We start from the raw sequence: 144,179 nt of genomic DNA on the forward strand, positions 1-144,179 counted from the left end.
TTAAATGCTCCTTGATAAACTTTGTTGGATAATGAAACAACGTCATTTTAAGTAATTATCTATGAATGTTACATATTAATATTGATTTTTATGTCATGTTAATGAATATTGTTATGTGTTAGTGAAGTCTTGGTTAGTATTGCATATTAATGAATTGTATATCATATTAATGAATGTTATGTGATTGTATTGATTGAATGTTATAGTTCATAAATGGATGAATGAATAAATGAAGTATGTAATTAGATGATAATGGAGAATTTAGATTGATGTTGGGGGGTTAGGCCAGATGAGCTTCCACCTTCACATGGTTGGCCTTGTTAAGTAGAGAATATTAAAGTATTCTCAAAACCAATTGAAGCTCAAACTAATATACCTTCATTAATTAATCAATTTCATTCAATAGCTTTACCACTTGCCTCATTTTGGGTCTTACAGCTAGATCTAGGGCTAACACTGAAACAACAGTTTTACGTGTAAGATGTTGTTATTGGCAATAATCAAATGACAATAACGGTGAGTAGATCAGTATGAATTTTACTTTTTTCAATTGTTCTGATTAAGGTTTCATTTTATTTATAGTTGGTGTAAATACAAGATCCACATAAAAAAGTAAAAATATAGTATTGTTCAACCACTACACTAAATTTTGATGAGCATATTAGTATGAATTTTACTTTGTTTGATTGTTTCATTTTATTTATAGTTGGTGATTCTTCTTGAGTACAAGTTGCACTAATGTGCTTCTTAGACATGTAAGAAACATAATAATATGAATTTTGATTGGAAAATTCCTTAATATTGATGATTTTACATTAAATTATAATGATGTTTGCTTTCGTAATGCTACTAAATATTTTTATGTTCATTTGATGTCTATTGACTGGATTTTCAACATAATCAATGTTGCTTTTTTCTGTACAAGTCATGCAACTTTGCCCTTGATATATAGTTCTAACACTTAATTTGAAGGATGAATACATATATTGGAATGAAATTGTTTCTAGATTTAGACTTTCTATTTATTTCATTTGCCAATAGTCATTGATTTACTAACTTGTCTTATTTTATTTTAACTTTTTGAAACTCTTATGATCATCTTAATCTTCTGAATAAGGGAACCCAATTTCATTGTTAATTGCATGATTTGCAAAACTTTGTGTATTTTAATATTTTATTATGTTTTTCCATTTTTTGTTTTGACAATATTGAAAAATATAATACAACATTGAAGCATGTGAGATATTTCATTTGTCAGATAAGTCTCCAATAGACTTTGGAATCAGTGCAAAAAAGCTTGCTCTTTTATTTACAGATAAAGACTTTGAAAGTCTACAAGAGATAGGTGGGGTAAGAAAGTAAAATGATCCATGAATGGAAATATAGCTCTTTATATTTTTCAAAGAAATTTCTTTTAGGGTAGCTATGATTGTAATAGACATAACTGGTAATAGGTAAAGGAGGTAGCAAAGCTCTTAGACACTGATGTTGAGAAGGTTATTAAAGAAAACCCTGAAGAGTTACTACATTGTAGAAATGTGTATGGGGAGAATACATATCCCAAAAGGTTGCACACAATTTCTTCGTAATATTTACTTTCCTTTTCTATAAATAAAATTCACTCTTATTGTGAATTAATTTTTACATAATTAACATTATGGTTATTGAAATCCTATTTTCATTTGCTCTTAATAACATTTACTCTTACTATGAATTGTTTTTTTCCATAATTGATATTATGGTTATTGATAGACTAATTTTTTTGGTGTTTAAGTTTTTCTATAGGAAACTTGTCAAGACAGGACATTAATAATGTTAATGATCTGTGCAGCTTTGTCACTTGGATTACAAATAAGAATTGAAGTAAGCCATAGAATCTTTTTCACCTTTTGCATTTCTTCTAATAATATGGATAAATATCCTTCTCTTTCAAAACATTGAAGTTAGCAACAAATTTTTACTTTGCAACATAGAGGGCATCAAGAAAAGGTGGTATGATGGTGGAACTATAGCTTTTGTTGTTATTCTCGTAATTTTTGTCACATGTAAGATTTCATTTTGCATATTGTAGCTTTTTCTTTTGCTGGATATATTTGGAATGTTCTCTATTCATTTGTGTGCTTGCTACTTTTCATGTGTAGAAAATCTTTCTCAAAAAATCAAGATCTTGCGAATTGATTAGAAGTCGAATTTGAGTCTTGAATTTTATATAGGGTGCAAACAATTTTTTGTTACCTAAAGCTATAATTTTTCTTTAATAGAGTTTTCTTTTCTAATATTATCTCCAATTACTTTATGTTATGTGGAAAACCATTTTCAAGAACTAGTATTCATATGAGAATTTCTTTTTTTTATCATTGTGTTTTATTTTGCAAACTATTATGTGTCTTGTCTTTTTGGTTTGCAGCAATTAGTAACTACTATCAGTCTCTACAGTTGCAAAATCTAAATGAAGAAAAAGGGAACATTCAACTGTAGGTATATATCTTGTTGCTATTTTCCTCAATCTTGTATTTCACCAATAGACAAGTTTTTTTTCTCTCTTTTTCTTTTACTATCAATTGCTTTGATTTGACAATATTTTGCATTACATGTTCAAGTTATCCAAGGGAGGAGAAGATTTAAAGTTACCATTTTTTATCTTCTTGTTGGTGATGTTCTGCCTTTAAATATTGGTGATCAGGTATATATGTAAACTGCCTAACATTATTATCCTATGCATTCTTTTATTATAAATAGAACAATCTTTTGAATTCTATAATTGAATAAATATTTTTCAGTTATTAAAAAAAGAAATTAGTAACTCTATTTGTCTAAAAAAGCAATGTCAAATCTAGTTTTTTATAGTGTAATATGAAATTATACCATCTTGTAAAACTGAATTTATATATTAAAACAAAAATAATTTGGCCCTCATTATGCATTCTATAAACACATTAAATATAAGAAAAATATTGAAGAAGAGGATGCAAACTACTCACAGAATCTACATTTAATTATCTAACATAATTAGAAAAGAGCTATTTTGACCGAAATCTGATTGTTTTTGGAGCTATCCAACCATGGATATTAAAGCCCATTTTCTATGTTTTCATGTCCATGTGTATTCCTTGCCCAAATAAACTATGAAATATTAAATTCGTTCAATAGAATGCAAAAAGAAATCATTTGAGAGGAATTTGGTAGAAATACAAAAATCTTTAATAATATTTTACACAAATTTCTTTCCAAGGTTTCCACCCTAAACTGGAATGCTTCGATGTCATTATGGGGAAGCAGCTATGATCGATAATCATAGAAGATAATAATATGGAGTAAAGAAGTTGCAAAACTTTTAAAGAAGGCAAAGCTTGTAGAAGAAATAACTAAAACCAAATCTTTTCATCTAACTTCACCATCTTCTCGATCATCTCAAATAAAGGCTTGCTTAAATTATTCTTGTTAATGTATAGATTAGTTAGAGAGTTATTCTTAACTCTTATAATTATACTTATGTCATCTAATATATGTGATATTTGATAAACGTGTATATATATAACAATAGTTAAGTTTATATAGAATAATCATTTGATTATTGAATAGACAAGTCCCATGAAGGGACATGTCTATTCATGACCTATGTTCAATATAAGAAGAGGATGTTGCATATGGAAAACATATACCTCAATACAGGCAATGCTATTACATATTGCAGCAATCCGAAAACCTTAACATAGTATTAGAGCAGGCTACAAATGCAATCATACTGAATGAAACATCCCCCCACATAATTGAATGCTATTGCCAAATCATTACAAGTTCATTCCAATCAAAAAGATTTTTCAGTGCCTTGTTTTCACTGGAGACATTGTTGTGAGTGTTGACTTTCACCATAATGGGAACGTAGATCTCCTGCATTGACAATGACCAACTTGAAGTGTAACCCACGCGGTCCACTTATTGATTATTAGTAGGTTTCTGAGATTATATAAGGCACTTAATTTATTGAGTGCCTTGGCTAATTATTGGGGACGAGACTTGCTAATAACGATAATATTTGTGGAAGAACTATTCAAGTCTGTTGTGGCTAGTGTTTGAAATCAATATTGTTAATATTCAGATTCGGAGTGGCAATATTCTTATGGTTTGGATTGGAAGCCTTCCTTCTCCTTAACGCTGGTGAATACTATCCGTACATAGTTGCATAACCTTCTCACTCCTGAACATTAGTTCTTGGGTGTAAATCTGAACACGTTAGCTGTAATAGAACACACTGAATTGAATTAATTACAGAGAGGAGTATCCATGGAGAAGCTGCCTATAAACATGCCAATTGATATATCATCATCAATATTTTCAAATGTTTTGCCAACCACGTGAAAATGATCTGTGCACTAATCTAATTAACAAAAAACCGACAGGATAACATCAATCATTGGATGGGCCATTTCAAATACCGAAGTACAAAGTTAAGTATCATTTTGATAAAAAGGGGTGAGAGAAATCAAAGCTCGCACAAAGCAGTGCACAAGGATAGTTGGTGAAGACGTCACACGTCAACACCTATATATAGCACACTCTACCCAAGATTAAGGAACATAGCGTTAAAATATAAGGATATTATTGTAAGTTGAGTTCTGAGATGGTCGGCGTCTTGTGTATCTATTAAAAGTTGTGAGTATGAAGTGACACACATTAGAACACCGAGTTAGGCGGGACATCCCTGTTTATACTTGGCATAAGAGAAAAGAAATATATTTTAACCAGACAATTACAGCTACGTTGGACTAGGGCAGAATCACCCAATATAGACAATACCACCAACGAGGGGAATACACAAGGAAACCTGAATACCAATATAACCGTGGTCGGTGGAAGGAAAGATGACCCATATTCAAAGATAACTATTGCTACTACCAGGGTGGAAGGACTTTAACTACCTCATAGTGCATGATTATTCCTTATGGACCCTGCAAGAGAAGATAGGCCAAATAAATGTTTGAATTCAATCTCTTTAAAAAAGGGCATCGCTCTATTAAAAACGATTTAGCATGAATCCTTTGAACATCAAACAAGGCTGGCACTTATACCATTGATAAAATAATCATAAGCATCTACCCTTGGATCCATATAGCGGAAGTCATTGCTGAATGGATTGATCACAAATCATCAAATAAATCTGACAAGATATCACATACTAATCAAACATTCTTAGCAAGATAAATTAAGATTTGATCTGGAGGGGTTTGACAAATATCACCCCACGAAAAGCGATAACATAAATGACTTCACCTTGATCCTTGGAAAATTTGACAAATTTGATGGTCGAGTTGAGCTAAATGTGAAGGACCCACCACTAAATCAAAAGTGATTAAGTGTAGCAAGCCTAATATGAGGTGATTCATCATGGAATTTTAAATGGAAAAAGAGGGAGATTAAGATTTAGAGGGAGAAGACTGAGGATGCTATTTGGTTAACCTTCAGTGAACTTGATCTTATTGATTCAGAGGAAGTCTAACACTTCATCGGAGAGAACCTTGTGCTAAGAGGTCAGAAAATTTGATATCAAACTAAGAGGGAGAAACCTTATTCTCTGATATGTTTATGGTGAATGTTGTGACAACACCACATGACAGTATTCATGGAGACTTCATGTGAACTTTTGATGTCATTCATGTATGAGCCTGTCCCTTGTGTACATCATGAAGAAATGACGACTTCTAAATTATTATCACTTGTATAGGAGAAGTTTTTGTAAAGTGACGTCCTTACAATAACTTGTAGCATGATTCATTTTTGTGAAAGTGTTTCATGTAAGGGCCTTATCTTGTAAATCAAACAACTAGGCAGTTGATATCATTAATTTGATTATGTACAAGTTGTTTGTATAGATATATTTTCGGTACTTGGTGTATATCATGCCCTAATATTTTGATAGGCCATTACCACACTGAGCATTTGGTGATCATCATTAAGTTGATGTTTCCGATAGGCCATTGCTTTTGAGAGATTGGTGAATATCATGAAATTGATATTCTTGTAGGCCAAACCCTCACGTGTTACAATGTTTTATATTTGGCATTGAATAAAAGAAGTCTTCTGATCAAAGACCTCTTATATGTGTTTACCCCACTAATCTAAGAGGGAGTGTTAATGTATAGATTAGTTAGAGATTTATTCTTAACTCTTATAATTATACTTATGTCATCTGATATATATATATATATATACATACATACATACATACATACATACATACATACATAACAATAGTTAAGTTTATAGAGAATAATCATTTGATTATTGAATAGACATGTCCCATGAAGGGACATGTCCATTCATGACCTATGTTCAATATAAGAAGCGGATGTTGCATATGGAAAACATATACCTCAATACAGGCAATGCTATTACATATTGCAGCAATCCAGAAACCTTAACAATTTTTTATATAGAAATTTGCATTTCTAATCTCAAACAATATATATCACTAATTCTCAACACATCTACACAAGAAAACAACATGCAGATTGTAATTAAAAGTCATCTTAGCAAGCATGCATATAAAAATAATAGTGATAATGTAAATGATTATCATGCAAGATTAAGGAAAGGTTTGGCATCAAATATTCTTCCCACTCAAAACTATCTTTGATTTCTATATATATTTACAATGGCATGAACTCAACATAATATCCAACTTGGATCCTGAAGAGTCTTATCAACCTAATATCCAACTTGCTCCTGAGAAATTTTTAGGTAAGAGGTGGGAACAACATAGGGAGATGCGAAAAATACACCTATTAGTGTCCTGCAAGAAACAATTTCTGCTTTCCTACTTAGGCAAGTTAGATATCAAATAACATCATAGTCTTCCTTTGATGTAATACTAGAAATAGATAGATTACATATTAAATATGTGAATCTATTGAGGAACTTGAACTGAAAGTGTCAATAGGAAAGAATAAAAGGAGCAAGAGGATAAACAAAGAGTTTTAACTTGTCAATGCCCTACAGTTATTGAACCACTCCTTTGCTGCATAAATTGATTAGATCCTACCAAACTGGATCAATAATTACCAAATCTAACAAAGAGTTAGAACTTCCAGTTTAAACTTCTGATCTATCAAACATATCCCGGATATCAAACCTATCATAGCATAAAGAAGACAGTAGAAAGCCACAACATCCCTCAAACACAAACCAATAATATCTTGATGTTTATCTATTACCACAAAAAGCCTGAAAACGAGTTTAAATGAGTTGTAAAATTAAAAACATACTACCTTCTCCCTTAAGACAACATGGGAGGACAAGGTAGCCAAGGAAAAGATAAGAAACTAAAAATAGAGACTAGCCAAACAAGTCCTATACAAAGATATAATTTAACTTATGCTACTCTGAGTCATTATCGAACTCCTCTCTAAGTTCCTACACTACTTCCTCCATTCCTTCATCTTCCAGCACATCATCCTCTATAATGTAATCTTCTACCCAATTGAAATTTGTTGGATCAAACATTCCATGATAATGTGCCAAGAAACTCAAATTTCTCACAAAGATGGACCTTGTTTCCCAAAAAGCTTCCTTATCTTTTGTGAAAATGATCAGATGTGTTCGAACTTCTTCCCCCTTGACATATAGCATTCCATAGTTGGTAGCTAATGGAATTGTTAGGTCACCAATGATGTTCCATGATGCTTCTTCCAAACCAAGTTGAATGTTAGGATGAAAAATTTTAGAGCAGAGCTCTACTATTGTATCATTGTCACCATAAATGTGGTGGGCTATGGCTGCAAACATTGCCACTATATTACAATTGGATCTCCACCTGTTTGGGCATTTGATATATTGATATCATCGCTGCCTTGATAACCACCTTGTTGTTTTTATTCAACATCAGCCTTATTCTCTCTGTCTTAATAGGTTTGTTAAAGGCCATCAGCCTAGAGTTGCTACAAAGTTTAAATGGCATGTCCATTAGAATAAAATTACAGAGAGAATAGTGATATAAAGTTGTTGAACTAAATACCACAAAATCATGAGTAAATTGTCAACCCATAAAGCTACAAAAAGGAAAAAAAAGGTTCTACATTGACAAGAAGTCTAAGGTATAGGACTAAGAAACAATGGTAGTGATAAGATAGGAGAAAATAACAAATGAGTCCTAGATAATCATTTTAGTTAGAGACAAAATCTAAACATTCTCTTATAGCCTACAAATCCTTAATATAAAGGTAATGGATGAGGGAAACTTTCCCATAGGGCCATAATTAGGCCAAAATGAGTGCTAATCATGACAAATGGATACGACTTTTGATAATCAGGAGATAGACCAGGAATATCTCTATAAGATATTTCCATATATGGAGATACCCTATTCGAAGGAACAAGAGACAAATAATTTCCACTAATTTTTTTTAAACAAATCATCTTGGTCAAAATTTTGACCAGTGCATTGGTCGTGGGTTTGGCATGTTGGTCGATCAAGGACCAGCATTGGTTGAACTTTCAACCACACTTTGGTGGAAATTTTGACCAATTCATTAGTTGTGGGTTAGGTATGTTGGTCGATCAAGGGTCAGCATTGGTCAAACATTCAATGAATGTTTGGTGGACATTTTGACCAAGATTGGCCAAAATTTTGACCAATGGTCCTCACAATAACAAGTCATTTTTGACCAAATTCTTGGTCAAACTTTTGACACATACAATTTTTGGTCAAAATTTCAACGATAAAAATAGTGACACAACAATTGGTTGAAATTTTGACCAATTTTTGTTGAAAAAATGAGTCAAAATGTACTAGTGCATGGAGAATGAAAGATGGAGTGTAATGTGATATGTCCAGGTTCTTGGGAAAGAACTTGTAATTTCCTTATAATGAAGAACAACCAAAATGCAAACATGCAAAACATAAAGACAAACTCGAAATGAAGATCATACCTTACACAAATGACTCAAACATGTCAAGCAAGCAACCCCAAAATGCAAATTTGAATTTGGAGTTTGGGAAAAAAAGCCAAAAACATGAAAATAAACCATTTCATTATTTTTAAAGGGATAATGCACTTTTCATGGCATCTAAATCAACCAGTATGAAGCATCAAGCCAAAACATGCATAAAATCAACAAGATAAGCATGAATTTAATTAGCAAGAAGAAAAATGTCCACTTATTTGATGATTGTGTACCAAAATAGCAAGTTTTATAAACTTGAAGACCTATTCTCCCCCAAATCTAGATTTTTAAACAACTTTTTGACTTCTTTTGTACTTGCATGTAATGGACATTCAATGGTTAAATTTGACATGAGAATGCCAAAAACATAATCTCCAAAGATAATAGCATGCACTAAAACTAAAAAATGACCCCTCTTGATCAAAGGTATGGGTTGGAAATGTCATTTTGTGAGATTTTTGAACAAAAACGTGACATTTTTATGCAAAAATCTGGGCCACTTTTGCAAAAGTGTGGCCAAAAACTACATTTTTGAATTGTGAATGCAAATATGACTTTCCCAAATGCATATACAATGATCAAAACTCCAAACAACCCCTTATTTGGCCAAAGCATGAATTTTGAAGGCCCAAATGTAAGAACCCTGATTAGAACTGAGCCAATATTAAACCACAAATTTCAAGTTCATATCATAAGCATTATGTCAAACATTTGTATGAGTATAGCATTTTGAAATATTCACTTACCTTTGAAATTCATTTTACCAAACACTTTGCATCCCATCTTTAGGCAACAAGAAAATCTCTATTCTAAACTTGAAATTGAACATTTTTCTGCTACAGAACAGCAAAAGAAACAATAGCAACAACTGCTAGATGTCTACAAAATCCCTCCTCACTCAACAAACTTTTTTTTCTAAATTCTTATGGTTTATATGTTTAGATTTTCTTTCATAACACATCACAGTATATAGTGCACAATTGTAGTGTCTAGAGGAATTTTAACAAACAATTGGCAAGTAACCCAAATTTTAAATGTTGATACTACTGTAACAATACTTTGTTGATTACTAGTAGAGATCCAAAGAATATTCAGGCCCAAATGGAAAGGTAGAAGCTGATCAAATGCTAATTAGGAAGGAGAGTGGGGCTAGTGAACGTTGACAATATGAATTAAAGAAACTCACAAGATAAATCTGATATATATTAAACCCCTCCTTGCATTACATCTAATAATGTGCATATAACCAACAATATGCCACTACTCACAACCAATTATCAAGCCTACAACAAGTATAAAAATGTAGTAATACCAAAATAAATCAACACAATAAATGAACCTGAGTTGTATGCGTGAGGGACCTGCTACCTGCAAATTTCCTTCATGATTTCTTGTCCCGTCCACACTTCTATCAATGGCAGGCTTGTCCTTCCTATAGAGATGTGTGACTTCTGAATACTATTGCCAAAGGCTTGATTGCACTTATAACCATATACCATCCAATCTTTAGCTTGGGTACACTGTCTGTAGATGATAATAAATGAACACTTCTATAGATGTTATCTCATAACTCCCATTCTCAACCCTATGAACTCATGTTGGAGGAGGATGCATGTTTGTTGTTGTTGATTGTTATGCTCCCATATGGACTAGCATAGCGGTTGTATAAGCATGCAAAGACCCATACTAATATAGTATTGGTTGGGGCTTGTTAACATCTTAGGAATGTCCAACTGAAGCCATCTAATTCTTGGTATTTCAATGTAGAATGAGAGTAGAAGGTGGTTACCTTTCTCTATATAAATAACGCTCCCAAATGCTAGAAATGGTAGAAGTATTTACTTTGTAAACCAGAACTGACTATAGTCTAATTTCACTAAACTATTTTTTATCGTAACTTTCATTGAGATGTTGGGGCTACGTCCAACTTCTCAAACATCTCGAGGGGTTTTCTTCTCCAGAGGAACCAGTCACATTTAAACAACCTTTTGTTTGCATAATAATTTATTTTCATTCTAACACTCCCAATGCAAATTCTTTTTTTTATAACATTAAAATTAGGAGAGGTACAAACAACTTAGCAATGTGAGATAAAAGACTATTTCATCTTTAGTCACTTAAGTTACCTTTATTATAAAGTGACTTTAAATCATAACGTAACTTTATATTTACACTTTATAATATTAGAGTGGCTTTATTATAATAAGTTATTTTATAAATTTGTAATAAAATTAAAATATTTAAATAAATCATTTAAGTCACTTGAACTTTAATATCTCTTGAAATACTTGTTTGAGTGTCATGCCATCTGAAATGGGAATCTCTCCTCATAATTCCCCATGTGACCAAATACACTTTCTAAAAATAGAAAGGATCCATCTCTATTACTCCTAACTTAATAAACATAGTAAGTATAGCAAATGAAGTCTAAATGATATCAAATGAAGGCCAAATCTATAAATCCTTGAATGTTGGAGATGAATCAATCCTCAGAAGACCCTCTAACCATCCTCATTAGCCTACGAGGATCCAATATTAGGTTAATCCCTGAAATTCTAATGTTGGCAACAAAAGGGGACATTACAATCCTCCCTTCCCAAGATTGCTTTCCCTCAAGCAATTCAACAATCATAGTGAACTCCAACCTCTATTTGGATCCCAAATGAAGGAATATGTGACACCCTTGTTATCGTTGAACCAATTGCATACCACTAACATCATTAGGACCAACAATATGACTTGCAGTATAGCACTCAAAACTTGTACTAATGATGTAGGAGTTAAAATATCAGTAGAAGAATCCCCCACAAGAAATATCTTCATCTTGGTTCTCACCCATATAATATAAACTGGATTGGAATTCAGATCAACAATTCATTGAAGAGAGGTAGCTACAGGAGAACCATATGCACTCATGCCAACTATATCAACCATAGGTGTAGCCACGTCAAAATTAGTGGACAAAAGAATGTTAGTAACTTTCGCAACACAAAACTGAATATTTACAGATGGTGAAATTGAGCCCAACTCCACTGAGGTAAGTGATCAACATGAACCTCAACCAATGGATGTTGCATCGATGTCAAATATAGGATTATTCATGATGTGAACATCAACACTTTTTTGATCAATAGTATAGCATGACTTTAATACTACATTGCTAACCCCATCAACAATAACAAGTGTACTACCATCAAAGCACACATATGAAATCACTTGCATGCTGCTAAACTCCTCATTGGATGGCTCAACTGACATAGAAGTGGCTGCTCCTACTCCCATTATCATTGCATCGCCATCAGATACATGATCTGAAGAACTAATGCCAACAATTGCATCATTTGACTTTACTTGACATAAATTTTCATCACATTCCACCTTAATTGTGCCCAACTCATGCAGTGTCTCATAAGAAATGTCTTGCAAATTTGAAGCTGCAACTGTATCATCACCTTCTGCTCCTAGAAAAAGTGATATCATTCTCTGCTCAAATCTTGACTTTGAAATCAGTTGGGTCATCCGTTTGTGATTTTGATTCATCACATTCAATAGCACATCCAACTATTTCACAATACCTTGTATCTTAGAATCTATCTCCATTAGTGGAGAAGTAGCCCTCTACGGGTGTAATGAATATCAAACCTTCTATCACCATCCATAACACTAAAAACCAAGTCCTCCACCTGTGGGTCAAAATAAAAGTGATGAGCACTCCTCACATTATAATGCTGATAAAAACTCCAAATCTCTGTCAAGGGCTCATTGTCATCAAAATGGAAATCAAAAGATGGTTCCAATCTCTGACTCTGAACTATTGGTCAGATAAGATCTTGGGCAACCCTCTCAACAAGCCCAACCACAAAATTCCTATTGGGAAGCATTGTAGCCAAGGTCTCTACAATCTTACTCAACAATCATCAAATAGCATAAGAGCCCTAAATGAGAGCACCCTCAGATATACTGAATGAAACCTCCCACATATCTAAGCCCTCACGCAAGCATCAATCTGCTCCCCTACAATCCACAATTGATCTCTTTGAAAATGTGATAATGCCAACTATCTAATGCTACCAGTTATAAGAAAAGAAGCAATAGATTCACTTCTAGTAGAAGGAAGGAAATCACCATGAGAGTTCATCTCCACTAATTCTCTCACCTCCTCTGTACATACTACACTCATATCTTAAATGAATGTGTTCACCACATCATTATGTCCCTCATCTTCAATCACAGAAGCAAACTCACCACCAACCACAATATGTAACTGAACAGGGTCTAGAGCTAGTGTTGATTGTACCCATTCTAACTCTACAATAACCTCACCCCATTGTGACTGTGGCTCTTGAAGAGCCAACTAAGTATACTGAAGAGAGTCCACTGTCACCTCAAGCTCCCAAGTGAGTTCAACCACCTTCTCCTCTTTCCCTAACAATGCCTCATAGCAAGTGTGAGCCCACTCCAGTAGGTAATCTTTTTCATCAGCTAATTGAGAGTGACTATGCTTCAAGATCCTGGTAGCCTCTCGAAGCACATGAACCTCTACTAGGGAAGGACTACTATCACCATCTCATTTGAAACTAGGGCACCCCAACCAAATGTAAATAGCATATGTAGGTTAGCATCATAATAATCAAGAGATGAATAAATGTCACTATCACTCACCTTCAGCTGATAAGTCGCATGATGCATGTAACCCTAACTCATATGAAAACTTTGTGTCTCACTAACTGCATTGTGATAGGAAATTGAATCAGAACTATCCACCACAAGATCATTCATACATGTGCTATCATCCTTGCACAACTCTGCATCCGAGATACAACTATTATGTACCTCAAACAACTCCTTTGAAGAAATAGAAGCCCTCGCAATCTCAATCTCCCCACATGTCTTAGCTTCTACCTTAACAGTAAGATCATGTAAACATTGATCTTGGGACTCATCTAAAATCTCACAAGAGTCATCAGCCAATATTTGGCAAGGGGTATCATAGTCGATGCAAATTATAGCATCATCCAACAAATCACCAAAGGTGTCCACATTGTTTGCATCCCCATCACCTAATAAAGCCTCAACTATTGTCACTTGACTTTGCACACATGACTCTATGTAAGGCTCTTAATCAATAACACTAGAGCATGAACCCACATCTACTAACTCTGTTGTAACACCCAACTCATCAGCATCACAACTGGGTGACTCCATACATGCATTGATCCCACCTGACGAAGCAACTGCCTCCTGAACTAGAGCAACACTATGACAACTCACATACAAATCTCCAATAATAATTCCCTCTCAAGAGAGCCTGAAATATTAGTAAAAACAACTACATTAACTGTCTCTGTACTAACTGCAACAACTCTAGGGGCCTCAACAAGCTGAAGCTTAGTGCCTCTATCCACCAAGGGTATCGATACATCCCTTGATCTTTGTAAAATAGGTCCACCATAAACACTATAGATAGGACTAGTAGGTGTCATACTAAATACAAGTACATCTACATCGTCGACACCTTTCAAGGAAAATTGAAGCTTCCTTCCCTGCAACCTTGATATCAGCCTTCTAAAGGAAAAAACTATATACTTTGTTATCCTCTCAACTATGTCTATATCCGACAAGCTCTTCCTCAACCTCTGCTGATGAAGCTTAAGTTTTTCAATACTATCCTGTAAATATATTTTTTTTCGTGCTAAATTCCTCATTACTCCACTAGCTTCTAGAACTACCAATCCTCCTATGTCTCTCCATGAGGGAAAAACTAGAGTGTTGGTCACTCCAAATAGAACAAAAAAATTTGAAAATAAAATAACTTTCCTACCCCACAGGATGGCAAGAAACTAGGCTCTGAACAACGTACTTCACTTTATTTCTCACAAAGAAATACTCTTCCACCTCCAAAAGAATACAACTTCAAACCATTTAGATAAAACCTTTTGTAAGAATGTTTCCAATGAAATCTCTGATTAGAATCTTTAATAAACAATTTCCAAAAAACCACACAAGCTGGCAGAATACACAACTTTGATACCACTATAACAACCCTAACTAGAACTAAGCCAATATTAAACCACAAGTTTCAAGTTCATAGCATAGACATTCTATCAAACATTTGTATGAGTGTAGCATTCTGAAATATTCACTTATCTTTGAAATTCATTTTACGAAACACTTTGCATCTCATCTTCAGGCAATAAGAAAATCTTTGTTCTAAACTTGAAATTTAATTTTTTTTTGTTACAAAATAGTAGAAGAAACAAGAGTAACAATTGCTACAAGTCTAAAAAATAACTCCTCACTCAATAAAATTTTGTTATTGAATTCTTATGGTTTATATGTTTAGATTTTCTTTCATAACACATCATGGTATATAATGCACAATTGTAGTATCTAGAGGAATTTTAACAAACAATTGGCATGTAACCCAAATTTTAATTGTTGATACTATTGTAACAATACTTTATTGATTACTAACAAAGATCTAAAGAATATTCAGGCCCAGATAGCAAGATAGAAGTTGATCAAATGCTAATTAGGGAGGAGAGTGAGACTGGTGAACGTTGACAATATGAATTAAAGAAATCACAGGAAACTCACAAGATAAATTTGATATATATTAAACCCCTCCTTGTTATTACATCTAATGATATTTATATAACCAAAAACATGCCACCACTCACAACCAATTATGGAGCCTACAACAAGTATAAAACTGCAATAATACCAAAATAAATCAACATGATAAATGAACCTGAGTTGTATGCATGAGGGACCTATTCCTTGCGGATTTCCTTCCTAATTTTCTTGTCCCCTCCACACTTCTATTAATGGCAGACCTGTCCTTCCTGTAGAGTTGTGTGACTTCTAAGTACTATTGTCAGAGGCTTGAATGCACTTGTAACCATATACCATCCAATCTTCAGCTCGGGTACATTGTCTGCAAATGAAAATAAATGAACACTTCTATAGATGTTATCTCATGACTCTCGTTCTCAACCCTACGAACTCATGTTGCAGGAGGACGCTTGTTTGTTGTTGATGATTGTTATGCTCCCATATAGACTAGCATAGCAGTTGTATAAGCATGTGAAGATCCATACTGATACAGTGTTGGTTGGGGTTCATTAACATCTTAGGAGTGTCCAACTGAAGCCGGCTAACTCTTGGTATTTTAACATAGAATGAGAGTTGTAGGTGGTTACCTTTCTTTGTATAAATAACACTCCCAAATGCTAGAAATGCTAGAAGTCTTTACTTTGTAAATTGGAACTGACTGGAGTCTGATTTTGCTAACCTGTTTTTGATCGTAACTTTCACTGAGATGTTGGGGCTACATCCAACTTCTCACACATCTTGAGGGGTTTCATCCTCAAGAGGAACCAGTCACATTCAAGCAACCTTTTGTTTGCATTATAATTTTTTTTTGTTTCTAACAATCCCAATGCAAATGCTTTCCTTTATAACTTTGAAATGAGGAAAGGTACAAACAACTTAGCAATGTTGGATAAAAGACTATTTTGTCTTTTAGTCACTTAAGTTACTTTTGTCATAAAGTGACATTAATTCATAAAATAACTTTATATTTGCACTTTATAATATTAGAGTGACTTTATTATTATAAGTTACTTTATAACTTTATAATAACATTAAAATATTTAAATAAATCACTGAAGTCACTTGAACTTTAATATCTCTTCAAATGCTTGTCTGATTGCCATGCCATCTAAAATAGGAATCTCTTCTCATAATTCCCCATGTGACCAAATACACTTTCTAAAAATATAAAGAGTCCATCTCTATTACTTCTGACTTACTATACATAGTAAGTATGGCAAATGAAGTCCAAATGATATTGAACGAAGGCCAAATCTATAAATCCCTAAATGTTCGAGATGAATCAATCTTCAGAAGACCCTCTAACCATCCTCATTAGCCTATGAAGATCCAATATTAGGCTAATCCCTGAAATTATAATGTTGGCAACGAATGGGGACATTACAAATATGGGCATTTTCCTTCAAAACGTGGCTCCAAATGGGGCTGAAATAAAATGTTTTTGGATGAATGAGGTTGCCAAATGCATGGGAATGCATGAAATTGCAACAATGCCTTTTGAGGGAAAGATTTCAAGTCATTTTTCATGGAAGAATCTATGAGAGATCACCAAAAACGAGTTCTTAAAGGCCAAAGTCATGAAATATTTCATAAATGGATTTTGAAAGAGCAAATGCATGAAGTTGAATGCAAAATGGACTTTTTTTGTGTGATTGCATGTTTTAAATATACACAATAGATCCAAACGCACCTTTTAGAGACCATTACATGTTTTTAAAACATGTAATGGGCTCTCCCAATGCAAAAACACATTTTTTTGGTGCATATGCATGTTTTTAAAACATTTTTTTGCCCAAAAACGGGTTTATGAAATGTGCTTACATGTCTTTAGTGCAATTAAATGTTAGTTACCTGCATATGCAACTCAAGGAAAAAACTCACCTTTTTGATGCATATGCATATAACATATGTATCTCAACTTTTTTATGTCATTGCACATTTAAGTTGAGTTTACATGCAATTGCATCAAAAAGATCCACTTTTAAATGATTTTATATGCAATAGCATAAAAAAGGTCCACTTTTAAATGATTTTACATTTTTAAGTGATTTTTTCAAGCATGTGTCAATTTAATTTTGTAATGTCCCCTTTTTCTGAGACATTATAATTTTGTGTTGCTAGCTCTCTTCGCCTAAATTTTGGGGGCAAAAAGGTTCGTTATGGGGTTTAGTTCGAGATTTGGCCTAATATTTCCAGTTCCAGACCCATTAGAGTAGTTTTGGTAGGTTGTCCAGATGCTCCCTATGTTTAGTAAGTAATCAAAGCTTACTATTTTCAATACCTAAGTGTTGGGTTGGAAGTCTCGCTGAGAGCTTTCCAATGAGCTATTGCACATGCTTATAAGAGTTCATTTGGTTAGTTATTTTAATGCCCGATGGCTATATGGTTTACTAACTAAGTGATTATTAAAGTTCATTTAACTTGTCACTTTATTTCAAAAGGTACTATGTTCACTTAAGTGAGTAAAGGACAAAAAGTGCTTTATCCCACATTGCTTAAAAGAGCGTGCATCACATTGGAAAAAGTGATAAAGGTACAACAAGCTCCACATCAGAGGATATATGAAGATATAATATTTAAACAAATATTAATCTTGGAGCTAGAAATAGTTGTTGGTTATTTCTTCAAGGACACAAACTCTTGAAGAAGCTTTGGAGGTTGGACGCAAACCTAGCCCTCTTACCAGTTTTATTTACATTTTCCAATCTGACTATTTTTACTATTTGTAAGATTGGATCATTTGGATATTTGCATGTTATTATATTGTTGTTGTAAAATACAATAACGCATTTGATGGTTATCTGAGTTAACTCTTGGTTTATATATGCACTTTCTGAACATTCGAGGAATAAACTAGCTTTTTTGAGTTTTATTGTATGCAAATCTGCTGATTAGAAATCGATTTAAATTCTGGAATTTATATTGGATATTGGTATACTTTTCGGATTTAAATCTGCAAGTATATATCTTGGGTTTTTGGTAAAATATTTGGAAAAGGATATTACAGTGGTATCAGAGCTAAAGGTCTTGCCAACCTGTGAGGTTCAATAACAGTGGTCATGTGAATGAACTAGGAGCACATCATGGCATCATTTTTCACATAGTTGGGTCAGTTCGAAGTATACGTAGTCAAAATACTAGGTTTTGTATGTGTTGAATCCACTCTCTAAATTTTCAGTTGGAATTAAGGTTATTTTGGCTACAAGTTTAGTAATTGGAGAAGGACGTGTTGACAGTTTGGAAGAGACTCAACTAAGACTCTAGTTTTCTTTTACTTCCACCAGCCTGCAGTTATTCACAGCAGTGTGAGATGGACATCAGCAAAAATAATGTTTGGGGAGGAGATCAGATTTAAACAAATCAGGTACTCTCATCTGAAGCAATACAATAATATTATCGTTTATGCCATGTAATGTGTTTTGGAGTGAGTTACGAGTTTGGAAAGTGAAATTCGAAAGTTATTAAGGAGCCCATATTTGAAGGAGTCTGCTAAATCATAATGTCTACATTTGGAGGGGAACCACATTAACATGGTTTGACAAGTCGGTAGCAAGTTAAAACCCCACGTCTTGGCAGCAATATAACAATGAAGGTGGTCACCACGGGGTTCTGACTCCATACGTCCACCAGGGAATAGTAATCTATGGTTGGCTACTAGAAAAAAATGTAGGAAATAAAGGGCACTCCCAAGTGTATGTGGGACTACTCCAACAGAAACCTCATGCCATTGCAGAGCTGGGTCATGAGGTGACTTTCCCTCTAAGAGGATTGCATACACTCTACCAATAGTCAAGGTAGTTGCAGAGAATAACGTGCTCGAGTTGCGGGTAAAGCACCAATCGAGGTGACGAATATACAAACTATCATTAACGCATTCAAGATAATATATATATATATGCAGATTTAGAGCTCTATGGTTAAAGTTTTCCAGGAATACTACAGGTTATGTGACAATCGGCAGTAGACAAACATGTCTATGACATGAATAAGGTCCTTACTGATAGGAGAGGGTGGAAATATCTTCAATACCAAACTACAAGAGATTGGCCTGTTATTTTACGTTCCAACATACATTTGCAATCTGGCTTATTGGACAGGAAAATTTGCAATGTTAATGAGGAAAAATTGGTAGGAGGAGTTTGTAGTTTACAATAGGCCCAATATCTTCAATTGGCTCTGAATTTTCAACAACAATTAAACTTTGGTTGCCTTGAACAATATAGTGGTCTTTGATTAGTGGTTTGGCTATTTGAAATTATTAAATACTCTACAAGCCTCACTTAAATACTCAACTACCATAAGGATATGGGAAGCAGAAGATTTTAGTAAGGCAAGGATCTAATATTTTTTATGTTGGGGAGTGCTTCAAAGATAATCAGATTGCATACATTTTACTACAAATCATGGACTGAGTGACAAAGGAAGTCATGGAGATGGTCATCTTACAAATACAAATACACCCCTTGTAGCATGGGGAGTTGGTATACTAAAATCTAAGCCTACGACTTCTAAGAACAGTACAGATATAGGCTTCAAATTTGTTAAGGAAGTATCCAGCGGAAAGGATAAATTGAAGGGTTACACCAAGCATAAACCTTGCCAAAGTTGTTCATAACATTCACGGTTTATCAGAGATCATTTCGTAATCGATTTCATATAAATTCCTCTTTGTTAATAATCAGTACAGTGACAAATTAGATGCAAACTACTTAAGGAATTGGTCTCATAGCAACTATATGACGAAATGTCTGAAACCATGGTCCAATCAGCAGTAAGTTTAATATTTTTTGAATGCATACCTACTAAAGGGACTGAGAGTGCTTGATAATTGTTTGACAAAATTCCCATCGGCATAGTACTCCATTATTGTTTCATTCTAGCAGAGAATATTATTGTTTGCATGATAATTGTTTGTCAAAATACCCTAGTTCTAGAATCAGAACTCAGTGGTTAGATTTAGTAAAGCTGCATGGTAGAGGAAGTGGGACGAGACTTTCAATTTGATATTAAAACCGAAGTAAGGAGACTGTATGATAATTATAACAAATTTCCATCAAAGCTTCAAAAAGAATTTTCTTTCATGGATTATGTGGACCTCCAACTAGAGCTGCAAAACAAGAGTGATATAGTGAGAAACAAATGCCATGATTTGGCTCAAGATCTCCTTATAGAGGATAGTTACAGAAAACTGCATAGGCCAGAAATCAATCAACTTGATAGTAATATTCATAATGGCACAAGTATACTAGCAGGTACTTGAGAGACAGAAGTATCTTATGGAACTGTTTACACTAGTCATTCTGACAAGCATGTTAATGGCCCATGTAGAAGAGTGGACCAAACCACCAACATTGGTGACTCCCCATCTTATTTAGACATGGAAAACACCAACCTCTTATTTGGTGACATAGAAATTAACTTGGATAAATTTTATAATGATACCAGGCTGAAAATTATGTCAGATTTTGAGGAGGAACAAATGGACTGCAATGTTGGTAGGATAGATGATATAGTGCACGTTGAGTTAGAGGACATATCTAAAAATGTTGTTCCACTAGGTGTTGAAAAATCTGAAAATTCTATGGAGAACAACCCACTTGTGTTTGAAGGAGATGGTCAAAAACCATTATCACTCCTTGACTTATTGATATGCTTTTGGTCAAAGAGGACAAGATCGTCCAAGTGTTGACGAGGATGGATGATTCTTCTAATTTGATTAAGGATTTCATGTGGAAGATTGTGATAGAAGAGAGGCATGGGAATGTATGCAGTGTCACAAGTCCTCTTGTACACACTATTTTTGAAACCTTGAAAATGATAAAATATGAGTAATTGCAAATAATAAAATATGAGTACTTGCAACTATTAATGGACAGAGATCTGGCAATAAAATTTGGAATGGACAAGGAGAGTGAGATAGATGAGCTATGTCTTCAATTGAGCTTAACACATTATTCCATCCACAATGCTGAAAATCAAACGAGTGGGGCATCCACTTATGAAGAAGATAACAATGGTTCAAGGGCACAAGAAATCACGCAAATCATTAAAGAAATGTATAAAGTAGGTAGATGAGAAGGCAAACAATGTAATTCAATCACGTGTTTTCTGTTTGAGACTATCCATGATGAGAAAAATTCTATGGACCAGCAAGTTGATGAGTCTAAAATTTTTGAATTCTATGATAGCAGTTGTACATTTTCACATGATCACATGGTTAGTGATATCACAAGTGAGGATAATTTAGAAATTTCAAGTAATGGTGAACCTTCCTTTTATAATGACTTTGACATGAGTGAAGATACTGATGGTAGAGTAAGAAGTTCAGATTTACCCTTGGCTTGCTCTAAGGGGTTGTTCGTCTTAACCAGAGAATTGTGATTTGTCTGTGTATGTTAATAGTATATTCACTGATTCTATTTGGCCTTTAGGGGTCAATGAGTTATTTGCATATGAATGGAGAGAACATACACTACCCTATGTTCCACATGTGGTGTCTTCATTTTTTATCCAGCAGTATATTAAAGATGGTGAGCATTCATGATGTTGGTGATTTACCAACCACTCCTTCCTTTATCCAAGATCAGGTTGATTGGGCGATCGAGAATCCAAGTGTTAATAGTATCTTACATCTAGTGGATTATGCTATGTTGTTACATAGTCACAGGATTATGATATGTGTGTTTCAGCCTTTTGACATGTCAGAGTTCCAGGGATTAGGATTACTCCCTTTTCACCAGAGTGATATAGAGGTGGAGTTGGATTGACTAGATCTGTCATTTTCATCGGTACAGTTATTGTAGGAGTGGTACAGTGGTACAGATACCATAGGAGCTAGTCATTAGTATCTCAGTCAACGCGTGAGTTCTCACTTGGGATCTAGGGGGAGCATCCCTATACATTGCCTTTTGTAGGGGAGCTAGGAGGAGTTTGGTCATTATCATCTTGGGGTGGATATTGGTATATTGTCGAGCTCCCATCATCACTTGAAAGTAGAGACTTGTAGGGTCACTCATGGAGTGAGACATTCATTCTAACTAAGGGTAGTGGCACACAGGGCAGCAGCACATGTCAATTGGTGTCGCTTTATGGTGAGACTTGGGATCCTAGCATTCAGTTATTCGACACATTGATTCCTATTGTACTGTTTCACCATTTTGAGTTTGGGAAGATGCATGTTGGGATAGATCGGCGGAGGAGTAGAACCTTATTTTCAAGGCAAGTATGGGATCTTGGAATTTGGTTTCTGCATGTATGAGTGGATTGCTTAAGAGCAAGCAATCTTTGAAAAGGGAGGCTTTGTAATGTCCCCTTTTTCTGGGACATTATAATTCTATGTTGCCAGCTCTCTTCGCCTAAATTTCGAGGGTGAAAAGGTTCTTTACGGGGTTCAGTTTGAGATTTGGCCTACACATTTCCAATTCCAGACCCATCATAGCAGTTTTGGCAAGTTGTCCAAATGCTTACTATTTTTAGTAAGTAATCAGAGCTCAGTATTTTCAGTACCTCAGTGTTGGGTTGGAAGCATCTCGCCAAGAGCTTTCCAACAAGCTATTGCACATGCTTATCAGAGTTCATTTGGTCAGTTATTTTAATGCCCGATGGCTATATGGTTTATTGACTAAGTAATTATTAAAGTTTAACTTGTCACTTTATTTAAAAAGGTACTATGTTCACTTAAGTGACTAAAAGACAAAAAGGTGCTTTATCCCACATTGCTTAAAAGAGTGTGCATCACATTGGAAAAAGTGATAAAGGTACAACAAGCTCCACATGAGAGGATATATGAAGATATAATATTTAAACAAATATTAATCTGGGAGCTGGAACAATTTTTGGTTATTTCTTCGAGGACGCAAACCCTTGAAAAAGTTTTGGAGGTTGGACGTAAACTTAGCCTTCTTACAGGTTTTATCTACATTTGCCAATCTGACTGTTTTTACTGTTTGTAAGATTGGATCATTTGGATATTTGCATGTTATTGTATTGTTGTTGTAAAATACAGTAACGCATTTGATGGTTATCTGAGTTAACTCCTAGTTTATATATGCACTTTCCAAACATTGGAGGAATAAACTAGCTTTTGTGAGTTTTATTGTATGTAAATTTGTTGATTAGAAATCGATTTAAATTCTGAAATTTATATTCGATATTGGTTTACTGTTTGGATTTAAATCTACAAGTATATATCTCAGGTTTTTGGTAAAATATCTGGAAAAGGATATACAAATTTCGATAAAATATTACTTAAGCGGGACATAAATTATATTTGCATTATCATATTAACAATATAACGTGTAAATATAATCTAATTAGTAATGCTTACTAGAGCATTTGATTTACATATCAAAAATTAAATTAAACTATATAATTAATATAGTCACTTAAGTGAAAAATCAAAAAATAAACTCAACTTAAAAATATAACATAAAGTGCACTATAGTCACTTCAAGTAAAAATTTAAATGATAAAATAACTTAAAAACATAACATAAAGTGAATTTAAGTTATATTTTTCAAAAAGTGAATGTCAAATTAAAAATATAACATGATATTTTTTATTCATGTAGTTGCATAAAAAATGTCTACTTTTTGGGCACTAAATTGGTCATATCTTTTGACTAACAACTCTGATTAAGGTCCAACTTAGATCAAATTGAAAGGGAAACTAAAAGCAATGATTTGAGCAAAACGAAAGGACTAAAAACCAAGAAACATACACTAAAAAATGAAAGAAATGACGATAAAAGCTTCAAAAATCAAGCATAGGCTCGACAAACAAGAAAAAAAGAAAAAGACTTTGCGAAAGTCTTTCATAAAAGAATTTGGTACGTGAATTGAAGTTTTAGATTAAAGTAAAAACAAGTTTTGAGGGGACCCAAAACCCCTTTACATCATAGACCCAAAAGATATTCAAAGAAAGCCCAAACATCCCAAAGCGATCCAAACAAAGGTTATACAGGGACCAAAAACCCGAAGTAAGACCTAAACAACCAAAAGCATGCTGCAACAAAAAAACATTATATGTCTAACAACAACAACAAAAATACTAGAAAAGAAACCAACAGGAACTCTTAACCAGCCAACCAGCAAGTGGTGTAAGAATTCCTCTTCACTCCCTTTTTGTGGGAGCGTGAATTCATATCAAATTGAGGAAGGGTCTTTTTAGATCCTTTCCTAGTCACAGGTGTCCACCCCTTCTCAACCATCATAGCCTTAGACTACCAAATTTGAGAATCCAAAATAGAGGGAAACTCGTCCAACCTTTGACAAGGATCATCTGTCATCACTTCTTCCATTAGACTAGAACAATTACCAATAGTCTGATTACCATTTCCAATAGCAACAACAGAACTAGAAGAAGAAACATTACCAAAGCCAATGGATAGACAATGACCAGATCCAACAATCATAGCACAAGGTATCTTACCTTGTCCATAATTAGCGGTCTCAACACCAAAACCACTAGATTTACCTCGACCAGAGTCTGCACCAAGAACACCATATTTAATACCTTGACCAGAAACAATAGTCCCAACCTGCTTCTGAAAGGATCCAAGACTACTGACAAACAAAGGACCAACCCCATAAGAAACTTGAGCATCCATCTTGGAATCAAAGGCATTCACCATCTCAGAAGGACCAAAAGGAATAACTTCCAATATAGAGGATGGATCCCCCAACTCTACAGATCCATAAACCTCATCCATAGGAGCAGATCTTTTAACTACTGAATAATGTTGCTCTAATGCACCCTTCCACCAAGAGGAGGGATGTTTATTTCTAGAATTTTCAATCTCACACTTCGCAGCCATATGTCCAGTATTGAAACATTTTTTACACCTAAAAGGGAGGCCCTCATAATCAAGTGATTGAGTCCAAGAACCCTTTGAATAACTTAAAATAATCTCAGTTGGGAGACCCTTTGAAACATCAATATCCACTAGAATCCTAGCATAAGTAGAATAGAAATGCTCAAAAGATTGGGAGTCAACCATACATAAATCCCCTAAAGCCTTGCCAATTTCCAAAAAAGCAGAATTCACCCAAAAATGAAGAGGTAGATTAGGAAGCCTCACCCAAGTTGGGATTTTCAAAGACACAATATGAGGGTTAAAATCTGGATGTCATGGTTTAACCATTAAAGGAAAGTGATTCTCCTAAGAAAAGACCTGATCACAGAGAATGGCTTTCCTATCCTTAGAATTGATGAAAGTAACAATGAAAAAACCTTTGATCAAAGGGAAGATCTCAATAGTAGTCGTAATATATGGATCCCAATGCTCTGAAATTCATGCATAGAGCTCTAAGATAGTGGGCCAAAAACCCTTAAAGTGACAAATAATAGAATCCTTAGAGAGATCCCTAGTAGGTTCCTCAATTTCTAAAAGTGACTCATCCCCCATATTAAGTGATATTGGCTTACAGGTGGGGATAGGAAGAGAGACAATTCCACAACTAGCACCCTTACCAGATTCAGAAGCCATCACGCTAGCACTAGATCTAGCAACCACCACACCATTGCCAAAAGCCCTAGCACCATTTTTTAATGCTTCCACAACTAGCGCCCTTGTCAAATTCAGAAGCCATCACACCACCAAAACCAATTACCACCGCACATTGCTAAAAACCCTAGCACCATTTTTACTACTTCTGCAACCAACGCCCTTGCTAGATTCAGAAGTCATCACACCACTAGAACCAATTACCACCGCACTATTGCCAGAAGCCCTAGCACCATTTTTACTGCTTCCGCAACCAGCACCCTTGCTAGATTCAGAAACCATCACACCCCCAGAAATATTTACCATTGCACCATTGCCAAAAACCCTTGGACCATTTTTACTGCTTCTGCAACCAACATCCTCACCCTTGCTAGATTCATAAGTCGTCACACCACCAGAACCAGTTACCACCACACCATTGCCAAAAAACCTAGCACCATTTTTACTACTTTTGCAACCAAAAACCCTTGGACCATTTTTACTGCTTCCGCAACCAACATCCTCACCCTTGCTAGATTCATAAGTCATCACACCACCAGAACCAATTACCATCGTACCATTGCCAAAAGCCCTAGCACCATTTTTACTGCTTCCACAACCAATGCCCTTGCTAGATTCAGAAGCTATCACACCGCCAGAAACAGTTACCACCGCACCATTGCCAGAAACCCTAGCACCATTTTTACTGCTTCCACAACCAACGCCCTTGCCCTCGCCTTTGCTAGATTCAGAAGTCGTCACACCACCAGAACCAGTTACCACCGCACCATTGCTAGAAACCCTAGCAATACATGAATTGGAGTTGATTGATCAACATTAAGCAATTGAATAACAAATTCAACTTAGAGAAAAATGAAACTAGTTTGAAAAAGTTTTGTACTATTACTTGCATTTGTGGTGAAAAAATGCAGGACAATAGGTACCTCTGTAAATGTAGCACAATGTCCTTCATTATGCAGTGTCAAACTTGAAGGTGCAACATTTACCTATTGTACATGTATGTAAATCTATTAGACATCACAAATTAATCACATTCATGTGCCAAATAATGTACTATAGATATACAAATTAAAATGCATTGGAATATGAATATACCTATGGGGAAAATGAGCTCATCTAAAAGCTAGGTGACGCCAAATGAACATCATCATGACCACTCTGACTCTGCATATGATCATATAATAAGCCAAATAAGTAAATCATTCATTCATTTATTAATTAAACATATTCAATTGAATCAAATTAACAAGCATATGAATACTAGTGGTATCATGCCAATGCTTAGAGTCCAATGTGAAAGTCAATGGTCTAACACAAAACTAATGCACATGGATACAAGTTTTGAGTTAATCTTTGATATCATTACATTATAAATAGATGTATTAATTTAAATGAATACATTGATACATGTCTGTGGAGTTGTCGATGTAGTGTAAAATGAGGCTGGGGGATCAGTGCTAGTGGCAACAACACTCCAGCCCTAATTTTCGAACGACATCAAGACAGTAATTTATTAGTCATTCGCATACATATGAGATGTCATTCAAATAGTTTAAAATATAATTATTTATATTTACCTATGTATCAATGCCAAATGTGGCATTGAGGAAGTCATCTATCATCATCACAGTATCTTCATTCAATCTTCGACAAGTGTCGAATGTGCATAGAGATCCACATGATGTGCACATGTGACCACTAGAATGACGGGGCTCATCCACAACCAAAGGAGAGGCACAATGAACGACGCTCTAAGTCAAAGCTCTAATAGTGCCTAGAGTCAGCCTCTACATGTTCCTTCACAACAGAAGGAATAGTAACATGCTCCACCTGTGCTTGCCAATAGGTGCCCTAACAACATTAGGGTCACGAAGTGCCCCTAACCTATCAAATGATGATCCCTCACCTCTACCCTGAGAAGGAAGAATATCATAATAATTGGGGATCTCCCCAAGAACAAACTTACAATACAATTTGTTTAAGAAATACTTTGGAACATCATGATTGTTAAGAGAGTCATCAAACAACATCCACCATCTGTCCCAAAAATTATTTTTAATACCTTCATAAATGCACCAATGGATGGGAAATCTTTTAGTTGTAGTTCTCAATGTGTTTGGTTTTCCAAGCTTTTTTAAAAAAGCACGTCTTTGGTAATCTGCTTATTTTTCACATCTTCACACAACAATTTATCTGCATAATATTTTTTTGTTCTTCTCTTTTATTATGCCATAGATTCAGTTGACGACTAATAGGTGTTACCAAACCCACAATGGTCTCAAGGGATTGTGCCAATAATGCCCTACCAGGATTATTAAGAAGCAAACCCTTTAGCCCCCTAATAATTGTTTCTAACTCTATTTTCCCTTGTTCAATTTCATTCAACAAGTTTTCTTGGGTTCCTAAAGGAAGTCTTTTGTTTGGTGGAGGTCGTGGAAGTGTTTGTTCTTCATTTTGAGAGTTTTTTTGTTGATCCTATGGAGAGTTTGGAGGATTAAGTGGTTGATTATTCACAAATGAATTATGTGATGGATTCTCTACATTACCTGACAATTAAACAAACTCTTTTTTATAAATTAAATAAAAACAAGAGTTAAAATTCATACTTCTTTGAGCAGTTTGGGATTTCCAACGTTGTGGAACCATATCTCATGCAAATTGGGATTCATAATGGGCAGCAATAGGGCGTACACACTCCTTGGAAGAGAGAAAAATGCCAAAGTCATGGACAGAAAACAGAAAGAAATAAGAAATGGCTCTTAGGGTTTTTTTAATATAAAACTTTTCAAAAGCACGATTGCACTACCAATTTCACGAACCATAGGCTCATGCCACCCAAACCATAGCATGATCACACTATACCTTAGATTAGAAGAAAAAAAAATGTGACATCTTTTTGGTCCACAACTTCGTCATTTCTCATGCAAACTAGGGTTCAAAATGTGGCATATTCATACAATATTTTGTCATTTCATAGATTGGAGCTTTCACAAATTGACAAGACATTGATTAAGGTTCCAGATGCAATTTAAGTGCAATTCTTATGTTGACATAAGTGAAAAAGGAAACAAAGAATTGATGGACATTGCAGCCAACATTTTGTTTTTCAAAAAAATGAAATTTTGGGGGTGCAAAAGTTATCCAGGAAATATTAACAAAAAGTCAGGTATAACGAGTATTTTTGGAGATTTTTGCTCCTCTAGAGAACTTTGAATGCCTTCTCAGCTGCATTCCTCACACCCTGCACAGAATGCAGTTTGGGAAGGGCTTCTCTGTTGTCATATTTGTTGAGTGGGTTTAGGGTAACAATGTTGTGTGCAGGTGTAGTGTTTAAATTAAATGGACCTCAAACACAATTAATATATGACTTAGAAGTGATATATAACTATTATAAAGTATAAAAATGTGTAGGGGTTGTTAAATCATTTGTTTTCCCCATGTGATAAACAAGTTTCGTTTAAGTTTAAATGTTGGAAAAGGGATTTGTAAGCATAAGTTGAATTTGTATTGGAATAAATAATGTATGGATATTGGGGTGGTCCACGTGTGGTTTTAAGTTGCCACTTCAATGTACCACTAAAGGACCTTCATGAATGGTACCAACTTGTCCCACAGTCATCATTACCATCCAAAAACTGAACAATAGCTTAAAGCTTCACAATTCCCTTGTCTAAACGTGGTGAATTTTTTGTTTAAATGATTAAATCCAATGCACCATTTACAAGCTTAACATGCAAGCAGTTTCGTGTGTGCAGGTACCAAGTCCTCTCCCCTAGACTCTTCATTAAGAACTTGTATGTAAAAAGTAGTATCTTAAGGGGTTGTAAAGTAGTCGTCCAGATTCCAGACTGTCTTATTAAATTCTCACACAATTGCAGCCAATATGCATTGCTCTACTATCCTTATGTGACTGATAGCAACCATTTTATAAATTGATAGATAGTGAAGTTGAGTGATCCCCAATTTGCAATTGCATACATAGTACATATAAATCTCATATCCAATTATAAATTGCAACTAATTTATACGGTCATTTTATATTCTCATTTAAACATGGAAATGGTAAATTCAATCTGAGAGTCCATCTCATCCAATCTGTAAAATATAGCTTGTCAAATCAAGAATTGACAAGAAAGCAAGAGAATTTTAAAATAATAACTTTTAACTGACAGATAGGAAACTAAAAACCTTCAGCATATATCAAATTCAAATAACCTAAAATATAGCTTGTCAGAAAGAATCGACAAGAAAGCAAAAGAATTTTTAAATAATTACTATTAACTGGCATATGCTAAACTGAAAACTTTCAGCATATGTCAAATTGAGATAATGGTAGTACTTGCCGCTCAATACATCAGACAGCTCATTAGCTATCCAGGAAAATGTACTCTCTTAATTTATACATTTCTTATTGCTAAATGACATCATCTCATCTCACCAAATGATGTCATAGCAGCATTCATATTTGAGAAGCACTGGGAAAAAGAATAAAACATACAAGAAATCACATATACAGTATTTTATCTCGCAAGTTCAATGATATCATCTCATCTCACCAAATTATGCGATAGCAACATTCATATTTGAGAAGCACTGGGAAAAAGAATAGCACAAAGAAGAAATCACATATACAGTAATTTCCCTCGCTGCAATACCAGTAGGAACATCAGTTGCCTAAGCACATACATCCGGAACTTATTCTCAGGACTATTCTGTGTGCCATTTCAGTTCTGTAGCATGGAAAAATCCTTGTGCAAACTGCATCATAATCCACAAGTAAGAAACATACTCAAGAATGAAAGTTGCACTTTCAGAGAGATGGATATAAAACAAATCAGCAAACATCAGTTACGGCTGTTAATACCATGCATTGACCCCAACTTGTAGGAATCGCCTTTGAAGTTGAATTAATTTGTAAAATCAAAAAAGGAAAATGAAAATTGAGCATTGGATAAATAAAATTATCTGAAATCCCTTACCTATAGACTGGTTTTCATTATAAAAGTTCAGCAAAACATTCATCCGCCAATATTTTAGAGTCCTCTGGAAAATCAAAACCAGCATTTTTCATTCTTTTCAGAGTCCATTTTATGTCATCTTCCTTCTTGAATTTCATGTATGCTTTGCACAAAATCAAAAATGTCTTCTTAACAGGAGAGAAACCTGAGGACTTCATTTCCTCCAGGACATTTTCCATGTCACTAAAACAATTATTAAATCCATACATGATCATCCTGCCATGATACACAGAATGGCATAGCTTCCAGCCTGCTGTTTTTGTTTGCTTCACAAAAACTTCCAGTTTATCTATTGCCTCGTGTTTTAAATAAGTAGTTGTCACTGAACGAGTTACACTCGTAGTTGTAATCATTGTGTGACGACTCAGTGCTCCAATTATGGAATTTTCCATTTTTTCAACAGCATCTGCTTGAGCATAGAGTACAATCAATATCACATCTAACCAAGGCCTATACTTGTTCTCAGGAATAAATTTCAGCAACTTCTCAATTTTTGTCATTTTTTCTGCATCGGTACTCTTAAAATATGCATGGACCATAGCCCGAATTATGGCCACATCCTTCTCATATATCTTCCCCTTTAAATGGTTGAATGCTTCTTCCATTTTCTTCAATTGTCCTGAGAATGCATAGCCTCTAACCAGCAGCGAATAAGTGCAAAAGTTTGGCTCTACAGAGCATCTTTCCATCTTTTTGAATACTTTCTCCATTTCATCCCACATCCAGGCAGTCAAGTAACCAGCAATGAGAGTGTTATAGGTATAGATATCAGGAAGGAGACTTGACTCCTCAATTTCTTGACTGACCATTTCCATATGCTCTACAAGCAAAGAACGCCCAAATGTAGATAACAGTATATTATAGGTCACAATGGTGGGACTACAGTCTGGATCTCTCTTCAAATCATCAAACAATGCCAGAGTTTTTGTAGTAACACCATTGCAAACATGTGCAGTCATTAGAGCATTGTAAACTGAAGTTTCCTTCTTAATTCCTTTAGATTCTATCTCAGAAAATAACTCAACAGCCAAGTCAATGTCCTTTGCTCTCCCTGCAAGAATAATTGATTTTGAATACTCATTGATATCTACTGTCATGTCCGATCGTGTCCTTTTCCATTGGAAAACCTGAAATGGAGATACAATTAGGTCAAACATGGCTGCTGAAACGGAACTATCACACAAACAAAAGTACACATGTGACTTATGTATATGTTGTAGAAAGAAATGGATATGGTTATTTAGAGGATCCACAAACAAAGTAGTAGGAAACAGGAAAGTAAATCTAACAAGAATAAAAAATGAAATATCTCTGCCAAGTGCAAGGTCTCCAGCCATGTTTCCTTGATAAAGGGTCAGGAAATAAAGGATTAAAAAACAGAAGCCTCTTTAAAAACTTCTTGTGCTATTAATCTTAAGCTTACTTCAATTGGGCAGCTAAAGATAATCTAGGTCCAACTGGAGTTGGGGTTGTCACCAGACAGTAGTGGAAGAGTAATTTTGAGCATAGCAAGAGGGCTTAGATAAAATATAACAGCGCAAGCAAGGACATTGTTTAACATTATCAACAGCAGCTGAAGAGAAATTAGAAAAGGATTTAGAGATAAGGAAGACTCAGTAACCATTACCCAGGCAACCTCTGATGGTGTAACAGAATCAATAAAGTCAGTAAATCATGCAGGTATATTTGAGAATACACGGTGTTGAAGTCTATGAACATTTGATCTTTAAGTAGTTATAAAGGTGATAAAATTGTGGACTAGGCTGTAATGTCAAATTTTTAGATATCTTGGAATTTTGAGACAATTAATTTGAATTCATAATACTTATTATGAATATAAACCTCATACCACTTTTTAACTTATGTAATTGATAGCATAAGGATGATGAAATGTTTTTTTTTTAACCCAGGGGTGTCCCCACAACCCAGCCCAGCACCCAGTAGCCTGAGGTGAGCTGGGGCAATGTATGGCTTAGTCAACTCACCTTATGGATAGATTTGCACTTAGTGCAATGATCACTATATTCTCTGGTATATCAGATATGCCTGATGTAATCCTTAAATGTATGCCATTGAATTTAAGACAACATTGCTTATAATGGTAGGATTGCCGTCTCAGATATGCTACTTCAATCCATACAATGTCTGATATTGTAATATCACTTATAATGATATAGCTGCTATCTCGATATGGAATTATAAACTTGCAACAAATCTGATGCTGTTCTCTGACGTGTCCAGGTCTTCCTTGCAATCAAGGGTGCTGTCCCAGATCTGTATGTGATGTGTTTGCAGCCAATAATAGCCAAAGAGGCAGATGGTCAAAGAACAGATCCAGATATGAGTAAGGGATAATAGGTTTCCGATTCCATGATTTATTGAACTCATTTATTTACCATCTTATATCTTGGTGGTTGAATAATTACATTCTTTGGACATTGAGAGGCAGCTCTCTTCAACTTTAATAAAAATCATCTTATTACTCAACCCACACACCCTTCCATTTTTTATTATTAATTTATTATTTGTTTATCTTTATTCAAGTCTAAGCGATGCCTTTGCTGACTATTCGTTATTAATTGACTTACTCCATTATTGATGTATCTTAGGCATGCTTGATCGCTAAAGAATACAAGGCACCACATTGAGTTGTTGCCTAGTCCTTCTGGGTCAATCTGGAGATGCAGAGATACTAAATCTGATGTAATACGGTGTTATCACACGTACATTTCTTATTGCAGTCATCCTTTTATTTTAGATGGTGATAACCAGGCTAATGAATATTTCTGGCAATGATACATGATATCTGTTAAGAGGTGCTAATCAAACTGCATATAGATGTGAACTTTCACATGCTGCTTCAGAATTGGATTCTTTTCAGATATTGATGATGGTCTCAATCTCAATTGCCATTCTTCACCATTGCATCTTTCATGGTCATGTGGCTTTGACCTCTTTACATTGTTTATACTTCAATATTGTTATTATTTATATTTATATTTTATTATTATTTATTATTATAAATGTAAATATTACTTATTAAATATTTAATATATTTATATATAATATATATTTAATGTAAAAAATAAATAATTTAATAAGAATTATTTATTTACTCTTATATTTTAATATTATTATTATCTATTACATTTTAATTTTATTATTTGTTTATTATTAGATCTTATTTTCAAAGTGGATAATATAATTAGGGTTTCAAATGGGCGGATATGACACAAGCAAAACTAGAAGCAACTATGTGTGAATACAAGAGTCAACATCGAAATCTTTATGTTGAACGTTAATGATCCCATTCTTCTTAATACTGATAATAATACTAGATAGAGTTTTTAAAGACCTTTTGCCTAATGAGAAAGCATGCAACTCACTCAAGACAGCCCTTGAAACCTCATTCATCACTATTACCTTAATTCTTGCAGCATTACTGTTAGAAGGATTCATTCAAAAGAGCGAAGATTTTCTTTTTTAGCTGCATTACATAGCTTCTCAAACAAAGGTGGTTCTATGAGGGGACTGAGAATTTAGTTGGGCTATTGTAGCTGTACTGAAACCAAAGATGACACCTCATAAAGTAGAAAGGTGAAGATGCAGCAGAGTGCCAGCTCAACCAGTGTCCTAGAAGGCTTTCTAGTGTCACAACAGAGCAGAAAATCAAGGTGACAATGATTAAGACATCATTGAAGAGGATAAAATTTCTCCTCTACATAAACTTGGAGGAAGGCTTTGGAAAACTGATTCAAGAGACTAAGATGACGAAAAATGTGGAAGATGATCATGCTGTGGATGACTGTGCTTGCAAAGGGGCCCAAGCTGCCCTGCTCAAATGGAAGGAGGAATTGAGAAATGGCATTAAGAGTGCGGAGCAAAAGATTAATTAAACTCACATGCATTGGATAACAATGAACATTGAAATCACAATGGTGGACTTGGGACAGAGTAAAACAAGATCAAATGTGCATTTAGTGACTCAAATCATAAGCCTCAAGCAGAATCAATTTCTTTCTCCATGAGGAGTAACTAATCTTGAGACTGAGATTGCTTTTAAACATTGAAGATTTTGAGTGATTTGGACCAGTGGCCATTTAAGTTGTTTAGAAAAATGAACAAATAGGATATCAAAACCACAAATTCATAAGGATAAGGCAATATGGAAAGAGAATCTATTACACTCTCTCTCTAATAATTAGGAAGGGTGACCCCAACATAGGTGTGCATAAGGGATTGCCCCTGGTAGTTGACGGACATGTCACGAGTCCCACTTAATCAAATAAAAGGAGATTCTGAAGCAACACTATTAACAGTAACAAAAACATGTAAACATAGTTATTTTTAAAGCAGGTAGCCAGCTATAAGGATTATCTGAAGGTCTGGAATTCATAGTTTGTTTCACTCGTTCTATTCTGGTAACATTACTCGTTTGAAGAACTGTTGTGAATAGAAACCCCTTCTTTAGGCTATCTCCAAGTACAGAAACTGTTGGGTCTAGTCCCAGAGGTTATCTATTGCACTGACCTGAAGGCCGATCCAGGAATTGTATAACCAAATAGCCTGCTAAGTATTAACAAATGGTTCCATGAATTCATTCTAACAATAAGAGGGTGGGGTGGTGATCTTAAACACCTTATTTGGTCAACTATTTGCTGTTTTTCCATCCATGGTTTGGATCCAGCATAATTCATCAAGTCAGTCACAATTGTTTTTATCTATAGTTGGGGCAATGTAGCTCAATCATATAATATTATGATCTACCAAAACAAAAGATGTACAGATTAAGAATCGTAAAAGGATCCTTGACAACTCCCACAAGGGGAATATTGGGTGTAGACAAAAAAACTCATTCTTATAACCATTGACCATTAATTATCATTTACTATTATCAGTATTATCAGTATTCCATTTACCATCCATCAAATATCATAAATCATTTATCATCATTATCCATTATAATATTTTAATCAAATTATTATTTACTATTTAATTAATATTAGCTAATTTTCCATTCAAATTAATTAATAATACATATTAGTATCTCATTATTAATTATTACCATTAAATAGTCAATTGTGAAGTTGCCCAAGCTTGCTGGTCCAAGTTCAGTTGCATGCGTGGATGGCAAGGCTCACTCCCCTGTAGATGTTTGTAGCTGCAGGGCACATTTTTCATGCCTGCAATAGCTTATGCATTTGTAGAATCTCTCGTGTCCCTGAAGAGTTTCAAAATTTCAGTTTTGTTTTATGCTTCCAAGTTGATGGCAAGTTTTGGTTCAATTCTTTGCGGAAGCTGCTGAGTAGAGCTGCAAAGTCTACTCGGCAAGTATGAGATCATGTGATATGTGGCTGGTGCATGGGTGCCACAACATTTACATATTATTGCATCTTCCTCTCATTCAAGACGACACTCAAAAGGCTTATTATCGTGTATCATTTGGAATTTGAAGGTCTAATCTTTCGTAATTGTTGATCATTGATGAGCCACCATTATATAATTGAAGGGACTTTGCATGAACATTGAAACAACGAAGACATGTGGAGTTATGGCCTAGTAATAACAGGTGACATGTATTCTACAGAAATAATGAATCAATAAAGTGTTCTTATTTATATCATGTGTTGTTTCGTTTGCATGCACAAGAAGAATTCATGCCAAATTCGTTAAATAAAGATAAAAGCAGAAAATAACATATAAACGAGAGTGAGGCTATTCAAAGGGCACTACTGTTACAATAGCAGGCTAAACGAAGGTGACAGTTAAAAAACACTCACAGAGGGACCAAAAGAGGTGGTGAAGGGAAACCAAACTAGGGTTGCGAAAGGCAAGGAGTTTGGGCAAGAACATCCTGAGGAGTTCGGTGGAGAGGAACACCATTCAGTGTATGGAGGGGAGGATTTGATTAAAGAGACTAGAAGAAGGCTCGAAAACTTAACTCTCACCCCATGCATGGAGACAAGGGAAACCCAAAGGAACAAGGGAGAGGAGGCTGACAATAGAGGTGCCAGGGATACCAATGCAGCCACGAGTGTTGGAGGGGCAGAAGGGCGTGGGAATCAAAGAAATCTATCAAGTTCAAATGTTTCTAGTTCAGAGATACCTAACTCAGAACATCAACACCGGTAGTAACCAAAACCATTAAAATGTCCAAAAAGAGGATCCCATACAACACTATAAAACATGTGAAACCATTTGGATTGCCAATGGGGTAACAGATAAGGATGAATGAAGCAGTTTCCAACAACATTATGCGGAGTGTTTGTAGATTGGTACTTCAATGTTGATCAAACAAAATTTCTACATGGACAAATCTCAAAAAGGAATTCCAAACTGAGTTCCGACTTCTTCGAGACAATAACGAAATTGTAGCCGAAATCTACAACATGAAGCAGGCAACAGATGAAACTGTCTAAGTTTACAGCCAATGGCTAAAGGAGTTGGTAGGAAGTATAGAGAGCCAGCCAATAGATGGCCTAAAAAAGCGTTGGTTTATTGAAGGATTGAAAACCTCCCTCATGAGGAAGATGAAGATTGTGCCCCCACCATTGTATTCTGCCACAAACAACAAAGCAATGGACCTAGAAAGTGAGTAAAACGGTGAAGAAAAATAAACATATCATCTAATGATGATGATTTGCGAGTGAGAGCAGTGACGAAGAATCTAATAAGAAAATACAAGCCCTACAGAAGGATATGCTATGGATAATGAGAGAGTTCAAAACAATGAAGGAGAGCACTAATTGAAACAAGGATGGCAATTTGTGGTGTACTAAATGCAAGGAGGGCCATGCCAAGGGCGCATGCCCGAAGAAAACGTTCGACAACATTTGGCAGATAATGGGACATTCCACCAAGAAACCCATATAATATGAAGATGCGGGGCCAACAATTCTTGTTGACACAAGAACCATCCAACCCAACAACATTGATGAACACACAATTGATTAACACTACAACATCATCTCGCTAGCAACTATCAGAACAACCAATGGGGCAAAAGGAACAACAATAATAATACCAATAATATTAATAACAATGGTTGGAGTCACATTCAGTATGATGCAAAAGGATGATTGATGATGAAATGTTGCAAATGTAACCAATGGGGACAATTTGCCAAAGACTCTCTGAGGGAGGAAACACCACAATGCCTCTATTGATGGTGTGGTCCAGGGGACCATTAGGCCAATTGTCCAAAGTCTGGTGTAAATTTGTTAAACATTAAAAAGAATTGTCCAGACGAAGGGGTGTTGGAAGTCACTCGTGGGCAAGTGAAGAAGACCACCTATCTGCATCCCCCTATGGAGAAGTAGGGGGTATGTGAAGCAAAGGTGTATATTGAGAAGGAAATGATGTCCAAGAGGAGGGAGACACTTGACACGGCAAGTACTTCACTGAGAAGTCAAACAGAGAAAAATAGACTAAGGTAAATGATGCAAACAAAAATTCAAGTGAAAATTAAAGGCCTTGAAACCATGCTACAATTACGGACCTCTCTATTAACATGGTACTAGCTTCGAAAGTGCCAAACCGTGTGGACCGTCCAAAAGACTCTATCAGGCCTTCAGGGGACCTAATGTTGTTAGCAATCAACATGGATAGACACTCAATGGTGGTCGAGATGGGCATCCTCGACACCATCAATAGACACCATCGTGGACGAAGGGTCAAGTGCCAATGTACTACCTAAGGAGACATGGAAGAAGTTGGGGCGACCTACATTGTGGCTGCCAACTTTTCATCTTGTGGGCGTGGACTAACATGGAATCAAGCCTATCAAGACGTTGATGGCACAGAGAGTGATGATTGACACTCAATTGTTTGCTTTACTTTTTGTGGTAATCACGCTTAAGAGGAAGAGGTATGACGTCATTCTTGAAAGGGGTAGACTTAATGAAGAAATAAAACGCATGTCGGATGCAAACATCTTTTCAGTGCAAATATGTGAATGGGTGCCCCCCATTGTTATTCCCTTAAAGAAAGAGGCAAACCATATCCAAATATGTGTTGACTTCAGATGCCTAAATGCGGTCACCGTAAAAGACCCATTCTCGATACCTTTCACAGACAACATGTTAGAGGAGGTAGCAAGGTACGGAATCTACTCCTTTATGGATGGATTTCCTAGGTACAACTAGATATCCATCGTTGAGGGCAAACTGAAGATGATCTTTGTGGTGGAGGATGTGGTGTACACATATAATTGTATGCCATTCACACTCTGTAATTCCCCAACAACATTTTAGAGGACGATTTTATACATCTTTGATAAAATGTCCATCGGGAATCTTAAAGCCTTCTTGGATGACTGGTCCATTTTCAGTGCAGGGGGCACACATCTAATAGCCCTTCAGGAATACATAGAGAGGTGCAAATGTGCAACACTTGCACTCAGCCCCAAGAAGTGCATGTTCATCATGCCTCAAGTGAAGCTACTCAAGCACATTGTGTGTAAAGCTAGACTAAAGACAGACCCTGACAAAGTGAGAGTGATTAAAGAAATGGAGCCACCCACAGATGTTACGAGAGTTGAGTCATTCATTGGACACATTGGATATTATAGAAGGTTCATAATTTTTTTTTGCTCGAGTGTCCTATATGATGGATAAGTTGACTCAAAAGGGGGAGCCCTACACTTGGGGAGCAGAGCAGGGTGAAGCATTTGAGGAGTTGAAGACAAGTTTAGTAGGTGTGTCCATTATGGTGTACCCGAATTAAGTTAAGTTTCTTGTACGCATCGATGCCTCCAATTTTGCAATAGGAGCTACACTAGCACAAGTGGGTGACGATGGGTTGGATCACTCGATGTACTTCGCTAGTAGGTTATTGTCAAAGGTAGAGAAAAATTCCAGTACAACATAGCGAGAAGCCTTGGGGATGGTGTATGTTGTAGAGAAGTTCCACACTACTTGTGGGCTACCCTGTTTACATTTTACGTGGATCACCAGGCATTGATGTGTTAAGCTTGTAGTTACAGTCAAATTGATATGATCGTGAGTTTCTTTATTGATAATAATATAAATATTCCTTTATATTTATATATATATATATATAATGTATGTATGTATTATACACATGGTTAGTTATATTATTTTTATACTAACTAACGATGTTTAAACCTTGGAGACATGTCTCCTCTCATACTTATGTGAGATCCAAATCTGCATTTGGAACATATCTATAACAATGGCAATATAATTACATTTGCAGACACGATCCATGTTACTTAACATGGTATCAGAGCCTAGTTGCAAATATAAAAATAAAAAGATAAAAAATAAATAATGACAAATCACTGCAATGGAAGCACGAAGAACATCATGGATTCAAATTGTTCAAACAGTTTAGATCATCAGGCATCATCGAAACAAAAGATGAGTGGAAAAGGTAGAAGAGAGAATTATCAACAAAGAAAAGGAAAGACTAGTCGACAATAGGATTATACACATGCTTATAGTGCTTCAATTGATATGGCAATAATACGAAAGAAGAGGCACAAAAAATTATTAAACTCTTAGAGTAAGTAAATATGATTGCACCAAGAATGACTCGATTTTGGCTAAAGAACGATGTCAGTAAAGATTTTTAAATCAGAAAATAGGATATGAAAAATGAGATAGATAATATATAAACAATGAAAATTCCTCACCTTGGTCGTGGAAGTCAACACAATCAAGCCGATCAAAATTCAAAGTCACTCCAAGTGGATTGCATGGAGGCACACACCAAGCATATCATCAATTGGGCATTATCAATAGTAGAAGCGAATAGGACTGTTTGATAGCACTTGAATGAATGTATTAGAGGGTTCAACGATATTTCTGCATGGATAAGGTAAGAACAAGAAGAAAAAGACTTGAACACACAATCATTAGGTGGAATTAGCCATCCAACAGCCCAAACGCTAAATAAACGGAAGTATAAGCGTGGGCAGAGTATTAAATGGAGCAATGCCTAGTCAAAGAAAGATCACCCTTGGGCCAAACTAAGGTTGGGCAAGTACGGGGGACCCACCGCTAACCAGGTAGGAAATCAATGACGTTGATCTAATATAATAAGAGACCACCAGGATACATCTGAAAAGTATAAAGACTGACTTAACAACCTTTGTTGATACATTCCCTGTCAATGCAAAATGGGGGCCTTGAAAGAGCATCAAAGCATAATGTAAGCATGATTTTTGGCAAACATTATAGCTGGAAATTATCTGGTAGGGAGTGAACTGGGTAAGCATAGACAAGGTATGTGAACTGCTTGATTGAATTCCTCAAAGAGACGTCATCACTTGGAAGAACCTTGGCGCTGTTATAATAGCCATGTCGATATCACAGTGAATGCTTGCATTGTACTGTAAGTGAAAATGAATATCATTGTCATTGTGGAAGCTTGATTCTGTAGTGAAACACAGACTGCAGCGGTGCGATCTACAACAGGTGTGATGTCATATGACATTGCTCAGTTTGGGATTACAGTCGATTTGAGATGTCAAGTTTTTAGCCTTCAATCCGAATTTTACAATCATCTTCGCTGAAAATTCAGTTGCTAGAATACTATATCATTGGTGTCAACAATAAGATGGTGGTAATATCTGAATCAAGCGGTAACTCTTTGGCTAACAACAGAGTTCATCTTCAATGAGGTGTGGTCCACTAATAATCATCAGAAAGCAACATTCACGTTCAAAATAGATCCTTTGTGAGGATGGGTGTTGTTGGCCAGCTTGGAGATACGAAGTAGTAAATATATTTATCAACTACTCAGAGTTAGAGCGCTGGCATTTCATAAATGCATCAGATTATGTACAATTGGAGGCCGTTGATTCTATGCACCAACGTATAAGGTGCTTCGTGATCCTTGAGATAACAAGAACACATTCTCTTCTTGACCGAATGTTTATTGAGGAGTATTTATTTCATATTTGTAGTGAAAATAATATTATCATGACATTATAAAGTAAGGTGAGAAACACAAGTAAAATGCTATTGTTGTTCTGGAGGATACATGTTGATCTCCAACATTCAACATAAATAATATGCTGGAAATATAGATTATAGTATGCATATAGAAGATGTAATATATGCATATATTAAATTAATTAGATATTTACTATATTGGAATAGTAGGGATCATTCTAAAAGTAATAGAGTATCACATTAGTTTCTAATTATCTACATTTTGTTGGAAAGACCTTATATTGAATATATTCTAGGTCTCTCTCTTATTTTTTAATACGTACTATAAGAGCCATATGCCTTGATCATTTCCTCCGAGAATGCTGTTATAGGAAGAGGGAGATTGAGATCAAGAGGGAGTCGAACATTTGACATTTCATCAACTGGAACCTTGAAAGAGAGGGAGTAGATAGAGGATATGGTTTCGTCAACCTTCAGTGATCTCAATCATATTGATTTAAAGGGAGTAAACCATGTTGTGATGGAATCTCGATCGATAAATTGTAACAGTCAAGAGGACTTATTTCATGCAACTATGTGATTTTAATGAGCCTACCCCTTGTGTACATCATAAGAAAGTGGTGACTTCAATTGAACCATCTACGATAAATGATAATGAAACTTGACATATGAGATATAGAGTCATTCAAGTAGCACAATCATACTCAATCAAGATATTGGCATATTGTGGATGAGTTTGTGTCCGCTTATACTATTAAGCTACAATGGATGAAAAGAGCAAGTTGGAACGTCGAAAGGAGTTGTCATATTTGATACAAAATTGTTCAACAATATAAGAATGAGTGAAAATTTTACATTGTGGGGCGAATAATAGTCAATGTTCCATTCCTACTTGAACCTTATTTAGTGGGGAGATGTTCCATTCTCAAACAATCTAAAAAGACAATTTATAAATCTTCATGTGCAGATAAGTATTCTTATTTTTGACATTTATCTCTCTTATGTGTAATTTCTATACATACCATAAAGGTTATTTGCCTTGATCTTTTCCTTTATGTTTGAGGATGTTCTTATAGGAAAAGAAAGTTGGTACTTTACATATGCTACCTAATATTGTGCAGACTCAATCTAATGATAGTAGCTCCAAAGACCTTGATGATCAAGATGGATAAAAAGAGGCTCTTGAAGGAAAAATCTTTGATGAGTGAGATTATGAGATTATTCTACATTAAGAGGGAGTATGACACTTCTTCTAAAGAAACGCAAGAGCTTAGAAGATTGATACTCAGAGGGAGTCTAGAAATATATGTGTGTGACTACATGATTTCGATGGGCCTACTCCTATGTATATTATCAGGAAGTATCGACTTATCACTAGAAAATCTAAAGATTGATATCAAATTCAAAGTGATTCAGAGTGAGTTTGACAGGCATCCTTGGGTGAAGAGAGTTTTTGAAGAAGTAACTAGAGGCCCTAACTTCCTAGGATCGATGTTCAGAGGGAGAAATTTGAGATGTAATCATTTGTAGATGATATATTTTCTATAAGAAGTTCTAAGAGAAATTCTTTGTAATGCGCTCTTCTCTATGAGAGAGAAGTATAAGGTGAAAACCCTTTGTTCCACGCTCTAGTAGCAGGTATGGTGGGTCCACCCTCTGACTTGGTTCATAGTGGATATCATGTGAGTTACTACATGATGTTGTAATTATGTCATGAAAGATGGCGATCTTTCATTGATGTATATATTTAGAAGGGAGTTATTGAAAGGTGACGATCTTATCAATAACGAGGCCTGTTAACATTACAGACTACATAAAGTTGTTGTCCCGATGTGTCGGAAGTTATGATAACGAACAAAAGGTAACTATTGTAAGGTGACAATCTTATCAATAGTAGACCTATCTCCTAATACCAAAATGTGTTGGAGCAAGTGTTATCTTGGTTCTTCGGGGTCGATTTTGCCGAACACCTTGATAACCAACTTAAATCTATTGTAGAACACACTTAAGGTGGTATTTAAACTTATATTAAAGTTGTAGTACTTGCTTAATTTCCCTCCTTGCTAAAAGAAAAAGTGTTGAGAATTTTAGTCTCATTATGAATCGTAGCAAATTCCATATATAACATATGTGTGTGTTGATGGATTTATGTTGATATCCTTAAATATGTCATTCTAGGAATATCATACTGAGATGATATCTCATCGTATACTTGAGAACATAATATGTTCTATATCAATCCTTCCTAACTAAGAGGGAGTGTTAAGTTTGTAGTTACAATCAGATTGATATGATCATAAGTATCTTTATTGATGATAATATAAATATTCCTTTATATATGTGTGTGTGTGTGTGTATTATACATATGGCTAGTTATATTATTTTTATACTAACTAATGATGTTTAAACCTTGTAGACATGTCTCTTCAAGAGATGTGTCTCCTTCTCTTATACTTATGGAGATCCAAATTTGCATTTGGAACATATCTATAACAATGGCAATATAATTACATTTGCAGACACGATCCATGTTACTTAACATGATGTATCTGGTGAACAAGCCAATTATTCAAGGAAGAGAAAGCAGATGGTTGCTCCTTTTGCAATAATTCACATTCACAATTATAGAATGGCCAGGGAAACGTGATGCAGTGCAAGGCAGGAGAATCCCCAAAGAAGATGTCCTAGCCACCAGCAAATAACCACATAGCAAAAACAGAAACAACAATGCAAGATTTGAAGCCAAGTCACAATAATTTATTCATAGATGTAACTGATTACATGCAATGTGTCGGGTTGTAAGGCCTTCCCGGTTACGGCCAAATACAAAGCAAGTTATAGTTTTGCAAGATCTCTCAAGATCCAATCCAAACCCTAGCTAGTCTAGATCCTCACTCTGGTAGAAACCTCCAAGATCTCAACTTGTGCTTGCAAGCCACCAAGCAATCTCCTTGTTTCCCAAGCCTCAGCTACTAGCTCTACTCCAACTTCATCCAAGATCCAAGTGTAAATTGCCTCACATTCGACAATCTGTCCACACACTCACAACTTCATCACAATCCTGCTATAAACTGCCTCACATTCGGCGCTCTGTCCACAAACTCAAGAAAACTCCCCCTTCAACTGCTCGCACACTCATTCCTCCTCCTCTGAATGAATCACTCCATGAATGAATCGCTAAAACACTCCACAAGACCCCCTATTTATACCCAACTAAGCCACAAGTCGGCCTAGCAATTACAAATTAAAATAAACCCCTTACATTAAATATATGTTAAGCCACAAATCGACTACAACACAAATTAAATACCCTATGCACAAATTAAATGCCAAGGTCAGCTCATAGACAACTCGGCACCATCAGCAAGCCGAGTGCTAGAGAAACCAAGCCGAGCATCAACAAAACCACAAGCAACACCGAGCTCAGCAGACCATACCAAGCTTCAAGACTGTGTTGGCCTCCATAGACCGTGCTGAGCTCCAATACCATTCCAAGCTCCAAGACCGTGTTGAGCTCCGAGACCATGCCGAACTCCATAGAACATGCCGAGCTCTCAAAGCATGCCAAGCACTAGTCCTTCTTTGACCGAGTACCCTCCAAAGCAACTACTGAGCCTCCTCCCAAGAACTCCAAAGTAGTCACTAAGAAAACCCAAGATGCTCCTGCATCAGACTCCCCAAGTAAATAGAAAAGTGTGTCCCACACTTTGATGCCCAAAGAAAGATCTGCAACCAACTTCATCTTCACTAAAGGTTTCCATCTCAATAGAAACAAGAAAACCAACATGCAAATCATCCACATCTGCATCACTCTATCAAACACCACAATTCCAACCATCCAATCAACATGCTCACTCCCAAGAACAAACTGAACATAGTGCTTTAGCAGCAAACCCTCATCCACATCAGCAACTAGTGAATCCACACCAGCAACAATAAACTCCACGTCAACAGCAATATGTAGATCTCCATCAACACATGTCAAACTCACAACACCAGCAATATCATTGCTCACCACAAGATGCTTTACAAAATACAAGTCACCACCAACAGTAATTGGATCATCCATGACCAAGTGCTTTGCAACATACAAGTCACCACCAACAGCAACTGGATCATCCATGATCAAGTGCTCTGCAATTTCCATGTCAAACCCAACTGACTAATCATGAAAACCAATGTCCATCCAAGCATCAACAAGGTTAGGAATATCCTCAGCAACAACCTATAGTTGCTCTGTAGGTTCTGTATCAAGCTCTGCAGACTGATCAACAAAGCCAACCTCTTCCATCTCGACCTTGCTATGCCATCTTCTCTCACAAACAAGTCTTTTAACCGGCCAAACAACTCTCTTCCGGATCAGTAGACTCCAGCTCCACAAACATCTACGAAATGCCTTCCTCATCCTATCCTTATCTCAATCAGCCAAACTAGTTTCAAACTGAGCAACCAGCTTCTTAGCTTGATCAACCAAACTAGCTTCAACTCGAGCAAACATCTTAGAAAAATTCCTCTCCACCACATGACGGAGATTTGTAATCATCTCAGGGTCCAATCCTCTCGGAGCCATCTCCCAAGATCTTTATAAACCCTCTACAACAAATCCTTCCCACGCTTCTTGTGACAAGCTCGAATTGTTTGCAAGTCAAATTGCAACCTGCCACCTCGCATGAACAATTAGGAATCACATCACAAGTCTAGGACCACGGATCTACAATCCACAAACTCTCTACGATCATGTCTCAACAAGATCAGTCTTCCATCTTCACATCCATCGATCCATCTACAAGCCCTCTACAATTGCAAGTTAGAACACGACATGCCACCTCACAACCAAGAGATGTAGGACTCCAGAAAGAAAATCCACCACCAGATCAAGATTGTCTCAAATCTACTTCTCCAACCCAAGGCCTGATGCAAACTGCCACAACTTCAGTGATCTATCTACACGCTCAGGAACAACCTTCGCTCTGATACCATCTAATGCAGTGCGAGGTAGGAGAATCCCCAAAGGAGATGTCCTAGCCCAGCAAATAACCACATAGCGGAAACAGAAACAACAATGCAAGATTTGAAGCCAAGTCACAACAATTTATTCATAGATGTAACTGATTACATGCAATGTGTCGGATTGTAAGGACTTCCCAGTTACGGCCAAATACAAAGCAAGTTATAGTTTTGCAAGATTCCTCAAGATCCAATCCAAACCCTAGCTAGCCTAGATCATCACTCTAGTAGAAACCTCCAAGATCTCAACTTGTGCTCGCCAGCCACCAAGCAATCTCCTTGTTTCCCAAGCCTCAGCTACTAGCTCTGCTCCAACTTCATCCAAGATCCAAGTGTAAATTGCCTCACATTCGGCAATTTGTCCACACACACAACTTCATCAGAATCCTATTGTAAACTGCCTCACATTCGGCGCTCTGTCCACAGACTCAGGAAAACTCGCCCTTCAGCTACTCCCACACTCATTCCTCCTCTAAATGAATGAATCACTAAAAGACTCCACAAGACCCCCTATTTATACCCAACTAAGCCACAAGTTGGCTACAACACAAATTAAATACCCTATACACAAATTAAATGCCAAGGTCGGCTCATAGACAACTCAGCACCAACAGCAAGCCAAGCATCAACAAAACCACAAGCAATGTTGAGCTTAGCAGACCATGCTGAGCTCCATGACCGTGTCGACCTCCATAGACCATGCCAAGCTCCAAGACTGTACCGAGCTCCATAGACCGTGCCGAGCTCCGAGACCATGCCGAACTCCATAGAACATGCCGAGCTCTCAAAGAATGTCGACCACCAGTCCTCCTTTGAATGAGTACCCTCCAAAGCAACTACTAAGCCTCCTCCCAAGAACTCCAAAGTAGTCACTAAGCAAACCCAAGATGCTCCTGCATCAAAACGCCATGTAATTACAAATCAGCTTTCCCATATCAAATTAGAACCACCAGAAGGGGTGAATGACAACTTTTGTAATGCTTGCCTCATCTAGATTGTAATCATGTCGGCTTGGTATACAAGCATTGGGGAATACATCTCTACAACCCGATTCCCAAAGAATATGCCATTGGCTGAAAGGCGAAAGCTTGTTCTAAGGAGTAGAACTGTCCAGCTAATCAACGGATTGCTCTACAAAATGAGACCAGATCAAGTACTCTGACGATGTGTAATGGAGGAGGTTTTGAGAGTCTTGAGGGAGGCTCATGAGGGCCCAACTCTAAGGGCATATGGGACCGGACACAACTGCATGGAAGGCCTATGGTGGCCCACATTAAACAACAATGCCATAGAGTTGAAAGATCGTTGAAAAGAGACTTCATGCCTCTAAACCCCTCTCATGCACAGGCATTGTTTGAGCGATGAGGACTAGATTTTGTTAGGCCACTGAAGATAAGTAGAGCACAAAGGTGCAAATATGCTGTTTTGGCGTTTGAATACCTGACCAAGTGGGTAAAAGCATGTGCCCTACCTGACAACTCAACCTTGAGCACTGCAAGGTCTATTTATGAGCAAATAATCACGAGGTATGGCATCCCAATCTAGATGACAAGTGATCGAGGGGGACATTATGTTATCAAGTTGCTCACTACAGAGTTTAAATTTTTTCACTCACTCTCTACTCCCTACTATTCCAGAGAAATGGCCAGGTAAAAGCTACTAATAAAATATTGGTGTTTGTAATTTAAAAGTCATGTAGAGTTTAAGGGGAGGACTAGGAAGAGAGATGACCATCAATGTTGTGGGCCTATCAGATAATGTATGGGCAAGAGGCTAGCGAAATAGAGAAAATACTACAAGATATGGAGAATTTGAGGGAAAGGTTACACACCCAAAACAAGTTGGAGAAGTGTCGAATGATGACACGGTAGGCGATGGATGTAGACCAACAATGGAGGAAAGCGTGGCATGATAAACATCTAAAGCGAATGAGCTTTACACCCACAGAACTAGTGTTAAAGTACAAAGGGTAAAATGAGATCAAGTTAGGAAAATATAAACGGACGAAAGTGAAGCCTATTTTGAGTTAGAGGTAGGGTTAAGAAGGAAGAAGTAGAAGATGTTTCTATCAAAGAGAAAAGACCTAGACATCCACAGAATTGCCGGCGTAATGAGTGAGGTGCACAAATTGTAATCGTTTAGAGCGGCATACAAGAGCAGGCTATAAGATAGTGGGCAGTGCGAAAAAGATCCATACAGTTGGAGAGGCAAATAAGAAAATACAAACGTCATTGCAAGTGCCCTCCCCATAAGCACAAAGAATCACACAAAACCATAGGGTGAAGGAGAACCAATCAGTTTCGAAGCTCTAAGAAGGGACAACTTGGCACCCATACCTAACTATTTTTGCTTGCAAAAAATGACAATTGAGATAGTTATGAATTCAATGGGGAAACAACATTGAAAAGTACAATTGCAATCCCAATCAAGCAGTTCCAACATGGATAAGAATACATGAGTGTTGCCATCAAGCGTAAAAGTTGTCGACAAGGTGGATGTGAGTTCTAGCAATGACAAGAAGAAAATCAGACCAAAGGTACAAATATAACTCCTAAAGATACAATGACACCTCAAATAGTGATATTTGAGGGATTGAACGGCTTGGAGTGCTGAAAATGGTGGCAAGATAGTTCTAATGACAATATGATAGAGCAAAGCCTAAGGAGAACAAAAGTCTAGAGGGCCATTCATATGTACATCTTTTGCATCCCCAACTAGGAGGGTTGCTTCCGAGTAATAATAGAGATGTTTGACAAGTTTCCAAGGACAAGCACTTTTCTTTATTTGGGTTGTAACTTGAAAGTTTCATTCACTTCCCCATAGTTTACCAAAGTCTTTGGCATACCTGGCCAACATGGGAAAAAGATTGGTGTGAAGGCAAGGAAGATGACAAGGGAGTTGAAGGAATAAAAGAATAAAATGGTATCCAAAATTCTCACAACTGCAAAGATAGACTCAATGGAAAAGCCATCAAAAGGGTGAGTGATAAAGTCCTTTGTTGCAAAAAGGGCTTGGCGACACATTATGGATGTGATAAAGAATAGATTGACAAGGTTGAGTCATGCCTCAAACATAGCCCTCTATCAAATTGTATTGATGAATGGACTCGTAAACAACATTGTGTATAATTGGGCGACATTGTTGGCAAAGAGAATGTTGGAGTTCATGACGTTGCAACACAAAACATTCTACATGCCACATTACACCATATGGTTGTTCTTGGATGCCACACAGACGTGAATTCCACTTGACCAGTTCAATGTACAGCCTAAGATACCTTGGCACATGGCAAGCCGTCTATCATGTATTTGAGGCACTTGGACATTGGGATGGCACAAGCAAGTCAGAAGCGACAAAGGCAGGTTGTTTCAAAGTCTATGTTGGGGGACGTAGATAGTGAGAGAGAGGATAGTGGGGTAGTTATGTGGAAAAGGACAACATTATCAAGCCTATAGTTGCCACAGTAGTGTCTATGCCAATGCCCACACCCGCGGCCACATAGGTAAGTTTTCTCCACCTCTCTTGTCGGAGACAACATACTTCACCCCATCAACATTAGTAGGCTTAGTGATAATGACACCTATCCGAGCCTTCAATCTAAAAAACCCTCAACAGGATATATCCTTAACAAACATCAATTTGTTTTTGCTAAGCAACAATTTGATATTTTGTCAAACATTTTGCAAGCAAATTATTATCACTCAATAAATAATGCTTTAAATTCACAGCCAGCTGCTCACACTCTTAATTGATTACGTCTTTATCAATTTGGACAAATGAACACCACTAAACAATTCAAAAGTAATTCTATAATTGATGGCAATGCTAATGATAACCAATTTAAAAATTGACTTCTAGATATTTACAAGAATGCATTAATGTACCTATAAATTGACTTCTAACGGATGAAATATGGATTGCAGCTCTCAAAAAATAATCTAATTTATGGATTGCAGCGCTCAAGAAATATATGCTCCTCTCTTATAATCACAGGTGCTCTAAAAACTAATTGCTGCCCTCTAATAATTGATTGCAGCCTTCCACAAGGTCTGAAATCACTGCCAAATACAGGGATGACAGCCACAGTACATTCCTCTTTAACCATGCCAAACAATAGACAATAATGGCGTTCCAAATCACAAATTCTCCAGCCACAATGAAATTCCTAGGTACAGTACATAATAGTTGGGAAATACTATGATTTAATTAAAGACTATTCTGTGAATTAATTCACAATACCTCAATTGTGAATTACCAAGCACTTCTTAATTCCAAACCCTTATACTTCAACAAGGGCAAAGAAATCAGCAAACTTAGAAACTCTTCACAGACAACAAAAGAAAATAATCAATCAGATGCTTTACTCATCAAATGAGTTGTAATGTCCCCACTTTAGCAGTTGTCCAGTTGTGTGACCGTTAGCCTTTTATTTTATTTTATTTTATTTTATTTATCCAACATTGCTTGTGTAACGTGGTCGACCCTATGAAGTAGGAATAAAAGGAGAGCTTGTGGCTATTGTTAGGAAGGTGGAATATGAGAAGAATATGGAAGTTACAAATCTGTTCTTGGCATTAGAGGACGTCTATCCTCTCTTGTGACATTCTAGACGTCATTCTCTTAGGGTTTGGCCTTTGGAATTCATTGCTATCAATTTCATTAACAAGCAGCTTGGGCGCATTTCTAGCTACAAGCAAATTGGGTGTAATTAGTGAGTTGAAGAGTTTGTTATGTATTTGATTTTATGTTGCTAGAGTAATTAGCGAGTTTGCTATGTATTTAATTTTATTAGTTTGAAAACTAATATTATTTCAGTAGTAGTTCAATCTTCAATTTGCATAAATTCCTTCTTGTTCATGTTATGTGGTTTCAAAATCTATGCAAAAGAGCTAAAATCTTTATCAACAGTTGGTTTAGTTTTTGAGCATTTCCAAGGTACCCATTACAGTGGTATCAGAGCTATAAGTCCTGCCATCCTATGGAGTCTTATAGAGAATTTGGAACAGCCGGATAGAGAGAAAAGTGTTTCACAAAATGTCAAAACACTAAAATCAAAAATTAAAAAAGCTAAGCATTTATGTTTGAGTATGCGACAGGGGCTTTATAATTTCTACAATACCAGAGTAAGACAAAGTAGGAGTTTAGACTTGTAGAGCAAACAGTTTAGTTCATCCGTGCAGAGGGACATACAATCCAGTCATACAGACACAGAGGAGATATTCTTTGAACAAGACAGCAGTATGGGTGAGTGAGATGGCAGGAATATCGGTCCAGATCAGGAGGAGGTAATGTTCAGACAATTACTAGGTACATTAGAAGAGAGGCAGCGTATGCAACAAGAGCAGAATAGGCAAATGGATATGATGTTGCAACTTATGGCTAGACAGATGGGTGTCAATATTAATCCAAGTGATGCCAACAATGGAAACGATAACAATAGGGGTAATAATGGACATGGCATCAATGGGAATGAGGCTGATAACTTTAGACATGTTGCACGACCAGCTCGAACAACAAGCTCGAGACCTCTTCTACCCACCTTCCCACATAGAGATACGGTTCAACCAATTAATGAACCGCAGATTACTGAGTTACAGAATCACTTCAGGAGTAACTGGGAGGCTAGTGGACCGGAGTTTCAAGTGAATATTTCCCTTAGAAATTATATGGACTTGAGGATGAGACACATTCTGGATCAGGAGTGAGCAATCAAAACTTTGGAGAAAGAAAGTTGGAAAACTTTCTTTATCTTATTATGATGCTTCAGGGAAGAGGACTACACGACCTTGGGTGCAAAAGGTAGATACGTACTTGCAGTTGAATCCTATGCCTGAGGAGGAGGCTATAAAGCATGTGGCTATTCATTTGAATGGCCCAGTGCATGAGTGGTGGCACCATGGCATGGTGACCTTGGGGCATAATTAGATCACATCTTACAAGTTCACTAAGAGGCTCATAGAGAGATTTGATACCAGGAGTCTCGTTGTACAATTTAAGGAGTTGGCACAACTCAAGCAGTGGGGATCAGTTGAGATGTATATCAGTGAATTTCAGAGGTTAGCTGTGTTGGTCACAGATATTTCAGAGAGGTTAGTAGTGTTGTTTATGGATGGACACTCAGATCCTTTAAGGGGTTGGGTCAAGGGGCATGACCCAACTACATTACAGGAGGCTACTAAGAAGGCTCCTGACTTAGCACCTTCTTCTTTTATGAGCAGATTTCAGCATAGGGATTCACATATGAAGAAGGACAAGGAGAAGGACAAAAAATCTTTTCACAAGGATGCCTAGCCGAAAAGGGATAATAAGTCGGATAATGACACCCTAAATGAGTTGTGGAGGAAGAAGCTATGTTTTCATTGCAGAAAGCCTTGGGACTTCTCTCATAAGTGCCCTCTCAAGGCTAAGGCAAATCAAATGGAGTATCTCTCAGCAGAGGAGTCACAGTCAGCAAGGGAGGATCAGCACTCTAATTCAAATGAGGATAGCACTACAGAGGAGAGCAACATTCCTAAGGATGAGAAATCATTGGCACGATTAACGAGGACTCAGAAGGCAATCACATTTAAGGTTAGGGGTACTATCCAAGGACAGAAAGTGATCTCACTCATTGACACTGGGGCTACACATAATTTCATAGATGCACAATTGGTAGCCAAGAGAGGTTTACAGACTGAGGGACACGCCGGTTTTAGAGTGATGGTAGCTAATGGTGACAAACTACTATGCACTCGGAAGATATCTAATCTTCACATCAGGTTTGGAGATGGCTATGAGTTGGAGGATGAGTTCCATGTAGTAGACATGGGAGACTATGATGTCATCCTCGGCATGACATGGATGGCCTCGCTAGTTGAGTTCACACTCAACCTAGCAAAATTGGAGATGAGGTTTTAGCATGAGGGTAGAATTGTTGTACTTAGAGGACTTTTAAATAGAGTTGCAGAGTAGTCTCCCTGAGGAGAATGTAGAGACTTTTTCGGCATAATGAAGTGGAGTGGGCAGCAGAATGTTTGACTATGCCAGCTTCACAGGAGCCACATGTGAAGTCATCCAGCAGATATCAAGGAGATACTTGACAGGCACACTAAGGTATTTGGCAAGATTCCGCATGGGGTTCCTCTTGACAGGGGAATAAAGCATGTTATTGAGCTCGAGGAGGGAGCCAAACAAGTTATGGTTACTCCCTATCGGCATCCTAAGAAACGCAAGGATGAGATAGAGAAGGCAATTAAGGAGTTGTTGGAGATGGGGCATATCAGGCCTAGTAAGAGCCCCTTTGCTTCAGCAGTAGTGTTGGTAAAAAAGAAGGATGGGACGATGCGCATGTGCATCGATTGCAGGGCATTAAATAAGGAGATTATTAAGAACAGATATCCCATCCCACGGATAGATGAGTTGCATGGTGCATGCTTTTTTACGTAGATTGATTTACAGTCAGAGTATCATCAAATCAAGATGAGGGAGGACATTGAGAAGACAGTTTTTCGGTGTCACTATGGCCACTTCGAGTTTTTGGTTATGCCATTTGGGCTAACCAATGCCCCTGCTATGTTCCAGAGTTGCATGAATCAGGCATTCAAGGGGCAGCTTAGGAGATTTGTCTTGATTTTCTTTGATGACATTTTGGTCTTCAGTAAGACTTGGTAGGAGTATTTACAAATGAGTTTGGGTTGACTGAGTTACTATACCTTGGGCATATCATCAGCGCAAATGGAGTTCGGGTAGATCCCGAAAAGATTAGAGCTATAGTTGATTGGCCTACTCCTATGAACCTTACACAGCTTAAGGGGTTCTTTGGTCTCTGCGGGTTTTATAGGAGCTTTGTTAAAGGATTTTCACAGATCGCTGCACCCTTGACAGACCTTACCAAGAAAGGGGCTTTCGCATGGACAGGGGCAGCTCAGAGAAGCTTCGATCATTTCAAGAAGGTGATGTCATCATGTCCAGTACTAGCTCTAACGGACTTCACAAAGCCATTTGAGCTTCATTGTGATGCATCAGGAGATGGAATTGGAGCAGTCTTGATGCGGGAGAAGCATCCCATTGTTTTTGAGAGTTGGAAGCTCCGTGGAGTGGAGAGGAGCTATTCCATCTATGATCAAGAGATGTTGGCTATTATGCATGCATTGGCCAAGTTTTAGTCCTACCTAGTTGGGGGGAAGTTTGTTATCAAGACTGATCACAATAGCACCAAATACTTCATGAGCCAGTGTGATTTGAATTATAGACAACAGAAGTGGATTACGAAGTTGCAGGCCTATGACTTTGACATTGAGTTTGTCAAAGGTAAGAAGAATATGGTGGTAGATGCTTTATCCAGGAGACCTCATATTTGTGCTCTAGCTGAGATTATAGAAGATTGGAGAAATAAGATTACAACAAAGTATGCAAGGGACACTTGAACTTTTGGAGTGATTGCAGGCACCATACAGGATGATCGTTGCATGGTGATGGATGGATTGATCAAGTTCCAAGGTAGGATATATTTGATTCCTTCATCACAGTTTAGGGAGGTAATACTGAAGGCATTTTACGATGCACCTACAGCTGGACATCCAAGGGTCTTTAAGACCTACAGGCAGATTCGTGAGTGGTTCACATGGAAAGGGCTCAAGGATGATGTTCAGAAGCATGTCAGGGAGTGTGCAGTTTGTCAACAGAATAAGGGAGAGCACACATATCCTGCAAGGTTATTACAGCCTTTACCCATTCCAGATAGGAAATGGGAAAGTATTTCTATGGACTTCATCACCGAGTTACCACGAGTATAGGGGAGAAATTGCATCTATGTGACAGTTGATTGGCTAACAAAGTTTGCTCACTTCTTTGCTATTCCATCCACTTACACAACAACACAGGTGGCCGATCTTTTCTTCAGAGAGATATTCAGGTTACATGGGCTACCTAGTTTCATTGCCAGTGATTGGGATAGTAAATTTATGAGTGTTTTTTGGCCAGAGTTGTTTGGACTGTGTGGCACAAATCTTACACCTAGCACTAGTTATCATCCACAGATAGATGAGCAGATGGAGATTGTGAATAAATGGGTGGAAGGATATCTAAAGAACTATGTGACTGCACAACAAAAAGCTTGGGTCAAATGGCTACATATGGGAGAATACTGTTATAACACCACATATTATACGTCCATCAAGATGACTCCATTCATGGCACTGTATGGTTATGAAGCACCTAGTTTCATGGATCTAGTCTTGGGGGATAGTAGAGTGCCCAAAGCCAAAGACTTCTTGCAAGATAGTCAAGATATTTTGAGGGTGCTCAAGGAGAATATACAGCAAGCCCAAAATCAGCAGAAATTGTATGTTGACCAACACTGGATAGAGCGCAGCTTTGAGGTTGGGGATATGGTTTACTTGAGGCTACAACCATACAAACAATCATCGCTCAAGAAGAGCGGAGTAGAGAAGTTGAAACCTAGGTTTTATGGTCCCTACAGAGTGATTCGCAGGTTGGGTGAGGTTGCCTATGAGATTTTCCAGAGGGTAGTCGGGTGCATAATGTGTTTCATGTGTCGAGGCTTAAGAAAGCCATCAGTCAGAGAGTTGTGCTTTCCGCAGATTTGCCACCATTAGATGAGGAGGGGAAGCTCGTATTGATTCCTGAGGCTATTCTGGATACCAAGGAAAGGACTCTGTGGAATAGGATGATTGAAGAATATTTAGTTAGATGGAGAGACCTGCCAGAGGAAGATGCTACTTGGGAGAGTGAGCAGGTGCTATAGCAAACAGGACTAAGATTGCTTTAGGACAAGCAATTTCAAGGAGGGCGGACTGTAACGTCCCCACTTTAGCAGTTGTCCAGTAGTGTGACTGTTAGCCTTTTATTTTATTTTATTTTATTTTATTTTATATATCCCACATTGCTTGTGTAAAGTGGTTGACCCTATGAAGTAGGAATAAAAGGAGAGCTTGTGGCTATTGTTACGAAGGGGGAATATGAGAAAAACATTGATGTGTGAGTTACAGATCTGTTCTTGGCATTAGAGGACGTCTATCCTCTCATGACATTCTCGATGTCATTCCCTTGGGGTTTGGCATTTGGAATTCATTGCTATCAACTTCATTAACAGACAGCTTGGGCGCATTTCCAGCTACAGGCACACTGGGTATAATTAGTGAGTTGAAGAGTTTGTTATGTATTTGATTTTATGTTGTTGGAGTAATTCGTGAGTTTGCTATGTATTTAATTTTATTAGTTTGAAATCTAATATTATTTCAACAATAGTTCAATCTTCAATTTGCATAAATTCCTTCTTGTTCATGTTTATGTGATTTCAAAATCTATGCAAAAGCGTTAAAATCTTTATCAGCAGTTGGTTCAGTTTTTGGGCATTTCCAAGGTGCCCATTACATGGGCTCCTATTTATAATCTCCAAATGGCACAAAGTTTCCCAAATGAACTTCACTTAAGAAGCTTTCCACACACAACATTAAAACATAATAAAGTGTCATTACAAACTAATTTATTAATTGCTTTTGGCTCCAAAAATGACCTTTTCCGCCATAACTTCAAATTTTGACATGTAAGGCCATTGTTTCTTGTTTCCATGATTTAAAACATTTCATCCTGGTTCCAAGAAGCTATGATACTGAGGTGACCAAGCAACAACACTAACAAAAATAGCAACCTCAACATATTTAGATGAATAATAATAATAATTCACCCATCTTGCGAAAACAACTGAAGAAGCATCAAAATTGAAATCTGATAACACCAAAGTGATCCTGATGATGAAAGACAATGAATGAACCTGACAGGGTGACTCACTATAAATAGATGCTCCCTCCAAGATTCTTGGAGCCCAAATCGGAAGCCGGAAATAAAAACTAAGAATGTCCTCCAACTCTCTGACTCAACTGAGCTCATCGGAAACAACAAATTGACTTATTATAAATAGTAAGTCCCTCAAACGAAGCCAAAACACACCATAGGCTGTTGGAAAGCCTATAACCACACAACTAAGACCCTCAAATCCTACTGTCAGCTCACGAGGATCAGTGAACTGACCTGGCCAACTGCAGGAACCTGCTAAAAATGGGGACATTACACAATCAAATTCACACATCTGTGAGTATGTCACCTATAGCACCCATAGTGGTTGCATCGACCATAGTTACCCCGACAGTAGTTGCACTAGTGCAAGGGCTCTCTACAATAGAGGAGGTAGTTGAGCCTCAAGTTGAGATAGAGTTGCATGGAGCCTTTCAGAGTGTAGAGCCATAGGAGAGAGAGGTAGTCGAGACAACGGTAGAGAGGGGAGAGCCACGTGAAGAGTTAGAGATGTTGGAGAGTGGTGGAGTCGGGGCACACAAGACTAAGCAGCCGATTGGAGACGTCCATGAGAGACAGGGTGGTGGAGATGATAGTGTAGACACAGCGATGGAGACCACCTTGGATGCTTGACTTAATAGTTTCCACCTCAAACTACAAGCACTTGGAGGCCTACAATGTTTCCACCACAGAGGCAATTACTGCTACTTGAGGACATTGTATACTTGGAGGATGAGCATACACTAGTGCGGAGATAGTACCAGAGGAGCACTTCATCATGGTTAAACAAGATGAGATGCATGTGGGCGGCAAGGAGCCACCGTTTCTACAGCTAGCAGAGCCTCGGGAGGAGGGTATGCACAGAGACTTGTGATCCTGATTTTGAGGTGTACTTGGCGGGTGTAGTTGCTGGCACCAGACGAATGATATCATCGGTTCAGTCTCAAGCTAGTGAGGGAGTAGACGAGAAGATCAAGCAGCTCTTGGCTTTTGTAACTGGAAAGTGCGTACAAAGTTTGACTAGTGTTTCCAAGCTTGGGGATGGCCCACTAAAGAGACTCAAGACATGTTGGAGGATTGGGTCTTCCTAAGAGACAAAAGGATTCCCACGTCTAGGCATGTCGAGGCGGATTGTGGAAATCTTTAGGGACATGTATTATGAGGTCAGGAGGACTCAAACATGTTACAAGAGGGGTTGAAGCTAAGAGGTTGCCAGTGGTAGAGGCTAGGGATCGAATGAATACCCAACTTCGAGAGGGGGAAGGGAGGTTGGCATAGGAGAATGAGTTATCCCAACACCAAAATAAGTTGGTAGAGTTGGAGGCTTTGTTAGCCCTAGAGAGGAGTGACAAGGCACAAACTATGGCTCAATTGGAGGAACAGTTAGACACAATTGTATTGTTGTTGTCAAATATGTTTTAGATGTTAAGCACATTGTTGATTGTTAGTATACCCGAGGGGTAGGCATTTATGGGCACGATAATTCACCTCGCACCCCCTTAGGGTTTATATTTACTCTCTCGGATGAAATGTATTAGAAACATCATCATGATTGCCATTGTGTATGGAGTCATACTCAGCTGTAAACTTGATTGACATTAATGAAGTGGAAGTTTTCTAATATGTCATTGTTCTTTATTGTCTCTACTACATTTCTTTCTATCTGTAGTATGCGTTAATTCACTTTACCCGTAGAGGTGAACATGATTCTCTGTGTAATGACAACATCCTAAGACATCATATCTATTATATGTAATAGATGAGAGGATTTATCATTATACTTGGCTAAAGAACTTTGCAAAAGGCCCAGACTATTTCTTTTTCAAATAAAGTGATAATTTTGGTGAGGCTGGGTTTTTCCCTCAAGGAGGGCTTTCCCATGGTATCTCTGGTGTTCTTGTGTTCCAGATTTATCTGATCTTTGTTAGACACATCTCTGGTTCTCACATTAATATGGTATCAGAGTGGGTCTAAGTAAAGATCCCGAACCAGAATAGGGTGATTGGATACTTTTAAGAGATTATTATGTGTAATGGGAACAACGGAAGAAACAAAGGAATCTTATAAGAATGTGTAGCTAAAGAGCCTTTGAGGGTAGAATCTCAGATGAAGCTTCTTACCTAGAAGGGGAGAATGATGTCATGCCCATCTATGCTTGCACATTTGGCATTTATGTCTATGACAATAGTAGTTGTGCAAATCTAAATGTTTAGGTGCAAAGATCAGGAAAGAACAATTGGTGGATTGTGAGAAAGTTTACGCAATAAAGAGATAAGTATTCTATGTTTGTAACTTTGAAAAATTCATGCAATCAAAATTGGGAATAGTGAATTGTGTATGCTTTTAGCATTGGTCTGTATATTTCTCTTCAGATTAGATTCTATGAACTATTATTAAGCTCACTAAAATGCAGGATGGATCAAGGAGCAAAAGGATGATGGTTTAATGATCCAAATTTGCATACAGAATTCAAAGGAAGAAGAGCTTAAGACATCACATAAGGAAGCTATGCTAGCTATAGAAATGAACATTCGTGAAGAATTAGCTTACAAGTCATGAGTCTTAAGTATTTGTGAAAAAGTAAAGATGTCAACTAAGTGAGTTGCAGTGTTGCAAGGCCAGATGTTATCGCTGCAGAGAACAGAGAACCAAATTGCACAGTCAATCTGATTCAATCTCGGTAGCTTTGGAAACTTATATTAAATAGATTTATCTAGGATGAGGTCAAAGAGGACATTCTTGAACTCTAGCATGTCAAAGTGTCATAGGGTGTATGTTGAAAAATTGTTCCCTAAGGCAAGCATTGCAGGCAATCTTGAATGAGAAGTTTAGGAGATCGATGCAAGTGCCTGAAGATTAAGTAGGAGCTTGAGTGGCAAATGGAGAGTACCAAGTCATTTGCAGAGGATCATCCAACTCAAGAAGCAATGTGGTTTCAAAAGCTCCTAGGTTGGTCAAGAATTTGAGTCAATTGTAATTTATTGTGACAATCAAAGCTATGAAAATGTTGCCCTTGCTGAGAGGAAGTCTCAACATCTACTTGTTCTTATTATGTGGTGGAATGCATTTTTCTCTATGACAGATAAAATTGAGGTAAAAGCTCTTGCATTTTTTTCTAAGACAACGAAATTTGAGGTAAAAGCCTTTGTAATGCATTTTTCTCTGAGACTAAGAGAAATTTGAGGTGAATGCCCTTGTAATTCATTTTTCTCTAAGATGGAGAAATTTAAGGTGAAACCCCTTTCAATGCATTTTTCTCTGAGATGGAGAAATTTCAGGTTAAAGCCCTTGTAAAGCATTTCTATGAGATGGAGAAATTTGAGACGAAATCCGTTGTAATGCGTTTTTCACTGAGACGAAGAAATTTGAGGTGAAAGCCCCTATAATACTTTTTCTCTAAGACAAAAATTTGAGGTGAAAGCCCTTGTTGCTCTTTCGACTCATGGGAGTAGCATCCAATTGTTCTTATTGTGTGGTGGAATGCATTTTTCTCTGTGATAAATAAAATTGAGGTGAAAGATCTTGCATTTTTCTCTGAGACAGAGATATTTGAGGTAAAAGCCTTTGTAATGCATTTTTCTCTGAGATTGAGATAAAGAAACTTGAGGCAAAAGCCCTTGTAATTCATTTTTCTATAAGATGGAGAAATTTGAGGTGAAACCCCTTTCAATGCATTTTTCTCTGAGATGGAGAAATTTAAGGTTAAAGCCCTTGTAAAGCATTTCTATGAGATGGACAAATTTGAGGTGAAAGCCCTTCTAATGTGTTTTTCTCTGAGACAAAGAAATTTGAGGTGAAAACCCTTGTAACGCATTTTACTCTAAGACAGAGAAATTTGAGGTGAAAGCCTTTGTTGCTTTTTCCACTTATGGGAGTAGCCATAGTGGATTTAATGTTAAGAGACTCCATGACAACATTACATGAGTGACTCCGTGATGGGAGCTTGTGTTTATTTTACACAAGGGAGTAGCAAAGGAGAACATCATGTTTAGTGTTTGCATTGTGCTATCATGTTGAGAGACTTCGTGATAAAGTTTTGGTTTCCTTCACAATGGCTGTAGCCATTGTCACTGTCATATTGAGAGAGTCCATAACATGAGAATCTGGAAAAATATCTCCTTTGCTATGAGGGAGGTTAATGTTTGTAGCTACACGAGACATTTTCATACCTCCAATGGCTTACGCATTTGTAGAATCTCTTTTGTCTCTGAAGTGTTTCAATGTTTTGGTTCTTCTTTATGTTTTCAAGTTGGTGACATGTTTTGGTTTGATGCTTTGAGGAACCTGCACAGTCTACTTCACCAGCAACAATAAGGTCACATGATATATGACTACTGTCAGCAAGGGTACCACAACAATTACGTATTATTGATATGTAACCGCTGTCAGCATGGACGCAACAAAAGTTACATATTATTGCATCATCCTTCCCTTCAAGATGCCATTCGAGAGGTTTATTATCGTGTGTCATTTGGAATTCGAAGGGTTTAATCTTTTGTAATTGTTGATCATTGATGAGCCACCATCATGTAACTAAAGGGACTTTGCGTGAAGGTCGAGAGGATGAAGACAGGTAGAGTTATGGACTAGTAATAAAGGTGACTAGATGTAGCGTCAGATTCAGCTTAGCGTCTTGTATTTCTGTGCAATATTTGTGAAGTGTTAGCGATAAAACTTCTTTGATTATGTTTCTCCGTATCCAGAGATTGTATAATATTCTTAAGTTGGTGATTCTGATCGAAAATCACAAGTGTGACATCAACAACTTCTGTGAATACACATGATGTGGAGTATGGGATTCTTTATGTAATCAAAGCATTCTGAGATAACTTATCTATTCTATGTTATAGATGAGAGGATTTACTATTATTCTTGGCTGAAGAACATTGTAAATGGGATCAGACCTTTTATTTTTCAATAAAGTGATAATTTTGGTGTGGCTGGATTTTTCCCTCGAGTAGGAGGGTTTTCCCAGGGTGTCTCTGGTGTTCTTGTGTTTCTGATTTATCTAAACTTTGTTTTATGTATTTCTGGTTCTAAACATTGACATACCCTACTGTCTTCATGATATATTCTCATGCTGGCCAGAGATGCGTAGTGGACTCTTATGGGCCAACCTATGCCTGGCTGCTTTAGCAATGATCACTTGGCAGATCTGGAAGGACAAAAATGTACAAATTTTGAAAGAAACTGCCTCCACACGAGACATTACTAATAAAGATTAAAATAGAATTTGTAAACATCAGAATACAAAACTTATGCAAAAGTACGAATACTTCACCACATAGTCAAGGTTTTGGTATTCATCTACTATTTGTAAAGTTGCATATGCTTGTATGAGCCATGAGCTCACCTTTGTACTGTACTTATAACTCCTAACAAGGTTAAGGCTTCTAACAAGGCCTAGTCCTCTAACAAAGACAGATACACTATATGCATGTAATAGATTCCTAACAAGGTCAACATCTTTCACAGGACATTTTTTATTAGTGGATCATTTTGTGGGTATCATCCCCACCGGGGTTTTCCCTTGGCCAAGGTTTCCCTAGTAAACAAAATACGGTGTTATGAGTTTCCTTATGTTATGCTTGTTATTACTTTTCAATTCATTCTTTTATGCAAGTTTAAGGTTTGCAATTGATATCCATAGTTGGGCAAAAATTTGTTTGTAGAATACTGATTCACCCCACCCCCCCCCCCCCCCCCCCCAATATTCCCTATTTCTAACAGAAACAACAAGATCAAGTTCTCTCATGATCAAGTGAAAAAGGAAAATTCATAAGACATACAAAATGGAAAATTGGGTCAAGCCCAAGAATATTTCAAATTCAAACTTAATGTAAATCAAGTGTTATCAAAGAGCAATGAAATGAAATTTGGACTCGAGATGATTAAGGGGAAAACCATGGATTTGGAATTCAAGACAATAAAATGAGAGACATGAAGTCTAATGATATGTGAGACTTGGGCATTGAACTCATGAATTTGACTGGCAAAGATTAGGTTTGGGTGAATAACTATCAAAGTGTTAAGCAGTAAAGATACTTTAAGTCTATGAGGAATTTCAATTTGAACAAACAAGGAAGTCAAGCATTTTTCCTAATGGGGCATGGATCTTCAACAATCTTGTGTATTTGACCAAATAGAGTCTTGAAATTTGTGATCCTTCACGAGTCTTGCCCAATGAGCCCTTGAATTCCAAGTTGACATTGTGAATATTCGCCTATGGAGCTTGGATTTCCGAAATTAAATTAAGGCTTGCCCCACGAGGCCAAAAATTCCAAAATTCACTTGGTGAACTTGGCCTGATGAGCCTAAGATTCCCAAAAGTCCCATAATGATCTTGCTTTATAGATCAAGAAGTTATGACCATGTTTGGTTTAGCCCCATGAGGCCAAAATTTCCAAAATTCAATGGATGAACTTGGCCCAATGAACCTATGATTTCCAAAAGTCCCATAATGATCTAGCCCAATAGATAATGAAGTTCCAACCATGTTTGGTTTTGCCCCATGATGCCAAAAATTCCCAAATTCACTTAGTGAACTTGATTCAAAGAACCTAAGAATTCCCAAGTACCATAATGATCTTTGTTCAATGGGTTAAGAAGTTTCAACCATGTTTGGTTTCGCCCAATGAGGCTTTGAATTCCGAATTGCATATTAATGTAGTTGGCCCCAATCACATCAAAATTTGCAAAAATGCTTATGGTTACTGTTGAGTAACATGGATCATTGCAAATGTACTAACATTGCCAATGTGATTGATATTTTTCGAAGGCAGATTTGAAGACTCATAAATATAAGAGGAGACATGTCTCTATAGTTAATCACCATTAATTAATGTATTAATTTTATAAATAACCATATTTTATATATATATATGTAAGAATATTTATAATATATGTAATATATATATAAGAATATTTATCTAATGGTGATTTACCATCAACAATGTATCTCATGATCGAATCAATCTAACTGCAACTAAAAACTTAACACTCCCTCTTAGTTAGGGAGGATTGATATAGAACACATTATGCTCTCAAGTATATTAAGAGATATCATCTCAGTATGATAGCAACTTAGATGTTATCTTTTAATATAATCCAAAGTATGATTCAACAAGAAATATCAATCATATGATATTCATCATACGTATATTCTTTTGGTATGTGCATTGGCATCAAATTCTTGATGCCTACCAAAAGAATATGTTATATCCTAGAGGGATATGAGTTATCTGATTTCCGACACTTCGGGACAACAATTTAATATAGTATATCATATAACAAGAAATTGCAATGTCGTGGTTTCTATCATGACAAGTATGGGACAATAACTTAATGAAGTTTGATCATGACACGTTCATTATCATGCCTTCCAACACTCAGGGACAAGAACTTAATGAAGTCTGTCATGATAACGGGTCTACCATTTATAAGATCGCCACCTTACAATGGTTACCTTTTGTATGATATGTTCATTATCATGACTTCCAACACTTTGGTACAACAACTTAATGAAGTTTGTCATGATAACAATTCTACCATTTATAAGATTGCCACCTTACAATGGTTACCTTCTGTATGATACGTTCATTATCATGACTTCCAACACTTTGGGACAACTTAATGAAGTCTTTCATGATAACAGGTCTTAACATTTATAAGATCGTCACCTTATAATGGTTACCTTCTATTTCTATGTCAATGAAAGATCGTCACCTTTTAGTACATATCATATGTGAAATGGCACCGGCTACGGTGCAACATATTTGCACCGGCCGGGCCCCTCCATCCTGGCACTCCATCCTCGGCGCAAGTACAAATGTCAGGGCAGTCAGCAAGCGCAGTCTGTTCATTCTAACTGCCGTATTCTAACTGCGCCGTATGTTATCAGACGTTGCCCTCCGCCCCCCTCAGCCATCCCCTCCGCCATCCAGCTTGCCTAACGCGCAATATTTCCCGCCAACGTTTTAAGCATGTAATAATTATGGCAATTAACAACCTATCAAATAACATAAATTTTCGCGTTCAAAGTTGTATATATAGTTTTTTACGTGGTGTTTTGTCCTCTAGTCAAAAGTTGCTTGTTTGCTTTGCTTTACCTTGTGCCTAAGGATTATGGGTTGCTTTGATTCTTAGAATGAGTTTGGTTTCTTTGGATCTAGTATCAAAACTTTTTTAATCAGTATAAAAAGTTTGAAGGATTTTTATTATTATTAAATTTAGAAATTGTAAATTGTATAAGGTTTTTGTTTAGGAAGTGTGTTGTTGGAGTAATTAGAATGTGATCTATTGTTTATCAATCAAGTCATTTCATTCCTTTATTTATATAAATTAAATTTAGATGTTACTTTTTAAAATTAGATTAAACTAATAATAGTTTCATTTAATTGAACTAATCTTTATTTTTTGAGTTAATTAATTTTACTTTCTTAATTTTAGATTGTGTTTCACTTGATTCTTCAAAAAAAAGTGGTCGTCATTTGTAATCATCTAATTTATTTACAACTTAATCTTAATATCACATTTTTCTTTAGATTTGTAGTTTTTTTTTTTTTACATGTGTAGGGTGTTTTGTTAGGAGGCAATGTATGCACTAGTGTGGATCTTATCAAAATCTTTCATTCATGCTTGCAATGAAATTATTTAATTTTTAAATTTATAATTAAGGAATAAAGTTATAATGATTATATATTATTTAGTTATTTTTGTTTTAACTATAGAAATTAGATTTAATCTTCTTCAATGTAGTCTTTTTAAAAAAAAAAATCCTTCTTCAATATAGTCTTAAGGTTTTGTGCATACTTATCATACCAATTGAGATATCTTCTTTGGTTTAGTTGACAAGTTCTATGTTTGATCAATTTAATGTCAATAATGAAATATTTATGTCTAGCTTGGTCTCACTTGACTTACCTAATTGGCTCGCTTTTCTAGTTTTTTTGTGTAAGGATGAAAGTGCCTTAACTTGCCATATTTAATGTCCTTCAACTTAGTTTCTAATATTAAGAGGTACCTATATATTTAATTAGTTTCCCTTTGTTTAGCGAATCATAAATCCTCATTTCAATAAATTGACCATAAGATTTCTCATTAATGTTTTTGATGTACTTACTCTCTTTAATGTAGACTTTGAATTAGCAAGTGGACAAATATTTATTTATTAATGATATTATGTTTCCAGAAAAGGTATTTCAAGCACTAAATGGATGAAATATATACCTATTAAGGATAAATATTTATCTATTTCATCAATTTAATCCTCACAATCTCATATCTTAGAAATAAGAGGTTGTTTTTATTATGTCAAAAAAAATACCCTTTAACTTGGACTAAATAAATAATTAAGAAGTACATTTTGACAATGTCAACTCCTTCCCAACTATATGCTAAAGTTTGTCTTTTTCAATTTATTGTATAATCAAATCACTCATTTTGAAATCAATCAAGGACTAAAGAATAACTAACTTGATAAAAACCAATTCCTTCATTTTATTACTACAAACTAAAGATATATAGAATTTATTGTAACTAGTTTCAAACTTGATATTGTAAACAAATAAATACTATATTACAAAAGTCAAAATTCTCACTTTCAAAATTAATGTTTAAAATATAAGTATCAATTTTCCTACACTTATACTATCTTGACAAATTTTTATCTCCTACTATAGATATTTGAAATTTAAGATATTTGCCCAACTGTAGATAATTCACCCTCTACCATCCCCTTGCCTTTATTTAAATTATATATACATTGTTCTACAATTTTAAAGAATTTTGTATATAATAATATAATAAATATTAGTTATTTTAGATAAGTAAATAGAATTTATATATTTTTATTATAATAATTATATTGTTAATTTTTTTTGTTTTAAATACATAGTAATATAGAAATAAAATAAATGTTGTTTATTTTATAGAAGTAATAATTTTTTAAAAGTAAAATTAGTTGTTTGAGAGATAAGATTAAATGAATTGATTATTATATTAATTATATTATGAAATTCAATTAATAATTTAGTACATTAAAAAATAAAAAAATATTTTTGCATGAAATATTTAACATATTTAAGATTTCTAACTGATTTTGAAAAAGAAAATAATTTTAAAAATTGAAATGAAATAGTTTAAAATTAATAATTATAATAAATAAATAAATAAAATAAAATAAAAATAAAATAATTTAAATGTATATCATTATAATTTTCCTATTAAACAATAGATTTCAATTTATTTTTCTAAACTACATTATTATTTGAATTTTTAAAAATAAGAGTACACTATTGTATAAATTTTATCCCTCACACTATAAAAATTTCCAATGTGAAGCTTAGCGTATTCTTATGTTATTTGATAGGTTGTTAATTGCCATAATTATTATATGCTTAAAACATTGGCGGGAAATATTGGGCGTTGGGCAAGTTGGATGGCGGAGGGGATGGCTGAGGGGGGCGGAGGCCAATGTCTAGTAACATACGGCGCAGATAGAATACGGCAGTCGGAATGAACAGACTGCGCCTGCTGACTACCCTGACGTTTGTACTTGCGCCGAGGATGGAGTGCCAGGATGGAGGGGCCCGGCCGGTGCAAATATGTTGCACCGTAGCCGGTGCCTATGTGAAATAGTAACCACCATGAACCAAGCCAGAGGGTGGTCCAAAGGCTTTCACCTTAATTCTCTCTCACAGAGAAGAATGCATTACAAGGAATTTAACTTAGAACTTCTCCTCATAGAGAAGTGTTGGTAAACAGATTTGTTCTTTTAAATTATAACTCTTGAATGCCCAAACTTGGAACAATATCTGGTTACAAACAGTTGAAAAGCCACTTGTGGATGAATTGGCTTTTCTCTGAATTGGTAGGTACAGCTCCCTAGAATAGATTTGCAATGAATTATGTTCTTCTTCTAAACTAATTCGGGAAATGTTCTTGACTTGAGAATAAAAGAGGTATAACCAAGCTAGACCTAAATAGAATCTAACTCAAGCGAATAAAATTTATAAATATCAAAGCAAGTTTATGAATTTACACATCTTGTGAATTCACAAAGCTTAACCCAATAATGGCTAGTACTGAACTAAGTTAATTTGAATTTGAACTGTGATTAATAAACAAAAAATGCTAAAGAGATTTCTCTTTGAATGTACAATGACACTACCTATCACATTCATTCGTTGCCTCGAAACAGGGCAGTGAAACTCTGTTCTTTCCCCGCTTCAACTCAAACAAAAGAGAAAACATAAGACTAACTCTAACAAAAACTGGAACAAAAAATAATTGATATAAAATAACATGCAATTGTCTCTGCAACAAAAAGTACTTCACACCAAAAATTCGCCGACCTTTTATTAATCTTTCAATCTCATACATATACAATTTTGAGATGAGCGTTAAAATGAAAGTTCAATCGGTTCATCTTCTCAAGACTAACAAATGGCAAGGCACCAATTTGCCACATTTCAATAATTACAAAAGAAAACAAAAGAAAAGGCAGAATGTGAATCACTTTGACTTCTTCCCCTTTTCTGCTTTTGCTCTGTAGGCCTTGGCGGTGACTATGATTGGGATGAACTCTTCATGCCTAGGCACGTGGATATTGGTATACCTTAAGAGCCATTTAGAATGTTGTCTAGCCAAGTCCTTCACAGCATTTAATTGATTCGGTAGTTCCTCTTTGGCCACATGTATGCATCTGCTAAGTGCCTGTAGTTCAGCAATCCTGTCTTGGCTATGGGAAGATATATCAAACAAACAATCCAGAAATCTGGAAAAGTTCTCCTTCATGACATTGATTCCGATAAGTGCTTTTCCCTGGCCGCTAGTCTAAGAATCTGTATGTAGTCCCTTCATAAGTTCAAATCCTTTGTCTTGCGTCTTCTTCACTTTATCCTTTGTTTCTTTACGCCCTTTCTCTACAGACTAGATCATTTCGGTCTTAAACTGCATGCTTTGAAGCCACTCGAACAGAGGTTCATCTCCCTTTGGCAAGATTTTTGCTTCAACCGCTTCCTTGGCCTTCATTTGGATGATCATCTTCAAGAGGGAGATGCAATCATCACACTTCACCCTTTTTCCAGCCAGAGTATTGCTATTTGATATAATGTTATCTTTTTCTATTTCCAACCTTAAGATAACATTACCAATCTGCTCAACAATAGTGACTCCTTCTGATTTGAGCTTCTCAATCCATTCCTTACCAATCTGACCAAAATGTCTATCTTCTTGGAGTTGAGAGATGAGGGCCTGAACTTCAACAACAATAGGATTTTTAGTCACTGATACTCTAGAGATGGCTGCTAATGGAGTGACTAGTTGTCTAATGAACTTATTTAATTCTTCTATCTCAGCCTTCATTTTGGTCTTAGACAACTTTAGACTTTCTAGCTACCCCTCGATCACCTCGTTGGTTAACTTCCATAAGCCAACTTTGGTGTCATGCCTTGCTTCTCCAAGATCCACAGAGTGCAAAGTAAAATCTTCAGCTGACATGTCCTCAATCCGCCCTCCCTTGTTGGGCTTGGCGATCTCCATTGTCAAGTGACATGTTTCTGGATCTTGCCCAAGTATGGACAAGGTTTTCTGCTTCTTTACTCTTGTCAATGCAGACCCAGAGCGGATTGCGAGAGATACAGTATCTTTAGCAAAAATACTCTCATCTTTCCTTTTCCTTTTTCTCTCCAGAGTATCCTCCAACCAGGAGTCAATACCTATCACCTTGGAGGCCATTCGGAGTGATTCTATACTGAACATCTTCCTCTTAGTTAGGGTGACTGTTGCAGCAACCGAAGAGAAAGGATTCTTTGGATCTTGGGAGATGAGCTTAGAGGAACTCTGATCTTTATCCACTTCTGGAGTCCTCTTTACTACTTCATCCGACTCAGTAGACTCACTACTACTGCTCTTTCCATCCCCTAAGTCTACTATTTGTATTGAAGACCCACTTGGTTGCAAAAGTGTAGCACTTGCTGGCAGAACGGGACTATGATGAGGAGAGGGAACTGGAGTAGTGTGGGGAGAAGGAATTGGAGAAACATGGGTGATGGAACTGGTGTGACGTGGGGAGATGGAATTGAGGCGGTCATGCTATCCTTTGGCTCCTCCATCTTCTTTTCTTCAATACCAATCTGGGTTCCAATTACTGGTAGGGAACCATCATGACAGGTTTTGGCTATGGGGACACTCTTGTTCGGAGGTTGATCACCTCCACCTGATGGTTGAGCTAGCCCTTGAGTGGCAGCTATTGTTATGCCTGGTGTAGCACTCTGAGATGAGGAAGGTGTTGCAGCTGCTGGAGAAGCTTGAGTAGCTGCACCTTTACTCCAACTCCTCTTGGTTGTCCATTCAACCCATTTCCCCGTTCTCTTGATGATCCTGGCCATCATGATATCTAAACTCTCCTCAACATCTACATACGGCTTGGAACTAATAGGAATCCCCCTTAACTTAGTTAAATATGTATTGCTATACATATTTTGGCCATCGTCCTCTAAGCCTTCTACATCAAAGTTGATACCGTATGTTTTGATTTGCTCCACTGTGAGCCTAGCAAAAGCACGATCTCTGCTTTCAAGCTCATCTCTACAGTCCGCCCAATAATCTAAGACAGTAGTAACATGTTTGATTATGCTCCCAATCTGCAACACATCTCTTGCATACCCATTCGAGTCGAACATGGGTCTTACGACCTCATATGCTTCTAATTGATACTTAGTCTAAAATGCTTTGAACATATTTTTCGCATCAAAGCAAGACTCACAACTATAAGCCCCAACCTTCATAGGGAATTCATATATCAGAGCCCGAGTTTTCTACATTGGGAGCTCTGGGTATATTGGAATGCCACTAGTGTTAACTAGTTGAACAAAAAAAAACTTTGAACTATTATGCGTATCTCTTTCAAACTGAAACTTGAAACTAGGTGAGCTGAAACAGAACTTAAACTGTTACTTGGATATTTTTCATACTTCAACACTTAGGTTTCAAAACTAAAATTATACATAAACCTAAATATAGGAAAAACTAAAAATTGAAACTTATTCTGTTTTCAAAACATGTATCTTTCATCTATGCTTTAAGGTAGTATGCCTTTGATCGTCTTTGCAAGCATTATGTTGATCCTTTGTTTAGAGTGTTTAGGGAATCTATTTCAGCATTTGTTAAAAGAATGAATGTTGGATCAATGTGGTTTTCGGTTTACTATTAAACTAGAATCATATTGCTCTAAGTGTGTTGTAGTGTCCTCAATGGAATCATATCCTCCTACAGGGGGAAAGGGTTTAATGGGACCTGCATGGCGAGTTCTTCAGTATTATCATCTGTGTAGGCTTCCAGGAGTAAGCCTAATTCTACGGGGGGTGGATGTAGTGCCTGCCCCTAATTTGCATTTTGTTATCATTGCCGAACTCTTTTAGGTCAATTGTATATTGATGATTAGTGACATTATTTTGAGATTATTAGATATTGTTTCAGATTCAGTTGATATATGATGAGATTACTTGGTACTTTATATTTCATGCTTGCATGATGATTTTTTAGTGTTTTCAGATATTGATGATGAATAGTTAGATGATTTATTATCATGTGTTTTCTTATAAATATTTACCCCATACTTGCATGTGTACAGTGTGCATATTTGTTTTCTTTTTGTATGGCATTTCTGATGTGGTTAAAGAAGGGAGTCGTAGTCACCTGCTAGTCAGGATCTACACGATGCACCACTTCTTACCATTGTCTGTTTAGCTTAGTATATATTGTGTATGTACTATTACGAGGTAATTGGTAAATACTTGCTTATTAATAACAGAGACCGAAAGGTCAATTTATACAAAAGGAAGAGACGATGTTTCCTTAGGAAACGATCGTAAAGAATAGAAACATTCTATTCCAAAGAAAGCAAAAAACGAAAGCAAACTAAAGCTAAAGATATTTACAAGATAACCATTAACTAATAATAGACGTCTTATCTATTATTGTAATACCCTCCCTTAATGGTTAATCTATCTAACACACCAAGCTGTCCTCTGAATTTGACAAACTTATCAGGACCAAGAGGCTTGGTGAGAATGTCTGCAGTCTGATCTGAGGTAGGAACATACTGCAGATCTATAGTCCCGTCTTCAACCAGCTGTCGTATGTAATGACAATGAACATCCACATGCTTGGTTCGTTCATGGAAGACTGGATTCCGTGCTAACTTGATAACGCCTTCGTTATCAACAAACAGAGTAGTCGGTCCTGCTGGTGACATCTGCATATCCCCAAGCATCCGACGAAGCCAGACAGCTTCACATCCTGCCTTAACAGTCCCTCTATATTCAGCCTCTGTAGAAGAGAGAGAAACTGCCTGCTGCTTCTTGCTAGTCCATGTGACTGCACCGGATCCCAAACTGAACACATATCCAGATGTTGACTTTTTATCATCAACAGAGCCTGCCCAATCTGAATCTGTGAACCCACTGAGTTTAGGATTAGAACTCCGAGAATACAAAAGTCCATAATCAGAAGTGCCTTTCACATAACGAAGCACACGCTTTGCTGCCATCCAATGATCAGCCTTAGGAGCTGTCATAAAGCGTGAAATATAGTTGACTGCGAAGCTGATATCAGGCCTAGTAGCAGATAGGTAGATGAGGCTGCCTACTAGTTGCCTATACGTAGTATCATCAACGAAAGGAGAATCAAACTTGGCTGATAACTTGAGACCTTTCTCCATAGGTGTAGATGCAGGTTTGCAATCCTGCATTCGGAATTTGTCTAACAAGGCTCTGGCATATTTGGACTGAGAGATGAATATACCAGAAGACTGTTGCCAAACTTCAACACCTAAGCAATAATGCATGAGCCCAAGGTCAGTCATATCAAAAGACTGGCATAAGTGTTGTTTGATTCCCTGAATCAAAGATGCCGAACTGCCAGTGATGATCAGATCATCCACATAGATAATCAGAAGGATGATGTCACTGTCAGTAGTCTTGATGTACAGATTTGAGTCTGAAGAACTCCTCTTGAAGCCTTGATCACTGAGGTACGTATCAATCTTGATGTACCATGCCCGAGGGGCCTGCTTCAAACCATAGAGAGCTTTTACCAATCTGAGAACCTGATGGTCTTTACCAGCAACCTTGAAACCAGGAGGCTGCGTCATGTAGACCTCTTCATGGAGATCACCATTCAAGAAAGCACTCTTTACGTCCATCTAATGGACCTTCCAGCCAAACTGTGCTGCCATGGCTAGGACTAATCTGATGGTGCTCATCTTTGCAGTAGGAGCAAAGGTCTCCTCATAATCAATGTCCTGACGCTGAGAAAAGCCCTTTGCCACTAAACGAGCTTTGTACTTATCCAAAGTACCATCTGATTTGTATTTGATTTTGTAGACCCATTTGCAGCTAATGGGTTTCTTCCCTGGGGGAAGATCAGAAAGGACCCAAGTGTTGTTCTTCAGCAGGCTCTGGTGTTCAGATTGCATGGCCTGTTCCCACTCTGGAATTCCTTTAGCCTCGGAATATGTTTGAGGTTCAAACACACTGTGAATGTTGGCCATAAGAGCAAAGTTAACAGAATCTATAGTTTTGCTCTTTTTTCGAGTAGTTCTCCCATCAATGAGCTCATCATCATGAAGATCAGCAAGTGTCTTAGCCCACCACTTAGGCCGGAGAGGAGAATGACCAACAGTAGTACTAGGAGATGCTTGATCAGCAGGATCCTGATCAGAAGAATCTGGATCAAACTCAGGTGAAGCATCTTCAAAACGAGGTGATCCTGCAGGAGAAGCCGGAGGTGGCTGTACAGGTATCACTGGCAGGACTGGAGCTGTAGGAGCTACTGGAGCCCTCCCATCAGGTGGACCTAATGGAAGCCGAACTCCCAAATCATGAACCTGCATAGGCTGGTCTGCTGGATCAGGAACAGGAGAAACATGCATGAATGGTCCTCGCTGCTCATCAAAGACTACATCGCGGCTGTATATGAGACGAGATGTCTCAACATCAATAAGGCGGTAGGCTTTGTGAAGACTGCTATATCCAACAAGCATCAGTTTCTGACTCTTGGCATCCAACTTGGTGCGTGAAGCATCAGGGATCCAAACAAAAGCAAGAGAGCCAAAAACCTTCAGGTGACTGATTCTGGGCTTGCGACCTGACCAGGCCTCTTCCGAAGTTTTACCTTTGACCACCACTGTGGGTGACCGGTTCAACAGATAAACTGCAGTGTTAACTGCTTCTGCCCAAAAACGCTTCGGAACATGTTTGTGTTCGAGCATGGAACGAGCCATCTCGGTGATTGTCCTGTTCCGACGTTCAACTACACTGTTCTGTTGTAGCGTGTGGGGTGTGGTGAACTGGCGTTGGATGCCATGTGTATCCAAGAAGCTGGAGAAAACATTAGAACAAAATTCCTCCCCATTGTCTGATCTACGAGTAATAATAGATTTCCCAGACTCTTTTTCAACTAAGGGTTTAAACTTCTAAAATACAATAAATGCATCGGATTTCTTTTTAAGGAAATACACCCACATTTTTCTACTGAAATCATCTACAAACAATAGAAAATACCTGTACCCAAGAACAGAAGGAGTGTCCATAGGGCCGCAGATATCAGCATGAACAAGCTGAAGTACTTGAGAAGCTCGCCAAGAATCGCCACTGGGGAAAGGTGTGCGATGTTGCTTCCCAGCCTGACATGCGTCACAAACTCCAAAGTGTTGGGTTTGAATCTCTGGCAAACCAAGAACAAGCTCATCCCGAGCAAGTTGTGAGAGATAATGCACATTTAAGTGCCCATATCGCTGATGCCAAAGTGTGCTGATGGAAGATCGCCGAGCAGCCATAGCTAAGTCCTGAGAATCACCAGAATCAGTAAGTCTGAAAAGACCATGATCCTCAAGACCAACTGCAATAGTAGACTTAGTCACCCGATCAGTGATGGTGCACTGATGTGAACTGAATGTCGCAGCAACTGACTGACCGAGAGTAGATTTAGTTCCATCCCTGGAACGTAGTACACATCAAGGAATATGAGCTTCCTCCCAACAGACTGAATTTGAATGTTGCCTTTACCAACAACCGTGTACTCTTCTCCACCACCAAAGATAACAGAATCTGAATAAGGCTGGTAGTCAGTAAACCAATCTTTGTGGTGAGTGAAATGTCGAGAGGCACCTGAATCAATGTACCAGGCAGATGACTGTACATGATCTGCGGGTCTTTTAGCCATTAAGGCATAAAAGGCAGATTCCACCTGCTCAGTGTGCTTTGCACTGTTCGCTTTGGGTTGCGAACTTGATTGCTTAGACTGGGCAGCTAAGCGTTTCCGACATGCAACCTTCATGTGATCATACTTGTGGCAATAGTTGCATTGAATGTTCTTCTTTTTTGTACCATCGGATGCTGGAGCAGAAGACTTCTGCTGAGATGGTTGCTGAAACTTGCCCTTATCCTTCTGAAAGGATTTCGCAGCAAAGGCTTGCTCAGTGGAGGTGGAACTGGAGCTGCTACCGAACTGTTGTTTCCACCAATCTTGCTGAAGTAGCAGGGTGCAGAGATCAGTGAACTTTAGATCAACACCAGTAGATGTGATGTTGAGCGTCTCGATAAAATGCTCATAGGAATTTGGTAAACTCCGAAGAGTGATAACCACAATATCCTCTTCCTCCATCTTGCGACCGATGGCAAGTAACTGATCACGGATTTCCTGAATCCGATTCAGGTGTGCCTGGAGCGAGGTGCGCTCATCCATGACAATAGAAAACAGAGTGTTTTTCAGAAAGAAGGCTCTGCTCTTGTCGGAAGTCTTATGAAGACCTTTTAGATGTGTCCAGATTTCGGCCGCTGTCTTGCCGGATGGAATCTGAGAAAGCTGGTCATCAGCTACGGATAGTTTCAGAAGCATTACTGCCTCTCGATTGTTCAGATCCCATGTATCTTGATCAAGACCCGGAGAAGTCGGACGCTGCTTAACACCCAGAACAAGTTGATCGGTGTTTCGATATTCGAAGATTGCGATGATGCGCTGCTTCCAGGTTCCATAATTGCGACCATTGAATTTGGAATTATGCTCGAGCAGAATATTTGTCAGAGATGCCATGGCACGTTTTTCAATGAAAAATTGTGAAAATCTATAAAGGCACGTTCTTCGAGGCAAAAATACGGAAGACCCAGAAGAATCAGAGAATGACCCAAAAGAGAGCTCGAAAAACCCAGAAGGAATCTGCTGTCGTTTTCTGAATCCGCTGGCTCGAAAATCGAGGCCCAAAAATCGAGGCACCCAAAAAAAACGGACGACAACCCAGTTGAGCTCTCGAAAAACCCACCAAGAATCTGCAAACAAAAAAAAAATTTCGACCCCAAAAATTAGGGTTTCGAAAAAAAACGGCCTTAGCTGAAAAAAGCTTGAAAAAACTTCAGATTTTTTGATGAAAAATGGTCGAATCTGCTTCCCAGAGCACGATGACAGACTGAGACGGCTAAGAGCATGAAGATTTGATATAGAAACATGCAGATTTTCACCCCAAAAACGCGAATCTCCAAAAAATGGCCACGATTTCCATGCGATTTGCAGACCCGTAATTCGGAAATTTCTCCAAGCAGAAAAACCCTAGGTGGGTTTTGGAGAAATTAGCTGAAATAATTTTGGAAAAATTTAAACAAATAATTTCAAGAAGAAATTATAAATTTTTCCGAAAAAATTTAAGTATTTAGCTCTGATACCATATTACGAGGTAATTGGTAAATACTTGCTTATTAATAACAGAGACCGAAAGGTCAATTTATACAAAAGGAAGAGACGATGTTTCCTTAGGAAAGGATCGTAAAGAATAGAAACATTCTATTCCAGAGAAAGCAAAAAACGACAGCAAACTAAAGCTAAAGATATTTACAAGATAACCATTAACTAATAATAGACGTCTTATCTATTATTGTAATATGTACATGCGTGGATTTTATACAGGTTGCAAGTACCGAGTATCGACTTCCCTGAATTGTCAAGATGAGCATACCCTATCACATTATCTCAATGGTAAGAGAGGGGAGATAAATTCTCAAGTCCAAATCCCAACCCTTTAAGTCATTTGTCCTAATTGAAAATTAGGACAAGTATCTGAGTCGAGTACCCTCCGAATGCGTCAGATGACGTAATTCGTGATATTAACCCTTGGTTTGATTTTGTATGTATTTTGCTATGATGGGTTTTTGTATTTTACTTTGTGAGTCTTTGGTGTATTTTCTATTAATTAAGTCTAATTAAAAGATTTAATTTAATGAAAAATTATTATGATATTTTAATATTTTATTTTATTTTATTAATTGGAAAATTAATTAAATAACAGAATTTAAATTTGAAGATTAAAGTTATAAGTTTATAGTTGGAACGTGATAATATATATTTAATTTAATAATAATATATTTAGAGTTCATTTTTAAATAAATGCTAAATAATATTATTATATAAGTTAATAAATATTTTATCAATTAAGTTTTGAAAATAAATTTAAAAGTGAAAAAGATATTAAAATTATTAAAAGATTATAAATCGCATGATGCGTGCATGTGATTAAAATATATTAAGATAAAACAAGTGGATTTAATAAAGTGAGTGCATGAGATTTAAAATTAATAAATTAATTTAAAAAGGAGTCAAGTGTATATTAAATAAAGAAATTTAATTAATTAAGTAATGTGCATTATTTTAATATCTATTCACATAGGACTATGTGAACTCTAGTAAATTGTCATGTTGACAACACAGGAGTTTGCACTCTAATTATGCACGTGTTGTCTACACTTAGGAGTTAGCATATTATTTGAGCACATGGAGTCTACAACATTCTAGACACCTCATCATGTTTATCTTCTTATCATGGAAGATATGTGTTTATTTGTCATGCTTATCTTTTAGTTCTTTCTAGACACATTCTAGATGCATGTTAGAGGCCTTTATATATAGGCTCTCCTAGTATGCTTCTACATCCTCATATGCTTGGACAATCTTGTATGCTTCGACATCCTCATATGCTTCTACAAGCACTCCTAGTCACTCGGGGGCTTCAGTTCTTGGAGGAATTGCGAATGTTGGAAAAGGAAGAAATTTTCGAAAAGGAGAAGGTTCTAAGAGGAGGAGCTTCTCTACAATTTTTTAAGATGTAGCGAATTAGCATTAGTGTCTAGGTAGGCACTCATGATTATTTCACATATTATATTACGCTCTTTCTCTTCCTGTCTTCATCGTGTCTGTTATGTGTGTCTGAATAATTCTCTATGAATGAATCTTTAATTTTGTAATTTGGAATTCGGGCATGCATATTGTTTCATCCAGTTATGGGAATTAAAAATATTATTGCAATTTTCCCTTAGTAGAATTAAGATTTGGAAATTGATTCGGGTTTGGATTCGAATTAAAATAGAATCTTATTATTATGCATTAGTTTTATATGATTTATTAGCTAGTCTAATTAAATTTAACTTAATTAAGATTAGTTAATAGTAGAAGAAGTGTAATTAATTATTAGTCAATTTAAGTAGATGAATTTTTAAATGAGGGCAAATTAAAAGAAAAGAGATATTAATAAGTGTTTAGTGGAATTATATAATTGAATTATTAATGCGATTGATTTTACATAAAATCTATGAAGATTATTTTAAATAAATGATTGTCCTTGAAGTGTTTTAAGGAAATTGTTAACTAATTATTTGAAAGTTGATAAGTATTATTCTTATGATTTGAATAATGGGAGATGCTCTTGGAATTAAGGGAGTTCCATTTAATTATTAGTGACATTGATTTTAGTAAAATAATGCAATGATTTTATTAAAAGTCAATGGGAATTAGTTTAATGATTTAAATAAGTAAATAATTATCTTTTGACTATTTTAGAAAATTGTTTTAAAATAATGGAGAGATAATTCTATGTTTTATTCGAAAAGATAAATGGGTTGACATGGAAATTAAACGAAGAATCTTATACACTTGAAATATACTTGAAATGAAAATTGAAATCTCATATTTGGCTTAACCATGTGATTGCAAAAGCAAACTAAAACATGTGTTTGTATCTTGTTTCTCTATTCTATATGTGTTTTGGAGTTTTGGGATTTGTCTTAGCTTTGACTAGTCTTAGGTTGTTACCAGAGGCTCGGGGATTATGTGTTTGCAATGTCATGCTAATGTTGATCTCGATCTTTATAAAACCCAACCATGGTAATGTGACGGTATGCTCTATGAGATGTTTGTATTTACTGATTGTTATTGCTTTCTAGTCTTCTTGTGTGAAGCTGAGGTGTATGTATTTGAGATACTTGACTTAACCATTTTTGAGTCATCGATCAGTTATACTTGGATTACTTTCCAGTCGCCTTGATGGGACTGAAATGTTTGTTTTGATCTTGATGATGTCATGTTGTGACATGTTTGACTTGACCATTTTGGATTCTTCGATCAGTATTATTTGGGATATTTTTCAGTTGCTCGTTGAGAACCGATGGATATTGTGATCTATCATTTGATGCTTTTCAGTTGCTCATAGAGAAATGATGTGATTATTTTGATTATCTTTATGATGCTTTCCAGTCGCTTGTATAGGACTGAGGTGATTTTTGTGATTTGTGATTTCATGAGCCTAGGGTAGGTAATCTATATGTAGTGTCGGGAAGTGGCTTGCAATGGGGGTCGGGGCCCTAAGTGGCTACCAGGGTAACTCATTGTAAGTTATTTAATAAGTGAAAACATTTACACTAAACGGGGATTAAAATGAACCTAATAAGATAATTGTATGTTCTCGCCCATGCCTCGAGTGCTAGTACAGACTAGGATGGGAGTAGAGAGAACGCTTGGTTGCGACCTTGCATTCCATAGTATGCCTCGTCAGTATGAGAGGATACTAGTAGCCGCATAGGGATCACTAGGGGGTCGGGGTCTACTAAGAGACTACTAGGGTAACTCTAGCGTGATTCGTGCGATGACACTTTTTCGCTTACATAGTAGGTTTCCTACATGTCATTGTTGTGCCTCTGGGAGTAGATGTCGATCTGTGTGTTGGAACCTTTGAGTTAGCATACTTTTAGGATTCCTGGACTTAGAGAGTACTTGTGTTATGTGGTTTGTTATCTTGTGTTATGTGATTGGATATCCTGTTTGGAACTTGAGACTATCTCCTCAGCGCGGTGGGAGTGGACCATTTAGGTTTGATGCGGTCGGGTGGTAGTGTTTTTTCACTTTTACCATTTGAGATCCGTCCGAGACACCGTGGCTGGAGCATTCTTTGTTGGTATTTATCTTCATTCAGTTCTTGGATCTTATGATGGATGTTATTTACTGGTATGTTTCTTTATATTGATGATTAGCATGTGATAGAGGATGTTATCTACTTTGTAGGATCATCTTATGTTTTATTCATGCATGTTAGATTTCTTTATGCATATGTTGTAGCATGTTAGATTTATTTTGCATAAGTTGTAGTATGTCTTAGGAGTGACATTCCTACTATGGTAATATCGATGATCTCTTCGGTGACTTGGGATGTTACGCGCGGAGGGATGGCTAGGGCCCACGATGGTCTAATGATGCTATTGACGGTTGGGAGGAACCATGCACTTAGTTGTATTTTATGATGGATGGTTATCTTTTACGATGGTTGTTATATCTTTATTGATGGATGGATGTATCATGTATGTTATTGGTTTCATTTACCTTATTGCACTTGTATCATGGTCGATGAGGATGATATATCTTTATTATATGTATATTCTTTTAAGCCTTTCATACCCTGTGTCATGTACAGTGGATGATTGAGCATTCCGAATTTAATTGCCAAGAGACATTCAGAACTATATTATGGACTGTGGACCTTTAATTATTCTTTCATGTGGATGTGGTAGTGTTAGACTTAGTGTTAATTAAATTAAATGTGACTCAACGTCTTGGGATCCTTAAGGAATGTAACCTGTTATGTATGCTTACAGTTGATTGTATGTTATTGTTTCTGCTACTATGTGTTTGATGTGTATGATTATCTTTCTTGTTTAAAAAAAAAAAAGTTTGGAAAACTTAGTAAAACTTTAGGTTAATTCTTTTGGATCCCTTGGCGGGGCGTTGCATCATACCCTTTCTTCTTCAGGCTTGCACTCAGCACATTCACTTGGATCGCCTGCCTCACGATCTCTATCAGCACAATCATATCGCTCGAATACCTGGGTAGCTTCAAAGGAAATCCGTCGAAAGCTGCAAGACACAAATATGAATAGGATGAGAACTAGATAAAATAGCTACCAAACTGACTGATGGCCGCCATTGCCTCCAGGCTGAACCTCCTCTCCGGGCATCCTTAAAGTTCCCTACAAATTCTCATTGTAAATGCGTCATTAACTTTGACATATTCTGCAATTGTAAGCATGGATAGAATTCATAGCTTTTCACATCATCGAGGAAGTTCTCTATTCTGGGAAGGCCTGGCCACAATTGTAGAGAAGCTAACATATAAATCAGGAAAGAAGACATGTAAAAGGTGTTGTAAAACTTTGCGGCGCTAAGGGCTCTGGACAAATGCTCACTTACCTCATAGACCCAATCAACATACTGTGTATCTGAACAGATAATTTGTACCAGAAAGAAATATTGTTCAACAAAATTAAGTGCTTCTACCTCACCTTTCAATCTATGCAAGAGAACCAGAATGTCTACGATCTCGGGCTTGAGATCAGTGCCGAATAGTCTTAGGAACCTTACTCTTAGCGCCCAGTGGCTTTTGGAACCACGACCTCATAATTTCTTTTCTCCACACCATTTTCTTCAAGGAGAACTCAGACATTGCCCCTCCTACTGTCAACTCAGAGAACTCTTCCCGTTCTAGAACTTAGAGACAATTTACCATAGTTTTCCTATCAATAGAGATTAGAATTGTATGATCAAGCAGCAAAATTTGTTTGGTATCCGAGTTGTAGTGATTTATGCATTCAACAATCAACTCAGGAGCTTGAACTACCACCGGAAACACTGCTGCCTCCACTAGCCCACTTCTTCGAAGCTTCTCGGTTATAGGATGAATTGGCTCTGATCTCAATCTCCTTTGAAAATATTGCATATCATAGAAACAGAGCGAGGTATTTGTGTAACTCTACAATGTGGATTTGATACCATTAAGCCCATCAAACCCAACAAATCTGGTTGTCATTTTATCTGAGGTAGAAGTGAATCGAAACCTTGAAATTGAAGAAAGCGCAGAGGATAGAATTTGCAAGTATAAGAGATTTGAAAATATTGTGCAATTCCACAGCATAACAGTTCAAGAAAAAACAGTAGTTTGAAAAACTGTTACATTTCTCTCTATATAGAAATTCTAATTCAACCATCGATCTTCAAGATCCACGCCACATGAGCGAATTAAAGGATAAATCCGTTGGATTAGTAAATGCGGGAGTTTCTAACAGACTTTTCCATGTCTTTTCACTGTTTCAATTGGCCCAACGATAACCTTCATTTATTTCATACTTACCTTCCCATTATTCACCTAGTTCCGGAGAATTAAGAACGGAGTACTCTGTAAGGAAATATCTGCCCAGCCAGATTCTGCTCACTACACTTTTCCAACTGCGATTGGTTTGTTTCCATTATCATCTTAGGGTGTCTTACGTGCAATATGTGTTCCCAATTTGCTTACAAAATCAATTTCTTCATGAATGCGGAAAACCACCTTCATGGGTCGAAAGCTCGCCGAGGAGAAGGCGATTTCCATTTCTCTACCTATGCTTTTAATTTCCCTTTATCCTCCAAGTTAATATGCCTTTTAGTTTCAGAAAAGCTTATGAAGGCTGCGAAAGTCGAAGGGGGCCCACTTGTTTTTCTTTTTTACAAATGCCTTCAATGGAAGATTGACTTCATGGATTGAAAGCTACCGTGGAGAAGTCATTTTAGAATTTTTCGCTTAAAGTGATTCTAAGCACTCTAATGAATCCCGAATGTTTTCCAAGGCAGAATACTCTGATGAAAATAAGGCTTATCCATAGAACAACTCATTTCCTTCTTGCTTTAGTCCGCAAGCCACATTTATTAACCTCTACAAAAAATTACCTTCATGGGTTGAGACTCACCGAGGAGAAGGCAATGTTTGATTCTCCACAAGCTTCATTTTTTTCACGTGTAAATCATGATAAGCCACGAACAAGTCCATCATTGAAAATAACTTTGTGAATTGCAAGAGTCTCCATCGAATTAGGTTCTAGACTACCCACAAACTCACGACATCAAGGAAAACCCACCCAGTCATGTAATGCAGGAGAAGGGAAAAGTGGGAATCCGATGGAGAAACTTTTCACCTAAGGAGGAAAGACTAGACTTAGACATACCCAGACCAAACTAAGACACAAAATCTTTTCCACTTTGCAAAATGGGTACAGGATGAAAAGTGGGGCAACAAGAAGATATCATTCACAAAGATTAGGTCCAGCAGTTACTCCTCAAAATAATGATCCTACGAAGTTAGGTCCAGTAGTTACTCCCTTAGAGACTCTCTTCCCCCACGGATTCTTGTCAAACTCACTCTGAATCTGATATCAATCTTCTAATTTTCTAGTGATAATTCAATACTTCCTCATGATGCACTCAAGAGTAGGCCCATCAAAATTATGTAGTCACACACATGTATTTCTAGACTCCCTCTAAGTATTAATCTTCTAATCTCTTGCGTTGCCTTCAAAGAAAAGTCATCCTCCTTCTTAATGTAGAAGGATAATCATAATCTCAATCATCAAAGATATTTGCTTCAAAAGCCTCACTTTATCTAGCTTGGTCAGAACTTTTTTTAAGCTACTGTCATAAGTTGCCTAATGTCTCATTCTTCTTTTCCTGCAAGATAACTTCAGATACAAAGGTAAATATCAAGGCAAATAACTCTTATAGTATGTGTAGAATTACAAATAAGGGAGAGACTACAATAAGCAAGTAAATCTAATAATAAATACATATCTGCATGTTAATTTTCTTGATACAAGTTGCTCCATTGAAGGTCCATATGCAACAAATCAGAATATTGTCTCCATATAAGCATTTTTCAAACAGTGGGAATGAAACATTGGTTATAATTCCCCCCACAATGTAAAACTCCCACTTACTCCATTTTATAGGGTTTTCAATCACTCTTTAGTCCCATGACTACACACATCAAATTCTTTTCTCCTTGATGACAATCTCTTAACAGTGACTTTGCAACTCACAAAATCTATATCATTTCGTTACGATATATGCAAAGTATAAGCTCGCTTAATGTGTCCAACTCCATTTCCAACGTATGAATTAATTCAATCTCTATCTCAAAACATATTATCTACATTAGCTAAGAAGGTGTTTGAATCTTCCTCTAAATCTAAATCTACCTCTTTTTTGTGCAAAAACATTCTCAAAGGAAAAGATCTAGGCAAGTGCTCATATAGAAATACAAGTGAGGGAGAGAGTACAATGATTAGATAAATAAAATACTCAAAGATAATAATAATTTTCAATATAGATAAATATCTATATCTTAATCTATATTTTTCAACCATATTATTTCCTTATAAATTTCCATATAGATAATGTTAAAAAGAAATTTTTATCAACATAATAAAAAATTAGTTTATAATATTTAAAATGACCAGTCACTCATTTCTTATCTCTACTTACCTACGAGGCGAGACCCCTTGTTTTGGGGATGTCATTTCTACTTAAGCTGTGATTTCCATTCTCTACTACCAACATTATCAATCTTCTAGGTAAGTATGTATAGTCAAATGTATCAAATGCATTGAGTGCTCTCATATTCTCCCTTTGATTTACACGTGTCTTCCCATGCTGGCGGTAGTTTTAACGTGGGGTATGAATTCATATACTTGTGACACTTACCACGAAGCGCTTACCCTTCACTCTGTACGCGTATCCACAGATGGGTGGTTTTAATGCTTCAATCTTATTAATATCTATCTTGCGATTTGGCTTCTTGATACACTCTCAAGACTCGGCCTGACAAAACAGGATTGGTGACAAAACTTTTTATAAATTTAAGTCACTATCAACTTCTATATCAGTGTCTTCCTCTTATCATCAAATTACACAACAATGAGAATATGCATGATGACTTCTTCACATGAACCTTATTTTCTTATCTCCTATGGTCAAAGGATAATTGATGCAAGAGCATCTTGGGTTTTCTCGGTGGCTACTTTGGAGTTCACAGGAGAAGGCTCGGTAGTTGCTTTGGAGAGTGCTTGGACTGGTACTCGATTGATGAAGAGGTGTTTGGCAGAGGTTACTCGATCATCTCTTGGCAGTTCTTGGTTGAGAACTCGATGGTTGGATGGACTTGGTAATCCTAGAGGTGCTTAGTTGTCGAAGGAGCCCGACATGGCTTGGGGGCACTCAGTCGTCAAAGAAGCTCGACAATGCTTTCAGGAACTCGACACACACTGGGAGCTCGATGTAGCATGGCTACAATGTTGCTCGAGTTACTTAGTCAATGAAGGGACTCGGTTTGTGAAGGACTCGGTATATGAAGAAGGAACTGGCATATAATGGGGAGCTCGGCTCTTTTGGTTGTTGTGTTGACCAAATGGCTCGGTCGATGAAGGAGCTCGAATATGCTTGGAGGTTGTTGTTGCTCGGCATGTGGTTTCTGGCACTCAGTCAGGCCTTAGTTCTGACTTTGCCAAGTTGTCTGTGTTCAATCTCCAGTGTGAGCCGACCTTGGTATTTAATTTGTGTATGGGTAATTAATTTGTGTTGGAGGCTAACTTGTGGCTCAACATATATTTAATATAAGGGATTTAATTTAGTTTGTAATGAACTGGGCCGACTTATGGCTTAGTTGGGTATAAGTAGGGGGTTTTGTCAAGTCTTTAGGCATTGTGAGGATCCATCTTGTTGAAGAGGATGCGAATTTTGAAGAGCTAGTAGCTACGGCTTGAGAACTAGAGGATTGCTTGGTGGACCTGAGGGTACAAGTGTGGATTCTTCTTGGTATTTTTATCCAATTGTGGTTCTAGACTAGCTAGGATTGAGATTGTAAGGTAGATCTTGTGAGATCTTGCAAAACTGATATTGCAATTGTTGTTATATTTGGCCCTAACCCGGAAGGCCTTACGGGCGGGCATATTGCAAGTTAATCAGTTATTTTATGAATAACGAGTTGTGATTTGGTATCAAATCTTGCATTCTTCTTGCTTGTTGTATTTCTGTTGTGTGGTTATTTGTTGGGGGTTTGGACATCTCCTTTTGGGATTCTCTTGCCTTGCACCGCGTCAAGTGGTATCAAAGCGAAGGTTGTTCCTAAGCATTTTGATAGAGCGTTGAAGTTGAGGCAGTTTGCACTAGGACTTGAGTTGAGCGAGTTTGATCTGAGTTGATCTTGATCTAGTGGTTATTCTTTCTAAAGTCCTAGATCTCTTGGTTGTGAGGTTGCAAATCGTCATTCTAACTTGCAACTGCAGAGGACTTGCAGATGGAGCGATGGATGCGAAGATGGAAGGTTGATCGTGTTGAGGCATGATTACGGGGAGTTTGTGGATTGCAAATTTGTGTTCCTGGACTTATGATTTGTTTCCTGATTGTTCATACAAGGTGGCAGGTTGCGATCTGACTCGCAGACAATTCGGGTTTATCACAAGGAGCGTGGGAAGGATTTGTTGTAGAGGGTTTGCAAAAATCTTGGGAGATGGCTCCGAGAGGATTGGACCTTGGGATGATTGCAAATCTCTGTAATGTGGTGGAGAGGAGGTTTTTTGAGATGTCTGCTCGGTTTGAAGTTAGCTTGGCTGATCGAGGTAAGGATGGGATGAGGAAGGCATTCCGTAGATGTTTATGGATTTGGAGTATATCGATCCGGAAGAGAGTTGTCTGGCCAGTTAGAAAACTTGTTTGTGAAAGAAGATGGCATAGCAAGGTCGAGGTGAAAGAGGTTGCTTTTGTTGATCAGTTTATGGAGTCTAATACAGAACCTACAAAGCAATTTGAAGTTGTTGCTAAGGATATTCCTAACCTTGTTGATGTTGAGGTTGAGGTTGGTTTTCATGATCAGTTGATGGGGTTTGAAATGGAGATTGCAAAGCACTCGGGCATGGATGATTTGGTTGTTGTTGGTGGTGAGTTGTGTGTTGCAACGCACCTTTTTGTGAGCAATGAGATGGCTAGTGTTGTGAGTTTGGAATGTGTTGATGGAGATCTACATATTATTGCTAACATGGAGTTTTTTGCTGCTGGTGTGAATTCACTAGTTGTTGTTGTGGATGAGGGTTTGTTGATGAAGCATTATGTTTAGTTTGTTCCTGGGAGTGAGCATGTTGGTTGGATGGTGGAGATTCTGGTGTTTGACAAATGGATGCAGATGTGGATGATGTGCATTTTCTTGTCCCTGTTGGAGTGTAAGCCTTTTGTGAAGATGAAGATAGTTGTTGTTCAGTCCTTGGGCATCAAAGTGTGGGACACACTTTTCTATTTACCTAGGGAGTCTGATCCAGGAGCATCTTGGGTTTGCTCAGTGGCTACTTTGGAGTTCACGGGAGAAGGCTCAGTAGTTGCTTTGGAGAGTGCCTGGACTGGTACTCAGTTGATGAAGAGCTACTTGGTAGAGGTTACTCGGTCATCTCTTGGCAATTCTTGGTTGAGAACTCGGTGGATGGATGGACTTGGCAATCCTGGAGGTGCTCAATTGTCGAAGGAGCTCGACGTGGCTTGGGGGCACTCGGTCGTCAAAGAAGCTTAGCAATGCTTGCAGGAACTCGGCACACATTGGGAGCTCGGTGTAGCTTGGCTGCAATGTTGCTTGAGTTAGTCGGTCAATGAAGGGACTCGGCCTGCAAAGGAGGACTTGGCATATACTGGGGAGCTCGGTTGGTTCGGTTGTTGTATTGACCGAATGGCTCGATCAATGAAGGAGCTTGGTTATGCTTGGAGGTTGTTGCTCGACATAGTGGTTTCTGGCACTCAATCGGGTCTTATTTCTGACTATGTTGAGTTGTCTATGTTTGATCTCCAGTGTGAGCCGATCTTGGTATTTAATTTGTGTATGGGTATTTAAGTTGTGTTGGAGGCCGACTTGTGGCTCAACATATATTTAATATAAAGGATCTAATTTAGTTTGTAATGAACTAGGCCAACTTGTGGCTTAGTTGGGTATAAGTAGGGGGTTTTGTGGAGCCTTTAGGCATTGCGAGGATCCATCTTGGAGAAGAGGATGCGAATTTTGAAGAGCTAGTAGCTGCAACTTGAGAACCAGAGGATTGCTTGGTGGACCTAAGAGTACAAGTGTGGATTCTTCTTGGTATTCTTATCCAGTTGTGGATCTGGACAAGTTGGGATTGAGATTGTAAGTTGGATCTTGTGGGATCTTGCAGAATTGATATTGTAATTGTTGTTGTTTTGGCCCTACCAGGCAGGCATATTGCAAGTAATCAATTATTTTATGAATAAAGAGTTGTGATTTGGTATCAGATCTTGCATTCTTCTTGCTTGTTGTTGTGTTTCTGTTGTGTGGTTATTTGTTGGGGCTTTGGACATCTCCTCTAGGGATTCTCCTACCTTGCATTGCGTCAATAATGCCCTCCAGATGACTTCCTTATTCATCACTAATTCTTTTCCTTGTTTACAATTATATTTCATATTTCATTCATACTATAATCTCACGGATTGATGACCTTTTGCCCTCCACCATTTTCCCAATATCATTAGCTCCCTTTGTACTTGGATGTCCAATCTTTTCAATTACGTCCCTTGGTTTGGTTTACATATTGCGTTTATTTTGTGAAAATATACATTTACATCATAACTAGATCATACAAGATGATTTTTGAGACGATAGAGAACAGAAGAGATTGTATTGACTTGATAACAAGCCTCGCAAAATGGCGTGAATGTGATCCTGATAAAATTTTACAAGTAATTCGTTCTAAACACACATTAAAAATTAGTTGCCCCGAATATTATGTTTCCTTCAACTTTTGTATTAAAATCAATGTATTCAATGCAAAAAAGGTCATCAACGTTTGTAAAATAAATCCCTATAATATCCCTATATTTTATTGGGTAGGCCATTTTGATCTTGTCTGACGCTCATGTTACACAAGATTCCTCCGCATATGTGACAATGTTTGGTAGACATTGAACACCATGTTCTGTCTTCATCCTCTTGGCATTTAGGATTCTTATCACTTGTTGCTCAAACACGAAGTAGAGATAAGATACATAATCTACTCATCCTCCACCTCTTATTTCTTGTCACAGGATGGCCCACAATAATATCTTCAATTTCCAAAGTGAACTAACAACTTTGGTTCTCAATGGGCGCGGCTCATGTTCTAACCCATTTATTTCTTCTCCATTTATGACGCTTAGACAAACGAGCTAAGGAGCACATGATAGGGTCATATAAACAAGCAACTGATTGTTCTCCTCCTTATTTTTTCTTAAGAGTTATCTGGTATACTTCCTATGCACCTTTGCCTAGTGATCTCAACGATGTCCAATTGTCTATTGGTCTCAATTCCACTATGATCATTGTCTTTGCATTGAATACTTGTATTCAAGCATTGATAAAATGTTTCCTTTGCCAAGAGGTATTTATTCCCTTTGATTTGTAGCTATTTCTCTATTCACTGGTTCTCTAAGTAGGCAACTGTCAAATGATTAATCTCGATGTAGAAGAAATTAATCGCCTTATTCTCTCAATTCTCAATTCGTATATTTGCTTGCTACGATGCCAATCATATATCTCATATCTTGTATTTAGAAATCTGATCGAAGTGTGATAAATTTCTTATAACTCTTGCAACATTACACTCCTTTCAAACTTCACTTGTGCTTTACCTTTATTTTATTACTCGCTTTTTTTTTAATCCACCGACTTACCCACTTTGCCACTGATAATTTGTCCTTCTTATATCTTACCAATGAGGGGATGTGTCTTTTCGTATTGAAGAGCTCTGTCTCAATATCTATCCTTCACAAAAGATTAAAATTTGTATATATACCATAATCTTTGTTGCATCTTTTTGAAAATCCAATTAGTTGAACACATAATCACCGATCATATTTTGTTCCATCACTGTCTCTCTTATTTATCCATTAACGCATTTCTTAATATTGATATCTGACATAGAGGTTCTCAATGAGTAATCCCAATCAATTATATCCACTTGTTCATGTTATTACCCATGTGGTTGACAGCTATTGTCTAATCTAGTTATAGACTTGTCACTATTGTTGCCCATTTTGAGATATCACCGACTCTATCTACTCAATAACGACTATACTATAATTACGTGGCAACATTGATTTCTCTCTCCATTGGTACATAAAAGGATTTATATATTTATGAGTTGCTGCTGTTAAAGATCTGCTACTTGGGTTGACAGGAAAATATGGAATGAGAAGTGTTTCTTAGTCTCACTTTCTGAACTTCCTTACTTTCGCAGCTTTAGTTCTCATGCTGCATGTATTTTCTTGAATTGTCTTCCTCAAGCACCCCTGTTCATTCCTATGATATCGTTCATTTGATAACAATAGTTTATAATAGAAGACACTATTGTTCTGCAAACTGATACATCTTTATTTCTATCTCTTATTTATAAGTATTTTTGCAGTTCGCTTTGATACCATGTTGAGTAACATGGATCGTTTTCTATAAATGTACTAACATTGCCAATGTGATTGATATTTTCCAAATGCAGATTTGAAGACTCATAAATATGAGTGAAGGAGAATGATGATGATGATTCTTACCCAGCGAAGCCTTTAATCTTGAAACTAACATTCTAAAGTTTGGCCGAATAAGGCATGTATTTCCAAATTGATCAAGATCTTGCGTCGTGAAGTCAAAATTTCCGAAATTTTTAAGTAGCTTGCCCAATGAACCTAATTTTTTCAAATTTCTCCAAGATTTCACCAAATAGGGATAGAATTTTCGAAAAGGGCTTTGCAAGTTTCACCAAATGGAGGTAGAGTTTCCGAAAATGGTTCAATTACTTGCCCAATTGCATGCTAGATTGTGAAAATGGCTGAGTGTTTGCCCAATGAGACCAAGAACTCAAGTTTTGTCTAGTGGCTTGCAAAATTCGAATAAAATTTATTAGATGGGGCCATAAGAGAGGTGAAATCATTAGATGCTAAGTGCAAACAATTATTATTGGCAATCAACATTTAATGAAGATCAATTTTATTGATTGCCAATGTACTGAAAGGGCCATGAATTTAATGCCAAAGGCCATGGGTTTAATAAAAGGATGTGTTTCAATTTTAATTTTGTTTCTCCAAGGCCAAGTCAGCCCTGTGGGAGAAACGTGTCCATTGAACATCAAGACATTTATACAGTGGGTATTGAATTCAAAACAATTTTTCAAAATGCAGATCACATACTCAGAGCAGATTGGGCTTCTTCTACAGCTGCAACAAGAAAACTTTAAAAATCATTTGAATTTCTGAGGAGACAACAGCTATACTTGGAGGATAATTCAAACTTCTGCTCAATTTGGGCAATTTGAAGGAGTCAAAATCAGATCCAACCAGAATCAATCCTAGGAAGTTCAAATTACTTGCAGATCTGAGATTTACACTCAGAATTTAATCACTAGCAGCAATGCAAAGAAGTTCTCTTATGACAAAGTTAAAATGATAAACAGATTTGTATGCGATTTCAGATATAAGACTGCATGAAGATGGAGATGGTTCTTAAGTTTCTAGCTTTGAAACCTTCGTTCATCTGTCAAAATCAGATTTTGGAAATCATGTAGAACTCTCTTGCTTTTGGAATTAGATTGATAACTTTATGAAAAGTTTGATTTCTCAGATACTAACCCATGTGATTTAAGGGTGAAATGCAAAGTACGAATAGTCAATGTTGTTTTGCAAGGTAAAAAGATTGGCGAAGGTGGAAAGGCGAGGCTCAGAATGGAAATCCAAGTGGAGGTAGCAAGGAGCTGAAAGGTTCAAGTGCTAGCAAGATGCCTGCAATTCCAAGATCAAGTTCAAGATGGAATTCAAAGTGCAAGTACAACATTGTGATCACCTCTACAAGCCAAAGATATAAGAAATCATACAAACTCGAATTTCCTTCAGAAATCCAGGTTCAACTGGAAGGTCCAACTACATGCAGTACTTACATCATTTCTACAAGTGCAAAGCCAAGTCAGGACATCATCAAGACATTAAGATTTCAAGCTCAAGTGCTTCAAGTCAAGTCAATGACGAGATTTCAAGGTGAAGAACTTTAGAGGATAAGGAAGACTGCACGCCAACAAAGTAATTTGGGAATATGAGCCATCACAATTGTCCAAAGGCCTGATAATGTTGAGTATCAAGAGATGTTTTCTCATCTGCAAGGAATTGATCAAGTCTACAAGATTAGTATGCTGAGGGGACACTCATTCATCTTCAACCAATCAGATCATGCCAAGTGTCCCCATAGAAGAGCCCAACAATATTATGTCCAAATTCATTGAGTTTGTCAAAAAGGAAAAAAGTTAAAAAGGATTTTTCCTTCTAAAGGAAGACTTGCTGTAAGCCTATGTGGCATTTTATCATTGGCCCACTGATTGGTGCCTTCTTCTATAACCTTCTACCTAACCTATTTTCTCATTGGTCAAATAGGTCTAGAAAGGCAATGTAATTTTCTTATTGGCCCACAAGGTGGTGCCCAATTGTAATTGGCCACCATTTAATGTTTGTAGCTGTTGGGTAGATTAGGGTTGTGATGGCTTAATCTTGGCCCTTGATCTTCAATCAGTCTTGGCCAATCATTGTACTTGGAACCTCTATAAAAGACAAGGCCTTCTCATTTGTAAAGAGAAATTTGGAGAGATTGTTGATATAATACAGTGAGGATTGTTCAATATTCATTGTTGGTCTTCATTGTGGGTTAATTGTATTGTTTTGGAATATTGCATGGTTTCTACAATTCCTCACTTAGAGGTGGCACCCATTCACCTTCAACCAATTACATCATGTCAAGTGTCCCAGTGGAAAAGCTCAACAATAATGTCCACACTCATTGGATTTGCTAAAAGAGAAAATGACAAAAGAAATTTTTCTAAAGGAATACTTGTTGTAAGCCCACGTGACATTTTTATCACTGGCTCACTAATCGGTGCCTTCTCTGTAAGCTTCCAGCTGATCAATTTTCTTATTAGCCCTTCAAAGCAAAGTAATTTTCTTATAGGCCCACAAGGTGGTGCTTTATTTACCAACAATTTATTGCTTGTAGCTGGTAGTTGGATTAGGGTTTTTGTGGATTAATCTTGGCCTTTGATTTCAAATCAATCCTAACTATAAAGGGTCATGCATTCTCATTTGCAACTATTTAGAAATTAGATTAGATTAGTTAGAGGGAGAGAGTTGTTGAAATTGTTGCTATAATACAACCAAAATTAGTCCTTATTCATTGCTGGTTTTCATGGTGAACATTTGTGATGTTTGGAGTAGTGCATGGTTTTTGCATTTCCTCACTTAGATTAGGATTTCAGTTGAATAAAAGATATTTAAGATGCATCTTTGGTGAACTCACTTAGACCAAACCACTAGCTACTTGCTGATTGTAAGTTTGTCTTGCATGGTCGAATGGCATATTTATTAGTTTTACTTTAATTATTGCTTTGTGCATTAATATGCATTGATGATGGTGTTAATGGAATGGTAATAATTTGAACATCTTACATTTACCCTAGAAGATTGCATTAGCTTAGTTGATGTCAGTAACTAAAGTAAGTCTAGTACAATATCAAAGACATCCACTATCCCTTGCATACTACGAATATAATAGTTTTCTCAACCCATATCCTTTGCAGTTTGTTTAGTTAGACGTAGTTTGAAGCCATTGAATGAACATCACAAGTCCCTTTATAATACCAGCATATCACATCATTATAACTGAGTGAAATTCAAGTCCCTTTATAATACCGGCATATCACATCATTATAACTGAGTGAAATTTCACAATAAGAAGGAACCTACGCTGTCAAAGATTAAAAAAAAATAGCAAACCAAAATCAGAAATGGCCTCTGAATTCCTACTCAGCATATTTTATTCTTTAAAAAAGGAATAGAACCGCACCTCTAGAGCTAGCTGAGGCCTTCGTTCCAAAGTATTCAGTAGTCCCAGAAATATGTGAATCCCTGGGGCATTCAGTGTATTGACTTCCTGATTCAAAATCTGGCTGATTTCTTCACCATTAGCCCAAGCATTTTCCAATTTATTCTGCAGCTGGCCAATATATTCTCTTATGGTTAAGCGACCTTCTAAAAACTGAATTATCATATTTGCCTCTTGTTCTGCATCTACTGGCCGTATTGTAGATTCCGTCTCTAACCCTTGACTAACTGTGCTACTGGAAGTCTGGACTGATGATTGACTTACTTTTCTAAGATTGTCCCTTTTTTCTTTTGTTGTTTCATTGGTTGTGTTTGGCTTTTGCTTTACGTCTACAGTCCGTATTTTAGATTTGGCAACTAATCCTTCTTTGCTTGTGCTCTTGGATGTCTGGAGTGATGATTGGCTAACTTTTTCACAATTGGCTTTTATGCCTTCCCCTGTTACAGTGGCTGTAAGTGCCTCTTGCTTGGCATCTACAGACTGTATTTTCGATTTAGCCGCTGCTCCTTGGCTGAGTGCGCTCCATAAAATCTGGATTAATGATCGGCTTACCTTTCTCCCATTTGATCTTTTACTTTTTTTATTTACACTGGTTGTCTTTGCCTTTGGCTTTGCATCTACGGCCTGTATTTTCGATTCCGCCACTAACCCTTGCCGGGGTGTGCTCTCCGAATTCGGGATTAACGATTGGCTTATATTTCTACCATTGGCACTTCCACTTTTTTCGCTTACACTGGTTGTATAATAACGGATATAGTTGCATGTATCGAGCTTAACAGAACCGTGCTTCAACATTGATTTGTAACAGTAGGTCGATAAACAAATGAATAGCTGTAGAAAATGGTCCCTTTTCCTTGACAAGATTGGGTGCTCTGATTTTGCCTGAAACCCTGGACATTCGAAAATCAGCTTACAAACCGTTTCTGATCCTCTGGCCATAGCCACAAACCTCCGAAGTTAACCGCCGCAGACCGAAAGTATTTATAAAAACGCGGCTTATTGACAACATTGAGTACTGACTTTACAAATTCCAACATAAGACAACGACGCTCTTCTTGTTACCCGAAATATATACCGGAAAACCGAACTGAGATCTTTAGCCAGGCACCTACTTTGAAGTCCCATGAAATGAATTCCATTGATAGGTAAGAAAAACATCCCCAGGATATAAGATATGAATGAATCGAACTTAGCAATTGGGCCATTCTATGATTACTCTAGGCCGAAAGCAATTTAACATTTGGTTTGGCATGCTCTCGTGATACAGAGATAGCACCATCGAAAAGCCAGTAAATCCTGCCGTCGAATTCTATAAAAAATTGATCTTCGTCCATCATTTAAGCTCTGGGCTCTCTCAAAGATCGCCAGTTCGAGTACAGACTCATCAATCTCGCTGCTAAAAACAAAGAATCTTTCGGCCCTGGGATTTATCGATGTTGGTTCCAAATATTTGCCAAATTACTCTATCTTCTTTTAGTTTTTGTGGGTTGAGGGGCCGGAAAGTAGACGGTATTTAAGTTTTCTAGGTTTAAGAAAGTTTTCACGAATGATGGCTTTTACTAATGAACTGAATCAATCCCGTTTGGTTGCTGGAATACACATTGGAAATTAGATTTCGAATTATATTTTTTGGTTGGTTGGTGGAATTGGAATGTAGGATAGGATTGCCAATTTTCATAATTAGTCTAAAGTGAGTTTTTGTCTAAGCTTAAAAATACTTGTAATTGGAATGTCCCTTCATATTTCACAATTTCGTCAGGCTCGTGGTGAGCAAGAACATCAATGCAATACACCACTACGAGACACTGTTTTTCATGTTCTGCCTTTGCAACGTCAATCACTTGAAATCCCCTCAAACTTAAATTTGTGATGGCGTCTTTCTGAGCATCATTGTTCATTGAATTCAACAGAACAGAGTTGTCTCATCCCTACATTGCATTGAAAATAGAAATGGGATCGCATTGAAATCATAACTCACCCTTACAGAACAATTGTGAAAATGCATCCTTAAAATTGAAGCAACTAAAGAAGGGGCCCGAGATATGTACTTATTCACAGTGCTTCTCACTATCGTCTTTGCCTTTGGACAACTCCTTTCATAGAAATCCAACTTCGGTTCTGATTTTCCAACAATGAAAAGAAGAGAGAGAAAGAGCCCAAGTATGATAGGCTTCTTAGTCGACATCGGTTTCAAGTCTAGGTCATACAGGATGTTTTGCAGCTTATACTGGTGTTTCCAATTGCCCACTTCTCTCACGTTTGTCATTCTAGGTAACCAAATTATTAGAAACTCTAATGTGAAAATAAACTTGTTATAGTTCCCCATGTAATTTCCATCCACAGAAATACTCACTATAGACTGAGTTCTGAAATTTATTTACAAGCAACTCTGTCAAATCAAATGCGCCTCTTCCATTGTCCCTGAAACCCAAACGCAAAGAAGGATATTAATGGTTGTAACATATTCCCAATCAAATACCAAGCTAACCAAACAAGAATGGGATTGCTCTTTTCCATTCTCATTCCTCATTTTCATTCCTATTCCAATTTTTCATTCTAATTTTCTATTCATATGCCCAATGATTTTTTTTTCTTTTGGAAGTGGGGAAGGGGGATTGGTTCTTATCAAGAGCTCTATTTTTTGCTTCATTTGCCCATTTTTTAAATGTATTAGAGTATAGAGTGATTATTCAATTTTTTTAGGAAATAATTGGGGAGCTAGTGGTCTCCTAGATATATATTTTATTTTGTTGCTTATTTGTAAGCAAAAAAATTGAATGAATCAAAATAATAAAACTTTTACATAGAAAAAATTATTTTAAAAATCTTTTAAAAAGTAAGCAAAAAATTTATGGAGCCACGTAGTGTTATTGGCAATAAATAGCTAATTTTGAGCCCCCTTTTTTTCCCAGGCTTATTTTCAATTGTAAATAATAGTTAAAGATTGTAAATCGTCATTTTTAGACACTTTATAATTTTGATGGAACCACCTAAGTGCTTAAATGTAAACACAAAATATACGTGAGCAGTGGCGTGAGAACACAAGGTTGGAGTAGATGCTTGTGACATTATTTAGCTTAATTTTTTTATAGTAGCTCTCTATTTTATTAGGCACAAAATATGTGGAGCAAGTGGTCTTATATATCATAATGTTAGCTGCTCTTTTTTAATGGATGTCTTAAATATTATTTTTCAATTAAAATTTAGTTCCTTTTATTGCAAATTATTGTAATAATTAAATTGTAAGGCAAATAGGCAAGAGCCTACAACACAATGGTAACTTGTGAGCCTCTCATGTGGGAGGTCTGGGGTTCGAATTCCCTTAACACATTTAAAAAAAATTGTAAGGCAAATAAAATGAGATTGAGAAAAAAAATGGTGAAGACGTGTAATTTTTTTCAATAAGTAGTTGATGCTTATTTTTTAACCTGCCTTCTTTTTCCACAACTTATTTTCATTTGATAAAAAAATAGCTACTCCACAAAAAAGAAAATAGATTATAAGTTTTCCTTTTTTCACAATTCTTATTTTGCATAAGAACACTCTACAACTTAAAATTAAGCAAAAAATTGATTTAAGTAGTACCATGGGGGATATGGAATTATTGGTCATGTTAATAATTGCTAACTAAAAATGTTCTTGTTCCATTGTGTGCAAGTGGTTCTAATAAGTATTATTTTTTAATGTTCGAATTAGTCTGCCATAGTTTGTATTATAAGGAAATAGAATCGTCGCTTGGACAGAATTCTTGTGAAATAAAGTCATCTAATGTACCTTTTACTTCTTTCACATTTATGATAGCTAGTTGTTCAATTTTAAGAGGTTCATTTGAGACCACTAGCTCAAATGTGTGTCGTAACATAGAAGCACTTGTCACAAACTCTATCTAAATTGACTTGCAAGTTAGAGTTGCATAATAAATAAAAAAATATCATAGATAGTTATTCTCCAAGTTGTATCTCGATAAGGCTAGACTTCAATGGCATATAAGTTGGCAATCAAGGTTTTTAAGAAGTTGTTTCAATCTCTTCAAGCTCACCATACATGTCATGACATAAAAATAAATAAAAGGTCATCTAGTCTTCATCGAGCATTATGAGGAGCTCACAACTTAGAAAATTCCTTAGAGGGAGAGAAATTCCCTTCCATAATTCCCTTTAAGTTATTCATTGTTGGTTCTTTGCAACTCAAAAAATATCAAGTGAGCAATTTCCCTCAAAGGATCTTAAAAAGAAAAATTGACCTAGTGCAAACGATAAGGCCTTGAATGTGATAGGTTTCCGAAGGAACTCTACAAATTTCTCCAATATTATATTGAGAGTGATAATCTTAATGTTTATTTTGAGTCTTTTCACTTGAAATTCTTGGGGAAATCCATAAACAAAGTAAAATATCAAATCCATCCCCTAAAGTAATTCTAAAGATATATGTAATTGAAGTCGGTCACATTATTCAATGTTTCATATAAAGTCATAGTCAAATCTTTCACTCTAAGAATTGTTTATCATGTTTCGCAGAGTGTTCATCTTGAGCACATAACTTTCATTAAGTTTATATGCATCTTGGATAATATCATTGTCATCTAGGAAGGTACATGGATGTGGATCGAGGTTCTTAATAGAAGGCTCTTATTATGAAAAGTTACCTTAGCAAATGGTACAGGAACAACATTGATGTTCCTCACCATTTCCTTCGATTTTGGTGTGATAGTTGGTCTTAGGATGTTTTTGCATGTTAGAATGTTGCTTTGAAGTAATTTGTGTATTTTTTTGTCACAATAAGGCTACGTTAGCCACTTGATTAAACTTGGTCAACGTCAGTTGAAGGTCAAAAATTCTTCAAATTCGGTATATTATGAAATTTATGTCTTGGTGTGTCATTAGGTTCCTTTGGTCATGCTTGGCTAGGTCTCAATTCGGTTGTGTTGGAAAATGCACAAAATGTTACAAAATTGCAAAAGTTGCAAAATGCAACTTTTGTCAACTTGTGAAAGTGAGTCACCTTTTGGCTTACTTCATGGAGATGCCTTTATGGAAGGTGTTAGGATTAAACCACGAATAAAAATAACAATTACATGCAAATATAAACAATATCATAATATAATAAGTGCACATAAGAGAACACAAGACACCAAGATTTAACATGGTTCACCCAAACCCTGGGCTACGTCCACCAAACAACAAGTCCAATATAATTACATTCCAATGATTACAACCTGATTACAATCTATAATCTCTTGCAGCTCAGTACTACTACAAAAAGCAATTTCGCATCACAGATTATGAAACAATCCCTAACCCTAAGCCCTTTTATACAAGTATTTTTGTTACTTTAGGGTTAAAATTAGTTACAACATGTCAGCAATAAATTGATGAATAATCGGCCATAAATTGGCGAATAATAGCTATTAAAAAAACCAAGACGATGCCCTGAACCCCAAAGAATGTATGAAGTATATACAGTACTTCTCTAATTAGTCACCATAAACGAACAATCTCCCACTTAGGGACTGATCAAACTCCACACTAGACAACAATCTCTCACTTGGAGACTAATCCTATAGCAATACTGCTACCACATGGGGCTCCCACTGGATTAAACCACCCTGGACCATGATGTCCATTTATGTTATTCAATCGAGAAGACCAATCAAAGCTGAAGAGGAGTTCAGCTTCCCCTTGTCACTACCTTTATAAATATATCCATTGGATTTTCCTCTGTATGTATCATGTCCAACTTTAACTATCCATCATCCAAAACTGATTGAATGAAATGGTACCACAATTAAATGTGTTTTGTCTTTGAATTCATAGCTGAATTATTCACAAGATGAAGGTCACTCTAGCTATTTGTAAACAAATAATTATCCCTCTGATGGTGTCCCAATTCTTCCAAGAAGAACTAAAGCCATATCATCTCCTTGGTTGCCTCTGTAATAGCAACATACTCTACCTCCATAGTAGATAAAGCATTCACCTTCTATAACCTAGAAACCTAGCTCAAAACTGCCCCACCAACAGTAAATACATAACCTGTAGTACTTTGTTTTGTATCAATATCCTCTACCAAATCTGAGTCAACATAGCCTTGTAAATCAGTAGCAGAGCCCCCAAAATGTAAACACTTACTGGATGTTCCTCTCAAATATTTGAGAATCCATTTGATTGCATTTCAATGCTCAATTCCTAGATGATTCATATACCTGCTAATGACTTCCACTACATGTGCAATATTTGGCCTTGTACATACCATAGCTTACATCAAGCTTCCTACAGCTGAAGCATAATGTACCTTGGACATCTTATCCTCCTCTTCTTGTGTCGTTGGACACATCTCGTTAGTTAACTTCAAATGACCAAGTAAAGGTGTGTTGATAGCTTTAGGATTCTCGATAGAGAAACATTACAACACCTTTATAATATAATTAGCCTGAGATAATGTCAATTTCATGTTCTTCCTATCTCTGCAAATCTTCATACCAAGGATTTGTTTTGTTGCCCCAAATCCTTCATAGCGAAGGCATGTGCTAACTGTCGTTTTAGCCCCTTAATGTGATCCATGTTAGACCTAGTTACAAGCATATCATCAACATATAAATATAAAATATTGTAGCTTTCATCATCCAACCTCTTAAAATAAACATAATGATCTAAATGACACCTAGTATAGCCATGCTCATGCATAAAATTATCAAATTTCAGATACCATTATTGAGGGGCTTGTTTCAAGCCATATAGACTTTTCTTCAATATGCACACTAACTTCTCATTACCTTTGACCTCAAATCCCTGTGGTTGTGCCATATATATTTCTTCATCTAAATCACCATGAAGGGAGGTTATTTTACCATCAAGCTACTCCAAATACAAATCTTCAGTAGCCACAATACTTAAAACAATACAAATAGAAGTCATTTTTACAACAAGAGAGAATATCTCATCAAAATCAATGTCTTTTTTCTGTGCAAATCCTTTTACCACTAACCCAACTTTAAATCTTTTCATACCTTCATCCTCTTATTTCAACCTATAAACCCATTTATTTTGTAAAGCCCTTTTACCTGCAGACAATTTGCATAAATCCCATGTTTTATTTTTCAACAAAGAGTCCATTTCATCTTTCATTGCAAACTCCCATTGAATCTTAGCATCCACGTGCACAACTTCATCATAACATTCAAGTTCACCAGCATCCATTAGTAAAATAGAGTACAAAGAGGGAGAAAATCTTTCAAGAGGTCTACTTAGCCTTGTTGACCGTCTAACATTCACTAGGGTTTGTGTTATTTGTTGTTGTGGTTGTTGCACATTAGTAATTGTTGGAACAACATCTTTTGGAGTATCATCGAATACTACATAATTATCTTCTTCATTCTCATGTTGCTACAACAAATCTGTGTACAACACTTTCTCATTGAATATGACATCCGTGCTTCTTACAATTTTACAATTTTCAAAATCCCAAAGCCTATAACCAAATCCATCAATGCCATATCCAACAAATACATATTTCTTTGACTTAGCTTCCAACTTGGTTCTATTTTCATAATCTATATGAACAAATGCTTCACAACTAAAGGTTTTGAGAAAAGAATAACTTGCCTTCTTACCACTCCATGCTTCCTCTGAAACACCACAACCCAAAGGAGTAAAGGGACCTCTATTAATCAAATATATAATAGTATTGACAGCCTTTTCCCACATGTTTAAGGGCAACCCAACATGTAACCTTATGCTCCTTTCACATTCCATTATAGTCCTATTCATGCATTTAGCCACTCCATTTTCCAATGGAGTCCTTGGAATAGTTTTCTATCTACGAATACCATTAGCGGAGGAATAATCTTCAAATTCATGACTCCAATACTCACCACCATTATTATATTTGAGACATTTTAATTTCTTACCAATCTCATTTTCAACCAAGCATTTCCATTTCTTAAAAGTTTGAAATACATCAGACTTTTGTCTAAGGAAATTCATCCATACTTTTCTAGTTGCATCATCAATAAATGTAACATAATAATGAGAGCCACCAAGCGAAGATACTTAAGCTAGTCCCCATACATTTGTATGCACAAGCTCTAATCTCTCACTTTCCTTTTCCTTCCTAGTCTTCACAAAACTCACTCTCTTTTGTTTTCTATACACACAACTTTCACAAAAATTGATATTACCACATTTCAGACTTGGTAAAACTTGCTTTAAATGAAGTACTTTCATACCTTTCTCACTCATGTGCCCAAGTCTGTTGTGTCATAATGTTGTATCAGAATCTATAGCAGTTGTTTGTTCTCCCTACTAAATTGTAGCAACTATTCTTGAACATTTATTTTTCTCTAAAACAATCAAAGTAGAAGGAACAAAATGACCTATACAAAAATATAAGGTGCCTACTTTCACACCTTTTTCTACTATAAGGGAACCTTTTGAAACCTTCCAAATTTTATCATTAAAAGTAACTACACAACCCTCATCATCGAGTTGCCCTACTGAAATTAAGTTCCTACTCAGCCTTGGAACATGTCTTACCTCATGTAGTAGCCAATGATTCTCATTCTACAACTTAATCTTAACTTTTCCTTTTCCAACAATCTGACAAGGTTCATTATCCCTCAAATAAACAAGCCCAAAATCCCCTTGGACATAAGCAATAAAATAACCTCTATGAGGTGTAGCATGAAATGAAGCACCAAAATCTAAAATCGATGAATCATCAACACTTTCTAAAGATAGAAGCAAAGCATCCTCTTCAGATTTGTTACTTACCACATTTTCCTCCTTGTTCCCTTATGGTTTATCTCCTTCATTTTTCTTTCGAGTCTAGCAATATTTATTTTTATGCCTTGGTTTCCCACAATACCAGCAGTTGTTTGGTCTTCTCGATTGAGACCTATTTCCCTTTGACTTTCCTCTTGATTTTTCACAATTTCCAGAATTGTTTCCTCTCTCAGTCATTCTGTCTTTGCTTTGTGTGTTCAAAACACTTCTTGATATAGATCCACCTGAGGTTTTCCTATGAGTTTCCTCACTCAAAATAACATCGATCACATCATCATATTTTAGGGTATTAGATCTAGAAACAGAATTACTCGCAACAATTACCAAGTCATTACAACATTTAGGCAAAGAACACAAAATAAAGAGAGCCCTAATTTCTTGATCAAAATTAATACCCATAGAAGATAACTAACTAGTAACAGTATTAAAATCATTTAAATGATTTGCAACAGATCAACCTTCTGCCATCTTCATACTGAATAAACACTTCATGAGAAATACACTATTTGAAGTGAAGGACTTTTCATACAATTTCACTAGGGTTTCTATCAACTATTCCATTGTCTTCACTTTTGTAATGTTAAATGTCATCAATGGGGCTAGGCATAATCAAATGCTTCCAAGTGCCTTTCTATCTAAAATCTCTTAGTCCTCATTTATCATATTTCCATGGTTATTAGTTTTTCCTTCCAATGGCTTCCATAAATCATTCTAATAAAGATAGTCATCTATTTGCATCTTCTATAACTAAAATTTATGCCCATTAAACTTGTCAACCCTTAGCTTACCTTCGTCTGTCGTTGCTTCTACTCAACTGTGAGACTTTCTTGCAGAGGATGACCAAAAAAACAACCTCGCTTTGATACCACTTGTTAGGATTAAACTACAGATAGAAATAATAATTAGATGCAAATATAAACAATATCATAAAATAATAGAGCACACTAAGAGAACACTAACGTGGTTCGCCCAAACCCTGGGCCATGTCCACCAGATAGCAAGTCCGATATTATTATGATCTAGTGATTACAACCTAATTACAATCTGTAATCCCTTATAGCTCAATACTATTGCAAGAAGCAATTTTGCATCACACATTATGAAACAATCCCTAACCCTAAGCCCTTCTATACAACTATTTTTGCCACTTTAGGGTTAAAATTAATTACAACATGTTAGCCATAAATTGGTGAATAATCAGCCATAAATTGGCAAATAATAGCCAAAAAAAAAAAATTGGGTCAATGCCTCAAACCCCAAAGAATTTATGAATTATATATAGTACTTCCTTGATTAGTAACCACAAACTAATAGAAGGTTGAAGACCATTTCTCACTCTTAAAAATATATGGAGGAAGACAATTTGAGAAGTTAATAAAGATTCTAGACTATGATTTTGGTGGGATTGTTTGCTATTATAGCCTATAAATTATTGGTTTGTTTTGCACAGTAGTCTTGTTTTCTTAATGGTTGATGGAATGCATATAAGGATGTTTTGCATTCAATGTTGCACTCATTGAGAACAAGTGTCAATATTTTATGTTGATTTCAAGAGCTTTTTCCTTGACTTAGTGCTCTATGTTACCAATAGGACTATATCTAGGGTTGTAACCAAACATGGGTTATCTCTCACAATAGGCCCATTGAAAAATGGAGTTATTTGGTAGGGAGAGAGATAGCCCACTATACTATATATCTCAACATTCAATAGTGTAAATACCCACCATGTTCAAGCTAAACCCAATTTGAATAGGTAAGGCATGTATAGACTAATCTGCAACAGTGATTTAAGTACATTGTTATAGAGATAATATGAGTGATGATCAGGGCAAATGAATGCATTGAGATGTATATGGTGTGTTCAGAACATTGACTTTGAGTAATGGCGAGTAGGATTTGTAGAAAAGGTCATGTAGCAAAGAACACCTTAATTTTAGGCCTGAAATCTGTAAATGTAGGTTTTTGTGGTTTAGCGATCCAAAAGTGGGTTGGAGACCCAAATCTTTGGAATCTTATAGAAGTAAAAAATGGATATTTGAATATCCATTTTACTCCTTGGGTGATTTGGAATAATTTTGAGTTATTTCCCTAAAACTTGATTTGGAGGCCCAATTGTTTTAGGTCTCTGTTAGGCATGTTTTACATTTTCTCTTTATGGGTGTTCAGAATGAAGTTTGTAACCTCAAAATTGGTTGATTCTGAGTAGATTGAAAAACTCAAATCCTTTGAAATGCTCTTGGTTAGTTTGTGGTAAAAGATCCTAGGGGATTCTTGTGTGATGATCCTGGAAGGTGAAGAGTCCAGTTGGGCTTTGGTGAAGCTTGAAGTTTGGTTAAAGGAGTAGGTGAACTGCATGTGATAGTTGGTTTACTTGGGAACTAGACAAGAGTTACCTTATTGCCTTATCCTTCATAAAGTTCTTGGAGTTTACCTTTAGATCTTACCATAGGATTTTGAGATCTTACCTTGTTAAAGTGGTAGTCTACTTGTATCATATTGGTATTAGAGCCATACCAACTACTTTTACCAACTACTTTTGTGTTCATTACAGAGGAGCGATAGTTCAATATGCCACCGAAGGGAGTCAAGAACCTTGAAATGGTGATTGATAAAATGGACAAAAGAATTGATCAAAAATGGGAAGAGAGGTTGAAGAATATGATGACAAAACTGAAGGCCTTAAAGGAGAATACTTCAAATAGTGAAGAAGAAGAAGAGTGAGAAGAGCAGGAAGAAGGTGGGGATCAAAACCAGGAACCTAAGCCACCAAGGAGAAAAGAAGATGAAGAAGACAATAAGGAGCAACAAGTCTTCCTTGAAACCATTAGGGATTCCAAGAAAAAGGAATTCAAAGTTGAGGTGCTTTCTTTCAGTTGAAAGATGGATGGAGATGATAGCTTCCTTAGACACATTTTTAACCTCAATGATGTTGAGGAGGAGAAAAAGGTGAGGTATGCTAGAACAAAGCTCAAAGGTTTTGCACTAATATGATGGAATTACTACCAAATAGATAGGGAAATGAACATTAAGAATCATATCACTAAATGGAATAGAATGATAGGCATGATGAAGATCAAGTTCATTTGAGATAACTTTGAAGCTCAAATGATCAAGAATTTTCACAATATTAGATAGAAGGATATGGATGTTTTTACCTACACTAAGGAGATCCATAGCTTAACATGAGGGAAAATCATAATGAGGGGAAATAGGAGCTAGTTGCTAGATATATCAATGGGTTGAAGTATGTAATCCAAGATGAGATAAGTTTGCTTATTCCTAAAATATTAGATGAATGCTTTCAACTGGCCAATAGGGCTGAGGAAACATTGAAGAGAAAAGGTGACCAAAGTAACATGGGTAGAGGTGGTAGGAATAATAGAGGCATAGGTAGTTTTGGAAGAGACCAAAGTAGTAGAAGTAAAGAAACTAATAATCAAGAAAATAGAGGAGAAGGTAGCCACATAGGTGTACCAAGTTATAGGGGTCAAAGGAGACCAAATATTAGAGGTGGAAGTCAAGCTGGAGGATTGGGAAGAGGTAGTGAAGTCTTCATAGTGAGATATTTCACACGTGATTAAGTTGGGCCTATAAGTGGACAATATCCTAATAGAGCCACTAGTTCATCTGTAGGTAGAGAAAAGAGGAACTAACTCATTGTTGAGGAAGAAAGTCATAGTAGTATCAATACACCTATTGGAAGTGCAACACCTATACTAGATGGTGATAACATGAAGATAAAAAGAATTCTCCTTAAGTTTCCATATAAAGTAAGAACCCCTTCAAATAAATTCATTGTTTAGGACTCAAGGTGAAGCATATGGCAAGCTATGCAAGATCAGAGTTGGTTCGTCAACAAAGAATGTGGTATCTACTAAAATGGTGGATAAATTAAATCTCAAGAAACTTCCATGCAAAAATCTCATAAGATCTCTTGGTTGGAAAAAAATAAGAACTTCACAATTGACAAACAAGCGTGGGTTGATTTTGAAATTAGAGAATACAAGGATAAAATCTTATTTAAAATCATCTCAATGGATGCATGTCATCCAATCCTTGGAAGACTATGGTAGTTTGATGTAAAATCTCAACATGATGGTGAGTATAACACCTACCTAAAATGACAAGAAATACAAGATGGTCCCTTTACCTGAATAGTCTAGCAAGGACAAAGATGAGTCACCAATGATGTTGGTTGTAGGCAAGAAGTTTATGAGCATGATGATGAAGACATATTTTAGGGGTATGTAATTGTTGTGAAGCCAAAAGAGAATAAGGAGCAGTAGGATCCTTTACCAAAGGAGATTGAATCTTTTCTAAAATAGTATCCAAGCATAGTTGTAGGAGAGAATCCAAATACCTTTCCACCTATAAGGAGTAGCAGTCACCAATTTATTCTTCATACTAGGTACCACACTCCCCAACAAGACTTCTTACAAGCTCACACCCCAACAAAATGCAAATATTTGTAGACAAGTACAAGAACTCTTGGACAAGGGAATGATTATAAAAAGTTTGAGCCCATGTGTAGTACCCGTCTGATGGGGACACAACCCAAACACCAGGAAAGGGAAAATTTTATTAACTGTAAAAATATGCTAGTATTCTTAGTGTAGAGAAACAAACTCCAAAACATGTCCTATGGGCTTACAATAGCATAAATCTAGAGATAAATTCTTCTCCCAGTACCTTCTCTCAAACTCCACTCCGAACTACATTTTATAGTGCCAAAAATGTTCTTAAATAGACCCCGAAGGGTTAAGGATTAGGAATACATTCTAGAAAGTGCTAGTTGGCATCCACCAACCAAATAGAAGGCTCCATAAGTTGCATTAGAAGTCAGCACAAAATTAGAAGAATCCATAAATGGTAACCGAACTTCCAAGAGGCATAACTTTTGAACTATAGCTCTGATTGACGAACCGTTTACATTTTCGAAAAGCTCTCGAAGCGCTCTATAGCCCTATGGACCAGCTTCGCTCGTCCCCCATTTTTCAGCCCTTTTCAAGTTCATTTAATTCCCCTGACCTAACTTTGAAGCATTCTTAGGAGGTCTCCAAAAATCAAAAAACTACAATAACTTTCAAACCGTGGGGCCTTTTGACTTGATTCTTTTTCTGGAATGCTCTAAATTACAATTACATTCATCTGGCCAATTTACACCTTCTAGTTCACCAAAATTATGGCTCAATTACATACTCCTATTTTTTTGGCATTTACACGTATCCCAAGGTGATTAAAAACTCTAACCCAGAACACTAATAGTGGAACTATGAGAGTTGGAACCTTTATTTGACCCAAATGGGTATCCAGAAATGAAAACACATGAAACATAAACTAAGTCTAAGTACATTTTTTAGGATGACACAGGATTGCCCTCATACCTTGCATCACCTTCGTCCTAGCCCCCCTTTGTCCTAGCCCCTAAAAGAGATGGTGATTTGAGATTATGTGTGAACTCTAGAGCCATCATCAAAATAATAGTAAGGTATATGTTTCCCATGCCAAGAATAGAAGACCTTTGGATCACTTCGATGGATCATTTTACTACTCCAAAATTGAACTCAAATCTAGTTATTATTAGATAAGGATAAGGCATGGCGATGAATGGAAGACACCATTCAAAACTAATGAGGGATTGTATGATTGGCTTGTCATGCCCTTTGGGTTGAGTAATGCTCCAAGTACATTCATGAGACTTATGAATGAAGTCTTGGTGTAATTTATAGGGAAGTTTTTCTATCTTGATGACATATTGGTGTTTAGCAGGTCAAGAGAAGAGTGTTTGGAGTACTTTAAGTTGGTGATGAAAAATCTTGAAGAAGAGAAATTGAAAATTAACTTAAAGAGAAATGTGAGTTTTTCAAAATAGAGTTAGTCTATTTGGGTATTGACATAATACAAGGTTGCCTTAGCATGGGTCCATCAAAAGTAGATGTCATATTGAATTGGACAACCCTAAGAGTAGTAGGAGAAGTAAGGAGATTTCATGACCTTGCAACCTTTTATAAGAAGATTTTTGAAGGTTTTAGTGGAATTTGTGCTCCCATAGTCAACACCATCAAGGGTGGAGCCAAGTGCAAGTTTGAGTGAACTAAGAGTGCAGAAGATAGTTTCCAACTCCTAAAGAAAAAGGTAGGAAAGTTGCCAAAATTAGTATTGCTTGATTTGAGTAAGGTGTTCATAGTGGAATGTGATGCTAGTAAACATTCTATTAGAGCAATTTTTAGTTAGGAAGAACACCCCACTGCATTCTTTTTTGAGAAGTTAAATAAAGATAAATAAAGTTATAACACTTATGACCTTGAACTCTATACTATGGTCCAAGCATTGAGATAATAGAGACATTAATTAATGCTAAAATAATTTGTGGTGTTCACATACAATTATGCCTTAACCTTCCTAAATAGATAGGGAAAGTTGAATCATAGACATGTCAAATAGATGGAGTAGTTGTAGTCATTCACCTTCACCATAAAATATAAAAAGGTAGAATTAACAAGGTAGTTGATGCATTGAGAAGAAGGGTTTTAGCCATGCAAGAAATCCAACTTCAGAGTGTGGGACTAGATCAGTTGAAGGATCTATGTCATGAAGATGAAGATTTAAAAGAACCTTATGAAGTTTTCTCTTATCTTGCTAACCATTTCCATAGTCAATTGTATGATTTCATATTGTAAAAAGGATTACTCTTCAAAGGTAGTAGGATTTTTGTTCCTAAATCATTTATGAGGGAGAATACAATCAAATAAAACCACAATGGTGCACTTGGAGGAAATTTTGGAGTAGATAATACATTAGAACAAGTAGTAAGGTTCTACTACAGGCCCAAGTTGCAATTTGATGTTAGGAAATATGTTGAGAGTTGTGTTATTTGTGAGAGGGCTAAAGGAGTATCATCTAATTCAGGCATGTACCAACACCTATCAATACCAAAAAAATCATGAGATAACATAAGCATGGACTTTGTATTTGGTTTACCTAAGAAAACTAGGGGTGTAGATAGTGTTTATGTTACAGTTGATAAATTTAGCAAAATGGACCACTTTGTGCCATGCAAGAGTAGTCACGATGCTTATCAAATATCATGCCTATTCTTCAAAGAGGTAGTTTTAATTCACGGGTTACCATTGTCTATAGTCATAGACATGGACTCAAAATTTGTAGGTAAATTTTGGAGGACTTTTTCTATTTTGCACCCAACTATCATTTTCATTTGCCTATCATCCACAAATAGATGGTCACACTAAGGTAGTGAATAGATCATTGGGTAACTAGCTAAGTTGTTTAACCAAACAACATGGAGCTGGATGGGATCATATTCTCAGTTAGGTGGAGTATGCCTACAATGACTCTATCAACATATCATTGAAAAAACATCATTTGAAGTAGTCTATGAGTATCTTTCTAGAGGAATTTTAGAGCTAAAAGATATCCAAAACATGAAAAGCAAGAGTACCTTTGGAGAGACATTTGCAGATACAATGAAAATAGTCCACGAGGAAGTCAAATCATAATTAGAGAAATCAATTTCTAAATACAAGGAAAAAGTTGATTAGAGAAGGAAAGAAGTCCACTTGAAGGTAGGAGACTTGGTTATGACCTATTTGAGAAAGGAAAGGCTTCCTAAGGGTCATCCTACCAAGTTGCTAATGAAAAAGATTAGACCATGCAAGATCATTCACAATTTTGGATCTAATGACTTTGGGATTGAACTTCCTACAAACATAAGGATTTCACACATTTTCAATATGGCATTTTAAACTTTGTTCAAGGGAGGCAATGCAGTTATAGAGAAGAGCATGAAAAATTATATGAATGAGAAAGTAGAATGTGCAAAATATTTTCCTCAAGTAAGTCAATCAACCTAGAGTGCATATTAGACTCCAAGGTGGTTAAAAAGACAAGATAGGGAACATATAAAGAATACTTAGTAAAATTGAAAGGACTCCCCAATACTTAAGTTGTTTAGATGTCATGGGAAGACATGCTTAAGCATGGAGTCACTCTTCAAGAGTTAGAAACTCAAGCCAAGGAGAGTATGGTATAGGAGCAACATTTATGTTCCTCACCATTTCCTTCAATTTTGGTGTGATATTTGGTCTTCGGATGTTTTTAGTAGGAAAATAGATCAACAAAAACAAAGAAGATGGAATAAAGAAATAATGTTCTATTCTAGCTTAATTTTATCAAATAATAGATGTAATTTTATACAATATCTTAACCCACCAACATTACTAAATGATTGCTAATTAGATTGACCACAAACTACTTTATGATTGGCAACACACACATAAACTTGACAACTAATTGGAACTTATGGACACCTAACTCAAACACATCTACAACTAGTTATTGATTTAAACTAAAACTCTACAACTCACACCTGAACTAAACTTATGTTGATAACAACTCAAACAAGGTTTGCTACATGTAAAATAGTCATTTGTTTACTATTGTTGGAATATTAACCCCGACTCCCCCACTTAATGCAAAAATTAAAGAAAACATTATGTAGGAATAATAATTTGAAAATTAGTTCATAGACTAGTAAGACTTCCTCAAGTTACTCCCAAATGCTGGTATAGCCATGAAACTATCATTGACATTTGAAACACCATTAGATACACCATTTATACATGAAATGCCTCATAAGCCTCATTAAGGTATCATGCCAAGCTTCCAGATTTTTAGATCTCCCTGAACTATTGGACACCAATATTCCACACATGTGTCTCATAATCCCAATAAGGTATATTTTCTCTGATCCATTAGCACCTCAAACTATTGAGCATCTATCTAGTCTCTACTACATCCTTTCTTATTTTCATAGCATAGACTTCTTCCAAATAAAACAAGTTCTTCATTTTCAATCACAATCACCATCAAAATCTGGTGGTTCTTCTTTAGATCTCATCTTCTTAATAACTTCTTTCCTAACATGCACAATTTATTAGGAAGATGGATTTGATATCATATTAGAAAATATAATAGTATAAAGAAAGAAGACAAAATAGAGAAATAATGTGTTATTCCAACTTAATTTTATTGAATAATAGATGCAATTTTATACAATAGCTTGACCCACGAACATTCCTAAATGACTACTAATTAGATTGACCACAAACCACTTTATTATTGACAATACACACATAAAATTGATAGCTAACTAGAACTTATGGACACCTAACTCAAACACATCTACAACTAGTTATTAATTTAAACTAAAACTCTATAACTCACACCTGAACTGAACTTATGTTTCTTGCAACTCAAATAAGGTTTTCCACATGTGCAAGAGTAATTCATTTACAACTATTGGAATATTAACTCTATTAATTTTTGCATGTTATAAATGTTTTTAAGTCAATTCATGTTAGCTTGAAGTTATTTGTGTATGCGTTTGTCACAATAAGGCTATGTTAGCCACTTGGTCAAATTGGGTCAATGAAAGTCAAAGGTCAAATATTCTTCAAATTTGGTCATGTGATGAAAATTTATTTATTGGTGTGCCATTGGGTCCCCTTTTTCATGGTTGGTTGGATCTCAATTTGGTTGTGTTAAAAAATGCACAAAATATTGCAAAATTGCAAAAGTTTCGAATGCAACTTTTGTCAACTTGTAAAGTTGAACAATCACCTTTTGGATTTATTCATGGAGAAGCCTTCATGGAAGGTTTAGGGCCATATATGATTCTTAAAAATGTGTGGAGGAAGACAATTTGAGAAGTTAATGAAGATTTGGGATAGTGACTTTGGTGGGATTACGTACTGTTACAACATCTAAGTTATTGTTTTATTTTGCATAGTACTCGTATTTGCTTAATGGTTGATGAAATTGATTTTTTCATCACTTAAGAAAAAGTTTGAATATTTTTTTATTCATTTCAAGAGCTTTTTTCAAGAATTAGTGTTTTATATTACTAGTAGGATTGTACCTAGGGTTTTAGCCAAACATAACTATCTCTTATAATAGACCCATTGAAAAGTGGAGTTATTTGGTAGGGAAAGAGGTAGTCCTCTATATTATATGTCTCATCATTCAATAGTCTTTCTAGCCACCATTTTCAAGCCAAACACAATTTGAATAGGTTAGGCATGTATATGTGACTATCCGCAACAACAATATCAGTACAATGTTACAGAGATAATATGAGTGATGATCAAGGGATGTGAATAAATTGATGTTCATATGGTATTCTTAGAACATTTATTTCTAGTATTAATGAGTAAAATTTGTGAAAAAAGTCCTAGAGTAGATAATCTTTTAATTCTAGGCCTAAAACACTTAAATCTAGGGTTTTGTGGTTTAGCGATCTAGAAGTGGGTTAGAGACCCAAATCTTTGGAATCTAGTATAAATTTTAAAAAATGGTTGATTGGATATCTATTTCATTCCTTGGTTGATTTGAAATAATTTTGAGTTTTATCTCTAAAACTCAATTTGGAGGCCTAATTGTTTTAGGTCTATTTTATGCATGTTTTACATTTTCACTTTCTAGGTATTTGGAATGAAGTTTGTAACCTCAAAATTGGTTGATTCTTAAAGGACTGAAATACTTGAATTGTTTAATTTTTTCTTTGTTAGTTTGTGGTAAAATATCCTAGGGGATGCTTGGGTGATAGCCTTAAAAGGTGAAGAGTCGAGTTGTAGTTAGGTGAAGCTTGAAGTTTGGTTGAAGGAATATGTGAATTGCTTATGATATGTCAATTAATTGGGGCCTAAGTTACCTGATTACCTTAGCCTTTAGAAGGTTCTTGGAGTTAAACTTTATCTTTGGAGCTTACCATGGGAGTTTGGGATCTTACCTTGTCAAAGTGCTAGTCTACTTGCATCATCAAAGCATATATTGAATGATCTTTCATAATATCCATGCTTAAAGCTCTAGGGTTTGGACTATGATTCATTCAAATTAGTTATTTAATGGTTATTTTTCAAAATGATTGTTATCCTTGTCAATAAGATAAATAACATTTTTTTCATTCTACTATGTCTCGGTGAAAATATTCGTCCAAATATAGTTTTTTTTATAATGCATCTTGGATATCATTGATGTCCTCCTCATCACCCCATATTATCCAATTTAAACCAGAGATGGGATTTTTAATCACCAATCTTGGTTTGACAACACAAGTTCTTTGTCATTTGGCAAGTTGTTGTGGAACACAAGCTTCCTCACTTTTCTTAGTGTAGTCTTTACCAAGGCTTACCAATAGGGTCAAGACTCCATCATATAGGTGTCAAGGGCCCTTGTTTTCCATTTTATGCTCAATTAGAATATTTTAAAAATATTGTATAGTTCTTAATGCACTTAATGAATCTAGAAATATATTCATGATATATTTTTAACAATTTAGACCAAATCCTTTTTCATAGCATATGGACCTTTTTAGGATTTTCCTTTCATTCTCAACAACTATAACTAGATCTGGAAATGATTTTGAAGGTGAAAATTCTCTTCTGTAACTCTCTCATTATACAATAAAAATTAAAATATTTAACTTTATTTATAAAGTCATCATTTGTTGAAGTATTTTTTTATGGATCTAGGCGCAAGCCATCAAGGTTTCCTTGGAAGTGACTTGCATTCAAAAGATTATTGGGCACTAGGTAAATTCCTTTTTACTATTTCTAAAGTCCATATCTCTCTTTCTTCTTGTTGTGGTTGATCTCTTGCTCGTGACTTTTGTAGAGGGAGGAACCACTCTACTCTTTTAGTCTACTTGATCCTAGAGTCATCTTTATTAATTCGGTAGTCATAGAAGAATGTCATGTGGCCTAGTCAACAATAATTTTCCCTTTGATATATTCATTTCTAAATTTAATTAAAAATTTATTTTGTAAGTATTTTGGTGCTTATTCAATAGAGGAATTTATCCAAGAGATCTTGTACAGTCAATGAAAGTTTTAAAAAAAATCAAAGATTCTTCTATACCATCAATACTTAGTAAACAAGCTTGGAAATACTAGTGAAGATAAATTTTAAAGCCTTAAATTTTTAATGATATCATGCATTCTATAAAACCATGAATTCAAACACATTTTTTTCACATTGACTAGCTAATGAGTTGGTTAAAATATTAGAGGTCATAGTAACCAAAGTCTCAAAGGTACCCTCAATATCCTAATATTATTTCTATTGATTATCTCATTCTTCATATCCTCTTAGAAAAAACAATTTGATGACAAAGATGAGGAGTTAATTACTTCAATTTAAGGAGTTAAATAACGTGTATGAGGATGACCTTGATTTTATAGAACCTTGGAAATTTTGAAGAGAACCTATTTTTGTAGGCCAAATAAAATTGTTAGTCAATTTTGTTCAAAAAGGTATATTAATAAGAGGATCTTAGTTGTGTAGGACAAGTAGTTAATGTTATACCTACAATTTTGAATGACATACCATAGGGTGACTAGTGATGCTAGCACTTAGCACCACAAGGTGTTTTCATTGATGGAAATCAATAAAGAGAAGGAAGGAATGTGCAGTCTCATGACCACCAATAGAATTCTACACTAGTCGAATCAAATGTAAAGATGAGGATGGTGCAATATCTCAAGTCAAAGCTAGCATGGCGAGTCTATTGACATTGCAATCAATTTTGTTATTAGTAACACACACTTATTCAGACAGATAGTATCTACTAAGCTTATTGTATAGTTAACAATATTAACCAAGTATTTTAGACTCTACTGAGTTCTACCGTTGCTACTGAGTTCAAGGAACAATATTTAGTTTTCATCAAGTAGTTTCTACCAAGATTGTGATCATTAGTGTAAACCAAGCTTCTCAGTGTTTACCGAGTGTCTTAGTTCAAACTGAGTTATGCAGTGCTTACCAAGTTCACAGTTACAGTGATGTGAATCTAGTGTTGACTGAGCCACTTAGTGTTAACCAAGTGATTCAATTTATATTGAGCTTGTAGTGATAGCATTGACCAAGCTATGTAGTGTGAATCAAGTGATTCTGTTTATATGCTGAGTTTCATAGTATTCACTGAGTCACCAATGCAGACAAAGTTTAGACTACTTGGAAGTGATCAATATGGATTGAGATTCTATGTCTACCAAATGCATGACAATGCCAAGCATTAATAGTGGATGTCGAGTATCAGAACCTCACCGAGTTAGTCTTTAGAATTCGAGTTCCTACAGTTGGTCTGACATTGTGTATTTTGTGTAAACTTGTATTGTAGTTGACTTTGTTGATTTATAAATTGGATTGGTATATACGTAATGTATTATATCACATCCAAAGGTATGAAATATGTGATATGTAAAAATTAGACAAGAGCGAAAGTGTGAAATACAAAGGCTACAATAGTATAAGGAGCAACAAAGATTTATCTATCACAGCAAGGTGATCATTACACTCAAAGGAATCTCATTCAACAAACCAAGTTCTAGATCAGAGATCAATCACTATTTCATTCTAAATGGTGGATCAGTTAAATCCTTTCACAAGGTAGACTTAATAGCCTTTTGTAAATCTCTTTACCAAGTGCATACTTCATTGTATGTTTGTAAGTCCTTTTGCAAGGTGGGCCTAGCAGTTCTTATTGCTCCTAATAGGGAAGATCATCATAAGTGATCATTGTAAGCCTTAATAGGCCAACTTTATACTGTAGTACTATAGCTTGTGGGTATCATCCTCACCCTAGTTTTACTTTCTATTTGGGAGGTTTCTAAGTCACCATATTGTGTGTCAAAGTGTTATGAATGTTTTTATGCTTTTAGTTTTTCATGCATGCAATTAGATCATAATTCACATGAAGAATTAATTGGTGAGATAAAGTTTAATTAGTTACTGATTCACTCCTCCCCTCTCAGTAACTTAGCCTATCATATATATATTTCCAACAAAGTCACCATTAATGTGACACAACAACAAGACATGCACTACATTGCAATGTGACTGAAGTTCAAATGGAACAACAAAAAGAAGAAAGGACACATAGGTTATACCTAGGCCTATTGTAGGAATGGAAGAGCTACTAGTTTAGACCCTACTAAGTAGGTGTCATAGGTTTTCCATGCACAACTCAGACATACGATTCAAATTTTGAATGCATTGACTTTGGGTGGGATATTTTTTAGGGTTTTGACATCTAGAAGATTGTAAACATATACATAGATTGAAAAATTCATTATTGACATGTGGAAAATAAGAGAAATATTAGATTAATAAAAGTGTTGTGCATAAGTAGAACAAAATATAATAGACAAGCTATTGTAGACTGGTAAATTGTAGACATGTCATAATGGAGAAGTGAAGAGGTGATACAAAAACTATCATGAAGGAAGCCAATAAAATAAGAGAAGTTATAGATATCTTCAAGCTATAGACTTGAGATCTAAAAAGCAAGATGTGCCACATATTTTAGATCAATCTTTAATTTTTTCCTTACCATCGTATCCATTTGTAAGCTCTTGACTAGGCATGCTTCAATAAAAAAACATATTGTAAATCCTCCAACAAGGTACCTACTTGAAGGAGAGTTTAAAAACTTTAACATGGTAGCTTTGACAAGCTCATGCAATCCTAAAAGATTGCTAACATTCATAATTAGATGTGTTCTTAGAAGGAATACTTGTATCTCTAGTAAAAGGCTAGTGAGTATATTATCTCCATAGTTGTTTTCATCCTCTCGTGGAGGGATTTTATGTATCAAATATTTGTTTAACTTGATGTATGCTTTTATATGTGAGATTATATTATTTTATCTTAGTTATTTCATCATTGTAATATCGATTAAGTGGTTGTTACTTAGTTTTCTTAGAATAATAGTTCAACATATCACTTTAAGTGTTTGTACTTATTCACCCCCCCTGTCTCTCTTTTAGCACCAGTTGGGACCAAAAATTAGTATTAGAGCTCATATCTTAGAAATGACAAGCTTGATAGATTGAGGAAATATAAAATGGTAGCCATTAGAATCAAGAAGCAACTTGATGACACTCTTGATACTATTGAGGATCTGCAAGAAAAATTAAGAGTATCTTTGTCAAAGAGAAAGAAACTCAGTGAGAGTCATGAACTTATTGAGAAATTAGAAGAGCATAGTGGAACATATGAATCTAAACAAAATATCTCTGATGTCATGACCAAATGAGAAATTGAGAAAACTCATTTCATGTCTAAAGAAAGAACAAGAAGAAACTTTAGAAAAGCTAAGTCAAGCACAAAATGAGAAAGGTCATGATGCACTGGCAACAAAGAAAGTTGAGGATGCATTGAGAGAAGCAATAGAAGCAAAGAGAGTGATTGAGGAACATGTGAGACAAAATTATGAATAAATCCACAAGATGACAAGTTAAGGGGGAAACATGAATCAAGGATGTAAGCCCCTAATTTTATCACATAACCACAATTACACAACTCAAAGAGTGAGTCAAGAAAATTGATCATTTTAATCCTAATTCTAAAATATTAGATCTAAAAATATTAGTGCTAGCCAAGTGAGAAAGGAATACCAATAAAAACTAGGTTTAGGTGAGAATAGGGGAAAGGATGCAAAAGTCCTTAAAAATCCTTGTGAAATAATGAGAGTTAGGGAAAGATATGTAAATGAAATAAGTTTATATGTTGAAATGACAAAGAAGATAGCAGACACACCTTTTAGATATGATTTTATACGTGTTGTGCTTCTCAAAATGGATAAGTAATAGCAAATGTGAGCCTAAAATGCCAAAATTTGCCAAACCCAAAAATCGTTTGGCAATTTCAAAATGGTGACTTCCATCTACAAGGGTGACCTTTGTGGCCTTGTTCATAATGGTGAACTGTATGACCTTGTAGAAATATATCCGACACTAATTTAGATTTCATAATTTTGAAGAAAGTCAAAAAAGGTATCTAAATCTACAATCTATTTGTCAATCTGAGATGTGAAACCTAAAAAAAAAGAGAGTTTTTGTTGCTAATGAGGGTTTGCCTCAATCAAACCCAAATTTAGGAATTAACCTTGAACTAAAATAATTGAATTGCATAAATGTAAAGTAAATATAAGAATTCACCTTATGATAGATGGATCTCTCAAATCAAATGCAACAAGCTCTCTTTACTAATGGACTTGGATCAAGAATGTAAATGAATGGGTGTAGAAGATGCAACAAAGGACCTTGAATGGATTGAAGAAGATCTTGAAGATAAACTCCTTCAATTGCTTGAGAACTTTAGTTATTGAACACGTAAATGAGATCTATACACCAAATGGAGGAAATGGAAGGGTTTATAATGGGCTCAACATTGACTAACTCATGTAGGCTAACCCACCTATAAGTTAACACCCTAAGACAATTCGGGCATAGGGCTCAAGCAATGGACCCAAAATAAGGCCCAAGGGTGCACTACATCCCTAATTAGCTCAATAAGGGAACACTTCATTTATAATTGACCTAGTAACAACACACTACATCTCTAATTGATAGAGGAACACTGCTTCCTTTCCAACTAGTGCCCAAAACCCTTGGGATTCCTTCGAGATCCTAGAAATTAGGTGCAAAACTCAAGATATAGCCATTTTTGTGTCAATAAGATATTATGAGTGATTTGATGAAGGAAAGAGAGGACCTAGGTGGTTAGATCCTACCTCAATATTTATGCCATGAAAATATGATTTTTAAAGAGGATCAATTAGGTCTTACCCCAATTCCACCTAGGAGAAAGGAGAAGAAAAGGGAATAAAGGAGGAGAGATGGATGGAGATGGTGATCTCACATTAAAAAGGTACTAAACCATCATTAAATTGAAGTGCTTCCAGTTCAAGACAATATATTTAGCTCCCACTTTACCAAGAGCATGGAATCAATCCAAACTCTTGGTAAATTAGAGCATAAGACATAAGTTAATCTTATCACAATCAAAGAGACAAAGAAGCCATCAAGCCCCCAAGGGATTGAGTCTTTTCTAATCTCCAAGATCATAATAAGAGAGAAATCAATAACTAAAAGAAGTAGAGAGAGAAGAGGTATGATTAATTATCCAATGAGAAATGTACATCTCATTGGGAATCTCAAAAAAAAAAAAGCCTGTGTATGGGACTTAGAATGTTGTGCTTGAATGTATTACTTATACTTGGAGATTTTTCAAATTCTTATGCATTACCCATATATAAGATTTGGCATATATGTCTAGATTTATTACTCATGTATGGGACTTAGTGAGCTTGTACATGTTACCCACACACAAAATTTAACATGTGTCTGCAAAGGAAAGAGAGACCTAATGTCAAGTATGCTCACTTCCTAAATTGAATGGGGTGCATGAAAAATCAATTCTTTATGATTGTGCATAATCTATAAATGGATTCACAAGATGTGTACAAAAAAAGGGGATGAAGTAGCAATGCATATATTTGAGGATGGCCTAGGAAGCATTCCAAGCATCCAAGGCTAAAGTACCCTAGGCCATAATCAGAACTTGTATTTAATACCCCATGATTAAAAGTAGAATGAGTAGAGTGTATGCCCCCATTTAAAATTCATTGTTATCAATTTAATAAGAGAAATGACTTTAATAAAGTATACGTACATCCACTAAGAGATGTTCCTATTATGAAATGACCCCCCAAGAGAAGACAAATCAAGGGAAGTAAGAACATAACATATATAGAAAGCACTAAGGGATCTACTAACTTTGGGGTCAATATGATCATATGATAACATGCAAATAATATATCAAGTATGAAATACCATCATTCCCTAAAGGAAGTAGAACTATAACACAATGGGAGAAAGATACATTAAAGTTACGAAGAAGAGTCCTTTGGACTACCATCATGGAGACTAAAGATAATTGGTGTTACTATTGGCGTAAATAAGTATTTACTATTTATACTTAAGTTAAGTTTCCTTAGAACACATTCTCATACTAGTTGTCATGTAGACACCTAGGAGTTTGCATATTCAAATTGTTTTTCATGTAGACAAAAATATAGCTTTCATTTTATTTGAGCACATGTTTTCTACTACATCTATTTATGAGATACACCTTTGTATTCTCATTATCTCATTGTTTTACATAATTTTATGCATAATGGAGGATAATCCACTCTTGGAGGACATGCACTTAGTTGTTATGCTTATCTCTTTGCATAACTCCTATTCATCTTGATTTCCTTTATATATAAGCACTTCTATGATGTATTCATCCATTATCATTTGATCATTACTGAGATTCTCATTTTATCATTTCTTGTCTCTCTTGTGCTATCTCTTATGCTTCTAGATCTTGGCATTGCATTCATTGTATTAGGGAAATTCTTACATGGTACCAGACAAATATGAGTGTTCATTTGCTATCCATTGAAGAGCTTCATTATCTCACATCTTGGAGGGCCACGATTTAGATATGGGATTATCATTCTTGTGGGGGTGTCTTGAGAAAAAATAGACCTTGCCATTGCATTTGGGTGGTCATTTCGATCAATTTTGACTATAAATTTTCCTACGTTAGGAAAATGTAAAATCTGAGGAAAAAATGATTTTGCAAATCAGAACCCTAAGGCCTGATTTATAGTTTGGTGATGGTTTTTGGTTTTATTTCATTTTAGATATAAATAATTTCCATTTCCATAAATTAATTTCTTGATCTCATATTGGCATTATTGTAATTATTTTTATATTTATGGATTTTTATATTCTATTTTTTGTTAGAATATTTTTTGTAAAAGAAATTGGCCTATAAGGCCTATTTATTGGGTCAATTAAAGTGTGTGGAGGCAACAAAATTTAATGAGACTATCAAATATTGACCCAAGTTACATTAGGGTCAATTCAACATCAAATTAACATAAGTTAAGCATGATCCATCTTAGCTCGATAACCTTAACATTCCCCAGATTGATCACATCAAGGGCCCATTTGATGATTATTCATCAATCAAAACATTGAGGGTTGTAGTAGTCTAATACAAAAAATATCATTACCACGGTGAATTTGGGATAAATCCCACATCCACCAATGATGACTCTACTCAACCAGCCTCTAACACCCATCTGCATGACCACTCAACCTCTATGCTGCCCCAAGCACATGGACAACCCATGCAAGATATCCACTTAGCATTTCTTGTGCCACATGACACTCACATGAGGCATGCAACTACTGATGAAGGTTATATAGTGACTCTAATTTGTACTCCATGTGGGATCTATAGCAGACCCCATCTCAAACATACATACCCATCACACATAGCCATATGTACAATCATGCATGACATGTACTCTAGATATGCCATAAGACCACATCATTCTAGCTGCTGACATTAGCTATCCACATCCACATTGTGCCATATAATGGGTCCACATCAATGTCTAATCAACTGAATATGTGAGTAGTGCCACATCAACCCTCTATCATGCAAGCAATGTTATGTCAATAGACATGTAAGCAGGCACTGTCACATCATCAATCCATGTCAAAACCATGTCATCTACCATACAACCTACCATGACAATAGTTGTACTCGATTTTTACTTTCCATGTTAGCATACCATACATCCTAGTCAACACCATATCATTTGTTAGGTTAGTTATTACTGACACCATTATTTTGCTAGATTAAAATTGATATTTGTTTGACTATCATCAGTGGAATTTTTTATTTTCATTTCATGGTCATTTGGATGTCAAATTTAAGCTCATTGTTATGCTGATGTCATCCAATTTGTAAAGTCAAACCCCTCACCATTTGCATTTTACAATAACTTTTCAAGGCCATGACATGGTCATCTAGGGTCCAAATCAAGTGTAATTATTTTTAATTTTGGCTATTTTTTCTTAAACATATCATTGATGGTATTATTTTCTAGTTTTGGTGAACAAATTTTGCAAAAATTGTAGTTTTTTGCAACTGTAGCTATTTAATCTTGAATTTTACAACTTCAGAGGCTCCTTTTGGTCTCATCCGGGCACATTTTTAGGTGTAATGGTTTTGAAAGTTCATAATTTTTCATTTACTTTCTAGATCTGCAGTAATATTGTATCCTTGTTTGGGCAGAAATATCACTTTCAAAAATTGGTCTTTTTTGGCCTTGTATAATCATTGTAAAGATTCAAATTTCATTTGATTCTTAGTTATATTGATTAGTGTTTGGTTTGGCCTCAAAAAGGCAGTTGTAAACATCAAAATCAAAAGTCCACTTTGGGCCAAAATTGGCAAGTGGCTATTGTACACACATTATATATAAAGTGCCACAATCATCTCTTTTGGGGGGATTCTTTGATTGAGTGAAAAGGGAGGTGTCTTGTGTTCATCTGTCTCTTTTTATATTATGCTCTTTCTTTTGCATTATGTGTTCTTTTTCAAAATTAACACTACATAACTATGCTACTTGAAAGAAAATGTAAAGGATCCATTAAGTGTAGCAAGTTTAACTCGTTATGTGAATAGAACTATCAAGAAACCTTATGATGAGGGTGATGATTCTCTTATAGAGAAATGGTGTTCAAAACAAGATAATTCTTTAGGAATATTGCTAAAATATATCTTAAATCCTATCAAATACCACATTAGAAGCCTTACAACTACAAAAGAAGCTTGGGATAAACTTGCAAAATTGTATGGGATAATAGTTGAAGATATGACCTATATTGTTGGGGATAATCTTCCCAAATTGGATCCTAGGAATTTTGACATCAAAAAAGATTATCTCATCCAAGTAGGAATGTATAGAGTAAAACTTAAGGATTGTGTTGAGCCCATCAAGGATGGAAGGTTGCTCAAACATGTAATGAATCATTTTCCTCTTGATTATGTTTCTTTTGTTTCAAGTTAATATACTCACAGGTTGGAAATGGGAGATTCCTTCACTAAGCCTTCATTCAAGTCATTTTCAAGAATGTTGGTCTTAAAATATGAAAAGTTGGTGAGTATGGGGATTCTCAAGTTTTCCAAGTCCAAAGCATTGGTGGCTAATAAAGAGAATCAAGGAAATCAAAGTTCTAAGAACTCCAACAAGAAGCATAAGTAGTGAAAAGGTAAGACATAAGATGACACACAACAATCTACCTCCAGAAAATAATCTTCCTTGCAAAAAGGCAAGTCTTCTTCCAACAATAATAAGAAGGGGAATAACTTCAACAATAAGAAAAATAAAACTTGTGTATATTTCAAGAAGGATGGTCATGATGAGCATAAGTGCAAGGATAATAAAATTGATGAGTTGCTAAACATAATGAGGAAACACAACACTAATTTGCCTAATGCCTACAAGGAAAAGGGATCATCATCCAAATCCAATTGTAAGGGACATGATTTGGTAGCAAGTACAAACAATTCTAATGAATGGGTTATTGATATAGGAGCTAAACATCATATGGGCACTTCAAAGCATCATTTTTCCTCTTTAAAACCATCTAATGTACCTTACATCTATGTGGAGGATGATTGACAAGTGGAGGTTTATGGAAAAATAGATTTTGAGATGGAAAATGGAATTTTCAAGGATGTTCTTTATGTTCCAAACCTTAGCACCAACATCCTTTCTATTGAAGTTGATGAAAGATCAACCTCACAACTCCCAAGAATCACCTGCATGAAAACACTTGTCATAGAAGAGAAGCAAAGAACTATGGAGGTTGGAATTGCCAAATCCACATACGAGACATTTTTGATGAGAAAAAAAAGAGATTGCTATTATTAAAAGTGAATGAATAAATTACAAAAAGATCAATCCTTATAAAAGAAGATCAAACCCTAAAAAGTAACAAACCTAGGTTGCATGATAATAATTAATTATTATATGCCTAAAGTTTAGCTTAAGTAAACTAGAGATAATTAGTGACTTAATAATTAAATCAATATGATTTAATTAATAATAAAATACTTTATTACCCTATCATCCCCCTTAAGAAAGTAGCAAAAAACCTTGAAATTACTACTCAAAGTAAATTTGGGTCTTGACAACAAGGCCCGATGAGGTACCCAAGCACAACCAAATCTCTAAAAATATGAGAAATATAGAAAAGCACATGAGAAAAACCCTACTCCAAAAAGAGATGGAAATACTATTGAAAAGAACTAGTGAAGGACTGAAGAAGCCTCCAAACTAGGGAATATCCCAAAATATAGGAACAAAAGATGATCATGAAGAACACTACTGAAGCATTAAGATGCAAACACTACCAAACTACTAATTTGAAGAACCTCCACTATATAGAACATGTCCAAGTAGAGAAGACTAAGTTTGAAGATCTGATCAATCAAAGATGGAAGGTACCTTCATGGCCTCCAAAAATAGGAATCAAAGAATGTCTATATGGTAAATGATCTATCTCACCCAAATGCATATCTATCCAACCACCATAATCACCTAATGCATAGAATCAAATACTAAATACATAGCTCACTCTATCGAACCAAGAAAGCAATAAAACCAACATAACCACCCTATAGTGCCAAGAGGAAAGAGATAAACATTGAAATTGAATGCAATATCTCTTGTAGAAAGAAGAACTAGGAACATTGAAAGTGAAAAAGAAGTAAAAGCACCTATAATGACACATTTCTTCGACACATCATGAGGCTAATATTGTGGAGGGAATACTCACTTGAAAAAGGAAGATGGTGAATATGGCCAACATGAAACCCCCCAAGGAAATTTATAATGTAGTGCAAGTACAACAAAACACAAATATGTGCAAGATCTCAAAATGCAATGGAGTGACACTTTATCTCGGTGAGTTTGGAAAAATACTATAAAAGGATTTCAACAAGGATAAAAAGATACATAAGGCTAATACAATAGATATTACAACCCATGAAAAACCATTTGAAGCAATGAAATTGATCCCCGTACCTAAAATAACCAAGATATCTAATAGAATACAAAAAAGAAAAAAAATGAATAGAAAGTGCTTGAAGTAGAATCTAGAAAAAAAAACTAGCATCAATGGAAAGAGTACAGAATGATATTTTCAATGAGATAAAGAATTTCCAAGTCAAAGATTGGATGCTTAAGATATGTCTCCCAGAGTGCATAATAGAACTCCGTACTTTGACAAAAAAATAGGTACCATTTTGGAAAACTTTACCAGTGAAACCTACACCAATATGTCTGACTCAAAATCCACTTTCCGATGATATCTCGTTTACAAAAAATGGAGTCCGTATGCCTAAGATATGAGCAAAAACATGAAGGTAGGTCCAAATTGTAGACACCTAAAATTTTTTAGAAAATAAAGTATTTTTATTTTCTGAAAAATTCTTGATGACATCATCATTTATTAATTATTTAATTAATTTATTTATTTTTATGCCATTAAATCGCTTTATCTTAATAAAAAATATTTAATTAAGGAATCCCTCCCAAAAATGTTTAAATATTATTTAAACATTATTTCCTTATTTATTGATTATTTAATTAATAAATTGACCAAAAAATCCAAAATAAATAAAAAAATTATTTTTTGCCCAAAACTTGGCCAATTTCCTTAAGACCACTAACCTCTTCCAAAATCTTCTAATCCTTCTTTAATTTTGATTAAAGGCTAATCCCATCATTTCCTACCCCTAATCCCAACTCAAAATATTTAATTAAGATTAAATATTAATCCTCATGTTTATTAAAAAAGTTTTAATAAATATCTCCTCAACCCAAACCCTTGAAATAAATAAAACTTTATTTATTTTCTAAAAATCTAATTTATCCTCATCCCAAGAAGTTCTAGACTCTTCTAGAAAGTCTTCATCCTCATCCTAGGAAGTTCTAGACTATTCTAGAAAGTCTTTATCCTCATCCAAAGTCTAGACTCTTCTAGAAGATGTCTTTAAACCTAATCCTAATCCCCTCCTAACCTTGTCACATTCTCTAAACATGGGTTAAGACTTACTAACCCAAGCCAAAGTTAACAAATATCTCCTCCTTCACCCACCCTCATTAAATGCCATCCACTTGCCTATCCCTAAGCTAATCCTAAACCATCCTAATCCATCCTCTAATCATTTGCACAATCCTAAGTAAGCTTAAAACCTTCCTAATCAAGCCCAAGTCGAAATTCCTCTCATCTCCTTCAAAATATCCCAACCATAAAACTTTATGAAGCCCACTAGGCCATAAATGACTCTTCCAAGCCCTTTTATTGCTCTTACAAGCCATTATGAGGGTCTTTATGAAGATTTTATCCCTTGAGCCTCCTTTGTTGACTCATCCTTCCCCTTTCCTCCATCCTCTCACCCTGTGACATGTGTCACTCCCTGATTGGCTGTAAGGAAGCACAATCCATGTGCTCTCCTCTCATGCAATTTGAGCCCTCCATGAGCTTTTTCCCATCCTTGCATCTTAGCCCTCAATACCTCAAGCCTCTTGCCTATAAATTGGATCCTTCCCCTTTGCAAAATAACACAATCCATGAAGTAAAGTCATAATGCCATTTTAAGAAGCCATTTTACATCAAAACCATACACTCACACACAAATTCCAACTCCATTTGAAGCCCTTTTTGAAGCATAAGCTTGAGCATACATCCTATCTATTTAGACAAAGCCACTCAACAAGAGAGCTTCTCATTGAGAGAGTCCATTAATGGCTCATATTCTCAATTGAGAGTTCATCTTAGTCTATCTTGAAGTTTATGAATTTTGTTTAGTTTGTAGAAGCTTTATTTAAATTTGGTTTCTATTAGCATACTAACATTGCTCATATACACAAATAGAGTCAAAATGGCATGTAGAGGTGAAATGCCTCAATTTTTGTGCCAACATGCATAAGTTTGCATGCCAACATGTCATGATTTATGTGCAAAAATGCCCCAATTTTTGTGCCAAAATGTACAACTAGACTCGATTTTTATTCCAAAGATCTCAATTTTAGTGCCAAAAAACCTTGATTTCTATGCTAGAAAATTTCAATTTCTATGCAAAAAACCTCAATTTTTGTACCCAAAAATCTTAATTTTTGTGCTAGAAAACCATGATTTACATGCTAGAAAACCTTGATTTCTATGCCAAAATATATAAATCACCATCTCAAAAAATGTGCCCAATTTTGGAGCAAATTAATTTTGCCTCAAATTCCAATTGTATCCAAATTGGACGTATCTTATAGGAAAATAGGGGTTTCCGAGCTCTACAAGCTCAACGACGAGGTTTATTTTTTTTTCTCAAAGTGCACCAAAACTCAATGACCCCCTAGATCCCATATGAAAAAACCTCTAAAAAATGAAGCCCTTTGAAAGAATAAATACAAATTTGAAAGCCAAGCCAAATCTCTCATAAATAGAATAGGGGTATGAAGATTTGGAGCTCTGGTACCATGTTGAAGTTGATGAAAGATCAACCCTATAGCTCCCAAGAATCACTTACATGCAAACACCTATCACAGGAGAGAGAGGCAAAAAGCTATGGAGGTTGGAATTACCAAATCCACAAATGAGACATTTTTTATGAGCAAAAACAAAAGAGATTGTTATTATCAAAAGTGAATGAATAAATTATAGAGAGATCAATCCTTATAAAAGAGATCAAAACCCTAACATGTAACTAACCTAGGTTGTATGATAATAATTAATAAATGAATTGATTATTATATGCCCAAATTTTAGCTTAAGTAAACTAGAGATGATAAGTGACTTAATATTTAAATCAATATGATTTAATTAATAAGAAAATACTTTATTACTATAACACTTTCAATCTACCAAATCACTCACTATGGATGCAAAAACAAAGTGGAGTTCCTTCCTGATTTAGTTTTGGTGGAAAACCTTAAGGATGGTTCCGGTGACATTTGAAAAGGCTAATCATGATACCAAAATTTATTCTTTTTTTCACTTTGTTCCTAATTCTAGTTCCCTTTCCTTTGTGACACACTCAAACTCACAAGTAAAATTTGGAATGAAAGGTTTGGACATCTTAATTACTAGTATCTTTATCAACTCAGTAGCAAGGATATGGTCAAGGGTCTACCTCAAGTCAAGTATTCAGATGTTGTATGTCTAGGCTATCAAAAAGGAAAGCATCTTGAAGAAAAGTTTGACAAGGTGAAGTCTTTGAGAGAAACAATTGTTCTTGAATTAGTTTATAGTGATGTAGTTGGCATATTTCCAATTCCATCATCTAGAAATTCTTGTTATGTTCTCACCTTCACTAATGACTTTTCATGCTACACTTGGGTCTACTTTCTAGCTCACAAGATTGAAGTGTTTGATAAGTTTATCACCCTTAAGGCTTAGGTTGAGAAGAAATCAAGAAAATCCATCAAGATTCTTGTAACAGGCAATGGAAGGGAGTATATGACCTCAATATTGATAGATTTGTTTACTCTTGATGGTTATGATATTGAAGATTAATTTGCATACACATCACAATAAAATAGAGTTATGAAAAAGAATAATATAACCTTTAAGGAGATGACTACTTGTATGATAAAACATAAGTCTCTTGATCAAGCTTTTTGGGCTAAAGCTTTGTGTTGCACCAACCACATCCAAAATAGAAGCCCTCATAAGGTGTTGATGGAGTTACACCTTTTGAGACTTGGTGTGGAATAAAATGAAGTGTGAAATACTTTAAAGTGTTTGGTTGTCTAGCTTCAGAAATGATACCTCTAGAAATAGGCAAGGCATTGCAACCACAAAGTAAACATTTCATATTTGTTGGTTATCCTAATTATCTTAAGGCATACAAACTCATGGATCTAGAGACACATGAAGTTTTCTATGAGAGGAGTGTTCACTTTTAAGATAATTGTCCTAGCTTGGCTTCTTCAACTCCTCCCTTTTCCTCCTTCACAGAAAGTGATAATAGTGATGATAGTGACCTAAAAGATGATATTCCTCCAACTTTGACTCCCAAGCCACCACCTTCACAAGGTCCACAAATAGTTGAGGATATTCCATGCATATCTTCTTCTTCAAATAAACCTTGTTGGGCATAAAAAACACTTTATTCAATGAGTTCATTGATGGGGAATCCTTTAGATACTAGGAGGATAAGGACACAACAAAAATCATTTCCACATGCTTATATAACCATTGATTTATATATATAATCATTTAAGGAAGTATTAAGGGTTTTTGAATGGGACAAGGCTATAGAGGAAGAGTATAAAAATTTGATGAAAAAAAACACTTGGGACTTAGTTCCTCTTCCTAAGGGAATAATGTTGGCTCATTTTAAGTGGATCTATTAGACTACATTTGTAGTAGATGGAAATGTGGATAAGGCTAGAATTGTTGCAAAAGGTTTCTTATAGGTTCATAATGTTGACTATATTGAGAACTTTTCACTTGTAGCTAGCATGAACTCCATTTGTTTAACACTAGCTATTGGTGCAAACATAGTTGGGTTGTACATCAGATGGATGTGAAGAGTGCATTTTTACAAGGGGTCTCCTTGAAGAGATTTTTATGGAGTAGCCATTGGGTTCATTAAGGATACTACTATAGTTTGCAGATTGAGGAAGCCTATCTATGGACTTAAGCAAGATCCCGGGTCTTATATGCCAAGATAGATTCCTTCCTTCTCTTAGTAGGATTCACTTGGTGTCATTTGATCGATCAATAATACATTTAGGTAAATATGTGACTATGTGACTCAAACTTTTAGTCACACCACTAAAAAATTTAGTCATATGACTAAAACTGATCATATTCTACTATTTCTTTGTAATTTACAACTATAGGTGACTAAATAAGTGAATAATTTGGTTATCAACTAAAATCAAAAGATTAACCAAATGAAAGTGACTAAATAGACTACCAAATGAATGACTAAATAAGTGATTAGAAAATTACACACTAATAATTATTCACCTAAACAAAAATAACTAAATAAACTACTAAATAAATGACTAAATTGTTAGTCACTAATTATCAGTCACCAAAATAAAAATGATTGAATAAAATATTATTACTCCTTTACAATAACTTTTGATAATATAATCATAGAATAAGATAAATTAGAAGTTTTATTTCACTGGAAATGCTTGTTATCTAATAGGATTATTGCATGAGAAATCCATCTATTCTTGACACATCTCATGAATCTAGGTTTCAGGTGATTCAAAAATGAATATTGATAAACACCATTTATAAAGATTATAATAAGAATACAAAAAATTACAAAATAAAAACAAGAAAATTTGAGAACTAATTCTTCATATGTTTTTATCTGTAGTAGATGTATTTTACCATATAGCAATTTCAACATCATTTAGATTACAAGTACTCCATACTGGTCCACAATTAAATGATAATTACTCAAATGTAATAATATTTGATAATATCATAGACTTATGTACTTATTAGGTGAATTTTGCTAGTAATGTTTGCTTTCCAAAAGGATTATTACATAAAATTTGGTGCAAGAACACCTATCATTTGACATGCCTCAAAAAACCCAATAAATTGTATTTGTTATTAGTTTGTCATGTTTTGTCCATCTAAGGTCCATTTAAGTAAAAAAAAAAACTCATTTTGCAAGGCCATAAGATTTATTTGTCCAAATAGACCTATAAGATCAACACATATTCAAAAGTGGTCAAAAGGTGAAAAGCATCTAACAAGGGATGAAATGATTGTGATTGAGATAATTTAGTGTATTTTGGTATCTTTAGGAAGCCCAAGAATAATTTGGTTAGGTTTCATAACATTTTATCAAAAGAATTCTAAAATGCACAAAAATTACAAATTTTCTATAAATGATATGAAGGGAAGAGTTAGGTCCTATGAGTCAGTTACTATAACTCTATGGTCAATAATGGTGAAGTGAATAGTTTGGAGAAGGATTTGCAATAAATTAATATTCAGTAGAACCTATGATCCTTACACATTTTCTGAGGCTTATGACTAGCCTTTAACATTAATGTTCAAACCTTTTTTATAAAAAAGAATAATCTTTTGAAATTTATATATCTAATCTAATATATTTATATCATTAACTGAGAAACAAAATTTAATAGTAAAGGAAACTTTAAAACACTATTAACAAACTACATTAAAGAATATTTTAAGACCTCTTTAAGTTCAAATTAATATTTATCTTAAACATTTGAACTATTATTTTTTTATTTTAAACTAAAACTTATTTCCAAATTTAAAAAAAAATGTCAAATAAACCAAATTTCTAAATTGGCTTCGAAATTGATCACCTACAAAATATATCCACACTCTAAAATTTGTAGGTGGGGAGAAGAATAGGAATAGGTTGATCAGATACCAAAAATTTTCATGCTCTAAAATTTGTAGACAGTTAGAAGAATATCTTCAAGAATTGAGATGATGGGAACTTGGATATTTTCATTTGTGGGATCATTGAATTTTTTTGGGGTGCTTCTTCAAACTCTATAGCTATTGTGAGATTCCTTGATGGAGAGGGTTTATGAGTAACTAACATGGATTCTTCCTATTCCTCAAGTTGCTTACAAGTTTTGGCACTTACATAGCCATGTTGAGATGTGAATTAGATTTGACAACTTATCATTGTAGTAGCCTATGATTTACTCACTCTCTAATGTATACATATGTTATTATTTATGAATTATTGATATTTTTATTAGGGCATAATTTTATTTTGTGTATTAACCTTCTAGACATTCTTGCATTCTCTTTGTTTGACTGGCTACAACTTTTGATTAAAACTCTCGCTAGTTATTATTGTCATTGAGAGATTTGTATTATAACTTAGGTTTGTGAGTTGTTTCTTTAAAAAACTTCAAACTAACATAATCTATAGTTGTAGACATGCCAATATAAAGGCATAAATATTAGATCCATTATAGACCTTATGGATATGAAAAAATTGCATGCAGGTATCCTCAAAGTGAAGAGTCTTCTTTAAATAAAGTGTGCAACCCACTTTTATCTTTTCCAACACTCTCAAAATCATCATTGTGTTTCCTAAGGTCCAAACTATTTTTTCTAGATTGTATCTTACCATCTACTGTAGTGCTTTTGAAGCTCATGAAGATTTCAATATGAGACCTTTTCTAAACTTGGACACATTCCAAAACAAGACCATATATAATTATTTGGGGGAAACATGTTTAAATAATTTTTATGTATCTGATTAATGGAATATAGAACTACCACCATGACTTGACCCAACTTGGAAAAGAACAACCCTGGAACCCATTACATCATGTGAAACATTATTTGTAAGCTATAACAATCCTTCCTAACTATGTAAACAATAGAAGATCTTGTTGAAAAATGAGATGTCCAAAACTAAAAACTCAAGAAATATTTGAGAAATGACTTCAGAACCTAAGGTTTTGATCCATTCCATGTTAGTATGAGGTTTACACTATAAACCAAACACTTCAAATGATTTTGTATTGTTCTCACCAATAAATTCTTAAATAATTAGTATAATCAGTATTTTGATAATATTTTCTATAACTATGACCATCTGACTAGTACTTCATCATCCTCCTTGCCTTTACACAAGACTATCTTAGAGGCAAGACTCTTTATAGCATAAACGCTATCTATTAAACCTAACCTTTTAGTGAAACAAGTACTCTATTTTGGAACATACTTGATCACTATTACACAATACATGCCTCTTTCTACTCTTGAAACCATATAATGATTGTCTAGGCTCCTCAAGCTACCTCTAGAGATGTTTTCCCTTTTTGCACCAAATTATCCTTGTGATAATTAGATGACTCTCTTTGTATTTTTGAATTTAGATTCTTTTTTTTTTTGCTACGATCACCATTATTATATAATAGTAACTCTTCCTCTATAATAGTTCTTTGAGTCTAACTATTTCCCATTTTATTGCTTTTAGGAATTGTATATCCTAATAACAAACATGGATGATCTTATATATGTTATCATAGTCCTTTCATACCTTCTAGATATTGTCTTGTCATCATAATGCTATTACAAATAAAATGATCTCATGTGATCTTAGGAATAGTCCATCAAAGGACCTTTAATCTTCCAAAGCTTACATCTTCATCTTTTCAAGATTATCTTCTTCATCTTTTCATGGTTTCTTCTCTAATGACAAGGGTTTCATTATAACTCTCATTTTATTTTTGTGTCATATAATTGTATAAATTTGAAGGGAAAATACAAGGTGGACCACATTTGTATATAATTGGATTAGCAAGTTCAACAGCACCATCAAAGTCAACTAGAAAATTTCCACCATTTTTTGAAGCACAAAAGGCACTTAGTGTGATCTATGTATCCATTTCTACAATTACAACCTCTTTGAGGAAAAGGCATATGATACTTTCGGTAAAACACTTTAGTTGTGTACAAAACATTATCCTTTGATTCAACTCAATTGTTGGTGCTCCTTAGATGATTCACTTGGATAACTTTGACTGATGGCCTAGGACATATTTGTCTATATCAATTTTGAATTTTTTCTACTTTTCATGCTTTTACTTGTTCACTCTTTATTTCAATAAACTACAAATGGTTATTTCAATGCTTTCTTTGAAATCACTTTCTGTGGTGAGTGTAATGATTTTTGTTTCTTAATTTCTAGTCAGTTATTGTTCTTTGGAGACTTTATTTTATAGTTGGCATGCTTCTTTCTTATTATGTTTTAATGAATTAGGTAGTTTAATGTTTAATGTTTGATGTTGATACAAAGGTAAGGGATGAGAAAGACCAGTTTAAGTGAGAAGGCATTTCAACTAAAGGCACACAAGTAATATTGGAATACATTACAAAGAAGCATCAATATTCCTTTTGTAAATTTCATTATTTATTCTTACAACAATATTCATCTTAGCTTCATTAGCTAGCTGTTGTAGATTTTTTATTTATTAGGTTCTAACATCTTGCTCACAACATTGGAAACATTTGTATTGCATTTGTATTAGCTTATGAAATAGACTTGTTAAAGTCATCAATTGCTTATATATCATCTCTTCAAACATATAAGAATAATGAACAAACAAATAATGCTAATACTAGGTTGCTAGAACCTTCAAAATTTTAGATGTAGTGCAAATAGGAATAGTTGCATTAGCTTATTAAAGAGATTTTTTAAATGTAGACATAGAGTCATCAAAAGCTTATATATTATGTCTTCAAATGTAAATTAAAAAAATGAACACATAAACCATGTCTGTAATACTAGGTTGCTAGAACCTTCAAATTTAAGATGTGGTGCAAATAGGAATAGTTGATATTTGTGCACAATGGGAATCACTTTGAAGCATTTTTGGTTTGCCAAAATTATAGTAGTGGTTTATATTTGTTAATATTTCTTTTTATATTTGTTTTGATTACAAAATTGGAAAATGTTTTGGGTTTGCACATATTTCACCATCCTAAACACTTTGGTTAAGTTGCTTTATTCATATTTAATATTTCATGTCAACTTAAGGAATGCCAAAATTAGACAATCCAATAGATTTTTAATAATGAAAATATAGTTTGAAAGTAGGATGATATCAATTTAAAAACATTAAATTGGTTAGGTGTCATGGAGATAGTGTTGTTTGTACTTGGTATAATTTTAGATATCATCAAAGAGAGATTTGTCTAAACATTAGGTCACATTTTAGAAGCATCTATGAACTGGCTTTTGTCATCCTATATAGTGCGATCTAAAACATTTACAAAACTTGCTCGCTAATTATATGTAATGGTTTAAGAAAATATCATGTCTCTAATTGATTTTATTGCCAATTTTATATTGGAAATTATTGATTATTTTTAAGTAAAATATTTTGTTTATTAGTGTTGGTAGTGTTGCAGGTTTCTAGTTACCCTATCACACTGAGCATTTATTTTGCCTTATTCTTCTCATTCTGCTATGCCAACTTGGCTAGATGCTTGGATTACGATATCTTTATAGTTGTCTCTATAACCTTCAAACATTAATGTAGATAATTTTCAAATATTGTTACTAAGAGTTAAGTGGTCTATTAAAGTTGATGTCCTAATTAAGAGTTTGATTCTTTAGTGATGGGCTTATTTATGGATTTCTTGCCACTTGGTTCTAGTTTTGCTCAATATCTTCTTTGTACTACATATAAGTGACATTCAATTTCTTGGTAGTTATTTGTCTTATTTATCAAATATTTTGGATATATGCAAATTAGAAACTAAGATATGTTAGAGGAGTGAAATTATGGTCTGGTGGCTTTATTGAGATGCAATTGGGATTTTTCAATTTGTTTAATATCTTTTTTTCTTTTAACAATAATTAGTTATTGTTCTTCATTGTGTAACAACATGCAGATGCATCCATTGTTTGGAAATAATTAATGACCCTAGAAGGAAGAAAGTAGTAATCTCATCCTTGCATAAAATGCTCTCAATTTTTGGACAATTTCAATTGCCTTGAGCTCTACTATTATCAGATATCTAACTATTTGCATTTCTATTGTCTTCTTTACATGTATTATCACAATAAGGTTACAAAATTTTCCAAGTGCACAATTTGAGATGATCTAAGGGTTTGTATAGCTATTTTAGTCTGTCTATAGAAAATTCAAGACATTTGATGATTGCTAACTTCTACAATAACTAGGGAGTCATTTTTGTTTTGACAATTTTCTTTTTCTTTTTGTCTCTAGACTCTTTAGATTGCTCAAGAGTAGGTAAAATAAGAAGCAAATATAGTCACAAACTCTAAAGGATCATTATTTATGGTTTTGTCACATGTTCAAATTGCAGTAGTTTCTTCTCCAGTAAAAGCATCCCCAAATATGTATGTTTTTAGCATCACTAGAACTCTCACAACTTTATCTCCAATAGGGTCTTTAGTAGCTTCTGCATTAGTTATGTTAGAATTCTTTATAATAACTAAGAGGGGGTGGTGAATTAGTTATTCAAGGCCTAGATGTACAAATAAAAATTTTCTCTTAGCTTATTGAACCCATAAAACATTCATATTTGTGCATGCATCAATGCAATCATTAAAACTTGTAGGTTACTATTAAATCAACTTGTAGAAATGTAAACATGAAACATAAAATATTCATCAACAAACTTGACATGATTTAATGTGGAAACCCAATTTGGGAAAAGCCACTAGTAACATGCTACTCCTTTTCACTCTTTTAAAGTGATGCCTTGTGAAAGGCCAACCCTGTTAAAGGTTACAACACACACTATTAAATGTGACTTGATTAAGGGATTTCAATCACCCTATTAGAAGTGAGCCTTGTTAGAGAAATTTAGGCCATTCACTTGGAATGCCACCTGGTTAAAGGATTTTCAAATAATTGTTAGGTCAACCTTAATCTAAAGGATTTATCTTAAAATAATACAATTGTTAGAGAGTAACAGTAGAGCTTTGATCTAATATAACTTACAACTTCTCTTGTAGATTATAGATCACTGTTCAGTCCTCAATGCTGCTTGGCTTTCATACTTTGTAGTTCTGAGAGCTTGTTCACCCTTCAAGCATATATCTCGTTAAGCCTTCTTGCTTAGCACACCAAGCAATCACCTTTTAGGTCACTTGATGAAGCAGAGTCCTTGACTTCCTGTCTTCCTTCTTTTCTCTATTCTTTCCTTGTCTTCTCCAACCCTCTCTCCTTATTTGCTTCATGACTAGACATTCCTATAAATAGGAAATAAAGATACTTTACCATTTTTCATCATCCATTTTAGGGTTTGGATGGATTAGGTAGGATACAATGTATCTACCTCATATTCTATCTTTCTTCTAGAAACTTCTAAAAATCCATTTGAATTCGCCTAGAAATGGTTTACCTCAAATTCTATGACACCGGCTCATCAATCTTATCTTCCACTTGGTTCACAAATTTCAAGAAAATAAAACTTGTAAGCTCAGATTCAGAAAATCTTTGATCTTTTAAATAATGTAGCACCTCAGTATTATCAATCTTCTGATGCTCGACAAATACCATGTTGCTCAACATCAACTGTGAACCCACTTGGCATCAACTAAAGTTTATTGATGTTTGACACATACTGTATTGCTCAACATCAACTATGAACTCACTCAACATCAACTATTTTACTTGGCATACACTAGAATTTTCTTTTACTTGGCTCTAATTGATTTTCTACTCGGCTTGCACTAACTTTGCTCAGCACCTACTAACAACTTGGTCAAGCTTGGCAAACAGTCTTTGTGTAACTTGTTCTTCTAAAGTTTCTAAGTGTAACCAATGTTTGAAACCTTAAGTAGATTATCAATACATCATGTCATCATTGTCTTAATTGTTCCTCGTACTTCATTACATAATCATAACTCAACCTTTCATCCAGGTGCTATTGTTATATCTTATTGATCAAATCCTCTTTATCAATCAACTAAGTGAGAGTACTTGAATCTTATAAGCAATTTTCTTACCAACAAATAGTAGGTTTGAAATCATTGACAAAATTTTTATTGAAACACATTTTCTACTTCAACAATCTCCCTCTTTCAATAATATCTTTTAGTAAAGATCTTTTCAATCAAATCTCAATAATCTCCCTCTTTGGCATTGATGGAAAACCAAACCGATCAACCAAGTTACCTAAATGGTAAAACACTTTGTTCAACCAAAATGACTAAGTTAAAATAGTAAGACAATACCAAAAAGAAAACTTGGATCAAAATTTCTCCCTCTATCACCAACTTCCATCTTCTGATTAGGTTACAAAATTCTTTCTTATAACTCTCTCTGAGTTTCTTATTGTAACTCCCTCTTACTAGGTAGATTAAGAGTTCTCCCTCTTCATTATTCTATATCTTCCTCATCATACACGTGTTTTCCTTTGATCAACAACATTAGTAATTAACTCCCTCTAAGATAGCAATCTCTTGATATCTCTAGATATCTTCTTCTTATATACTTTCTCCCTTCTGATCGGTAGAATATCTCTTGTAACCCCCTTTGATGATGATTAGTTTAATGCTCTTTCTCCCTCTTTGACAACAAGGCTAAAGACATATCATCTTTTCATCTTAACATGTAGCTATAGAATTTTGTAGTTTCTCCCTCTGTCACCTTGCTTGTGACTATTTTGGAGTTTCAACATTTTGATTACTTTAGGTAGCACCTAAAGTAAGATCCTTTGCATCAATTTGTAACATTTGGCAACCAACTTGTTTGATGTAGGGCAGTCCTCTTGTTACTTAGATAGCTTTTGATGGGGGTATCACCCCTAGTTTACCTCTTAGATATTCATGATCATCCTTAGGTAATGGTTTTGTGAAGATATCAACAATTTGCTCCTTTGTGTTAACATATTCCATCTTCACCTCTTTATCTTGAACTAGCTCTCTCAAGTAATGATACTTGATTGCAATGTGCTTTATCTTAGTGTGCATCACTATATTCTTTGATATATTAATAACACTTGTGTTATCACAATAAAGTATCACTGGTTCTATTATTTCTTCCTTCCTTCCTTTGAGTAGTTGCTTGATCCATACAATGGTTGTGCAATTTTTAGCAGTAGCAATATATTCAGCTTCAATAGTAGACTATGAGGTATAACTTTGTTTCTTACTAGTCCATGTAACTAGTCTATTACCAAAGAAAAGTGCTCCTCCATTGGTGCTCTTTCTATTAGCTATGTTGCCAGCCTAGTCAGCATCAATGTAGGCTCTCAAATCAATTTTTTCATTCTTATAGATAATGCAATATCATGTCTACTCTGTACAACATATATAAGATTATGCATTATCTGTAGGCTCTCCCTATAGATAATGCAATATCAGGTCTACTATGTACAACATATTGATACTTGCCAATCATAGACCTATACAATGTTTGATTTGCTTTAGTAAAATCATCATTCTTTGACAGTTTGTGTCCTGTCACCATAGGTGTACTTACCAGTTTTGAATCCTCTAGTCCAAAAGTTTTCAATATTTCCTTGATGTCCATTGACTGGGTGATGTATATACCATATTTCAACTGATATACTTGCAATCCCATAAATAATTTGATCTCTCCAAACATTGACATTTCAAATTCATGTTTCATATGAGTTGCAAAATCCTTACATAAAGCATCTTGACCTCCAAGTATTATATCATCAACAAAGATTTTAGATAACATAATACCTTTACCTTTTTTTGTTTTTATGTATAGATTGTTGTTATCATTAGTTCTTTCAAAACCAATCTTCACAAGATATTATGAAGTCTCTCATACCATGCTCTTGGTGCTTGTTTTGAATCATATAGGGATTTGTGTAGTCTACATACCGTATTCTTATTGTTATCATCAAAAAATCCTTCTGGCTATTCTATGTAAACTTCTTCTTCTGATATGCCATTTAGAAATACAGATTTAACATCCATCTGATAGACTTTAAATCCTTTGTATGTAGCATAAACAAGTAGAGTTCTTTCTCCTTCCAATCTTGCAAGAGGGGAAAATGTCTCTCCATAGTCAATTCCTTCCTCTTGTGCATATCCTTTGCAAACTAGTCTTGCTTTGTTCCTTGTGATTTCACCATTTTTATCTAACTTGTTTCTAAATACCCACTTGGTGACAATCACATTTTTGTCTTATAGTCTAGGAACTAGACTCCATGTTTTGCTCTTCTCTATTTGTTCAATCTCTTCTTCCATGACTTTGTACTAGTCAACATCTTCTAATGCATCTTTTATTGTCTTGGGTTCTTTTATGCTTAGCAAACATAATTCGCTTCTCAATCTATTTCTTGTCATTGGCCTAGCATCTTTGTTTCCAATGATTTGATCAACAAGATGATGTCTTTTGACATATTTGGACAATCTTGGCTCGACTCTTGTTTCTTCATTTTATCTTTTAGCTTCAGAGACACTATGTATATCTGTGTTAGGTATCTCCACATCTCTTTCATGTACACTAACCTCAAAATCAAAATGTACAACTCCTTCATTCTATAACTCAGCATTTGAATGCAACTCAATTCCTAAATTCAACTCGACATTCATAGGATGTGACTCGACAGTCACTAAAACTTGCTGTTGGTTTCCAACTTGATTTGCAACATCTTCTTCAATAGGCATTCCTTCATAAAAGTATACAAATGATTTGTATTCTTTTGGCTTTTTAATGAGTTCAACATTATGTGCTTCTGTATATTCATCAACATTCATATTTTCACTTTCCACAATTTTGTTAGTGTTAGTATTCAAACACTTGTACGCTTTATTTCTTGTGGAGTAGCCAAGGAATATACCTTCTTCACTTTTTGCATCAAGCTTACCATTCCTAACATCTTTAAGAATGTAACATTTGCTTCAAAATACCTTAAAATATTTTACATTGGGCGAGTATCCATACCATAGTTCAAAAGGTGTTGAATGAGTACCTTTCTTGATTTGCACATGATTCATGGTATAGATAGCTATGCTTACATCTTCTCTCCAATATTTTAGAGAAACATTCTTTTCCATCATGAGTGTCCTGGCACAGTCCATTATTGACCTATTTCTTCATTCAACAATTTCATTTTGTGGAGGGGTTCTAGGTGCAGATGTCTGTCTTTTGATTCCTCTGTCATTATAGAACATTTCAAACTAATTTGATGTGAATTCTCCTCCTCTATCTGATCTCAAACATTTCAAACTTTTACCTATTTCATTCTCAACTCTTTCCAAGAACCACTTAAACATTTGAAAAGCATCAGATTTTTGTTTTAGAAATATGATTTTCACCATTCTAGAATAATCATCTACAAATAACATTATGTACTTGTCTCCCTTCTAGCTTTGGACTTCAATTGGTTTACATAAGTTAGTATGAATAATTTCTAGTATCTCTTTATAGGTATAATTTTTTCTCTTGAAACTTCACTTTGTCATTTTGCCTAGCAGACTTTTTTTGCATGTCATATTATCAGGCTTTCTCAACTTGGGAAAACCTCTAACTTTCTTCATGTTACTGATACTAACCAAGTTATCAAAGTTAACATGACATAACCTTTTGTGCCATAGTGATACATCATCAAATTTTATAGCAAGACAAGTAGCATCCTCTATATCATGATAAAATAGATTACTTCTAGTTTGACCACCTTTTCCAATTAGTTTCCCATTTGTGTCATACATCTTAGCAGTCTTGTTTCTAAATTTAGCCTTGCATCCCAAATTGTTTAGTTGTGACACACTCAATAGATTATAGTTTAGTCTTTCAATATAGTAAGCATTGTCACATGAGATCTTATCTATGAGTTTGATGGAAACCTTTCCTTTTATCAAACATGGTGCATCATTACCAAATCTTACACTATTTTCATCATAATAGTTTAAGGTAATGAACTTACTTTTGTCCCCTGTCATATGATGTGAGCATCCACTATCAATGATCCATCTATCATTTTTGTTCACACAAGTCACAAGTGTAGTTGCCTCATCTTTATTAGATTCACCCTTCATTGCAACATAAATTGCTTCATCATCATGTTCATCAGAATCATCCTTTTTAGCAATGTAGCACTTCTTGCCTTTGTCTTTGTAATCCTTGCTATCTTCATTTCTTCTACCTTTATATTTATCATTACCTCTGTAGTTTTTCTTCTTTGGACATCTAGCAGCAATATGACCAATCTCATTGCAATTGAAACAAATGATAGGTGTAATACCCCAAAATTGGCTCATTGCCATGATACCAATTCTGGTCTATTTTTGACCAATCCTAAAGTCCTATTCCATTAGGAAAATTCTTATTCGGCTACTCGCTACTTGACTTAATTGTCAGATGTAGAAAACCCTAATCTGCATTCATCATGCTTATTATTTAATTCCTATAGTATTTACTCATATTAGTCACATTAAACCTATTGATTAATATTTAATTTAATTACTAAGTATTTATACTTTAGTTAAATTAAATTATATCCTAAGGCTAATGTACTATGGAATTAAATTTATTTAATATAATAAATGTGCCTATTTTAATTAATTAAACAAAATTATTTAATTAAATGGAGAACTTACTTCTAATTAATTAAACAAAATTATTTAATTGAATAGGAAGCCATTCCTAATTAATTAAATGAAGTTATTTAATTAAATAAGAAAAGTGTCTCTAATTAATTATATAGAATTATTTAATTAAATAGAAAAGGTAATTATGAGAGCATATCTCATTTTATTAAATTAAATATCTCACCAAAATCTCTCTTCAGTTCAAAAAAAGGAAATTTCTAGTTCACTGTTGATAAAAAAAGAATTGAATCAGTTAACTCCTTATTCTACTCAAATTAAATTAGTTAACTCCCTTTAATTTGGGAATCTTCCTTTATGACTGAACTTCACCTTTAATCTTGACCGTTGATTGAAATCGATCTCAACCGTTGATGGATTCCAGGAAAGTCTATTTAAGAGACCCTCATCTCTTCATTTTGAGAAGGTTGAATGAGAATTTGCATTGAATTGCTGCTAGATTGTGCATTCATTTGAGCTCATTATTTTCACAAGATATTCATTTTCTAGTTTAATCTCATTTAGCATAATATGCATACATTTTAGCATAATAATCTTTTACATGTTCTTAGATTAAACGTGCATACTCCATTCTAGATTAATCTGCATTCTCATATAGATTAGTTGCATTTTCTTTCAAATCCTTCATTCGTAGAGGGTCTGGTTGCTTAACACCTCAAATATGAG

General features: G+C 35.6%; 1 protein-coding gene across 1 annotated transcript; it reads right to left on the minus strand.

Moving 5' to 3' along the window:
* Positions 1–30,301: 30,301 nt before the first annotated feature.
* Positions 30,302–96,472, minus strand: LOC149532479 (pentatricopeptide repeat-containing protein At2g30780-like). The gene is made up of 3 exons (XM_089804517.1): positions 94,864–96,472; positions 31,039–32,204; positions 30,302–30,817 (listed from the first exon to the last, which is right to left on the minus strand). Exons 1-2 carry the CDS (start codon positions 95,839–95,841, stop codon positions 31,056–31,058), a joined length of 2,127 nt encoding a protein of 708 aa, XP_089660643.1. The 5' UTR covers positions 95,842–96,472; the 3' UTR covers positions 30,302–30,817; positions 31,039–31,055.
* Between the last annotated feature and the right edge of the window lie 47,707 nt (positions 96,473–144,179).

The sequence above is a fragment of the Cupressus sempervirens genome, chromosome 10, assembly GCF_028749045.1.
Source record: "Cupressus sempervirens isolate cs-2001-9-10 chromosome 10, ASM2874904v1, whole genome shotgun sequence".
NCBI lineage: Eukaryota > Viridiplantae > Streptophyta > Pinopsida > Cupressales > Cupressaceae > Cupressus > Cupressus sempervirens.

Bases quoted from the DNA above. Each gene is read 5' to 3' on its own strand.
- LOC149532479 (XM_089804517.1), bottom strand. From the start codon at position 95,841: ATGGCCAGAGGATCAGAAACGGTTTGTAAGCTGATTTTCGAATGTCCA. The intron at 32,205-94,863 runs GTGCGGTTCTAT...TCTCCATTTCAG, and splicing joins GGCCTCAGCTAGCTCTAGAG to GTTTTCCAATGGAAAAGGAC.